This window comes from Lactuca virosa, chromosome 9 (genome assembly GCF_052849685.1).
Source record: "Lactuca virosa cultivar CGN04683 chromosome 9, Lactuca_virosa_CGN04683_v6, whole genome shotgun sequence".
NCBI lineage: Eukaryota > Viridiplantae > Streptophyta > Magnoliopsida > Asterales > Asteraceae > Lactuca > Lactuca virosa.
Window position 1 is genome coordinate 235,798,971 of NC_136434.1, and position 144,179 is coordinate 235,943,149.

At 36.7% G+C, this 144,179-nt stretch overlaps 2 protein-coding genes and 2 long non-coding RNA genes across 15 annotated transcripts; 3 read left to right on the forward strand and 1 right to left on the reverse strand.

Annotated features, from left to right (window-relative positions):
• The first annotated feature begins 14,829 nt into the window (after positions 1-14,829).
• Positions 14,830-17,084, forward strand: LOC145141171 (uncharacterized). Its single transcript, XR_013722481.1, has 2 exons — positions 14,830-15,148; positions 16,586-17,084. It is a non-coding gene; the product is annotated as an uncharacterized LOC145141171 (long non-coding RNA).
• A 7,404-nt stretch (positions 17,085-24,488) lies between these two features.
• Positions 24,489-25,796, forward strand: LOC145138269 (germin-like protein 5-1). The gene is made up of 2 exons (XM_079072372.1): positions 24,489-24,700; positions 25,056-25,796. Exons 1-2 carry the CDS (start codon positions 24,583-24,585, stop codon positions 25,598-25,600), a joined length of 663 nt encoding a protein of 220 aa, XP_078928498.1. The 5' UTR covers positions 24,489-24,582; the 3' UTR covers positions 25,601-25,796.
• A 40,750-nt stretch (positions 25,797-66,546) lies between these two features.
• Positions 66,547-99,614, reverse strand: LOC145141426 (uncharacterized). 11 transcript variants are annotated; one of them, XR_013722652.1, is made up of 9 exons: positions 99,527-99,614; positions 98,660-99,237; positions 96,898-96,963; positions 96,756-96,797; positions 96,488-96,549; positions 96,321-96,388; positions 86,490-86,649; positions 86,303-86,379; positions 70,087-70,245 (listed from the first exon to the last, which is right to left on the reverse strand). It is a non-coding gene; the product is annotated as an uncharacterized LOC145141426 (long non-coding RNA). The 11 variants fall into 11 exon arrangements; XR_013722650.1 differs by lacking the exon at positions 99,527-99,614 and having other exon boundaries at positions 98,660-99,412; XR_013722651.1 differs by lacking the exons at positions 70,087-70,245; positions 99,527-99,614 and adding an exon at positions 84,618-84,745 and having other exon boundaries at positions 98,660-99,412.
• A 60-nt stretch (positions 99,615-99,674) lies between these two features.
• LOC145141425 (germin-like protein 5-1) lies at positions 99,675-101,395 on the forward strand. Of its 2 annotated transcripts, none has more exons than XM_079074720.1 (3): positions 99,675-99,813; positions 100,225-100,771; positions 101,077-101,395. In XM_079074720.1, the coding sequence occupies exons 1-2, from the start codon at positions 99,696-99,698 to the stop codon at positions 100,761-100,763; spliced, it is 657 nt and encodes a 218-aa protein (XP_078930846.1). In that variant the 5' UTR covers positions 99,675-99,695; the 3' UTR covers positions 100,764-100,771; positions 101,077-101,395. The 2 variants fall into 2 exon arrangements, with proteins under 2 accessions (XP_078930846.1, XP_078930845.1); XM_079074719.1 differs by having other exon boundaries at positions 100,225-100,759.
• The last annotated feature ends 42,784 nt before the right edge of the window (positions 101,396-144,179 follow it).

The following is a 144,179-nucleotide window of genomic DNA, read 5'->3' on the forward strand; positions in this document are numbered from 1 at the left end:
CCAGCCTCACACCCGACCCTATATATTGGAGGAGACCACCTTCATTCACTCTTTTCCTTTTGGCTGCACCCTACTCTCTCTCTACTTTCTCTCTCTAGAAACATCATCCAAGAACACTCTAAGGGCCTCAAAAACGTGAAGCACTCCATCATTCAGCTTGCTATATTGGTAAGACACCTGAATCTAAGCTTAAAACTCATAGTGTTCTTCGTGTTCTTCATCCTTTGAAGGTGTACGGCCGCACACCTTCATAAGGTGGCCGCACACGCCTTAAAGACTCTCCAAGGTGAAGAGTTTGGCCTCCATTTGCTAGTTGGACTTGGTATTAGCACTAGAACACCTCAAAACACCTCCAAAATCGACATTTTCAGGCTCAAATGAGGAGTGTACGGCCGCACACTCCTGTGTACGGCCGCACACACCCTCTGTACGGCCGCACACTCCTGTGTGCAACCGCACACACAACCTGGCCGCACACCCTGGCCGCACACCCACTCAAATGGTTGTACACCTCCCTTATTTGATCATATAGGGTCCCGACAAGCATTTCCAAGTCTTTAGGGTGATTTCCCGTCATGTTTAGCCATGAAACACCCTAATTCTAACACACATATGTGTTATCATATGTTAATAGGATCCACTCGTGTTCGAAACATCGGTTGACACTCAACACTCGTAACCAATTGTGCTTTCGGATCCTACGATAAACTGTGAGTTCATACCCCTACATTTTCCGTGTTTTTAATGTTTTCAGGGGGGAATATAAGCCAAACTCAAAGTACTTTATTAAGTTTTAAACTTATTAATGCAGTCCGACGATTTCCACGTTTAATAACATATTCGGATATTTTATCTCTCTTTGTAATATGTTGAACATAAGGGAAACTTCTATTTTGGAAATCCAACTTCATAGCTTTCAGAAAGGTTTTACAAAGCATTTTCCAGGTCAACTCTAATAAACTATAATGGGTATAGTTTGGGATAACCCTCTAGGCAGTCACCAGCTTTATGCTGATATTCTTTCAAAACTGCTTGTATTCTCAGGGCATCAATAGACAGGTACTCTTGCCGACTTTTGGAGAAGATGGAACATTCTGAAGTCACGTCTTTTACTTTTACTATATGCTGTTATGTATAAATCATGTTTTTGAACAATGTAAATATTCATATTATAATGTAATGGTTGTGTTTACTTCGCTTACTATGATACAACTGTTGTGATACTACGCATGACGTCCTCCGCCCCGGAACGATTCCGCCATCACGGTTTCGGGGTGTGACAGATTGGTATCAGAGCTATTGTTTATAGTGAACTAAGTATACCGAACCTTACATGGTATACAACTATAAACATTAAGAGGCCTAAGTGCTCTAAACTAAAAGTATACTTCTAAAATATAAGTATTTTTACAAAAAGTATACAAGTATACCCAAGTACCAGATGCCGTGTCTTAAGTGGAACAAAACAAAAGTATTTTGGATGTTGAACACTGCGGTTAAACCTGGGCAGTTATGTAATCATGCATAGGGTCAATATAGCCTGATCAACTATATTTATTCGAGACATGACCAACATGTGTTTGGGAGTGACTTTGGTGTTGCAACAGGCCTAAAACTTACCCGGTATCCATACAACTTAAAATACTATAGGAGTATTTTAGTCAGAGCCGAATACATTGTAGAAATTCGTTCCTAGTGTTGCTACCTATTCGTTTCTTAGCGATAACTTACTTGCATCAATAACTTTCCCTTGCTTATCGCTTGGTAGAACACTTTATTATCAAGATGAGATATATTCTTGCTTCATATCTCTTGGTTCGATTCAGAGGACTTACCACCCTCTTCTTCCTGATTCATTTTAGAACAAGATGCCTCCCCGAAGAAGACCTATCAGAAGGAACAACGACACTCCACCACCACCACCGCCCCCTCAGTTCGATCCCATTATGTTCCAAGCAGCTGTTACTGCCGCTGTGACTGCTGCGATGGCACAAGTTAATTCTGGTGGATTTAGTGGGCAAGGAAGTGGTACTCATCCCCAGAATCAGGAAGGTGGTTAGGGACACCAGAAGAAGTGCTCCTATAAAGAATTCATGAACGCAAAACTCGCGTCCTTCGACGGCACTGGAGGTGTTATTGCCCTGACTCGATGAATTGAAAAGATTGAGTCCATCTTCGAAATCTGCTCTTGTTCTGAAGCTAACAAGGTGAAATTCGCCGCTTGCACTTTTGCCAACAAAGCATTGACCTGGTGGAATGGTCGGGTCAAGTCCCTAACCCTGCCAATAGCAAATGCTATGGGTTGGGAGAGCTTGAAAGAGCTCATGCTTGCTGAGTACTGCCCACGGGGCGAAATCTAGAAACTGGAGCACGAACTCTGGAACCTAAAGATGAAGGGTTCCGACATTGCTGCTTATACGTCTAGGTTTGAAGACCTAGCACTTCTCTGTCCAGGGATGGTCACTTCGGAAAGCAAAAAGATTGAAAGATACATTTGGGGGCTGACCCAGCCGACCAAAGGAAATGTCTTGGCTGCTAGGCCAAACACCTTCGACAGCGCTAAGTGTCTGGCGCAGACTCTGATCGATCATGGAGTCGATCTCAATGAAGCGACCGTCACTCCCGAACCGGATAAAGGGAGTGGTGAGAAGAGAAAATTCTGGAAGCATAGAAATGGTCAGTCTTCGCAGGAACCCTCCAAGAAGCAACAAACAGTGGCAGTCCACGCTGCTACTACGCCTACTACTAATCTCACTGCTGCTTCAACCACCCAAGCTTCTACCGGTGGGTATTCAGGGAAACTACCTCTGTGCAACAAGTGTGCTTTTCATCATCACGGACCCTGCCGTGATTTGAATTGCAACAACTGTGGAAGGAAGGGACACACGACCCGATACTGCAGAACACCAGTCCAACCAACCGATCAGGCCTCTGGAGCAGGTGTCGGTAAAGCCTGTTATGGCTGTGGGGAAGTCGGGCATTTCAAGAGGAACTACCCCAAGGCAGCAACAACTGGCAACACCGGAAGAGTACCATCTATGGGGCAAGAGGAGGCCGTGGCTGACCCTACCGTTGTGACGGGTACGTTCCTCCTCGATAACTCTTATGCAAGCATTCTTTTCGACTCTGGTGCTGAAAGAAGTTTTGTTAGTCATGCATTCAAGCATTTTCTTAAACATAAATCCCAACCTTTAACCGAAACGTTTACCGTCGAAATGGCTAACGGTGAGAAAGAGAGCACTAAAGAGATATTCGTGGGTTGTATCCTCACTCTGAACGACCATTCATTCCCCATCGATCTTATGCCAGTCTCTATAAAAAGCTTTGATGTCATCATCGGCATGGATTGGTTGAGCCCCAATTGTGCTGATATTCTTTGTTACGAAAAAGCTATCCGTCTCAATCTTCTCTCCGGAGAAACCCTCATGATCTACGGTGATAAACTCAGTTCAAACCTTCGCATCATTTCGTGCATCAAAGCTCAGAAACTCCTACGAAAGGAGTGTTATGCATTCCTAGCCCATGTCATCAACGAGAAGCAGGAAGTTAAAGACTTCGAGAGCATCCCCGAAGTCTGCAACTTTCCCGATGTCTTTCCCGAAGATCTTCCGGGAATCCCTCCTGAACGCCAAGTCGAGTTTCGCATCGACTTAGTCCCCGGAGCTACTCCCGTAGCTAAATCTCCATATTGCCTAGCACCAGCAGAAATGCAGGAGCTATCTAGTCAGCTCAATGAGCTGCTCAGCAAAGGATTCATCAGACCGAGTTCCACACCCTGGGGAGCCCCGATCTTGTTCGTGAAAAAGAAGGATGGATCCTTTCGGATGTGTATCGATTATCGGGAGTTGAACAAGCTCACAGTAAAAAACCGTTACCCTCTTCCTCGAATCGACGACCTCTTCGATCAACTTTAGGGAGCCAGCTACTTCTCGAAAATAGATTTAAGATCAGGGTACCATCAGCTGCGAGTCCATGAGGGTGATGTTCCTAAAACAACATTTCGGACTCGATATGGTCACTACGAGTTCGTAGTTATGCCCTTCGGTCTAACTAACGCACCGGTTGTGTTCATGGACCTGATGAACCGGGTGTGCCGTCCTTTCTTGGACAAGTTCGTCATCGTGTTCATCGACGATATACTTGTCTATTCCAGAAGTGAGAAAGATCATCGACAATACTTGAGATCGGTGTTGGAAACCTTAAGGACGGAGAAGCTTTACGCAAAGTTCTCCAAGTGCGAATTCTGGATTCGAAAAGTAACCTTCCTAGGTCACGTGGTAAGCGAAGAAGGCATACACGTGGACCCCTCCAAAATCAAAGCGATAGAGAACTGGTCAGCACCGAAGACACCCATAGAAATCCGTCAATTCTTGGGTCTCGCTGGCTACTATCGCAGGTTTATCCAGAATTTCTCCAGAATTGTCAAACCCTTAACCACTCTAACTCAGAAAGGCGTACCCTTTTGTTGGAGTGAAAAACAAGACACTGCGTTCCAAACGTTGAAGCGGGCTCTATGCAGCGCACCTGTCCTGTCTCTGCCCGAAGGGACGGAGGACTTCGTTGTCTACTGTGCTGCATCCAATCAGGGCCTAGGCTGTGTGCTCATGCAACGGGGAAGAGTTATTGCTTACGCCTCGAGACAACTGAAAGTACACGAAGTTAACTACACAACGCACGACCTGGAATTAGGAGCAGTGATCTTCGCATTGAAGATATGGAGACATTATCTCTACGGAACCAAGTGCACTATCTTCATTGACCATAAAAGTTTGCAGCATATCTTCGACCAGAAGGAGCTGAACATGCGACAACAGCGTTGGGTCGAGCTACTCAGCGATTACGAGTGCGAAATCCGCTACCATCCCGGCAAGGCCAATGTGGTAGCAGATGCCCTCAGCCGGAAGGAGTACTCAGGTCGTAAAGTGAAGGCACTGAACATAACTATCCATTCCCATTTACCCGTGCAAATCAAGGAGGCTCAGTTGGAAGCCTTAAGACCAGAGAACATGTCGGGTGAAGCCTTAAGAGGAATGGAAAAGAACCTAGAGATCAAGGGAGACGGAGTTTACTACTTCGTGGACCGGATCTGGACCCCAAAGTTCGGTGGTTACAGAGAGGTTGTAATGAACGAAGCTCACAAGACCAGATACTCCGTTCACCCAGGATCGGACAAGATGTATCTCGATCTCAAGAGACTGTATTGGTGGCCGAACATGAAAGCAGAAATCGCTACCTTCGTGAGCAAGTGCCTGACTTGCGCCAAGGTGAAGGTCAAATATCAGAAGCCCTCAGGTCTACTCCACCAGCCAGAGATACCTGAATGGAAGTGGGAGAGGATTACTATGGATTTCATCACCAAATTACCCAAATCTCCGAGTGGGTACGACGCCATCTGGGTAATTGTTGACCGACTGACTAAATCCTCCCATTTCCTGCCAATCAAGGAAAACTTCAAAATGGAGAGACTCACGAGAATCTACATCCGAGAGATAATTCGACTGCATGGTGTGCATGTGTCCATTATCTCCGATCGAGATAGCAGGTTCACTTCGAGGTTCTGGCAGTCACTACAGAAGGCTCTTGGAACTAAACTGGATATGAGCACAGCTTACCATCCTCAAACAGATGGGTAGAGTGAGAGAACCATACAAACCTTAGAAGACATGTTGAGAGCATGTGTCATCGATTTCGGTAAGTCATGGGATATCCATTTACCCTTGGTCGAGTTCTCCTACAACAACAGCTACCATACCAGCATCAAGGCTGCGCCTTTCGAAGCCCTCTATGGCCGCAAGTGCAAATCCCCTCTGTGCTGGGCTGAGGTGGGCGACACGCAGCTAGCTAAGGGGCAAGTCCCCGACAGCACTCTCACTGGTCCAGAAATCATTCGAGAAACCACAGAAAAGATCGTCCAAATCCGAGAACGACTGAAAGCCTCTCGAGATAGACAAAAGAGCTACGCAGACATACGACGAAAACCCTTGGAATTCCAGGTTGGAGACCGTGTTCTGTTGAAGGTCTCGCCCTGGAAAGGCATGATACGCTTTGGGAAGCGTGGAAAGCTAAATCCAAGATACATAGGACCATTCGAGATCCTCGCTAGGATCGGTCCTGTAGCCTACAAACTCCGATTACCTCAAGAGCTTAGTAACATTCATCCCGTTTTCCACGTCTCGAACCTGAAGAAGTGCTTATCCGATGAGACTCTTGCTATCCCTCTCGATGAGATTGAAATCAACGAGAATCTGAACTTTATAGAAGAACCAATCGAAATCATGGATCGAGAGATCAAACGAACGAAACAAAGTCGCATCCCGATAGTGAAGGTTCGCTGGAATGCCAAGCGGGGACCTGAATACACTTGGGAGCGCGAAGATCAAATGAAACAGAAGTATCCGCATCTCTTTTCTAATCCATGATTTGTATTCTATATTCAAATTTCGGGATGAAATTCCCTCTAACGGGGGGATGATGTGACAACCCGAAATTTCTAACTTGTACATTTTTCATTTTATCAAAGTTAGCCTTCATTTTACTATCTGCTAACGAAAATTATGAATACTGTACCCTTAGGTGTATAGTGATAAATCCTTTTAGTATAACCAAAGTCTCCTGGAGGGAGAGCGTGAGATTTGTGAATAGATCTATTCGGGACTGACAATCCCACACCTGCACTGCTAGCTACAGTTAGGCGGGCACGCCTGGGGTGAACAAATGTCATTTAGCTTAACGCCTGAAGAACGTTATAAAGGTCTCTCGGTCATATCAAGTATCGTTATACGACTCGCAAATAAGTATAAACTAACTTTGTTTACGGACTCTCTTCTTCATTTGTTTTATTTTAAGTAATAAAACTACTTTTATATATGCCGTTAGTAATCAAGGATTTCTAAACTGGCATCTCTACCTCTAGGACGGATAACATGTTTTCTAAAACGGATGGTTTATTTTCTACAAATAGACACTCTTTCAAGACCGCTTTCCATAAGAAAATACAGGATTTTCTTGAAGAACACTTTTCAAATGGATTCAAAGAGCATTTTCTCACTAAAACCAAATGCTTATCAACTCACCAGCTTTATGCTGATATTCTTTCAAAACTGCTTGTATTCGCAGGGCATCAATAGACAGGTACTCTTGCCGACTTTTGGAGAAGATGGAACATTCTGAAGTCACGTCTTTTACTTTTACTATATGATGTTATGTATAAATCATGTTTTTGAACAATGTAAATATTAATATTATAATGTAATGGTTGTGTTTACTTCGCTTACTATGATACAACTGTTGTGATACTACGCATGACGTCCTCCGCCCCGGAACGATTCCGCCATCACGGTGTCGGGGTGTGACACCGTAAACTCACTCTAGTAGCGTTTTCTGAAGCATCCAAGATATTGTATCCCAAGCTTCGCGTCATTGGTAGTACTTTCGAAAAAGGATTGAGAGATAAAGAGAGAGTTTTGGGTGTGAGAAAACCAGAAAGTGAGCACCTCTATTTATACTGGTTGTGTGTGCGGCGTACTTCATGCACGACGTGCACTCGTTTCGTGGCTCCATCCAGAGTTTGCCAAGTATCACACTTTTGATGGTACACGTCTCCCAAATCTCGACGAATCTGGGTGTCAGGCGTGCGCATCGAGCATGGTGCTAAATCTTTTATAAAAATATATATCTTCCTTATATGAATCTTGTTTCTTATCCTATTTATAGATTTGTGTAGGTCTCTACTAGTACTACAACTTTCCTTAAGATTACGTTGCCAAATTATCTTTTATTTTAAACTCGTATATTATATTTTTCTAAAAATCATATATCCTTCATACGAACTCCGTGTTTGATATTTCTCCTTTCAAAGTCGTTATCTCTCCAAGTACTACGATTTCCCTTTTTGTGACGTTAGTCGAAACTCAGCCGATTTCTTTGTGCCATTTTGACGTTAGTAGCATTATTAACGTGGTTGATTTTATCTTTTATTAAATTATAAGTCCTCCAATCGGAGTCGTATTTTTACAATGTTTATCTCCTTGGGATCATTTTGTTATGTACTTTCAAAATACACTGACAATTATTGAAAGTGATATAACTCTTTGGTCACTCTTTTTTTACCCTACTATTATTATCTAACTGATCATATTTTTCCTTCAATATGAAAAGTTCTATTATCGTCATTGCTTGATGCTAATCTCAAGTGACGATCGGTGACAGGATATTCCTAATTGTCACATAGGTCAAAAACCTTAGCTAAGTTGGTTGTACAAGGGCCAAACCACAACTAAGTGTAGACTCATCACATATGTTTAATTATTGTTAGACTGATGCACAATCGAGCTTGGATTCGGTTGTTGATAGATTAAAACGCTTAGATTCTATATAATTTAAGGAAGATCACAGTTCAGAACGTTTAAGAACTCTCAAAAATTTTAATTAACACTATACTAATATTCGATGAGTATTTAGTTCAAATCCTCATGAAACTCTAACTATCATAAACATAAATCGTGTCCGATGTTATTCTCGGAATGCTAATTACTCAACTATGATATACTACGAATACTTTTGTTAGACCTCACAATAATACTTTGCAAAATACATGCATTTGCGAATATTTATGAATTCAACTTAAGTATTCAATCAGACTACTTTTTTCTGCTGTTAATAGTCCGACTTATGATTCAAACATCCAAGTTTAAAAGAAGGACACCTACACATACCCTTCGTCTCTTGTGACTCTTTTTGAAGGAGAATAAAGTGGACTCAATAAAAACATGAAACATGAAAATTGTTAGGAATCTTGTCTATTTTCCAAAATATCTCGATTCAAATGAATCAGAACTTCAGAACTCAAGATAAGGTCAAAACATCGAGTAGAGGTCGATTTTTACTGAAACATTTCTTCATGAATTTGTATAGTTTGTCCTGATACTTGGTAATTCCCTTTCACTTATTTTACATGTAAATTCTGCCTTGGTAGTAATGTGAACTTACTACACATAATACTCATAGTAGAGTCATTCTTGGGCGAGCCCAAATCAATTTTGTAACGTCCCAAAAATACCAAGTAAAACTTTTATTTTTAAATAAGTTAAAACCATTCCTTTATTGTTCCAAAACACGATCAGAGTCAAGTATTCACAAAACATCAAAGTAATTTGTAAACAATCAATGCGAAATAAATATTCGGAGGATGCAGTGCGATTAATTCAGGCCCTTCCTTTTGAAATCTGAAGTGCCTGAAACATTTTACACATAAACCGTAAGCACGAAGCTTAGTGAGTTCCCTAAAATAACACATACCATACATACATTTTCATGGGCTGCCCCCATAGTCTTTCATTGGAATGTCATAGTCTACCCCAAGAGTCTTACAATCAAGTGTCATGGGCTACCCCTATGGTATTTCCTTGAAATTCCATGGGCTACCGCTATGGTATTACAGTCAAGTTCCATGGGCTACCCCTATGGTCTTTTCTTGAAAAGTCATGGGTTACCCCCGTGGTCTTATAGTCCAGTGTTATAGGCTACCCCATGGTCTTTCATGCAGTTCCCATGGGCTTCCCCCATGGTCTTTCATACAATAGTCATGGGCTACCCTCGTGGCCTTCCATTCAAGTATCACAAAGACTACTAACATCATACATAATATAGTGAGAAGACTCACCTCAATCAGGTATCAACGAGAAAACACAATCTAGAGCTACTGACCCCCGAACTCCTTACACTATCAATTCACCAAAACATCCTTACGTCAAAAACCAAGGTAAAAACTTCAACCCGACAAGTCCATAGATTAAGACTAACTCTTCTAAGGGAAAAAGACCATTTTAACGATCCTGAGACCTACCCTAATAGTTGACTAAAAGTTAACGGGTTAGAAAGTCAAGGTCAACTTTCATTGACCTATGGGCTACTTACTCCATCTCTACACATGGCATAGAGCCTTACTTCAGAATACGGGGTCTAACTAGGCTACTCGTTATGTAACCGTAAGTACGCCATGCCTACACCTCCAGATCGAAAACTTCATTTTAAGCACTTAATACATTAAGACCTTTCTGTATCGACCCGAAAATTCTTTCGTTAATGTTATTAGCTTTCCGTCACTCAAAAATTAATTGTTGTAAAGATATTTCGATTTTAAGGACATAGAATAAAATAAATTAAATAATATTTAGTGATATATATATATATATATATATATATATATATATATATATATATATATATATATATATATATATATATATATATATATATATATATAGTAACAATTTAGGGTGAAATAAATTAACTAGATGATTATAACTCATGGAAGGATGTAAACCAAGTTGAGGGGTTTAAGTGTCATAAAAAGAAACATGTGTGGTCAACTTTCCTAGGGTTAGGGTTGAAAGGTGCTAAAAATCAAAATTTGATGGGTTGAGAAGTGAAAATCGGATATAACCCCCCATGGGATTGAATCGATTTTGTTCCCGTATTCGTTTCCTTGTATTGTGAGAAATAAGAAACGAACTCAAGCCCGTCCCCCTGCCTCGTTACTTGCTGGACGTCGACAGTAAAAAAAATCAGTTCTCAAAACATCCCCTAGAGTCCGTGATATGTAGATAATTATGTTGTTGTTTGGACAAACCAAGATTGTCAAAAGTCTAGCGTGAAAATCCTCACAACTCTTGGTAGTATTGTTTGTATTTTTGGTCTTCAAAACCATGACTTGGAGGCTGAAACAACAAACTTGAAAACCACAAAATATGTGTCTAAAGTTCCCTAAAAGTTCATCCCTATATGTTTCTTGGTTTGAATTAAAAGGAGTCTTTATTGGTGTATGTGGATTTTTGGTGTTGATGCATTAGGGCATCTTACTTTCAGTCACCTTTTAGTCAATTCTTGGTCTTTTCATAATACACTTAATTTTTTTCTTAATACCTTCATTCAAGCTTTTGGTGTGTTAATTCGTGTGTCTTTAATCTTTTGTCCAAGTCATAAATCATATGGTGATTTTTGGCAATTATTGGAAATCTGCACAACAACTTTTCCCTATTTTGCAAGGGCTGTAGCTGCTACTCTGAGCAGAATTGGCCGATGCGCCTATCTTGATAAAACGTAGGAAATCCAGTCTAGTTTTCAAAAAGTCCGGATTCAGCTCAATCGGAGTTACAAATTCTGTTTTATGACCAAAAAACTAAACAGTTGTCAAGCTGAGAAACTTAAAAAAAAAATATGTAACCCATTAAGAAATTAAAGGTGTTAATGAAACTTAGACCCCATTTTGATGATTGTTTGGTTTTTGTGATTATTAGGTGAAACCTTGACAACTTTAAGAAGGGTCAAGACTTGAATTAAAAAGGAGAACTCGCTTCAAACATAACGTGAGTCGACAATTTTTGTTGACTTTAGTGCATAACCGAAAACCACATCTCATAGGTGGATTGTTGATGCAAATTAGGATTCATACTAGATTTTTATAAATGCTTGTGATAATTATTGAAAATATGTTGTTTTCATCTTATGTATGGTTATTCCTTGGTATCGGTTGATATGGTGATATTCATGTTATGTGATAGTTGTAAATTGCATACGGATATGATGTTTCATGAATTGGTAGTTATATGATAAAGTATGGTGACAACTTAATGAACTTCATTACATGATAATTGCTCGTTTAAGCTTTATGAGTAACATGATTATTTTGGTGTATGCATGCTTTTGCGGGGTATAACGGTGACATGGGTAGAACCTTGCAAGTCTAATGGGTTGAAAGTGCTTAAGCCATAACGGTGATTAGTTACACGAAGTTTTCTAGATGCTCGTGTGACACATGGTTCGTGTGCAACTCGGTGTATGGGAACTGGAGTGGTGTTGGATTTATGGTGTGGCTGGATCAAACATCATGTGGGAATGAGGAGGTGTATCGGTAGAATTGACTCCATTTTTACCGATCCTGAACGACACCGTAAATTACTTGTACTTTGCAAGTCGGAGTAGCGAAAGTGGAAGTCTTGGGTTGGTGAATTCGGGTGGAAGTCATGAGCCACTTAGAGCACTAAACTGGCTGAGCACACGAGTAGTGAACGGGGTTAAGTTGTTGGGTAGACTGTCCCTAAGAAACCCCAAAGTAGTTAATCGGTTGAATTAAAAATTACATATAATAGACGGTGAATCAAATTATATGTAATAATCGGTTGAGTTAAGTTGAAAACTATATGATTGAAATAAATGATGAAATCATGTTATTTGTTTTTCTTGACTATGTTACTATCACGATTTGCATGGATGACCCTTATGGGAATTGTGTGTTTCTTTTTTGATTGTGTACAACTTGTCGGCTCACGAGGAGGTTGCTGACACTTGTTTCTTTGTTGAATGCCTTTTGATTGGTACAGGTAGCTTAGGAGCATGGCTTGGTGAGGTTGGGTTCCTTTTGGGTAGTTAGTATTAGTAAAGATGGTACTTGAGCACGTTTGGTTTTATTTTTGGAACCTCTTTTTCACAATAATTAAATTATTGAATGTTTGTTTATGAAAATGGTAACGTGTGGTTTTTGCAATGGTTGAAAAAATAATAAATAAAGTCTTTCGTTGCATTTTAAGGATTGTTAAAGTTTTTTTAAAAAAATGGAGTAAAAATCACGACGTTACAAGTTGGTATCAGACCCATGCTGGGAGTGAACTGAATACAACTGCCGATGTTCAGACTCACAACTTAGTTGGCTCAATTAGGACCTTTAGGTACTTAGGGGGGGGGGAGGGTGTGTGTTGAGTGTTGTAGGATTCTTACTTAGAAACTTTCCCTTCCTAATATTTGTATATGTATCTAAAAATAAAAAGAAGATGATGAAACTCTCTATAAACTAGGATAATGTCGAACGCTGAGGAGAATCTGAATACTGGAGGACCGGGCGGCAGCCAGAACAACCGCACTCCAGGGACACCTCCATTCATGTTTCAGACCCCACCCATTAACCGCCAGCCACGAGCCCAACCGTCGCGGAGCGCACGCAGCACAGCAAGTGCCGCCATCATTGCTGATCTTCAGGAGCAGCTCCATGAGTGGGATAGGACTTTGGAGCAGATGCGGCAGGCGATGCATGCCGCCGGACTATTGCCACTTGGGGGAGTGAACGAGGGTGGAGATCAGTCGTTTGATGATGAGGCACATAGTCGTTCCGTGCCAAGGCAAGAGGTCGTTGGAGCTATCAGACGCCGAGGGAGTTCATTCAAAACCTTCATGGACTGTAAGCCGCCTACCTTTGAAGGAGACGAGAGTGTTGTGGCGTGCCTTCGTTGCATTAGGAAGATGGATCAAACCTTCCGATCTGGTGAATTTACTAAGGACCAGAAGGTGAATTATGCGGTGCGAACGTTTGACAAGGAAGCACTCGAGTGGTGGGATACTATTGACGCACGACTCACCGAGGCTACTCGGAGGGCTATGACTTGGGAAATTCTTAGTAAGAAGGTGAAAGATCGTTTCTGCAGTGAGAGTAGCATACAACAAGACCAACGAGAGTTTTTTGAATCTTCAGAAAGGAAGCATGACTATTGCTAAGTATAACACCACCTTCATTGAGAAGTCACAATTCGCTGCTGATTACTGCCCAACCGAGGAGAAGTTGATTCATCACTGTGTGGAGGGGTTGTCATTTGAGTACCACGCAGTTGTGAGGTTGAAGACCACTTTATGTAAGGCCATGGATGAAGCCCGCAAGATAGAGAATGATATAGCCATTCGGGATCGTAACACAGCGAGGTCCGGGGAAAAACGCAAGGAGGGTTGATATGATTCCTCAAGGAAGGAAAGTCGTCATTAGAAAAAGGGCGACAAGCTAGAGTACTGTAAGAAATGTCACTCCTCACACGGAGGTCCGTGCAACAGTAGTACCGTGAGCTGTAGACGTCGCGGTAAAATGGGACATCGTCATGAGGATTGTAAGAGTACTGAGTTGATGTGCTATAACTGCAGACAGATGCGTCATATAAGTGCCCATTGTCCCAATCCCAATGTTCAAATGGGTACTGTTGAGAAGAAAAATGAAGCGCCAAAGGTGAAAGCTCGTGCTTTCAATATGACAACTAATGAGGTAATTTTTAGGAACCCTCTTTGTTAATTCGATAACTGTTTATGTGTTATCTGTGTTTTTATGTTATTTGATGCTAGTGATAGTAAGTACCTGGTGTCATTGCTTTTATGTGCTCATTTGTGGAGTACCTCAGACTCAATTAGTTGCGATATAGATATTGATGTGGCTGTGTTTGATTTAGTCATAATGCGTGAAAAGTTGTTATGTGTGATATCTATTATGGTGAACACACTTTTCCTTTGACATTGATTCGTTTAAGAGGATAACTCAATGAGATAAAATAGGAACAAAATGATACAATAACTTAGAGATTCCGAGGACGGAATCTTTTTAAGAATGGGAGAATTGTAACGACCCGAAAATTATTTCGTTAATGTTATTAGCTTTCCGTCACTCAAAAATTAATTGTTGTAAAGATACGTCAATTTTAAGGACATAGAATAAAATATATTAAATAATATTTAGTGATATATATATATATATATATATATATATATATATATATATATATATATATATATATATATATAGTAACAATTTAGGGTGAAATAAATTAATTAGATGATTATAACTCATGGAAGGATGTAAATCAAGTTGAGGGGTTTAAGTGTCATAAAAAGAAACTTGTGTTGTCAACTTTCCTAGGGTTAGGGTTGAAAGGTGCTAAAAATCGAAATTTGAGGGGTTGAGAAGTGAAAATCGGATATAACCCCCCATGGGATTGAATCGATTTTGTTCCCGTATCCGTTTCCTTGTATTGTGCGAAATAAGAAGCGAAGTCAAGCCCGTCCCCCTGCCTCGTTACTTGCTGGACGTCGACAGAAAAAAAAAGAATCAGTTCTTGGCGAGTTGTTCTGATCGTCGAGCAAGGAGCAGAAAAAAAATCGATCGACCCCATCTAGCTGGGGGTGCGTCGACTAGAAGAAAGAAAGAAGAAGACGAGGGCAGGGACAGGTTGCGAACATCAGCAAGCAAGCCCCAATCGGTCTTGTTGTGGGGTATCAATCACACTAGCAAGGGCTGTGGCTCCGATTTCTTGTTCCAAACTTGTTGAATCGGCCATTCATCTTGGTAACTCTTTGAATCTCCTTCCTATTAAGTTCATACTTCAATTAGATTCAAATTGATTGCTGTGTTGGAGTTTAATCATGCACTCTTTCAGTTCAAATCATGTTTTTGTTCCTACTATTTGATGAATTGATCGAATTCATGCTTGATGAATTTACTATAATCATGGATTGAATTGTTTTTCTTTTGGTGAATTGCCTATTGATTCTTGAATCACCAAAATATGTGTTCCTATGTAAAGAATTCTCTTCACAAAAATCATGTCTTGAAGTCTTCATATGAGCCTCAAAACAGCCCCTAGAGTCCGTGATATGTAGATAATTATGTTGTTGTTTGGACAAACCAAGATTGTCAAAAGTTTAGCGTGAAAGTCCTCACAACTCTTGGTAGTATTGTTTGTATTTTTGGTCTTCAAAACCATGACTTGGAGGCTGAAACAACAAACTTGAAAACCACAAAATATGTGTCTAAAGTTCCCTAAAAGTTCATTCCTATATGTATCTTGGTTTGAACTAAAAGAAGTCTTTATTGGTGTATGTGGATTTTTGGTGTTGATGCATTAGGGCATCTTACTTTCAATCACCTTTTACTCAATTCTTGGTCTTTTAATAAACCAGTTAATTTATGTCTTAATACCTTCATTCAAGCTTTTGGTGTGTTAATTCGTGTGTCTTTAATCTTTTGTCCAAGTCATAAATCATATGGTGATTTTTGGCAATTATGGAAATCTGCACAGCAACTTTTCCCTATTTTGCAAGGGCTATAGCTGCTAATCTGAGCAGAATTGGCCAATGCCCCTCTCTGGATAACATGTAGGAAATCGAGTCTAGTTTTCAGAAAGTCCGGATTCAGCTCAATCGGAGTTACAGATTCTGTTTTATAACCAAAACACTAAACAGTGGTCAAGTTGTGAAACTTGAAAAAATATGTAACCCATTAAGAAATTAAAGGTGTTAATGAAACTTGGACCCCATTTTGATGATTGCTTGGTATGTGTGATTATTAGGTGAAACCTTGACAACTTTAAGAAGGGTCAAGACTTGAATTAAAAAGGAGAACTCGCTTCAAACATAACGTGAGTCGACAATTTTTGTTGACTTTAGTGCATAACCGAAAACCACATCTCATAGGTGGATTGTTGATGCAAATTAGGATTCATACTAGATTTTTATAAATGCTTGTGATAATTATTGAAAATATGTTGTTTTCATCTTATGTATGGTTATTCCTTGGTATCGGTTGATATGGTGATATTCATGTTATGTGATAGTTGTAAATTGCATACGGATATGATGTTTCATGAATTGGTAGTTATATGATAAAGTATGGTGACAACTTAATGAACTTCATTACATGATAATTGCTCGTTTAAGCATTATGAGTAACATGATTATTTTGGTGTATGCATGCTTTTGCGGGGTATAACGGTGACATGGGTAGAACCTTGCAAGTCTAATGGGTTGAAAGTGCTTAAGCCATAACGGTGATTAGTTACACGAAGTTTTCTAGATGCTCGTGTGACACATGGTTCGTGTGCAACTCGGTGTATGGGAACTGGAGTGGTGTTGGATTTATGGTGTGGCTGGATCAAACATCATGTGGGAATGAGGAGGTGTATCGGTAGAATTGACTCCATTTTTACCGATCCTGAACGACACCGTAAATTACTTGTACTTTGCAAGTCGGAGTAGCGAAAGTGGAAGTCTTGGGTTGGTGAATTCGGGTGGAAGTCATGAGCCACTTAGAGCACTAAACTGGCTGAGCACACGAGTAGTGAACGGGGTTAAGTTGTTGGGTAGACTGTCCCTAAGAAACCCCAAAGTAGTTAATCGGTTGAATTAAAAATTACATATAATAAACGGTGAATCAAATTATATGTAATAATCGGTTGAGTTAAGTTGAAAACTATATGATTGAAATAAATTATGATATCATGTTATTTGTTTTTCTTGACTATGTTATTATCATGATTTGCATGGATGACCCTTATGGGAATTGTGTGTTTCTTTTTTGGTTGTGTACAACTTGTCGGCTCACGAGGAGGTTGTTGACACTTGTTTCTTTGTTGAATGCTTTTTGATTGGTACAGGTAGCTTAGGAGCATGACTTGGTGAGGTTGGGTTCCTTTTGGGTAGTTAGTATTAATAAAGATGGCACTTGAGCACGTTTGGTTTTATTTTTGGAACCACTTTTTCGCAATAATTAAACGGTTGAATGTTTGTTTATGAAAATGGTAACGTGTGGTTTTTGGAATGGTTGAAAAAATAATAAATAAAGTCTTCCGTTGCATTTTAAGGATTGCTAAAGTTTTTTTTTTAAAAAAAATGGAGTAAAAATCACGACGTTACACTTTCACTCAAAGCTCAGATCTAATTCCTACTAGCTCTATAATGGATAAAGTTTCTAACTTTATCCATTAGGATGGTCCAAACAACCAAAATCTAGTCTTTAAGTTCCAAAAGGACCAAAAGTGCATTTTTCTTTACTTTATCCATTAAGTCTTCAACCATCAGATCTGAATCAATATGATAATTAGATGGATAAAATTTCCAACTTTATCCATAACGTAGTCATAAACTTTCAAGATCTAAACTTTATGCATTAAAATGACCAAAAAATGGCAAATATGACAAATGACTAGGGGCGTGTTCGGCACAGAGCGTTAGAGAGCTTCTAGCTTCTAGTGTTTGACAAATCGCTCTGTTTTGAACAGAAAGCTTCGTTTGGCACTACAAGCTTTTAGCGTTTAGTTTAAACAAAACGGTCCAAATCCAAATGCTACTTCATGTAGCGTTTAACAAAACGCTACAAGCTACCCGCTACCCTCTACAAGCTACCCGTTACCAACTAGTTTTGCCGAACACGCCCTAGATCTATGAAACCAATGAGCAAGCTAGAAGCTTTTTACTCACAAAGGTCCAGGAATGATGCAATCTTGATGGATTTATTCTTGAATTCTATACACTTTGCCACCACCTTGCTCTTCAAGTTTTAACCTTCCAATTGATAAATAAGCTCATAAATGAAGCTAAGGCTCAAAAACAAGTGAGAGGAGGCTAGGGTTTCTCAAGGAATGATCTTAGGTGATGGAGGCTGGTAATGAGATGCTTTCCCATAAGTTAGAGCACTTAAATAGGGATTAAAACCGAAGATTTAAGGTTTTAGTCTGCCTATATTAGGCCCTACATAATCAAAAGTTACATGCTGCATAATTCATTAAACCCCTGTTACGCCCTGCATAACTTTTAGTTACGTTGTGTGTAATCCAAAATCCCTAATTCCCACTTCATTTTTAAACAGCCATAACTTCTTCGTTTGAACTCCGTTTTTGGCGTTCTTTATTTTCAACGAAATGTATTGTAGAGACCCATATTTCCATATAATTATTTTTAACTTAAAACTTACCAAAATAAAATTCTTAATTCATGAAAGAAGTTTGAAACATCATTTTCCCCATTTTACCAGGTGACTCCAAAATACAAATCAAGAGCTTGGATCAAATAACCAATATTATCCACATCTAATAGAGTCTAAACACCATTCCCTTGTAGTCTAAGGCCTTTAATTGATCCTTTTATTATCAATAACCCAAATTAAGAAAGTTCTCGAAATAGAATGTTACAACTCTCCCCCACCTAAACTGGATTTTCTCTTCGAAATCCGCCTTGGTTAGGATCATGGAAACAATGCCAATGTATTCCTAAGCAAGACATGTTATAAGGAAAACTCGTAAGACCACCTAGAAACCCACAACTTCCAAAAAACAACCCAATAACTTGAAAATGCTCAACCGCAACAATTTTCTTTCTTTCCCTAATTGTATGACCTAACTTCCAAAGAAAACCACTCAAATTGGGAACTCTCTCAGAACTACAACCACAAACCAACTCGAACAATATACTCCCTGAAACCGGTAACCCATCATTCTAAACTTCAGAAACCTTACCCTAAGACTAAAGATCATCCAATCGTTGAAACCCACCACTACTCCCTGACTAGGAACACTATTAAACCATGTAGAAAGAATACGTAAACATCCTAGTCGTGAATTTCACTAAATCTCAAATCCTGAAATTCTGCACGAAAACCTTAAATACACACTTAACTTCCTGACAAGACATCACCAACCCGCTGCTTCCTCGAGTATAATGATGGTCAATCCAAGAAATCTCACGTTGCATCCAAATTCCTCATTAGCTCAGGTGTATGCCAACCTGAAAAAACACTCGAGATATTTACAACGAAATCATTGGTTGGTTGCCACATTTGAATTAGAAAAAAAAATCTTTTTAAACCCACAACCGAGTTGCTCTACTCAACCCTATTGGCATTTTCTTTCTTTTTTGTTTTATTTATTTGTTATAACTCATTTGGACTATAAACATTATATTGTAAGTAATTTAACTTTATTTTTATTAACAAAATACAGTAAAATATATAAAATAATTTTTTCTACAAATAAAGACCAATATTGATATATTTGAAGAATTTAATTTGTTGTTTTTATTGCCTACGTAATTTTAAAAAGAGTTAAAAAATTTGGGTTATAAATTGAAGAAAAAAAGTAATATTTATTTTGTATAACATAATAAAAATTAATTTTAAATAATATAAATGTTGGATTTTGGTTGGGTTGCTAATGAGTGTAAAAATATAGTTTAGGTGGATTGTGTAGGTTGAAGAGAGAAACATTAGTTTTTTAATTGATAGTTAGATTGGTTTTGGTTGTGAATGAGAGTAGTCTTAAGCTCTCCAATTTAGAACGGTCTTTGAATTATTAGTGAATAGCTCGGTCCAAAAAATCAAGACCGTATAAATCAAAAAAATACATAATTTTATTGTAAAATATTATATAAAAAATGCATATCATCGTATATGAATAGCAAAAACTAAACTCTCTATATTCATAAATTACCCATCAGATAGGTAGTGTTTGTTTTTTGTCTGCAGATCTGCGTGACCTCTTTTGTCTGCACCGCGCAGACCACGCGCAGACATTAACATTCGCAGACTTTTTGTTTCTTTTGAAGACTGCAGACCTAAAATTGTATGTGCGCCCTCTTCTTGTCGCAGATGTGGATCAGAGTCTTCTAACATCTTTAGACATCTTCTAGCCTAAAAAAAACATATATATCTTTATTTTTTTTAAGTTTTTTTTTTAATTTATATTTTTTCCAACTTTATTAATGATAAACAATTTGAAAAAAAAAATTACAAAACCTAAAAAAAAACATTCGACGATACAAACATGATATTTTTGACAAATTTATAAATAAAGATTTATTACAATAATAGTCGTTGAAGTTGTTTATATAAATATGAAAAAAATCATAATATATTCTTATATTTTTTTTGCCAAATTTTGTAAAACATTATTTAATACAGTATCGTCAATTTCTTGAAAAAATATTTATGGTACATTTTAATGGATTTAATTGAAAAAATCGAAGTTTATTTCCATCCATTTATGTATCAAATTCTTTGATCACCAATTATAATGTTTAGTTATAACTTTGCAACCAAAGTTGATCTAGATTCGTTAATTATTTATAACAAAGTCATAAAAATATTAAAAAATCACTTTGAAGTTTAAAAAAATCAGTTTATTTAGATTTCAGTTTATTTTAGTAGCCCGCAGATGTTAAAAAAAAACAAACAGTCTTCTTTTTTAAGACTGCAGACGTTTGGTCCACCTCTTCTGCTGCAGAGGTCTATAGATGTGGTCCGCAGACCGTAGACATTTTGCCTTAGAAAAAACAAACAACAGCAGTCGTTAAAAAATTCTTTGATCACTAATTATAATGTTTAGTTATAACTTTGCAACCAAAGTTGTTGGTTTTATCAAATATATATGTTAATTCATACCATTTTTATTTTTATTTTTTATACAATAATACATAAAAGTTGATCTAGATTCGTTAATTATTTATAACAAAGTCATAAAAATATTAAAAAATCACTTTGAAGTTTAAAAAATCAGTTTATTTAGATTTCAGTTTATTTTAGTAGCCCGCAGATATTAAAAAAAACAAACAGTCTTCTTTTTTAATACTGCAGACGTTTGGTCCACCTCTTCTACTGCAGAGGTCTACAGATGTGGTCCGCAGACTGCATACATTTTGCCTTAGAAAAAACAAACAACAGCAGTCGTTAAAAAATAAATCTTGTCAAGGACTATAAATTGTAAAAAAAAAAGGCAATTAATAAAATCAAGTCTCCAAAAGAATATAATTATATAGAGGTTAAAAACACCATTTCAAACGGTCACAAGGTTAACTGTTGAAAATTATACGAACAAGGTATAGAAAGAAATGGTAAAATCCTAAAGTAATTTCCAGGAGTAAAAGGCACGATATTAAAGGTAGGTTAAATATACACATTGGCTTCAGTTTACAAACGTATAATAAAAGGCTATAGAATGATTGCTTTTGCGCTTGGTCAGATTACGTACGGTATAGTCTGATTGGAAGTTTGGAACAATATATACATTGTCCTTATATATATATATATATATATATATATATATATATATATATATATATATATATATATATATATATATATATATATATATATATATATATATATATATATATATATATATATGAGGGTTCAATTGAGAAAAAAAAAGGTTGAGAATGGGGGAATCATTCTCAGCCACACATTTATTTTGCCGCAAAATACTTAGGCGTATCGTCGGAAATGGATAACGGATAAACATGTGTTTTCCAACCAAACATGTTTCCTTAAACTATGCTAATCATTACCTTAATATACACAAAAACATATTTTTTTTCGTTTTTTTTTATTTTTAGAAAGCCATTATTATCGAAAAATTATTTTAAATATATCAAAATTCATAATTTTTTATTCTCTATAAATAGACATCCATATTGATATACTTTTAAGATAAAATAAAAAATTGATTTTTTTTAGAGTTTCAGCTCTCGTTATTCATAAGTGAATAAAAAATCTATCAGATTTTTATTACGGTATATTCGTTATTCACTTATGAATAAAACGTATGCGTAACTTTTTTTATAGTTTAAGTACCGTTCATATATGAATATGACACGCAATAAAGTTTTCTTACTTAAAATATATTTTTTACATCATCTTTCATCATATATTATATTTATATATATAAATAAAACGTTTATTAGTTGTCGTCATATTTTATATTCATATATGAATAAAACATTTATCAGATTTTTGTTACAGTTAATTTGTTATTCATATATGAATAAGTAGTATAAATGATACTTAAACTGTAAAAAAAATTAATTATAGATTTTTACTCATAAATGAATAACGAATGTACTGTAGTAAAAATCTGATGCATTTTTATTCACTTATGAATAACGATAGCTGAAAATATAAAAAAAAATTATTTTATCTTAAAAGTATATCAATATGGATGTCTATTTGTAGTATTTAAAAAATCATAAATTTTGGTATATTTAAAATCATTTTTCGATATAAATAGCTTCTTAAAAATTAAAAAAAAAAAAAAAAAAACTATGTTTTGTATATATTAAGGTAATGATTAGCATAGTTTAAGGAAACATGTTTTGTTGGAAACACATGTGTATTCCTTATCAATTTCCGCTGGTACAACAAAGGCTTTTGCGGTAAAAACAAACAGTGTGAATCTACACTGATCGAGGTTTTTTTTTTTTTTTTTTTTTTTTTTGTGAACCTTCTCAGATTCACAGTGTACATAATAGTAATTCAGATTCACAAAGTGAATCTGAGCTCTTCGAGATTTTTCATATTGTGAATGTTAAAAATTAAAATATTTACAGTTTAGATTCACAGTGTGAATCTACACTGTTCGAGGTTTTTTTTTAATCGGTGTTGATGTTTATTAATAAAGTACAAAAAATTAATATTTTTGGTATAATTAGTTTTTTTTTGATAAAAATAAACTTAAATATTGAAAAAACTAAGAAAATTAAGTGAGTTTTTTTCGAAAAAAAAAGTTCGTTTTTTTATATATCATCATGGATCTCTATGGAAAGAGGACGAAAAATCGTGAACAACAGTATATTGGGTTTTTTTTTCGATAAAAAATTTGGCATAAAAAAAATTTTAAATGAAAAAAAAGAAAGTGAGTTTTGTTATAATCCGGTACATGTGCGTCTATTATAAAAGTTTACAACCCTTCATTTTACCGTTGATCGTTTTATATTCCGACGCTTTGGATTGGTTCCTTGGTTCCTTGATTAATAATGATTCTCTATTGAACTTTTTCATATATATATATATATATATATATATATATATATATATATATATATATATATATATATATATATATATATATATATATATATATATATTCTTCCCAAAAGAGCTATAAAAATAGTGAATGGAATTTGAACCATATATAAAAGGAAACCACAACGGGAACATCAAACAATTGTTAATTGTCTGTTGTGTATTTACATATTCTAGTTTAGCTACCCCCTTTATTTCCTATTAGACTTTTCCTATTAGACTTGTAATAAAAGTGTTTCTGATGGAGAGTGTTTGTCAACCCTTTCAAAGGTGTGTCCACTTGGTGTTGTATTTAATTATATTATAAGTTTTTAACAAATAATTATCGGTATTAACGATTTCCTGCATCATCTATCAGTGGTATATAATTCTTAGCAGCATGGAACATGCATGATAGGTTATAGGTTCTTAATGGAATATGAATGTATACATCTTCTTCTTCGAATAAAAAGAATACATCATATAAATTAAGATTTATTTTAATAATATTGTTTTGATTATTTGAAAACCAACGTATTATTTGATCAACAACAATAAAGAGAGATAATTATTTCTTTTATGTTTACTTGGTTTGGGACTGAGAACATATAAGCTGTTACGATTAAAATAATATTTTAAAAGACTGATAACTAAGTTCACTAAAAAAACAATAACACCGAAAAAACATAACTGATAATTTCACGGTATGTTTTTTGTATGTTAATAAATATCAATCATTCGTATATATTTTCTCTTACTCATCTTATTATCTTATTAAATATGTCATTCATTTGTTATCGTTTACCATGGATCATATTTAATTTCTCTTGTATGAATTGAGATCCTATTTCATATTCAAACCCAGATAACAAAAACAGCAAGCATCTAAACATTCTTGTTGACGAAAATTTGAAGACCAATTCAAAACCTGAACTTCCCAAACATAAAATTAATGAAGTATTTAGTATAAAACACAATTAGAGATTATATTCTAAGGAACTGAAAAGGACCCGCTACCGCTCTCAAACTGCAAAATGTCTCCTCGCTCAACCCACTATAAATACCACCATTAATCATCCATCTCAAAACCACCTTCCTTTCCTTAACAATCACCTTATCACCTTCCGATACAAAGTGATAAAGGTTATATTGTTTATTCATAGCAATCAGGACTTGCCATGGCTACTAGTGCTTATGTGTTGATGATTAGCATGATGATGCCCATCTTTTTGGCTTCGTTTGTCTCTGCAGACCCTGACTTGCTTCAAGATGTCTGTGTTGCAGATCTTGCCTCAGGTACTTCGTTTCTAGTTATTCTAAGTGATTTGAGTTTCCATGCGTATGTCAATAAACAGCTTTACATTCATTCTGCAATAAACCTCCAAGTTTGAGCTGTGACTCATCAAGTTCTTGGCCAAATAGGTGATGCGTAGGAAAAAAAAGAGGGTTAAGCTTTCGAAAATCTATAGTAATTTACCTATCTTTTCGTGGTTGTAGAGGCCTTATGTAATAATCGAACTGGTTCTTATCATATCTATTACTTCATGGTAAACCGGATAGGATTATGCCATTGAAAAGTTTGCATATTTGTATAATGTGTTTTGTCATTTGATGAGAAGTTAACTATTGATGACTTATTGTACAAAAACAGATATAAAATTGAACGGATTTCCCTGCAAAAGCAACATTACTGCAGACGATTTTTTCTTTGCGGGGCTAGTGAAGGCAGCTCTCACTAAAAACACATTCGGTGCAACTGTTACACCTGCTTTTGTCCAACAAGTCCCTGGGCTTAACACTCTAGGCGTGGCCATGGCTCGGATTGACTACGCACCAGGTGGCCTGAACCCACCACACACCCACCCAAGAGCCACCGAGATAGTGTTTGTGTTGACCGGAGAACTGGATGTGGGTTTCATAACTACAGCAAACAAACTATTCACCAAGACAATCAAGATGGGTGAAGTGTTTACGTTCCCTAGAGGCTTAATTCACTTCCAGATTAACAATGGAAAGGTTCCTGCAGCGGTGATTGCAGGTTTCAACAGCCAGCTGCCGGGTACCCAAAGGGCGGCAGACACTTTGTTCGGGTCATCTCCTCCGGTGGAAGATGTTGTGTTGACTAAGGCATTCCAAATTGGAACCAAAGAGGTGCAGAAAATCAAGTCCAGGTTTGCTCCTATGAACATGAAGTAAAATAACAAGTACCCACGTGTTTGATTCATATGGGCTTGGATGGTTTTCTTTTTGTTCTTCAATAAAAGACTATGGAGGAAACAGGTGTCCTACGGCTCCCAGATTTCTGATTTTGTCAATAAAACAGTCATTTTCTTGGTTCTATTTTCCCTATATATAGACTTCATGTACAATGATTCATAAACGATTTTTGCTATCTCTTTAATATTTATATATTAGTTGGCAAATATATTAAATGCTTTCAGAAATGACTGAATTATGATGATAATAATAAATTAATTAATTAAAAATTAAAAAAAAATCCAATTTACTTTTATTACAAGGGAGCACGGTTCTAGGGGGGTATTCCGTTTAGAGTGGTCGGCATAGCCTTATTGAGATAGGTGAAAATTTTCGTGGGGATAGATTCCGTCAGGATTTATTTTCGAAAAAAATAAAGTTTTATTAATTACTTTTGTGGACGACAAGTCGTCATGATAGGCCCTCTATACCAACAACAAGTTGTTGGTAAAAGGTTTTGACAGTTTTTTAGAGAGAGCTATAGCGACGACATGTCGTCGCTATAATCATTGTATTTTTTTTACAGATTCTATAAATTTACCATTTCTGTTTTTTGACAAATCCAAGCATTTGCAACATCTATCCATAATAATGTGAAATTCAATTCTAGTATTACATACCAAAATGAGCCACCATAGACAAGCAATGTTCAAAATAACACAAAAAATCAATCATCATCATCATAATATTATTCTTCTTCCGTCCCCTCGGTCTCGTCGGTTTGTTGAGAGGTATTTTGTTGTGTGTCGGGATTGAATAGAAAGTTAAGCATTGGTGGTTGTTGGAAGTTAGAAATACATGTCACCAACAAGTCATTATGCATTGGGTTAATGCATCAAATTGAAAATCCTTCGTATTTTGGGATTGAGATGGGGAATATTTGAAAGGTCATTGATTTGAAATTAGACCTACGTTGATGGTTGGTTTCCTTCCCACTCCATGAGTATGCCCGCATCTCTTCCAGAGGGCACCATCAAGATATTCTATTTCATTTACATATCCATCCTCCCCGGCCTCTGTTTGCATTTTCTCATACTCTTGTTGAATCTTCTCCTAAAATTAAAAAAAAAAAAACAATAAACATAAAATAATTAAAACAAAAAAATAAATTTAAACACAATAATAATAATAATAATAATAATAATATATTTATAAAGAAAAAGTATACTTGAAAATAATAACATATTTAAACAACATATTAATTTTGTTTATCATTTACCTAATATTCTTGTGCTAGATTTGTACTCCATCCATAGCCCTTCATAAAAGCCCCATCAAGACCTAGAATCTATCTTCTCCTTGCCATCAAAACATGTTTGCAAGCTCCCAAAAACACATATATTATCTTAATTTTTTTTTTCCTATTGACATATTAGGTTCACCTTTAAGAATAGTTTTTTTTTAACTCCAAAACATAGGCTTTAAAACTGTTTACTACTATTTGTAATCAATATATATTATGTTAAAAATTGGATTCTTTTGAAGCTCTTCTCTTAAAGCAGTCATATGAATCCTAGGCCTTCCCTTAATTTGTTGTATGATTTTTTTGCAAAAAAACCTTGAGTGCAACTTTTAATTTTCCCTATTGGAAGACATTTATGGTCGCCAATGAAGGATTTTACCATCCAATCATTTTATTTTTTTATTCTAGGCACATAAAGACCCAAGGAAATGTTTCTCGCTCTAAGTTACATTTAGTTTCCAAAACATTAATTATTAAAGTTTAGGATTCATGTTGCATAACAAATATATGGTTCAATATCATTTATCTTATTCATTTGAATCTAAATAGGTAGATATCGATTATAAATTATATACTACTATATAATTCTTTGATTTATGGGATCGCTAATAACAAAATTTAATTAGACATGTTTGATCTCATCTATGCCTCAAAAATATCTTGCTTATGTACCTTTTATCACAAAAGATTTACGATCAAATCATCTAATTTAAAAAACTTGTGTAATCGGCATATAACTTGGTTATAGAAATCACAAACTCACCCCGACCATCAAAAGATAACACTAAGCAGTTAGGTGATCTTTATCTCACTAGTACATACAAGAAACGTACGAGAGTTTTTCAAAATGGATTGCATATATTTGAGTTTTATAAGGGGTATTTGATATTTTTATAATCTAGTTTAAAAAACAAATTATATCATGGTTATTGCATTCATCCAATAATTCATGGTATATCTTTTTAAAATTTTATATTATGTAAAATCACATTTTAATAATGTTCTTTTATAAAATCCGATTTTATATAATTGATGTGGTCATATTTTAATAACTAGTATTAAGTTTTACTATTGGAGCACTTTAAAACATTTGTAAACCTTTTAATAAAACTTCATTTTATAAAATAAGGTTTGGAGTTTGATGTCTTTATAAATCTCAATTTTAAATTTATATATAATTTTAATCCTGAAATTTTACTGATTACTAGTTTTAAAAATAAATCTTGTTTTATTTTAAAACTATTTTTACCATATTGAGGCAAATTTCATTAAAACCAAACTCCTTTATAATGTTTGTTTATGTTCAAATATTATTTTTCACTTGAAACCTAATTTATCAACCATAACCCAATATTAACATAAATATAAAACAACACAGGTAAGCAAAAAATCATATGTACATAAACCAACAAAGTCTAGTGACATTTTTGTGAGCCATCACAAAAATGCCAAGTCCATTCCTAAACGGGCATAAGGTACCAAAAACTTCTAGTGATGTTGTTGAAGTTCCCACTTGAGAAAATATCTAATGCTTGTAAAGTAGTTGAAAACTTCTTGAAGGTGTATTTTCAACAACATGCAACACTTCAGAAATGGTTGCCTTAGGACTTTTACCTCAAGGAACCTGATGCAACACTTTTCCAACAGCAACACTTTTCGCAACACTTTCTAGAAAAGTTTATGTTTACACCTGCTATTAAAAAATAACAAAAACAACCCTTTTTTATCTTCAAAATTAGCCCAATCTTCATTTTTTGTTACATTTTTGTACAAAATAAATTATTTCTAAAGCTAATCTATTTCTTACAAAAATAAACTAAATGAAAACAAATCTATTTAATTATTACATACCATATGAATAAATAAATTATTACAACCATTTTAAACAAATCAACACAAACAACACAAGATTTCATGGCTAGTTTATGCACACCATACATATATATACTTGAAATTATATAAAACAACTCTTTGTTTTCTAAACAACTTTTGTGACAAAAATGCATGTAAACTTTTGTCACCAAAAAATAACAATTATAAACTTGTTAAAGAAAATATGTATTGGTTTTTCTTGCAAAGAAAAAATCAGCCATGTTTTCCAAAAACAAAGATTTCGTCAACTTATCAAATAAACTAACCAAGCTTGCAAAAATAGCTCTGATACCAATTGTTGGGTTTTTATTCAAAAATAGTCCAATTATAGTTACAAAAGTATACTTAATTAACAACGGAAACATTTTTGTTTGAATAAACTAAAACCATTTTATACCCACCAATGATCATTTTGAAAAAACATAGAAAGATTAAAAACAACCATAGAAAGGAAAGTGTTATAACCTTTGAAGACTTTGATTCTCATAGGAGATTAGAAGTTGATGAAGTGATGTGTTAAGCTCTAAATTAAGCTCTCTATAATGTATCCACCAAGCAAGCTTTAAACCGCCAAAATATGCTAGTAAACACTTAGTATAAAGTTGTTATTAAGCTTTAATATTTATACCAAATAAACCTTAAAGAGAAGCAACATACAAACTCTTAATTCTAGCATCAAAATTGCAAGAAGAAGAGGGGGAAGGGCTTCATATTTGTATAAATATGGTAGCCCTTAGAGAGTGATTTTGTGCAAAAAGATCAACTTATTTCACTAGGAAAGCCTCCTTTAAATACCCATCAATGTGTACAAAAGTCTAGACTTACAAGCGAAAGGGTATGACCTTTCTTACAGGCATGGAATGAAGAATAAAATAATAAAACACTCCATCCTCCGCTAGCTATATAAAATTCGGCCACATGAGAGGAATGAGATGATAGTGTGATCTTAACTGAATCTTGTAACTATCCAGTCAAGTTCCATCTAACTAGTTACTCTAAGTGCCCAAAAAGTTGTATATAACATTTAAATCATATTATAAGATTAAATGTAGCTTGTTATTGTTCTCTTTATTATTATTCCCTAGAAACAATAATTCGTAATTAGATGGTAAATTAATTTTTTTCATAAAATAATGTTTTTCCACACAAGTGTTGATAATATTTATTAATAATCAAAATTATACTAATAAATAATCACTTAGTGGTACCTTGCAATAAGATGTGACCCTATAGGATCATATGTTATTAGCATTATCATTCTATAATGACTCTGGGGCATACACAATCTTTCAGTGGTAACCTTAATGTAGATCAATTCTAGAAAACCATAACGACCCCCCTGAAGTTGATCAAACAAATCTTAAATCCTTGGTAGTGGATAATTGTAACGTCCCAAATTTCAAACTAAAATTTTCATTTAAAAATAAAAACATTTCTTCCAATTACAACTTCAAAGGTCTAAATAAAACCATTTGATTCAAAACATTAATAGAATGTCGTCATCAAGTTATTAAGTGCAGAAATTTCCAATGAATGCGATGCATTCGAGCCGTACCCTTCCTTTAATATAAGAAAACATGAAACAATTTAAACATAAAAATGTAAGCACAAAGCTTAGTGAGTTCCCCAAGATACCACATGTCATACATAACATAACGGGTCCATATCCACCCCAGGTGAATGGTATGGGCCAAACCATGTCGTGGGCCTTCCTTGGCCACGCTGTGGTTTCAGTCTCAAAGAATTTTCTTCATTAAGAGCTTAATCCATAAAGACCAAGGAACATAACATCAGATCTGATACATAATAGCTTCATAATGGATTAATTAATCAACTTTATCCATTAGGATGGTCCAAGCTACCAAGATCTAGGCTTTAAGTCTCAAAAGGACCAAAAATGCATCATTCTCAACTTAGTCCATAAAGTCCAAGTCTCCAAACTTCAGATTTAAAATCAACATGATGTTTAGATGCAGAAAGTTTCCAACTTTACCCATTATAATGCCACAAACTTTCACGAACTAAACTTTAATACTTCAAAATGACCTAAAGGGCCAAGATAACTTGCATAACTTAAAGGGAAGGAAATAGATCATAACTTTCCTAGTCCATGAGGTCCAAGAAGCATTCCAAACTGATAAAAAGTTGTTGGGGTCCTCTCTACTCCAATATCACCCATAAAATGGACCAAAAGTGTCCAAAACCACACATGACAATAACTAAAAAATAGCCCAGAAATAGCGTAACTTTGTTGGACCCAAACTTGAAACAACATTCCTTGCGACCAAAAGAACTTCCTTGATCTTTAAATTTCATCAAAACACCACCAAAAGCATCCAAAAGAGGAGAAAGGATAGAGGAGGAGTCCAAATCATGAAGAGGGAGGCCAGGGTTTCACCCACGAAATTCTAGAGGTGATGAAGGCTACTAAAATGCCCAAGAATGTGGAACCTTACCTTTAAATATGTTGGAAAACCTAAAAATCATGGGCTTGGGTTGCCCAGCATCCACTCCGTGGAACCTGTTTTTCACTCCGTGGTGATCACCGTGTCGTGGAGGTATGCTCTCTACCCTGTGGGCGTGGGGTTTTTCACCCAAATCCATTCCAGCTTCAAACAATCATAACTTCTTCATTTCAAGTCCATTTTCGGCGATCATTATATGCACGAGAAGGTATTGAAAAGCCTCAAATTTCTATCTAATTACGTTTGAATAAAAACATACCAAACTGAAATTCATTAATTTTAGCAAGAAGTCTGAAATATCACATTCCCATTTTACTCTTTAGTTCAAAGCACAAATCAAGGGCTTAGATCACTTAATAAACATTATCAACATTCAATAAGGTCTAAACTTTTGTTCCTCTGAAGCCCAAGAACTTTAAATGATCAAATTACGGTCCAAAATATTGAAATAAGAAACACCTCGAAACTGGGTGTTACAACTCTCACCCGCTTAAACTGGATTTTGTCCTTGAAATCCGTCTCGGTTAGAATCTCTAAAAACAACAACAAAATCCATATGCTCCCTCCAACCACTTTATAAAATTAAAACATTCATAAAGAAAAATCGAGGAACCACTCAAAACCCTACTGATGCCAACAAACAACCCAACACTTGAAAACACTCAACTATAACAACTACCTCTTTCTCCCCAACTGTAAGACCCATTTCAAAGCGAAAACCATTCAATATGGGAAACTATCAAAATTGGTACTAAAAACAAACTCTAATAATATACTTTCGAAAAACGTGAACCCATCACTCTAAACTATATAAACCACACCCTAAGACTGACGATCATCCTATCGTCGTACCTATCCCTAGACCCTGACTAGGATCACCGCCACACCATGCAGAATAAATTGCCAGAACATTACGATCGTGGATTTCAATAAATCTCAAATACATAATTCATGCCCAAAAGACCTCAAATACACACTTGACTTCCTACATAGTCATCACTAACCCACTGCTCCCACGAGAGTAATAATGGTGAATCCAAGAATCTCGTGTTGCATCCAAACTCTCATGTTAGCTCAGGTGTACACCCAACAAACTATTCCTTCAATACATTTACAACGAACTTCAAGACCTGAGGCTTCAGAACCAATACCCAACATTGGTAACCAAAATCCTAATAAACGGCCCACAAGGAAACAGGGGTCCATAAATGCAAACATTCAGCATGTGACTTCTGATGCACAACTAAATACTTGTAACAAACAAACTTTTACTATTCAAATTATCCAAACCATCTGGTCACGGAGCCTCTCAACTCCCTTAAAAGTTTTAACACGCAACCATGCCAATAAGACTAACGATCCGAGACCTAAAACTATCAAACAAATGAATAATGGGCCCCACCCATGAAGCCATATAATCATTGGTTCACGATTCATCGTGACACCATCCAACCACTAGAACAATAAGCTCATAGTGTAACACTGATATTTCCATCATTCCGTCACTGGCTTGAAGACTTATGACCTACAAAAAAATTGGCTAAATTTACTCAACCATCATCCTACTGACTTGTAGGAACCCAGACAACATCTCTCTCAATTGTAACGTCCTAAAAATACTAGTAAAATTTCATTTCCAAAACAACCAAAATAATGCAACCATTTATTCCAAAGCCAACCAAATTATAAATATTCTGAACATCATAGCGAATCAAATAAACAATACGGAATAAAAATACAAGGGATAGTGTGTGATCACGTTATCCCCTTTCCTAAGGAACCAGAAGTACCTGAAACATATAAACCATAAAACTGTAAGCACAAAGCTTAGTGAGTTCCCAAGCATACCACATACCATACATAACATCAGGCCTCACCCACATAACAGGCCCCACCAAACATAACGGGCCTCGCCGAACATATTAGGCCCCACCCAGCATAATGTGCCCCGTCCAACATAATGGGCCTTGCCCGACATAACGTGCCCAGTCCAACATACATGTAAGAGTCACAAAGACAACTAGCACCCTACATAGTATAGTGAGGAGACTTACCTCACATTCACAGACAAACAACCTCAGCTCGATAAGTCAAAAAACCGGTGCTACAACACACCTATAAAAATATCCAAGGTCAAAGCTTAGTCCACACTGTAGGACTAGCAATTTGACCAAAAGTCAACCGGGTCAAAAAGTCAACGGTCAAGGTCAACGTTAGTTGACCCCTATGTCGTGGCTTACCCATGGCCATATCGTGGCAATATTAAGACAGAATAGTCGTGGATCCCTTTCTTCCCCACATCGTAGCAGCCAACTCGTCATGTCGTAACCACTGTCAGTGGAAAACTTAATGGATTGAGTCCTTAATCCATTAAGCCCTCAAATCCTGCTCTCCAATAAGATACTAAGGACTCGAAAGTCTTGTAAAAATCCAAACTTTATGGACATACACAAACCATGCATGTAATTCACTTAAACTAGGTTGAAAGGTAAGAAAAATGGCCTAAGACTGATGTAAAGCTCACAAATCTCAACCAAATCCTAGATCTTATGGATATTTGGCTCTAAGGACCTAGGTGAGCCATAAAGTTGCAAACTTTATCTCATCCCAACATACAAACTCCATTTGTTGACCAAAACATTCAAGGAAAGCTAGATTTACAAAGAAGGAATCATCAAGATAGGAACTTGAAGCCTTGCAAATGGTCTAGAGAATGATTCCAAAGATGGAGAGGATTTTCTTGCTTAAGTCTTGCACCAAAATCTTCTTCTTCTTGCTTCAAAGTGTACCAAGAACACCAAAATGAGTGAAAACTTCCAAAGGGAGGCTTGGTTTTAGCAAGTGCTTTGGGAGGTGATGGAGGTTGAGGGTGGTGGAAACCCTAGCCATCACTTCCCTTGAATAAGGCCTTAAGCCTGAAAATTAAGGTTTTGCACGACTGCAGCCCCCACGTCATGGAAAGCATCCTGCCACGTCGTGGCCAACCATAAATTACGGTAACCTCTTCACCACGTAATGGCCAACCATAAATCTCAAATTTAAGAAGTGAAAATATCTACCAGAAATAAGGCGTTACAACTCTCCCCCACTTGAAAAAGACTTCGTTCTTGAAGTCCGGTGCCACAAATATCTTGGGGTAATACTCCCTCACCCCATCTTCGAGTTCCCAAGTCCATTTGGAACCCTTCCGGTACTGCCATTGCACCTTCACCAAACTTACTACCTTGTTGCGCAAGGTCTTCATCCCCCTATCTAATTCAGGCGCTCATCGACATGAATTTCATCCAAGGGAACCACTACATAATCATTAACCAAAAACTTCCGCAGCCGAGAGACAAATAATTTATCATGAATCTGGCTAAGCTCGGCGGGTATATCTAATTAGTATGCAACCTTGCCCACCCGGGAGATAACTCTAAATGGACCAATAAATTTGGTGCCTAACTTGACCCACTTCTGAAACCGGATGACACCTTTGCAAGGTGACACCTTCAGGAGCACAAGATCTCCCATTTAAAACTCATGCTCAGATTGGCATCGGTCATCATAACTTCTCGGCATGCTCTGTGTTGTACGCAACCTATCTTGCACTTGCTGAATCAGCTCATTGGTCTTGTGCACCACTTCAGTTCTCCCTATCACCCATTGACCGGCCTCACCCCAATAATTTGGAGTCCGACATCTCCTCTCATAAAGAGAATCAAAGGGGGGGGGGGGGCATGCCAATGCTGGTATGATAGCTATTATTGTAGGAGAACTCAACCAAAAGAAGGTAGGTGTCCCAACTACCATCAATATTCAACATGCACGCCCGCAGAATATCTTTAAGAGTCTGAATAGTCCACTTACTATAAGAATTAGTCTACAGGTCAACCTCGTGCACCGTCCTTGGCAACTTCATGATGAAATCGGGATGAAGTGGGCACTCTTGGTCAAACAGTCAACAATAACCCACATAAATCAACCTCGTACGCCGTCCTTGGCAACTTCATGATGAAATCCATAGTGATCTCCTCCCATTTCCACATGGGAATGGGTAACGGCTGCATCTTGTCATGGGGTCTCTGATGTTCGACCTTGACTTTCCAGCAAGTCAAGCATCGCTTAACATACCACGCTATCTCCCTATTCATGAAAGGCCACTAGTAGTTCAGTTTTAAGTCTTTATACATCTTCGTAGCCCGTGGATGGATTGAAAACTTTGACATGTGTTCTTGCTCCAACAATGTTTGCTTATCCCCAGCAGAAACTAGAACCCATACCCTTCCACACTGAGTCGGTAATCCTCGACTATCTATGACAAATAAAGGAATCTGTCCCCTGGTTCTCTCTTCCTTCCAATTCTCCGTCTTCAACCCCTCTACCCGCGCCTTCTTGATCAAATCTAACAGTGCTGAAATGATGACCATCCTCATACATAAATCTTTGATGGGAGTATTATCCACCTTGTGACTCAAGGCATCGGCCACCAGATTGGCCTTCACATGATGGTACAAGATCTCATAATCATAATCATTCACTACATCCAACCATTTCCGCTGCCTCATGTTAATGTTCGGCTTATCCATAAAATATCTTAGGCACTGAACCCCATAAAGATAATCTCGCCAAATATTGAGGGTGAAAACCACAACCCCCAGCTGCAGATCATGAGTAAGGTAATTCTCCTTGTGATTCTTCAGCTTTCTTAAAGTGTAAGCAATCACATGATGTCACACCCCCAAACCGGAACTGCGGAAACGCTCGGGGACGGAGGACGTCATGTACATTATCACAATAATTTTATAATAGTAATCAAAGCAACAACAACCATTGTATTAGTATAGTGTTTACATTGTATTCGAATCACATATGATTGACCCCAAAAGTAAATAACAAAACAAGGACTTGAAGCTACTGTGCTCCGTCTTCTTGAAAGTGTATCAACATTTAAGTTGGTGAGTTCATAAGCATTTGAATTAGAAAGTATGTACTTTGTTCCTTGAAAACCTTAGTGTGTTCCTCCCGAAATTCCAATATTTTCTTTAGTAAAATGAGTTGTAGTCTTAGACCTTAACACCAAAATGTATGCATGTTAATGTACTCTGAAATAGTATACTTGTGGTTTTATTACTTAATAAAACTATATAGATATATGTTTTTCCAAGAAATATATGTTATGTGCTAGAAAATAGTGTTCTGTACTTGTATATAGTGACTTGACTCATACATGTTTCCCCTATGACTACTTAGTGTATACAAGTCATATATAACCAAGATCGAATAGGTATTAGACTGGGTGATTCTGCTCTAAGTCCACAACCAAACAAGGAAAAGTAAGTAAAGCAGACTTCACACATTCTACTGCCTGTTGGATATTATTTATATATATAACCCTATTGTATAAACTAATAAATCATAGAATTAGTATTAAAGGTCCTTTCTAAAATGTACGTTCATAGTGTTAGAAAATAGTGTAGTGTAGCTCTATTATTAAAATAAAACCATTTGAAACTATGTATTCCCCGTAAACTAAACATTTTAGTTGATACTATTGTGAGTTTCTCATAACCATGCTAAAATGACTACTGGCTTGCACGACGTTCTTCAGATGTCGGAATGAGATGACATTTGTCACCCCAGGCCTGCCGGCCTAACTGTAGCTAACATGTAACACCCATAATCCAGGAGGCCAAGTGGGGAAACGAAAAACCCTAAGTCAATGAGTCAACTCGTCGAGTCCAAGGAAGAACTCGACGAGTCGGAGCGAGTTCCGTGTCAGAATCGACTGAATGGATATGTCACAAGGAGGACTCGGCGAGTTGTTCATAGACTCGGCTAGTCGGGCCGTAAACCCTAACTCATTTTATGGTTGTAAGTGGAACCACTGAGTTGAGGAGGTGACTCAGTGGGTTAGACAGGACTAGGAATTGGAAGTTGAAGAACTCGACGAGTCATAGGGTGACTCGGCGAGACGAGTCGCGAATTGTAAGGTTTCTGAGTTCTAGAACTCGGCGAGTCAGTAGGCTGACTCGGCGAGTAGGGTCAACTTGGAAGTGCTGACTTTGACCATTGACCGTTGACTTTGGCTTTGACCAGAGTTGATTTAGTTTGACTTCTGGAGGGCATATTAATCTAAGTGTTATTTTGACATCGGTAGCTCGACGAGCCGAAGGATCAGTAGTTCAGGAATCGCCAGTTCATCGTCATCAGAGTTCCAGTCGAGGTTTCAGCAGTACAAGGTGAGTCTTGTCATTGTGTGCATGGGTCTACGGCCACAATGCGGGCCCATTATGTTTGTGTATAGTAGGAAGACCCGGGGGTTAGCCCTAGCCATTTTATGATATGTGTCGGGTGAGGCCCGAGCAATGTTAGTATGCCAGTGGTAGTTGTGATTCTTGCATTTGTCAGTGGTTATAGGTTCCGGACCAAGTTCAGATGCCGGGATAAGCCTAAGGAAGGTTTATATGTTGCTTGATAGATTATACTTGTTGTCTTTGTGATACTTGTATGTGCCTGGTAGGGAGGTAAGTTCGGGCGAGGTCCCGTATCTCTTCATTAGCCGAGTATGTACGGGGTTCTATATCTCATTAGTAGCTGAGTGGGAGCGAGGCCCGAGTTAGGAGGGAGGTGAGTGTGGGCGGGGGCCCGTATCTCACTATCAGCAGGAGTGTGGACGGGGTTCCATGACTCACCAGTAGCAGGTCAGGGGCGAGGCCCAAGATAGGCGAGGCCTTAGGAGCAGGAGTATAGTAGAGTATGTTTAGTTTGTTTGTTATGTGCTATGTTATATGCTTAACGGGCGGGGCCCAGAGGCAGGCGGGGCCTAAGAGAACAAATATGTATACCGAGCGGGGCTCGATGCTAGGTGGGGCCTGATGCCGGGCGGGGCCCGATGTCGGAGTTATTCCGATGACGGGCAAGTCCCGATGCAGCGGGAGGGTGCCCATTATGTGGTTATGTATGTGGTATGTGGTAGGTTGGGGAACTCACTAAGCTTCGTGCTTACAGTTTTCAGTATTGGTTTCAGGTACTTCCAGTAGCGGAGGGAAGAGCTCGGGGTGATCGCATGGCACACACCATAGTTTGTTTAGCCTGGGATGTTTTACTCTGATAAAAAGAATATGTTTTGAGATTATACTCTTATTCGATATAACAGTTTTGTTTATGAATGAAATGATGGATAATTATGGCTTTCACTAATGATTTAAAAATGAAATTTTCGGACCGTAGTTTTGGGATGTTACAAGTTGGTATCAGAGCCTTGGTTTGAGGGATTCGGATACACTGCCGGGTGTGTCTGAACTCAAACTGAGGACTTGGTATGAAAATTTTCAAAGAAAATCGTTTTTATAAAAAGGAACTTTGAGAAAAGATATGAATTTTGAGAAAAAGAGAAAGGGTGTGGTGCATGCAATCAGCCGAGCTCAAGTAAGTTCTCCTAAATTACCCATACAAGTTTATGTTATGATATTATTATGTGATCAGCATGCTAGTACTAGGGCTAAGGATCTAGGAAGGATGCCTTGTATGCCTATTATATGTGTTTATTGAGCTTCATGCTAGTATTGATTAGTCAGTGGTAGGATAGCCTGTTTAGGTTATGCCTGATTATATGAGCTTTATGAATTGCATGGTAGTACAGATTCCTGAGTGGGGGATAGAACAGTTTGATTGAATTATGTGGTTAGCTTTTCCCATTGTCTGAATGTTGCTTTCTTTGTGCTTGTGGGACTTTTAGTAATGCGAGCTAGCAATTAAGTGAATATGCTAAGTCACATGTGGCACAGGCTGGATAATCTCAGAGCGACAAGATTTGACCCTATTGCGCAGCTCTTGTTTGAGTCCAACCTTTCTAGGGATGAGTCTTTTACTCGAAGGATTATCTGATCTCTGTTGTATGTGGCTATATTCATGAGGTAGCTAGTTGACATTACTGAGAAAGCCTTCAGCAACTGAGGACGGAATGAGATAGAGGATACCCTAGGGCAAGCCTAGGATGAGAGTAGTGTTGGGACCAGTGTTAGTAGCAGTGAAAGGGACTTGGTGTAGTCGAGGCAACTCTTGAGGAAAGTACGGATAGATGTGGAATAGTGTGTGTGTGATCCCTCGGTAGTGATGTGTATTCTGATGGTTGTTATGGCATGTTTTCAGCACGGTGACGTTGCGTGAGAGACCAGTGGGAAGATCAGGCGCCAGAGAGGGATCAGGCTCAGGTTCAGGAGCCAAGCAGCTCGAGGAGCGGATGAGGGAGTTTATTTCAGCTGAGGTTACGCGCAGTATTCTAGACCAGACTCCTGTGATCTTTGGTTCGGTCAAGGAGGGTATTTTGGAGCTTCTTAATGAGAAGCTGGGAGTTTTTCATACTGAGATAATGGCCATGATGGGGGCGCGTTCGCTGACATTCCGAGAGTTCATAGCTTGTGGAGCTCCGGATTATCATGGGGCTAGGGACCCCATTGCTAGCGGCAGGTGGTTGGCTGATGTCGCCAACGCTTTTCGTACGAGCCGTTGCCCTGAGGGGGACAAGGTCCGACTTGCCTCCTGTCTTCTGAAGGACAGAGCACGGGATTGGTGGGAGGAAGTTGGTCATGCCATTGGGGATGATGCCGCGTTGGACGCGATGACATGGAGTGATTTCTCGACCTGGTTCAGGGCCGAGTTTTCACCAGTGATTGAGGTGCAACAGTTAGCGCGAGAGTTTCAGGATTTGCGGCAGACTACAGAGACAGTGGCGGAAATCACCGCCAAGTTCAGGGAGAGGGCTCTTCTTGTTCCGCAGTATGTCGTGGACGAGGAGATGAAGAAGGCCCGATATCACGAGATGATGAGGAGTGACATCAGGGATTTTGTGAGCAGGTCCAGCTCCAAGACGCTGGAGGATATGATTGCTCGGGCCAGGGAGAGGGAGATCGATCTGGAGCACCTCAGGAAGAGGAAGCCGGAGGAGGTTCAGGTAGCTGCAGGTTCAGGCAAGAGACCCAAGGGTTCGGATGTGAGATCGAGGGATTATCAGGTACGTAGTCGTTGTGGCAAGTGTGGCAGGACGCACGAGGGTGCATGCAGGAGTGGTAGTGGTGGTGATTCTGGCTGCTTCAAGTGTGGCCGGACTGGACATTTCAACAGGGATTGTACTGCTACCACCACTGAGGGATCAGACCGGATGTGTTTCCATTGCAGTCAGAAGGGCCACAAGAAGGACCAGTGTTCGAGTTTGCTTCCAGCAGGACAGGTGATGACACCTGCCCCTGCGACCATGAGGATCACCGACGGCCGTCAGGGCCGAGCAGAGGCGCCTGTGGTGGGGAGTAGGGCTTTTCAATTGTCTACAGTGGAGACGCGAGCAGCACCGAATGTTGCAGGTATGTATCTTTTGTTGGATAAGGTGTCTAAGTGCATAACTTATTTGGTATATACTTGACCCGACCCGGCATGGTCCATTTGGGTTGCACTTCACCCAAACTGTTTATGGATAATTTTATGAGAATTGTATACTTACGATTTATTAATATATTATAAGTTATAATATATTAATATAAAGTCATTTTATTTAATTAGTTTTAATTTTGAATTAATTATGAATTGATTTAGTGATTAAAAGGAAGACTAATTAAATCATGGGCTATTGTATTTATATGGTGTGGGCTAATGCTCATTTGTTAATGGGCTAAGCTTATATGGAAGTCCATGGATGATCCATGGAGGTTTTAACCCATGGATCCTTGGAAGAGGAAAAGACATGGGTTATTAGGGTTTCACCCTAACCATGCACACTATATAAACAAGCTTATGTTGCATGAAAAAAACACTAGTATGTGTGTAAGTGTGGTGGCCAAAATCAAGAGTTAGTATACTCTCTCATACATTTTCCAAGTTTGTGGTGATTTGTGATTTCCATTTGAGGCATTCACATTATTGGTGCTTGGCTCTCAAACTCCAAGGAATCAACAATCAACAAAAGGTATGTAACTCATCTAGTTCTTTTATGTTTAAAAGTACCCCATGCCATGCTAGATAGGTTATAAACCTTGGAAAATAATATTTTGCATGTATCTTAGACAAACATAGATCCAAGGTTTAATAGGGTTGCATGTACACTTAGGAAGTGTTAGAATGCTCAAAACCCAACAGTGGTATCAGAGACTAGGCTTGTTTGTTTGATACTTGATGCAAAATAGTGATAAAAAGTCGATTTTTTGCTGTCTGACTGATGAACTCGCCGAGTCCATGGGGGGACTCGCCGAGTTCATGTGTAAACTCATCCTACTCGCCGAGTAGGTTCGTGCACTCGGCGAGTAGGAGCCTCAGAATGCAGATTTTCGACTTTTGCTGCTGGAAATGGACTAGAAACATTACCCTAAACTGTTTTGGTGTTTTAAAACTTGTTTTAGTTGGTGTAATGGTAGTTCTAATCCATTTACAATAGCTTATATCAAAATTTCATGCTTTGTATGTGTTCATATAATTCTTGAAACTTTGATGATCATGTTCATGTTCTTATGAATTTAGAAGATGATAGGAATTATTTGCTGAATTGTTTAGGATTAATTCTTGATCATTTATGTGTTTTAATGGAGTCCATAATTTGTCCTCAAGTTATGGATATCCAAAGGTCACTTCTTTTAAACACACACTTAAAACACATAAGTTACATAAAATGAAGAGTCTTCATTTTTATGAACCTTTAATTCATAAGTTATGAAATGAAAAGTTTTGGATAGTTACAAAACTTGCCCTCAAGTTTTGGAATTTGTAAAGTTTCACACACTTTAATAAACTTTAATTCCAAACCCTTAGAGTTTTAAAAGTTAAAATTCAACCCTTATACTATTTATAACATTAATGGTTAATTATTATATATATGTATAAGATCAAGTCGTTTTACCGTTAGTAGGCCTCATTCACGAAGCCGGTCTATAAGGGGGGGTATAAGGTTGTTGCCTATAAAATGACAACTTAATGGGTGTCCATTCTCACCCACTGCTTCCTTGATCGGTGGAGGGTCGTTAGCCGAACGGGTAGGACAATGACTTTAAATTCTCATTAAAAGTATAATGAATATTATAAAGTAACTAAACCTTTTATAAATTCCCAATCTTAGTTACTTTAGGAAAATGTGAATATGGTGCTAACCCATGAAATTCACACTTTGTACCTTACCAAGTCGTTGGTGGAGCGTGTGTGGTTAACCGGCACACTAACTTGGACTAGTAAGGATCACAAAGGGTGACTTAATGTTTATCATAGATCGGTGGAGCGTGTGTGGTTAACCGGCACATCGATTAGGTGATAATATTAAGGGTACCAAGTGAGTTTGCATGGTTATTCACACCTTGTTTTGTGATCCTCGGCATCCCAGTCATAAAACTTGAAGGGCACAATCGAGATTGAAACATGCCATTGAAAAGTTCAATGAATCTCAAAAGATCTAGGAGTTTCAAATCCAATTAAAACCTAATAAATTATTTCGTTTTTCATGGTGGAAATTGGTGAATCGTCATTCACCTACCTTCAAATATTTTATAGCTTGGATTACGGCATCCCTCTTCCAAGTTATAAAATATTGTGTTGGGTCCTAGCCTTAATATTTCATATTGGGTGTTATATTAAGGACTTGAATCAACTAACTTGATTTTCTCCCATTGTAGATGTCTGGTTCAGACAACTATGATCTTCCCAAATCGCTTGAAACAAGCTTTCCTCCTGAAGATGATGTCCCTCAACATCATGCTTCACTCCCCCCACCTCCTCTATTTATTCTCCCTGACCCACAAACCCGAAGACTTGAAAGGTTCAAGGTCACTCAAGCTCTACTAGAAACGAAACATAAAGATGGAAGACCTGTGTGCACTCATGTCTTAGGAATGAAGTCACACATAGACAGGTTGAGAATGTTGGGTGCTGTTATTTCAAGGAAGTTCGTTGTTGACTGGGTTCTTCAGTCACTTCCTGAGTCATATAGTGAGTTTATTAAAGACTACCATATGACAGATTCCGACATAACCCTAATAGATCTTTCTTATTTGTTTGTTGCTGCTGAATCAGCAATGATTTGGCGCAATGGTCAAGCAAATATTGATGGAAAATCTATTTCTCAAACTTCCATGGACATGGACAATGGTAACATTGGAAGTCCAGAAAAGCTTTCTCGTCCCAATGGAAAGGGATCGGCCTTGGTCAACCCGGTTGACCAAAAGGTAAAGGGAAAGGCTAAGTCTGTGATTGTCTCGTGTACCATTCCCAAAGAGTCTATATGTTTTTATTGTCATGAGAAGGGACATTGGAAGCGAAGCTGCCCTGAATACCTGAAATATTTGAAAGCAAGTAGAGACAAAATGTTTGACTCGGCTTCAGGTAAGTCCACTATCTAACTTTGTTAAAGTTCCTAATTGTTGATTCTTATTACATGATGTGACTAGGTTGCATCTTGATGTTTAGCAGGATCGAGCAAAAGGAAGGTTAAAATAAGAGTGTGCTGAATCTGATCACGAAGATGGATTTCTATCGCATGGTTCGAGGATCAGATTTTTGAGCTACTACTTAAAAGTTATGATAGATTGCTAGGAAATATGTAATATCATAGTTTTCATTTGAAGGTGCATTGTAAGGAATATTTTTCCGCATTTTAATAAAGAAATAAAAGTTTTGTTTAGTTTATTTTATATTATATCCCCTTACAATGGCATTTATGAAAATTGATGTTTGTATGTTTCTAGCAATATTGGAAATATGAGTTTGATTCTCTCATTTGTGGTAGTGTCTGAATTTACCAAATGAGGAAAGGTTCTCATCACCCAAGCTTCAGTTAGACAGAAACTTGGAATCATACAAGTTGTATTGTATGATGAATGAGAATTTTCATCTTTGTAAAATTGAGACTAATTCATTGATCACATGCATATGTGAGTCAATTGAAGGACTAAGGAATTAGGTACACTGGGTGTGTGCTGGTCAAGGTCCACCACAAAGATCAATTCGTCATGATTTACTAAAGATTAGTAAATATGGTTATACTTATAAGGTTAAGTATAATTCTGTAACATTGGAAAAGTTTCAATGCATGGCAGAACGGATGAGAAGAATCAAATTTGGCGGAAAGATAAAAGTTTCTCAAATCTGAAAAGATGGGAGAGTACTTTAGTATCATATTTTATGATCATCTTAATGATTATGAAACCATATCACAAATTCATACTCTAAGGACATCTTAGTGCATTGTTATGACTAAGATGAGGGGTCATGAATTGTTGGAATGGTTAAAATCAAAAAGATGGATCATACATGTTTTTATGATCATCTTAATGATTATGAAACCATATCACAAATTCATACTCTAAGGACATCCTAGTGCATTGTTATGACTAAGATGAGGGGTCATGAATTGTTGGAATGGTTAAAATCAAGAAGATGGATCATACTTCGTTCCAAAACAACTCTTAGAGTCACACTCCAAGATTGTAACATTGAGTGACATAAAGTAAGGTTTAAAAACACTTATCAAATGTAGTGTAAAATGTTTTCTACTCCTGTACATTTGAAATTGGTAAGTTATGATGTCTTGGATAAGACAAAGACCAACTAAGACCAATTGTGTGAAGTGTTTATCTTAATAAGAATCTGCACTATCCCTTGAATATTTGTTTTGTCAAGGAATGGTTCTTGACTAGGGAAACTTATATGTCAAGAGGACAGTGGGAGTCTTAAAGATCCTGAAAGGATTTCAAGAGTAAAATCTGAGTTTTATCACTAGCACACGACTTAAGGTTTGAAACCTATTAAGTTGACATAATTCTTGTTTCTGTGTCTGTTCCTATTAAGTTAACTATGCATATGAGTTCTGTTAGTTCTAAACTGTGTGCATAACAGCTTGAAAGCATTGGTGGGCCTTGTGCTACCAGATGACAAGAAATTAAGATTGAACAAGTTCAATCCATGTAAGGCTGAATTTGTTACTAACCTTGTCTTGTGATTATGGTTTTGACAAATTCACATGGATAGGAACTCATACACCATAAAATCTAAGTGTCATAAGGTTTCTCTCCGATTCATGAAAATGATGGTGAGGAAATGCTTTCACTAAGAAGATTTTAAGTAGATAGCAATTGTGATGTTTGCATTCTCAAAGTCGTTAGTGGAGCGTGTGTGGTTAACCGGCACACTAACATGGACTTGTGAGAAATGGCAAAGGTCTAAACAATTAAGACTATGATTACGGCATCCCTTTTCATAGTTCTGGAAATTGTTTAGACACACATGTGAGCTATCTAAGAAAGGGTGTACGAATCTAAATTTCAGAAGTCCAGCTAATTTCTGGAAATATGTCAGAGCTAGTGGGAGCATAAGTGTTATGCTGATAATCATCATGTTAGTGGGAGCATGATTATTATGTTTAGTGTTGCAAGTTAGCAATGTTAATTATAGAAAAACAAAAGTTTCAATTCGTAAAGTTGTAGGGGTTGAAAAAGTTGTTTTGCTATAATTAAGGGAGAGGAAATTATACTTCATTTCAATTCTAAAAGCTTAGATTGAGTTTTAATCATCTTTAGTCAAGGATATATATATGAATTTTATGTTGGAATGGTTCAACATAAGGAAATTTTATATATATTGCGTTCTCAAATTCGATTATGATCACGTCATAGTCGATTTTTGAAAACATGGCAAATAAATAAAAAAAATATTGTAGCAAAAGACTGATCCGTTATCAGGTCTTTATGTGAGACATCGTGAATCGTGTCCCATATGCTTCGGGAATAGGATCGATCACATGTACTATAATATTCATCCATTCTAAATTTTCCAAATGCTCAGAGCATTAAGAAGGGAAAAGTCTAGAATTGGATAAGACTAAAATGATTAAGCAATTGTCGAGGACTATCTAAGGCTCACCAAAGATTGGTTGCTCAGGGACAGTTGGAAGTATAGTGTTAAATTTTGGAATGACCATATGGATATATTCTGAAAAGAGGTAGCTCTTGCTCAGATATGATAATCAAAATGGGAATATGGAAATTTTCCATATTGGGAGTTGGATATTAAGAATCTATGAGAAAGTTAGAAACTTTTATGCAAGAAGGATGTTCAAAGGAATGTACTTTGAATATGAGACTTCGTTTCCATAGAGTTGATCTCCTTTGGAATACTCTGTAATGACTGTTGACAAGTTGTGTGACTTTGTGCATAATCATTACAAGAGGAACATTGCATAAAAGTTTAAAATCTAACAGTTTTTTGGTAAATGGTAGGAATTAGGAATTTTTACATTTACAATAAGGATTTGGGATTGTGAAATGAGCATCATTGGAATCATGTTCAATTGATCTATTTCACAAAGTAAAGATCATAGACAAACATAGTGTGCATACTTGGAGTATGGCATAACTATTGTTTAGAAAAACAAAGTGTACGTGCTAGGAGCATGGGACGACTGTTGTTTTTGTTCAAGTATTAAGTTGATTATTTGAAACATTATACAATGAATAATGTGTAATCAATATGGTGATAAATAAAATGTGGTTTTATTTATATTCAAAAGGGTTCTGAGACCATATTGGATTCGATTATTATTGTGTTTCACTTTGCATGTTTTGACTTCCATAATAACTAGGTTATTCTTTCCGAATGATTAAGTTATTCAAACCATCCACAGTCGGTCATATGTTGGAAGTAGATATGAATCAAGACTGTCATGAGTTGGCTGTAGAGGTCTAAGATGTTGGACATGGCTACAACACTCATGAGTGCTCATAAGTTATGAGTATTGGATTCAACCCACGCTCACTTGCATCACTTCATGGAATTTATCTCGAGTGATCGTGAGACGGTAATATCATATAAGTCTTCAAACCTAGAGATATGAGTTGTTACCTATGAGTTGGTTGTACATTGATTGCACGTAAACGCATCAGTAACTTGATGTTATAAAACGTGCCTTTGTGTATAATTCAACAAGTAGTAGAAACAAGTATATGAGTCGAAGTTTATCTGTTCCTTCTAGTCCTTGGAGGATTAGAAGCGATATCTGGGCCCCTCGATGATTTTGTTTTGACCTATGTACCGGGCCCGGTCAGAACCTAATTGATGTGTTCAATTTAGTTCTTTGTCAAACAAATCGCAAAATCGGGAAACAAACTGCTGGACAATAAGTACGACGTTGTTCCATGTATTTGTCCGGCTGATATCATGAGAGCAGAGGATTATATGATCACTTATCTAAAATGGCGCTTCATAGTTCAACAAAGTTTTCGAGAGCTACGATTGTTGGTTGGTTCCTGAAGTAACATACACAAATACAGTTATTAGACTTATCCAAGTGGGAGACTGTTGGATAAGGTGTCTAAGTCTATAACTTATTTCGTATATACTTGACCCGACCCGGCATGGTCCATTTGGGTTGCACTTCACCCAAACTGTTTATGGATAATTTTATGAGAATTGTATACTTACGATTTATTAATATATTATAAGTTATAATATATTAATATAAAGTCATGTTATTTAATTAGTTTTAATCTTGAATTAATTATGAATTGATTTAGTGATTAAAAGGAAGACTAATTAAATCATGGGCTATTGTATTTATATGGTGTGGGCTAATGCTCATTTGTTAATGGGCTAAGCTTATATGGAAGTCCATGGATGATCCATGGAGGTTTTAACCCATGGATCCTTGGAAGAGGAAAAGACATGGGTTATTAGGGTTTCACCCTAACCATGCACACTATATAAACAAGCTTATGTTGCATGAAAAAAACACTAGTGTGTGTGTAAGTGTGGTGGCCAAAATCAAGAGTTAGTATACTCTCTCATACATTTTCCATGTTTGTGGTGATTTGTGATTTCCATTTGAGGCATTCACATTATTGGTGCTTGGCTCTCAAACTCCAAGGAATCAACAATCAACAAAAGGTATGTAACTCATCTAGTTCTTTTATGTTTAAAAGTACCCCATGCCATGCTAGATAGGTTATAAACCTTGGAAAATAATATTTTGCATGTATCTTAGACAAACATAGATCCAAGGTTTAATAGGGTTGCATGTACACTTAGGAAGTGTTAGAATGCTCAAAACCCAACATCTTTTTCTTCCTGTCAATTTTTATTCATGATTATATTGTTATGGTACTGCATCTATGTTAGTGAATGTATGTTAGAATTTTATTTCTGTTCGTGTTCGGATCATATGCCATCTGCATACCATGGATTTTCGGGCGGTAGTTCATAGTAGTACCCCCCTATTTTTTTTAGCCGGTTCTCAAGATGCAGTTACTGTAGAAGGTGTGAGTGGGGCTCGGGAAGTGTCATGTTAGTCTTCAAGAGTGATTCAGATTTGGTTAGTTGGAGCGCTAGCAGTGGTAAGCGTTGGATGTCAGCAGATCGACCCTTTAGATGGGGAGAAGGATTGGAAATCCTTCCCAAGCAGGGAGCTGTAGGGATCTAGTCGAATCGAAGTGGGGGAGAACTATCCCAGAGTTCAGGAGCAGGAGTAAGTGTAAATTAGGATGAGTTCGCAACTTTGTTGGAAAGGAAAGCAGACCGAGTGGTTGTTAGGATAGAGGAGCGCACGAGTTGGGAGTTTGGGAAACTTCCCAACATTGGGTTCGTGTATTCGCGGTAGATGGTACCTAGGTGGGAACCAGGTGGGAGATTTTCTCTACAGGATGCGAGTCTAGTCAGGATGTAAGGCTACTGGGTCGCCGTAGCAATCTCCAGCAGTTAGATGCAGCGGAAGAGGTAAGGCTGTAGGATAGTCGTAGCATTTCGTTAGCAGCTAGTTAGAGGGGTGTGGGCGAGGGCCCGTATCTCCTAGTTAGCGTGATGAAGATCGATAGAGAGAGTAGTTCGTTGAGTTTTAGGATGGAGTGGGGCCTACAATGCGCAAGATAGGTGAGACTTGTGGGAGAGGCCACTCCGGGATGTAGTTGGGTGAGACCCGTGGGTGAGGCCCGTATGATTATAGCAGCGCAGGTGGGACCTGGTTGAGACCATAGGACCAAGTTAGGGGATCGAGGATCCCAGGTTTTAGGGAGCCAGAGTGGCAAGGTAGATAGAGCAGTTTTAGATAGTCGAAGTTTCTTTGGAAGTCGTTGGGGTTCAGTAACCGGTGGGAGTTCGGTAACCCAGTTGATGGCAGGTTAGTTGGGACCAGGGTGGTCTCGGTACATCCGGAAGGTGGATACGAGACAGAAGAATCTTCAGTCAGGGGCAGTAATTATAAGAGAAGGTTGTTGTGTAGGGAAAGTTGCTTTGGGAAAGCCGTGTATCGCGCGGGAAAAAAAAGGGGTGAACCCCTAGGATATCCAGCATAAGTGCTCAAGGAGTACCAGAGAGATTGTCGGTTGGATAAGAAGCATGTTCTCAGGGTTGTTGGTGATGGGAGTGCTCTCGAGGTTTGTATCTTCAAGGTTCAGTTTTGGCTGAATGACCAGGCGGAAAACCATTGGAAGCGGTCCTCTAAGGATTGGACCGAGTGGGTAAAGTTTGTATCGTGAGGGGAAGTTGTAAGCGGATTGTAAGGAAGTTTTCCATAGCGGACTTCGAGGACGAAGTCCAGTCTAAGTGGGGGAGAATTGTAACACCCAGAATCCAGGAGGCCAAGTGGGGAAAGGAAAAATCCTAAGTCAATGAGTCAACTCGTCGAGTCCAAGGAAGAACTCAACGAGTCGGAGCGAGTTCCGTGTCAGTGGGTTAAGTGGCCGACTCGGCTAGTCGGGGGACCGACTTGACGAGTCTGGTCTGGGTTGGGAAACCCTAATTTCGGGACTTGGTGCCCTATTTAAGCATCATATTCTCATTCCCTCAACCACATCTTCAGCCTCCAGACCCCAAACCCTCACCCACAAAACCCTAGTGCAATCTTGAGCCATTTTCCTTGCAATTGTGTGGTTTGAAGCTAGGAGAAGGAAGGCAAAGAGTGAAGACATCATAGGAGGGCAGAAGATCTAGAGTTCTTGGGACATCTCAGGCTTGTTAAAGGTATAAAGCTTATACCTTGGCTTCTATCCACTTAGATCTTCTTATGGACTTGTTATTTGCACTTTTTGGGTCCTTTCCAAGGTCATTCCGAGATTTGAACCTTGGGGGATGAAAGGACTTCAGATCTGGACATTTCTGAGCTTTAGAATCTCAAAGTTGCCACCTTTATTCAACCATGAATCCATGACATGAATTAGGCCTTCATTTTGGCTTGGAATGAGTGTTTTAGCTTCGTAACATCATGCATGAACGTAAAGTTAGCAACTCTACGTGTAATGCTAGTCTAAGGAGTCCAAATCTATAAGTTAGAAGCATTGGAATGGATTAGAATCGACTGAATGGATATGTCATAAGGAGGACACAACGGGTTATTCATGGACTCAGCGAGTCGGGCCGTAAACCCTAACTCATTTTCTGGTTGTAAGTGAAACCACTGAGTTAAGGAGGTGACTCAGTGGGTTGGACAAGACTAGGACTCGGAAGTTGAAGAACTCGACGAGTCATAGGGTGACTCGGCAATTCGAGTCGCAAATTGTAAGGTTTCTAAGTTCTAGAACTCGGCGAATCAGTAGGCTGACTCGGCGAGTAGGGTCAACTTGGAAGTGTTGACTTTGACCATTGACCGTTGACTTTGGCTTTGACCAGAGTTGATTTAGTTTGACTTCTGGAGGGCATATTGATCTAAGTGTTATTTTGATATCGGTAGCTCGAGGAGGCGAAGGATCAGTAGTTCGGGAATCGCCAGTTCATCGTCATCAGAGTTCCAGTCGAGGTTTCAGCAGTGCAAGGTGAGTCTCCTCATTGTGTGCATGGGTCTACGGCCACAATGTCTGCCCATTATGTTTGTGCATAGTAGGAAGACCCGGGGGTTAGCCCTAGGTATTTTATGATATGTGTCGGGCGAGGCCCGAGGAATGTTAGTCTGCCAGTGGGAGTTGTGATTTTTGCATGTGTCATTGGTTATAGGTTTCGGACCAAGGTCCGATGCCGGGATAAGCCCGAGGAAGGTTTATATGTCGCTTGATAGATTATACTTGTTGTCTTTGTGATACTTGTATGTGCCTGGTAGGGAGGTGAGTTCGGGCGAGGTCCCGTATCTCTTCATTAGCCGAGTATGGATGGGGTTCCGTATCTCATTAGTAGCAGAGTGGGGGCGAGGCCCGAGTTAGGAGGGAGGTGAGTGTGGGCGGGGGCCCGTATCTCACTATGAGCAGGAGTGTGGACGGGATTCCATGACTCACCAGTAGCAGGTCAGGGGCGAGGCCCAAGATAGGCGAGGCCTTAGGAGCAGGAGTATAGTAGAGTATGTTTAGTTTGTTTGTTATGTGTTATGTTATATGCTTAACGGGCGGGGCCCAGAGGCATAAGGGGCCTAAGAGAACAAATTTGTATACCGAGCAGGGGTCGATGCCAGACGGGGCCTGATGCCTGGCGGGGCCCGATGCCGGAGTTAATCCGATGCCGGGAAGTCCCGATGCAGCGGGCGGGGGCCTAGTATGTGGTTATGTATGTGGTATGTGGTAGGTTGGGGAACTCACTAACCTTCGTGCTTACAGTTTTCAGTTTTTTTTTCAGGTACTTCCAGTAGCGGAGGGAAGAGCTCGGGGTGATCGCATGGCACACATGATAGTTTGTTTAGCCTGGGATGTTTTACTCTGATAAAAAGAATATGTTTTGAGATTATACTCTGATTCGATATAACAGTTTTGTTTATAAATGAAATGATGGATAATTATGGCTTTCACTAATGATTTAAAAATGAAATTTTCGGACCGTATTTTTGGGATGTTACATAACAGTTGAGGTGTGGGATTGTCAGTCCCGTATAGATCTATACACAAATTCACGCTCTCCCTCAAGGAGACTCTGGTTATAATTTATAGGACTGTAACCTGTACCCTGATGGGTACAACGAAGCAGCGCCTCACAACCCTGTAATAACTAGTTTACGTATAGTGTACTAGTGTTCTTTTGTACTTGAAAGACGCATGCATTCCCTTTAGTAATGTACTTGTATTACAAAATAATTATACTTAAATAAATATTTTAGTAGTGTATCATTGAACTAGTGAAATAGTGTATCCTTGAAATAGTGAGATAAAGTAGTGTTCCATAAATTATACCTATTATAGTTTATATACTTGTTTATGTATAGTGTTCCTGAACTTAGTACGACAGTGTAGTGTTTTCCCAAACTATACCTATTATAGTTTATGTATATGTTCTGTAATGAATTGAAAACTCTTGCAATTTAATAGTGTGTATAAAGCGAAAATAAAAGGTTTGTGAAAATACCCTTTTGCTCGACATGTTACAAAAGGGTTAAAGTTTTATCTAACAAATTTTATACCCATATATATATATATATATATATATATATATATATATATATATATATATATATATATATATACACTAAATGTGTGCCCGCGTAAAGCAGCGACGATATATAGTTTTTTTGGTGAATAGTTTTCTTACGGGAAAATAATTATTAGATTTTGTTATTAGTTATTATGTAATAAGAAAAATTACCATTTTTAATTAAAATATTTATGTGTAGAACTTATATTTATATTGTATGTTTATACATTTGATGTAAATTAATTATTATTTGTATCTAGTTTAAGAAATGTAAATTAACTTATATTGATGAATTTAATATTTTAAAATTGTTATTTTGGTCCAAATTAATTTTTTAATTACCTTCCTTAATTCAAGTCTTCAAAATTTTGGTAAGTATTAATGGTTTTGTTATGCATAATTAATTTGTACAAAAAGTTTTGTATCTTGTACCTCTTAAAATTCAAGATACGACTAATATGTTTTATATATAGTATAAGATATAAACATGTATTTTGGAAATGTTGAGAGAAAAACTTAGAGACACACTTGAACAAACGTTAGAACAAGTGTATTGCGGAATAGTTAATCTCGAAGGATCTAAAAGCTCAACAATAATATTAATAAGTTAGAATTAGATAGTTAGAGAGTTAGTTGCGCAAAGTAAAGAAATAGAAATGATAACAACTGTTATATCAAGTATACACATAAGTTGATTCATAACAAGGAATGCATTCAAACCGAGTTAATAAGGAAGATCAAACTTAGTGATTAAGTCACGAAAGACTTGCTCAGAAGAGAGGTTATAATCAGTTGTATTCTAGTAATATTTGAGAGTAAGAAGTGGTGCGTAGTAAGATAGAGATATAGAAAGAATAACTTGAGAAGTGTATTCAGAATAGATAGATGCGTAAGTTATCTGTCTTAGATACAAGAGAATGAGCTCTATTTATAGAGACTCAAGAAGTACACTAGATTACATCTCTAAGAGTAGCCATGCAAGGCATACTGGACAATAGAGAGTATCATAATAAAGACAAGTAAAGTAATCTAGTTAAGTGACTGCGGTAGGTAGACTCCGGATTCGGTTGTTGATGAAGGAGCTTGACTGCGGGTGCTGGATGGCTACGGTAGCTGAAGATGTTGCGGTAGCTGAAGTTCAAGAGGGTCACTTTTTATGATTCAACAATTTCCCCCTAAGTGACCTCTTTAACTTTTGTTCAGATATCAAGTTTGAGGAACTTGATCAGGATCCACCAAAACTTCCTGATGTTTTCCAGCCAGGTGATTCTCCTTAAGATCTCGAACTTGACTTCTGCGGTAGTGTGCTTCGATCTTTCAACTGCGGTTCGGCGGATGTCAAGTTGCCTCTTGGTGAGGCGATGCATGGCAGTCATAGGAATGAAATATTTGACATTATCTATCTTCCTTTTGAAATGACTCCAAGTTCAGGAAAGTTGGTTGCGCCTAAGGATCTTTCTTGATAGCCTTCGGTAGGCATTGGTGCAGGCTCGAGAGGTGGCAGATCAAATTTCTTGGCAATGATAGGATAGATATCTGCATCGAGAGGTGGCAGATCAAATTTCTTGAGAAGTGTATTCAGAATAGATAGATACGTAAGTGATCTGTCTTAGATACAAGAGAATGAGCTCTATTTATAGAGACTCAAGAAGTACACTAGATTACATCTCTAAAAGTAGCCATGCAAGGCATACTGGACAATAGAGAGTATCATAATAAAGACAAGTAAAGTAATCTAGTTAAGTGACTGCGGTAGGTAGACTCCGGATTCGGTTGCTGATGAAGGAGCTTGATTGCGGGTGCTGGATGGCTGCGGTAGCTGAAGAGGTTGCGGTAGCTGAAGTTCAAGAGGGTCACTTTTTATGATTCAACAATTTCCCCCTAAGTGACCTCTTTAACTTTTGTTCAGCTATCAAGTTTGAGGAACTTGATCAGGATCCACCAAAACTTCCTGATGTTTTCCAGCCAGGTGATTCTCCTTAAGATCTCGAACTTGACTTCTGCGGTAGTGTGCTTCGATCTTTCAACTGCGGTTCGGCAGATGTCAAGTTGCTTCTTGGTGAGGCGATGCATGGCAGTCATAGGAATGAAATATTTGACATTATCTATCTTCCTTTTGAAAATGACTCCAAGTTCAGGAAAGTTGGTTGCGCCTAAGGATCTTTCTTGATAGCCTTCGATAGGCATTGGTGCAGGCTCGAGAGGTAGCAGATCAAATTTCTTGGCAATGATAGGATAGATATCTGCATCGATCTTGGCAAAATCACAGACCGTTTCCTTCAGAAAAGTATTGGCCTTTTCAAGCGCAATCTTCATTTTCGGGTGCTTTTCTGACTTGTTTTGGAACACCTTGGCAATAAGAAAGATTTCTTCCGGATTCATACAGGGAAAGTCTGCCTGGGTGCGGATATAGTCATGCTCCCTTCTAGTGAAGGTATACTGGATGTAGTTAGCCTTCATGAACTTCCGGATTTTATAGTTCTTGACTGCGGATGGTCTATCGTTAGACCATATATTTTCAATGGAAGAGGCATGTTTAGCATGAAAAAGACTGAGTCTCTCAAATTCCATTGGCAGTCTTTTGTGGTCAGGAAGGCTGCGGTCGAAATGCTCAAATACTGTGAAGTATTTGGCATTTGGAGAAATTGGGACATCCCAGTATCCATCAGTAGGGCGTTCAGCATAGGTGAGGTAGGGTCTATAATCTTCATCCAGCAGTCTACGGTGAGGATTGATCCAAGAGTTTATCAAGGATTCGTCCATCATAGTATCAAAACCGCATTCTCTCCATATAAGCTCTGCAAGTTTGGCTGCCTTCCAATCGTGTTTCCTTTGGGTGGTGGCAGGAGAGTCAGTTGAGCTTGGAGATGACATGTACTCAGCCAGGTTTTTGAAGTGAGGGGGAGTTTCTGGCTTTTCAGGAGTGACCTTCTCTTACGGTGGAGTGTTATGAGGTGGAGTATGATAAGATGGTTGCGGTGAAGGCTGCGGTGTAGGAATTTTTTCTGTGATGATGGGGGGGCTCTGATGTTGTGAGATGGAGTGATCAGAGTGATGGACTTCTTCACTTCCCCCTGTTGAGGAATGCAACGGAGGAGCTTCCTCAAGCCACTTTTTAAGGCCATCAACCTTGGCAAAAACCTCTTGAAATTGAGCTTTGAGGGCTTCGGCCAACTGTTGATTATTGGGAATGGAGGAGCTGAAGAGTAGCCTGTGTATTTCCTTGGTGAGCTGGAGGATCTCGGGACCATGGAAGTTGGAGGAAAGGGAGCGTTGCAGTCTATTGATTGTTGCTTGAAGAACTAAGATAGTGGACTCATACGCAGTGTGAGTCTCAGCTATCAATTTCTGAGACTGAGTGGATTGATCCGTAATGGCTGCTTGGAGATCCGTTTTGATTGCGGTCACCTCAGTGATGAGGCGTTCTGCAGCAGCCATAAAATCCTTGTGATCTGCTTTACGGTTGTTGTCAAGGGAACGGATCCCCATTTCCACTTTGAGAGAAATTCTCTCAGCAGCCAAGCGTTCCCTTGTTTCCAAGCATTCTATACGTTCGATCAGTGACTGCGGCCCGGGAGAGTCTTCTGGTTGCGGTTGAGTGGGCTTGACCGCAGCTAAGATCTGATCGACTTTGGCTTGTAAGCTTAGAAATTCTTTCCTGGTGACATCATTCTTCTTCTTTTTCTTCTTTTCTTTGGGTTTAGAAGTCGAATGGTGAGAGCCACTGGATTCCACTTCCTCATCGAACATCATGAGGTCATCATCAGAAGGACTGGGCTTGTTAACCTCCTGGATGTCTTCATCATCAAGACCGAAGGTGGGAGCAGAACTGACTTCTATTGCGGTTCACTCGGGAGGTACCTGTACTTTCACCTGCTGCTTGAGCTTTAAGGACTGTTTCAGCCATCTCGGTCATCCAGTCCTGAACCTTTTGAATGGTGGCTACGGTATTGGCATTATTGATTGCGTCTGCCCAATACCGTGCCACTGACTGGATATCTTGCTCTTTTTGTTGTTGTTGCTTGAGCTGGTGTTCCTTGCGAGCTTGGAATGCCCTCCTGAAAGCAGCGTATTTCTTAATGTCTGACTCAGTTACCGGAGTGTACTGTAACCATGAGTCATTGGATTCATCGCCGTCAAAACCTTGGAAACGCACCGAAGTGTCCTTCGGGTTCACGGATCCTTGCACGTTTGTGCTCACCGTGCCTAAACCACCTGTTGCGGATGTAAGCAGAGTAGGATTTCCTGAGCTTCCTTGGTCTCCTTGACCTGTGGTCAAGTTTGGCCTCGGTTTAGTTCTGGCATGGGCAGAAGAAGTGCCCTGCGGTTGGGAAGGTGTTTGAAGTGTTTGGGTGACGTTCAAAAGGATGGAGTGCAACTCCTCAGGTGAAAAGAAATGCAGTCGGGAAGCCCTGGAGACCTTAGGGCGAGCACCAGTGTCATCCTCTTGGGAGTGAACTGGGGGGGAGTCTCCACGATGTCGTGAATCAGACTCACTTTCTGAGTCTGATTGGAAAATGATAGTGGTGTTGAATGGGTCTGCGGCCACCCCAAGGACTACCGGAGCCTTTTGAGAGGCTTCAGTATCGGTCCGGTCACATATTTGGCCAGAGGTATCAGTTTTTCTTTTCTTAAGGATATCAATTGGTTGCCTATCCTCATCAGAGTCACTATCAGGTGTGGTTGCGGTAGGTTTGGTTTTACGTTTCTTAGTGGGTGCGGTTCGTTTGGGAGTATCCTTCTTGGGTGTTCTTTGTTTCTTCTTGGTGGCCAATTGCTTTCCTCTTTGAGAAAGATTGGAGAGAGTAGTGGCAGAAGGGACTGCGGTACCTTCAGGGTTAATGGTTGCGGATGGGTCTTGGAGAGGCGGGGTAGGAGGGTATGGGGCAATACCTTCCGTAGCCTCAATATGATCTGAGACATCAGCAGTCTCAAGACCAAGTGTGGAAAGAATGTGGGTAGGGAGTCTTCGAATTGGTCCAAAAACAGTTTGATCAGAAGAAGGATTGTACCTTTTGAGATCCTTGGTGACAAAGAAATCGATGCCACTGCCCATGTCGATTCCAGCATCCGCATGAAGATCTGAAATGCAGAGTGACCAGAACCTTGCAAAGGTGAGCTCGGTTGGGTTCTCCCTTGGGTTCTCCTTGGGAATATATTGAATAAAGTAGTCCTATAAGATCTGCCCGTAGTTTACATCGTGTCCTGTGAATATACTCCATAACAGCTCTAGAAGCTTCAGTCCCATATTGTCTGTGCCTCCGGTTCTGCCGGATAGACTGCGGATGATGAAGTGGCAGACAAATTGCCAGACCGCAGGCAATTGTTTTTTCTTGAATTCGCCAATTCCCCTTATCTTTTTCTGATAACCCATTTGGTAAAGGGCTGAAGTAACGTCCGCCATGGATGGGGAGAAGATCTTGATGGAGGGATGAACAAGAAGGTTAATAGCAGAAAGCAATTTTTCTTTGGACAGAATGACCAAAGAATCATTAACCAGGTTAAGGTGAACTTCTTGAGGGTTTTAGATTGGGCGATAAGCTGAGAATGCACATTTAAAGAGGGTTGAGATTGGGACAACATCTGTGAAAGCATCAAAGGGGCCAAACAGGGGATGATTCTTCAGAAACTTAATCATCAGCTTGGTTGGAGCATTATAGGATGGATGATCTTCGAACACTGCTCTGAAGTTGCTTGAAGCAATAGTGGGAGAGTCTGAACCAGTAGGGTTTACTGATCCAGATGCCTTGGATTGTTTCTTTGAAATACCGGATTTCACCATTGTTGAGGGTTGAGAGAAAGAGTAAAGAAACAAAGTTCTTGAAGGATTTGAGAGGGAAGGTTCAATGTTCAGAAAGCATAAAGTGATTTTGGGGAAGAAGACGGGTTTATAAAGGGATGAGATTTTTACCCTAGGTAAAAAAAAGGATAAGGTAAAAGGTCGATTGGAGGGAATCTTTTGAATCAGAGTTTAAATCTCAGCCACATAAAATCAAACGGTTTAAAAAAGATTTTTGAGATTTGCCAAAAGAGGGTTTGCATTTAATGAAAGGTCAGAAGGACATCATCACATCAGGTGATCGTGGGGTGAGGGGAAAGGAAGTTGTAACGGATGGGACGTTCTGGGTAAGCGGAAAAGACAAATTAAGGATGTGATTATGGAAAAATGTTCTTTTTGTCATCATACCTAAAAATAGGTTTGACACAAGGCTTATTCACAAAGAGAATGAGACAGTTTCTCAAGGGAATGTTTTTTTTATTTAATGTTTTATATAATGAAGGATCATTAAATAGCACACAAAAGATTCAAGGGTTGATGAAACAGTTGAGAAATTATCAATGTGATTGCGGATGGAAACTTCATTGCGGATGACCAGGTGTCATTGCGGATGAACAAATGTCATTGCGGATGGATAGATTTATGACTGCAGTAGAAGAAACTGAGAAGAGCACTTGTACAAAAGTTAGTAATAACAAACAATAAGGACCCATGAAAAATAAGTATGATATATGGTTGCTGTACCTAGACAGCGGTATCAGAACCATCTATCATAAGTAACTTTCAGTTAGAACCGCAATGGAGACCAAGGATGGTATGCGGTATCTAACAATTCAAAAAGAATTGCGGGTCTGGATTCATCATTCCTAACATTTGCAGGAAGGTGTTAAGTTTTGTGGAGTTGAGCGCTTTTGTGAACACATCAGCAATCTCTTCATGAGAATGAACAAAGATGAGTTCAATGTTACCTTTCAAGATGTGGTCTTTGATGAAGTGATACCGTAGTTCAATATGCTTAGTCTTGGAGTGCTGAATTGGATTGTGAGAAATAGCAATAGCACTTTCAGAGTCACAATAGATCGGTATCCGCAGCATTCTATATCCGTAGTCCAATAATTGAGTTTTCATCCAAAGGACTTGAGAACAACAGCTAGTTGCGGCCACATACTCAGCTTATGCGGTAGACAGAGATATACAACTTTGTTTCCTTGATGACCAGCTGACGAGTCTTTCACCCAGAAATTGACATCCACCTGAAGTGCTTTTTCTATCTAGTTTGCATCCGGCATGATCCGCATATGTGAATACTTGAAGGCTGAAATCGTTGCCTGCGGGGTACCATAGACCAAGGGATTTGCTTCCTTTTAGGTACCGTAGTATCTGTTTGGTTGCGGTCATATGTGACACTTTTGGGTCAGCCTGATACCTTGCACATACACCAGTTGCAAAGACAATGTCTGGCCTTCTTGCGGTGAGGTACATCAAAGAGCCTATGATACCTCTATAAGTCTTGTGATCCACAGATTCACCTCAGGGATCAGCAGAGATCTTATAACCGAAGGCCATGGGGACCTTAGCCGAAGAACAGTTGTCCATAGAATATTTCTTTAACAGTTCAGTGGTGTATTTCTCTTGATGAATGAATATCCCTTGCGGAACTTGTTTCACTTGAAGTCCTAGAAAGAAGTTAATTTCTCTATTCATGCTCATTTTGAACTTGTTGGTCATGAGCTTAGCAAATTCATCCACCATTCCTTGATCAGTCGATCCGAAGATGATATCATCCACATATATTTGTACAAGCATAAGGTGGTTACCATTTGCTTTTCTAAATAACGTGGGGTCAATCACTCCTCTCTTGTACCCAGATGAGACAAGGAATTCAGAAAGAGTCTCATACCATGCTCTTGGGGCTTGCTTCAGACCGTAGACTGCTTTTTCAAGCATGTAGCAGTGGTCTGGGAATTCAACATTTTAAAAACCTTGAGGTTGCTGAAGATAAACCTCTTCTTTTAATTCCCCATTGAGAAATGCACTCTTAACGTCCATTTGGTGTACCTTGACGTTCTTGTGGGCTGTGTATGCTAGGAAGATCCGGATAGCTTCCGTGCGTGCTACTGGAGCATACGTTTCATCGTAATCTATGCCTTCAAGTTGACTATACCCCTTTGCAACTAGTATTGCCTTGTTTCTGACTACCGTACCAGATTCATCCAGCTTGTTTTTAAACACCCATCTAGTGCCAACAATAGAGTGACCACGTGGCTTCGGAACGAGCTGCCAAACTTTGTTTCTTTGAAATTCGTCTAGCTCTTCTTGCGTTGCAGCTATCCAGTCAGGTTCAAGCAATGCTTCTTTGATCGTTCTGGGCTCTACCGAGGACATAAATGCTGTGTAGTGGCAGTGATCAGATAGGTCCTTGGAAGATCGAGTCTGGATACCTGCGGATGGGTTGCCAATGATTTGACCTGGTGGGTGGTCCTTCTTCCATACGTGCAGACGGGGCTGCAAATGATCAGCAGCTGCGGTAGAGGGAATATCTTGAAAATCAGGAGAGTCTGCGGTTGGAGATGGCAGTTCCTCCTGGACTTGAGAACATCCTGCCGAGTCATCTTGGTTTGGAACGAGAATGGAGTTTTCTTGAACAGTTGGGAGAGGTTCCCCTGGACTGCTGATGGGAGTTCCTCTGGAACCTGAGAAGGTTCCCCCTGGACTGTGGATGGGAGAGTGATAATCCTTGGATCGGTTCTCGTGTCAATGTTCTCTATGAGTTCATCATACGAATCCGAAGATACGTTTGATGGTAATGATTCTCTCCGGATAGGAACTTGAGCAACATCAAGTACTGGAACCTCGACGGTTGTTGCTAGATCCGGAGTAGAGCTTTCCCCCTCAACCGGAGAGGTGGAAGTATTGAGAGAAGCAACTTCGGATAGAGATGGTCCAGAAACATCAGCGTGTTGTTGTTGAGCTGTGGGTGACACAAGAACTTCGGATAGTTTCGCCGTTTCAACAGGATAGAAAAGATCATCATAATTGACTTCAACTAGATTTAAAGGACCTGAAGAGGCAGGAATATCGCTTTCCATGATTGCGGTGGTTTCAGTGGATGGAGGGGCGTTGCGGATGTGAGAATCATCAAATTTCACATCGAAACTTTCAATGATCAGCCTTGTTCGTCTGATGAGGACTCGATAAGCAACCTTGTTAGTGGAATAACCAAGGAAGATGCCTTCATCAGACTTTGGTGCAAACTTGTTAAGCTGATCTCGGTTGTTGATCACGAAACATCTACACCCAAAGATATGAAAGAAGCGTACATTTGGCTTGCGGGTGTTAAGGCCCTCATATGGTGTTTTGTTGAGGCGTTTGCACACAATGCTTCGGTTTTGAACAAAGCATGCGGTTGCTACAGCTTCAGCCTAGAAGTAGAGAGAAAGGTGTGTGAAGTTGAGCATGGATCTGGCTGCTTCTACTAGTGTGCGGTTCCTTCTTTCTACTACTCCATTTTGTTGCGGTGTGTAGGGAGCTGAGAAGTTATGAGAGATGCCCTTGGACAGCAAGAAACTGTTGAGAAGATGATTACTGAGCTCGATTCCATTATCACTGCGGATACGTCTTACTGGAAGCTTGATCTGAAGTTCGATCTCTTTGATGAAGTTGATGAAAATCTGCGATGTTTCTGATTTGAGTCTGAGGAAGAAGACCCATGTGAAGCGTGTAAAGTCATCTACTATAACCAGTATGTACTTCTTGTGATGGAGACTGGCTACGGTTGATGGACCGCAGATATCAATGTGCAATAACTCCAGTGGTTCAGAAATTGAAGAATCCATTACCAGAGGGTGACTTGCTTTGGACTGTTTACCACATTCACAGGCCGGACAGGGAGTATCGTTGTTGAATTTGAGAATAGGGAGACCTCTGACTAGTTCTCCTGTGACCAAGTTGTTGATGTACCTGAAGTTGAGATGAGCTAGCTTGCGGTGCCATAGCCAGCTGACTTCGGATACGGCTTTGGATAGGAAGCACAACCGCGGTCTACCAATGATCAGAGAGACATCCAAAGGATACATGGTACCTTCGGATCGGGATTTGATCAGACACGTGTTCCTATCACTTGTCATTACGTAGCAAAATTGATCATCAAATTCAACTCAATGTCCTGCTTTACATAGTTGGCCAACACTGATGAGATTGTGTTTAAGGCTTTCTACATAAGCAACCTTCTGAATAGAAAAGTTCCCCGTAGTGAGAACACCGTAACCTCGGATGATTCCATTTGCATTGTTGCCGAATGTAACATTTCCACCATTGCATATTGGCCTGAAATCCCGAAGGTATTCTAACCTTCCGGTCATGTGCAAGGAGCAGGCACTGTCAATTAACCATTCTTCTTCTTGTTCCTCCTTGCACAAAGCCTGAAAATTACACGGTTAGTTTAGGCATCCAAACTAGTTTGGAGCCTAGGGCAATTGGTGAATTTTTGAAAGATGCATGGACCGAGGTTGCAGGGACGGGTCTCTTGTCAAATTTTATTCCTAGTCCTGGGTGTTTGTGCAGATTTGGAGTGTTGTGAGTTTTTGAAAAAGTACTATGTTTCTGACTCTGACTAGATTTGACATAGGATGAATCTTTTTGGCAACTACACTGACATTTGCAAAAGGATTTTTTGTCATTGGATCTGACATTATGCTTGGTCATCGGTCCATTGGATGAATTGGACTTGTTACCGGTCCGCGGTTGAAAATATCTGACATGAGTGTTGTTTGGTTTCTGAAAAGTTTGTTTTGAACAAGGTTTAGCACGTGCAAATCTTTGAGTCCTTTTTGGTGGATTTGGTAGGATACCTTCCATTTGTTGAAATTTTGACGTGACTTTAAAAGTGTTGGAGTGGGTAAAATACCTTTCCATTTAGGATAATTTGAGGAGTAGACCTGAAAACCATTGTTTCGAAAAGACTGAACACCCTTTTGGGTTGTGTCAGAAGAAGTAGGAATGACTTTCGAAGCTGGACTTTCCTTTTTGTTTGTTTTCTTGAAAGGAGAGTTTTTTGAAAAGTAGTGTGAGAAAACAAATTTTTCTGGACTCTTGGACTTTGGAAATCTGACATGTTTCTTGTTTTTCGAAAAAGTTTGTCTAGTTGTGCCTTGAGATCTAATTTCTTCTTTGAAGGCCTTTTTGGGCAAAGATTTTGGTGAACCGCAGTCATTGTTGTTCAACTGCGGTTTCTTGGAATTTTTAGAATGATTTTGAAAACGTGGGCTTGAGTCATCCGAACTTGAAGATTCTGGGGTTTGTGAGCATTGACCCACTTCAAAGTTCTCTATAGGTAATTCATGATGAATCGCCTGAAGGGTCACGGTTCCTTTTACTGAGGACTGCGGTAGTGAAGATTTGACTACTGCAGAGTAAGTCTTAGTTGGGACTTCAGTGGGACATTTGTGGGACTTTTGACTACAGTGTGAGACACTGCGGTCTGAGGACAGAGATGGAAAATCTTTCGAGACTTCGGGGCCCTCAATGATAATTTCTTCATCAACCACGGATGAGGTTTGAGAATTTGGGTAAATGGTGCCACAGATAGGAATTTGATCACATGTGTGACCCGAAACCTCAGGCACAATTTCCTCAATGACACAATTATTTCTTAGACTATGTAGTCTACCGAAGTGAGTTTTGATGTCTTCGGGAAAAGTCTTGTCCTTGACTGGGAAATGAAATTCTCGGTCTGGAGGGACATACAGTCTGTGTTTATTGAACCGGGGTGAGGAATCCATTGCGGTAAGATATCCATTCGACCAACCCCAATTGTATGGATTGTCCACGGTTCCATTGTTTACCAAATTTTCAATAGCTTCACTTTCATTAAACAATTTTTCAATTAAGAGATTTAAGCGTATAATTTCACTCTGAGCTAAATCTCTCTGGTTCAAAGCTATCTCTAATTGGGTTTCACTCAACATTCTTGCATCTTTTTCTAACTCTAGGTCCTTCTCTAACATAGCCATTTTGAGTCTTTTGTTATCCAGTCGTCCTCTCACGTGGAACATCTCTTGGGACGCAATGTTCTTCTCATCTAAGGCTTTGTTATAGTCTGTAAGGACGGCAGCACAAGTGTCATTAAGATCATCTATGTAGGGCTGACAGTCATGCATGCTATAGTTTAGAGTTTGGATCATAAGTTTTACCTGTTCGACGATGCTTAGAGTTCCATCCTTTGCCATGTAGCAGTAGTTCTTTTCCATCTCTGTAGACCCATCATCATCCGCAGTTGCCACCATGCAGATTTTCCCTTTTCCTTTGACACTGCTGATGGCTTCATCTTCGTCTCCGGATGACCAAACTTGATGGTCTCTTTTGACATGATCTACGTATGCCCTTGCCTTTTCCTTATCTTCCAACTCTTGAGCCATTCTAAGGTAGAATGCTCTGTCTTTTACTACATTGGCCTTACAATCTCTTGCAAAGTGATTCTCTTTGTTGCATTTGTGATAAATTACAACATCAGTCTTGTCTTCTGAGGGAGTACCGGAGTCAGTGGTTTCAGGAGACTGCGGTACCTCCTTTGGTTGATTAATTTGAGATTGCGGTGGTGGATGAGAACTTTTGGAGTATCGAGAATGGTTATTCTGGGAACCGAAGTTACGGTTGAATGGAGGTTTGTTGAACTGTTGATTCTTGCGGAAGGAAGGAGGTGGTAGACGGTTGAACTGTTGACTAACCAGAGCAATAGCCTTCTGAAATTCTTCTTCATCATCATACTCTGAGTCATCTTCGTATGACTGCGGTGGAGTGTCATACGAGGGAGAGTAGAGTGATTGCGGTGGGGCTTGTGCTATGAGAGCAAGTGGTCCTCCAAAGTCAGCACAGTCTTTGAGTACGGTGGATGCTTGTGCTTACAGCTCTCCATAGAGCTTGTAGAGTGACAAAGAGTGAATCTTTCTATCGCCCTGGACTATCATCTTAGCCGTAGTCCAATGTCTTCCCAAACCATTAAGAAACTGAAGATTTGTTTCATGGTTACTGCGGATGGTGCCCGCATTGGATAACTTGGTGACTATCAGGTTGAACCTTTTGAAGGAGTCTTCCAAACTTTCGCCAGTATGAGCTTTGAAGTTGTTGAACTCATTGAGTGTGGTAGTAAGTTTCTTCTCTTGTGCTTGTTCTGAGCCTTCGTACAAATTCTTGAGAACTTCCCAGATCTCTTTTGCTGATTTGCAATTTATGATAATATCGAAGTTGTCAGGAGCAACTCCACAGGATATTTCATAAAAACCAACAGCATCATTTTCCATTTTATCGAGATCATCCTTGGTGGGACGGTTCATGACTGGTTGACCTCCTTCTAGTCTGGTTGTAGCGACGTCAGTCTGGACTGGTGTAAGGACTGGGACATGTGGTCCTTCTTCTACGGATCGCCAGACATCTCTACCAAGTCTCCTTAAGTATCTTTCCATTCTTTGTGACCAGTGATGATATTCATTTGCTACCAGTATTGGGGCTCGGTTGGAACCACCAATACTGTTGGAAACATTCAGAGATAACGATTGTGCCATTTTTGAAGTTTTTTTAAGAAATGAGCTTCAGTGGTATAGAAGGCCCTTTGAAAATCAGAGTTCTGTTTTCAAAAAGCAACCACTATGGCTCTGATACCAATTGTTGAGAGAAAAACTTAGAGACACACTTGAACAAACGTTAGAACAAGTGTATTGCGAAATAGTTAATCTCGAAGGATCTAAAAGCTCAACAATAATATTAATAAGTTAGAATTAGATAGTTAGAGAGTTAGTTGCGGAAAGTAAAGAAATAGAAATGACAACAATTGTTATATCAAGTATACACATAAGTTGATTCATAACAAGGAATGCATTCAAACCGAGTTAATAAGGAAGATCAAACTTAGTGATTAAGTCACGAAAGACTTGCTCAGAAGAGAGGTTATAATCAGTTGTATTCTAGTAATATTTGAGAGTAAGAAGTGGTGCGTAGTAAGATAGAGAGATAGAAAGAATAACTTGAGAAGTGTATTCAGAATAGATAGATGCGTAAGTTATCTGTCTTAGATACAAGAGAATGAGCTCTATTTATAGAGACTCAAGAAGTACACTAGATTACATCTCTAAGAGTAGCCATGCAAGGCATACTGGACAATAGAGAGTATCATAACAAAGACAAGTAAAGTAATCTAGTTAAGTGACTGCGGTAGGTAGACTCCGGATTCGGTTGCTGATGAAGGAGCTTGACTGCGGGTGCTGGATGGTTGCGGTAGCTGAAGTTCAAGAGGGTCACTTTTTATGATTCAACAATTTCCCCCTAAGTGACCTCTTTAACTTTTGTTCAGCTATCAAGTTTGAGGAACTTGATCAGGATCCACCAAAACTTCCTGATGTTTTCCAGCCAGGTGATTCTCCTTAAGATCTCGAACTTGACTTCTGCGGTAGTGTGCTTCGATCTTTCAACTGCGGTTCGGCAGATGTCAAGTTGCTTCTTGGTGAGGCGATGCATGGCAGTCATAGGAATGAAATATTTGACATTATCTATCTTCCTTTTGAAAATGACTCCAAGTTCAGGAAAGTTGGTTGCGCCTAAGGATCTTTCTTGATAGCCTTCGGTAGGCATTGGTGCAGGCTCGAGAGGTGGCAGATCAAATTTCTTGGCAATGATAGGATAGATATCTGCATCGAGAGGTGGCAGATCAAATTTCTTGAGAAGTGTATTCAGAATAGATAGATGCGTAAGTTATCTGTCTTAGATACAAGAGAATGAGCTCTATTTATAGAGACTCAAGAAGTACACTAGATTACATATCTAAGGGTAGCCATGCAAGGCATACTAGACAATAGAGAGTATCATAATAAAGACAAGTAAAGTAATCTAGTTAAGTGATTGCGGTAGGTAGACTCTGGGTTCGGTTGCTGATGAAGGAGCTTGATTGTGGGTGCTGGATGGTTGCGGTAGCTGAAGAGGTTGCGGTAGCTGAAGTTCAAGAGGGTCACTTTTTATGATTCAACAGGAAAACAAAGGTATAAAATAATTGAAGTAATTTGAAACAGTTTAAAATAGTTTGAATCAGTTGAAACAGTTTGACATGGTTCGAAATCGTTTGAAATCATTTGAATGTTAACACAAAATTTAATTGTATTGTACTAGTATCCCCCCCCCCCCCCGCCCCTAAAAACATGGAAAATAGTGAAAATGTAGGGGTATGAACTCACCTCCAATGCGTTGTCTCGTTTGGATACGAAGTAGTATCGGTGATCCTTGGGTTAGAAGCCGCGTGCGTAGTCGTGTCCTAATAATAATTATACATGATATCGTATTTAAATTGATAAGATATTAATTCAAATAATAAATAATAAATTAAAGTGTTAGACAACACTTAATAATGTAAGAAATACTTACAAAAGGTTTTAGGAATTATTTGGAAGTGTTCTAGGCGTTTTCGGTGTGTTTGGGTATTTTCGATGGGAGATATGAATATTTGATGATGTTCTTGAGGAAAACTTGAAGATTTGAAGATTGTTCTTGGTGTTCTTGGTGTTCTAGGTGGAATTATGATGATCTGGGTAGAAAACTCTTGAAGATATGAAGATTATGTATGACTATTGAGAGCAAAATGAGGTTGTTTACGGTTGGTAAATTGAGAAATGAATTGAGTTTGCGGCTAAACACTTATATATAGAAGGGGTTTTCCGCCTTAGTGGGCCTTAAACTTTATGTTTTCGGTCATACACTTCAATAAAGGAAGTGTTTTCGGTCCTAAAGTCAAAGAGTAAAGGGTTTTCGGCCATGGAGTCAAATGGTAAAGGGTTTTCGGCCATGGAGTCCAATAGTGAAGTGTTTTCGGTCAAGGCTTTCCCAATTGTAAGTGTTTTCGGCCATGCCTAATCCTAGACCGAAATCTATATATACATAAAGTATATTATGATTTTAAGTTAAGTATTAAATCTTTGTTTTGATCTAGTGTAATTTTTGTTGACTTATAACAACTTAAATCAACATGGGTTTCAATTTAACTCTTGTGTTATCATATTAACTTATATTTACAAGTATTCTTGGCATTCAAATTCTTATTGTAACAATGTTATGGGGTGAATCCACTTGCACATGGATAGGGTTTAGACCTTGTTGGATCTAAAATCTCCAGTTGTGACATTATCCCCCCGTTAGAGGGAATTTCGTCCTGAAATTCGAATTCTAAGTTGATACTCAGGAATTAAGGAAAATAGGTGGGTACTTCTGTTCCATCTGATCTTCTCGTTCTTAAGTGAATTCAGATCCTCGCTTGGCGTTCCAGCGGATCTTCACTGTTGTGTCTTCTGTTCTGATCGGCAGAGAGTGTGTGGGTTTGGTTTACTTGTCTACGTTTATTTGGATGGTATCATGTCCACTCATAGTCCTGGGCAGCTTTTGTCCTGAAGTTCATGGTAGGATTCATACCTGGTTCATCTATCATCGCCTCGTGTATACATGTTGTATATAATTAAGATCGATAAGGCGGTTGGATGGGTGACTCTGCCCCAAGTCCACAACTAGACAAGGAACAGGAGACAGGGCAGAAACACACATGCTAAATTCGTAGAATCTTAATTATATATCACCCTCGCACATACACTTAGTAGCGATATGTTAACCGTATTTGTCCCTAGTCTCTGTGCTTGAACTTGACTTGTTGTACGAGTGGTATTCTCAAAAGGTCTGTTGGGAATACTTCGAGAAGGTTTCGGAAGACATAGTACTCCTCAAATGAGTACTTCGGGGTTTTGAGACGAGAGATGACTCTGAGGTCTGTGTCGGGTTTGTCGCTATGAGTGACGAGGGTTTTGTTAGTCGGTTAGTTAAGATGAAGGGTCTTTTCGTAGCACATGTAATTGGTATGGTGAGGACCAAGTCAATCCATGTCGGATGACGACGTCGGAACTCCTTATTGAAACATGTGTTAAGTCGATTTGGAAGAAGTGTTTTGTTAGAGCGATAGTGTCTCTATGTGTACGTTTTTAGTGCTTCCAGTTTTATCCTTGTTGTTACTACTGCGAACATTTTGTACCGCATTAAGCGAGTACTAGCAATAAGAGTCATCCGATAATTAGTGACAAAATTTCATAATATGATCCCTACCAGGTCCCTCTATAATCGTTTGGTGTCTACAAGTCATGTATAATTAAGATTGATAAGACCGTCGACTAAGTGACTGTGCCCTAAATCCATAATCAAACAAGAAACAGGAAATAAGGCGGAATCAATCATTATAAGCCTGTAGAATCTCAATTATATATGACCCTAATGTTTACGCTAAGCCATCATAAATCACCTGCAAGGATCCTTAGTTTTAATAAGAATGATGTGATTTATTCGGACGAGGGAGCAATTTACGATTACGATTTAGTTGTCACTAGTTTCAGTAAAAATTTAAGCTTTAAATATTTTTATTTGGAAGCGTGTCGTCATTCACAGGTGGTTCCAGGAGAGTATCTCCTGCGGTGATCATCAATACTCTCCCATCCCCGCCAGAGTTCCTTGTTATTGGACAATCTCTCTTGAAGTGTCTAGTTTCACCACACCCGTAACAGGAATGACTTACTCCAATGTCGGGGACCTGGGAGATTGGTTGTGTCGGTGCCCTGCAGAAACGGGCAGTGTGCCCCTTCCTGTTGTAATTTTTGCAGTGCATGTCACACCCCCAAGCCAGACGGCAGAAACGTCTGAGGGTGGAGGACTTCATTTGTAGTATCACAACACATGCATCATAGTAATCAGAGTACAAACAACAACTGTATTTAAAAAGTATAAGTATTTACATGTGTTTCAACATTGTATACTGAAATCAAATAGTTATACAAAAGAAGAAGACAAGACATAAATAGCTCCATCTTCTCAAAAGCTCGGGGAGTACCTGTCTACTGGTTCCCTGAGAATACAAGTAATTTTAAAAGAGAGTATCAACATAAAGTTGAATGAGTGCATAAGTATTTATGTTTGAAAGAATGTTTTATGTTTCCTGAATATGTAAACTGTTCCAAAAAATGCTATATTTTCTGCGGTATATGAGAAGTAGTATTAGTTACATAAAACAGTTCTATTTGTAAATCAATATTCTGTATTTGTAATCCTTTTGTAAACTTGTATCTGAGAGTATGACTGATTTCATCAACTGTTATTATAAACTGTATCTTGTAAACTAGTACTTTGAAAATGTACTTATGTTTAGTTAATTATACACTAACGTGTTGTTAATATCTTTTATGAGTTATTATAACCATACTGACTAGATGGCCTGACCCAAGCTATGAATGCTCTGAAAGCTGTTGATAACAATTTGTCACTCACAGACGTGTATGCCTGACTGTAGCTAGCAGTTCGAGTGCGGGGTTGTCAATCCCAATATAGATCTATACACACATTGTTTCGATCCCCCGCTGGAGATTCTGGTTATAATGTCAGGACTTTAACTATATTGTTTAAATGAATTAAACAACTTGTGTCACTTGACTCATAAAAAGCATATAAAAGTTACATGTATAATAGTTATGAAAAACCCAATCATTCCGAAATAATGACTGAAAGTATGTTCTTGAATTAGTATTCTTAACATGTATTTGGAAGATGTATAACCTTGAATAGTTTTGAATCAAACCTTTATTCTTGTAAAACAATGTACTTTAGTATACTTGAATCATGAATTAATGTTCTGTGAATCATAAATTATACCTATTATAATTTATATGTACTTTCTGATTTGATAACGAGTATTCATGAATGCAACCCCTTGCTCAACATGTTACAAAGGGTAATTGAACTTAATGAACTAACTTTTATACTTGTATACATATACAAATATATATAAGTAAAATTTAAATGACACTCAGACAAATAACTTATGCTTATAAACCCACATCCAAACAAGGAAAAGGAACCAAAGTGGGTTATCAGTTCTAAGCCTTTTAAATTTTATTTATATAAATATATATATACTAGTATGATTTTTGGGAGAAATATAAGTTTATAAAAATATTTAAAAGAAGTTTGATATTTTGAAATTCATTTTGGTGACTTGATGTCATTTTGATACAATCACTGAAAAACCATTTAATTTGATAAATATTGAAATCCATTTTGATAAGATATTTGAAACCATTTGTTTATAACACAAAATCTTTATGTTAGACTTGTATTCCCCCCCCCCCCCCCTTTAAAACAGTAAAAACTATGAAAATACGGGGGTATGAACTCACCTGTAGTGAGTGATACGAATGAAAGATCGATAAAGGATGCTAAGTGTCAAATGAAGCCTCGAGCACAAACGGATCCTATTAAGCATATAATGACATATATATGGATGTAATTAGTGTATATAACAACTAGTTATGATAGGAAACCACTTTAGGGACTAGGAAACACTTGAATTTAAGTGTTACAATCACATGTGATTGCTCAAAAGGGGTTTAGGGCCACACTAGAGTGTGTACGGCCAAGTGGTATACGGCCAAATGTGTGTACGGCCACATGTGTATACGACCATGGAGTGTACGGCCATACACTCCTTGAAGAACATGCCAAGAAGGTGTTTTACAGCTCTATCTAGCATCCCTCTAAGTGTCCATGATCTCATGTTGGGACATAACATGAGTTGAAGGTCTAAATATGCACTAAACAAGGGGTGTACGACCACATGAGGTGTGTACGGCCGTACACCCTTGAAGTTCTTGCTTTGTACGGTGATTTAAGGCTAGAACTCAAGTGTTTATCAAGCTTAACAAGCAGATAGAAGAGATACTCACACTTTTGAAGGCTTTTAAGGAGTTCAAGGTTCAAGAACAAGTAGGTGTTCTTGGTGAAAGTGAAGAAGGTTTGAAGATACTTTTGAAGAATAGATGAAGTGTTCTTGATTTGTAGTTGAGAGAGAATGGAGCTTCTGGAGGTGAAAGTGTGAGAAAATGAGAAAGAATGAAGGAAAAGTGTATATATATATATATATATATATATATATATATATATATATATATACGTTTGGGTTCATGGTCATCTTGGGTGTACGACCGTACACCCATTTGTACGGTTGTGCACATGTGTACGGCCGTACACTCCTCTAATGGGAGTGTTTGGCCCGAATGCTATACGATGACTTAAGATAACTCATCCTTAAACCCAAACTTTGAATGTACTAGGCTTAGAACATTCAAACAGACCCTGAACAATGCTAAAAGATAGCAGAAACGAGTCTGACTGTGATTAACTTTGAAAGACTGTACAAGATAGAAATTTTGGGTTGTCACATTATCCCCCCGTTAGAGAGAATTTCGTCCCGAAATTAGAGTCTAAGCAATTAAGCAATTTCAAATAACTAAGCAAAAATATGAGGATATTTCAGTTTCATTTGATCATCGCGCTCCCAAGTGAATTCAGGTCCCCGCTTGGCATTCCAACGAACCTTCACTATAGGAATACGGCTTTGCTTCGTTTGTTTGACCTCTCGGTCCATGATCTCTACTTGTTCTTCCACGAAGTTGAGGCTCTCGTCGATCTCGATTTCGTCGAGTGGGATAACAAGAGTCTCGTCGGACAGACACTTTTTCAAGTTCGAGACGTGGAAAATAGGATGTATGTTACTTAGTTCTTGAGGTAGTCGGAGTTTGTAAGCTACTGGACCGATTCTAGCAAGAATCTCTAATGGTCCTATGTACCTTGGATTCAACTTGTCACGCTTTCCAAAGCGTATCATGCCCTTCCAGGGTGAGACCTTCAACATGACGCGGTCACCAACCTGGAATTCCAAAGGTTTTCTTCTTTTGTCAGCATAGCTTTTCTGTCTATCTCTGGAAGCTTTAAGTTGCTCCCGGATTTGTACGATTTTCTCCGTGGTTTCGCGAATGATTTCCAGACCAGTGAGAGTACTGTCAGGAACTTGACTTCTAGCTAGCTGCGTGTCACCCATTTCAGCCCAGCACAGAGGTGATCTGCACTTGCGGCCATAGAGAGCTTCGAAAGGAGCAGCATTTATGCTAGTGTGATAACTATTGTTGTAAGAGAATTCGACAAGGGGTAAATGAGTATCCCATGCCTTACCAAAGTCTATCACGCAAACTCGCAACATATCTTCTAAAGTTTGAATCGTCCTCTCACTTTGTTCGTCAGTTTGTGGATGGTAGGTTGTACTCATGTCCAGCCTAGTTCCCAAAGATTTTTGTAAAGACTGCCAGAAACGAGAAGTGAATCTACTATCTCGGTTAGAAATAATAGATATTGGCACACAATGCAGTCTAACGATTTCCTTGAGGTAAGTTCTTGTTAGCTTTTCCATCTTGTCGGTCTCTTTGATTCGTAAGAAGTGTGCGGATTTGGTTAATCTATCGATGATTACCCAAATAGTATCATAACCACCCGATGTCTTGGGTAACTTGGTTATGAAATCCATTGTAATCCGCTCCCACTTCCATTCAGGGATTTCAGGTTGTTGTAATAAACCTGAAGGTTTCTAGTATTCTACCTTGACTTTGGCACAAGTAAGGCACTTGCCCACAAAGGTAGCAATTTCGGCCTTCATGTTTGGCCACCAGTATAGTTTCTTGAGGTCCAAATACATCTTGTCTGAACCTGGATGAATGGAGTATTGGATTTTGTGTGCTTCATTCATAACCACGTCTCTGTAACCACCAAACTTTGGTGTCCAGATCCGGTTCATGAAATAATAGACTCCATCATCCCTGACTTTGAAGTTTTTATCCATTCCCCTCAGAGTTTCACCTGCCACGTTTTCAGGTTTTAAGGCCTCGAGTTAAGCCTCTCTGATCTGTGTGGACAGATGTGAATGGATTGTCATGGTCAACGACTTTACTCAGCGTCCCGAGTATTCTTTTCTGCTAAGGGCGTTAGCTACTACGTTAGCTTTACCAGGGTGATAAAGAATCTCACAATCGTAGTCGTTCAATAGCTCCACCCATCGTCGTTGTCTCATGTTCAGCTCTTTCTGATTAAAGATATGCTGGAGACTTTTATGGTCCGTGAATACTGTGCATTTTGTGCCATATAAGTAATGTCTCCAGATCTTCAGAGCAAATACCACTGCTCCTAGCTCAAGGTCATGTGTTGTATAGTTGACTTCGTGTGTCTTTAGCTGTCTTGAGGCATAGGATATAACCTTTCCTCTTTGCATAAGAACACATCCAAGCCCTTGATTAGAAGCATCACAGTACACCACGAAATCCTATGTCCCTTCAGGAAGAGACGGGATCGATGCACTACACAAAGCTCGCTTCAGCGTTTGGAACGATATTTCTTGCTTTTCTCCCCAGCTAAAAGTTACACCCTTTTGCGTTAGGGTGGTAAGAGGCTTAGCTATTCAAGAGAAATTCTGGATGAATATGCGATAATAGCCAGCAAGACCTAAGAATTGACGGATTTTTGTAGGTGTTTTGGGTGCTGACCAGTTTTCAATTGCCTTTATTTTAGAAGGGTCGACGTGTATTCCTTCTGAACTGACCACGTGACCTAGGAAATCAATCTTCCTGATCCAAAATTCACACTTTGAAAACTTCGCATAGAGTTTCTTTGATCTAAGAGTTTGCAATACTTGACGAAGATGTTGGTCATGTTTCTCTTCACTTCTTGAGTAGATAAGGATGTCGTCGATGAACACTATGACGAATTTATCCAGGAATGGACGACACACTCTGTTCATTAGATCCATGAACACAGCAGGTGCCTTCGTCAATCCGAATGGCATCACTACGAACTCCTAATGACCATAACGAGTTCTGAACGCGGTTTTGGGAATGTTATCCTCCAAAATCTGTAACTGGTGATACCCAGATCTTAAGTCTATTTTTGAGAAGTAGCTCACACCTTGAAGTTGGTCGAACAGATCGTCAATGCGAGGCAAAGGGTATCGATTCTTAATGGTAAGTTTATTCAGCTCGCGGTAGTCTATGCACATACGGAATGATCCATCCTTCTTCTTCACGAATAAAATCGGTGCTCCCCAGGGTGAGAAGCTTGGTCTTATGAAACCTTTGCTAAGGAGTTCGTTAAGCTGGCTGGATAATTCCTGCATTTCAGAAGGTGCAAGACGATAGGGGGATTTGGCTACAGGGGTAGCCCCAGGGATTAAGTCGATTCTAAATTATACTTGTCGTTCGGGAGGCACTCCTGGAAGATCATCGGGAAAAATATCGGAAAAGTTGCAGACCTCAGGAATGCTCGCGATATCTTTCACTTCTTGCTTTTTGTCTACCACGTGAGCTAAGAAAGCACATTACTCTTTGCGAAGGTACTTCTGTGCCTTGATGCAAGAAATGATCTGGAGGTTCGTTCCGGGTTTGTCTCCGTAAATAACAAGAGTTTCGTTAGTTGGTAAGTTCAGACGAATAGCTCTTTCATAGCATAGGATATCAGCATGGTTAGGACACAACCAATCCATACCTATTATGATGTCGAAACTTTTGATAGAGACCGGCATAAGGTCTATTGGGAACGAGAAGTTATTCAAGGTAAGATTACATCCTATGTATATATCGTTGTTGGATTCAGATTTCCCGTTAGCCATTTTGACTGTTAATGTTTCTTTTAGTGGTTGGGAGTTTTGATTTAGCAAATGTTTGAAATTATGGCTCACAAAACTCTTCTCAGCACCACAATCAAATATAATGCATGCATAAGTGTTGTTGATAGGAACGTACCCGTGACCACTACAGGGTTTGCTACCGCTTCTTCATGACCCAAGGCTAAAATTCTCCCAACTCCACCGGCATTTCCAGCTTTAGGACAATATTTCTTGAAATGCCCCACTTCACCACATTGGTAGCATGCTTGACCTACTCCAGTGGCAGGTACTTGGTTAAGCGGTTGGGGTGGTGCTTTACAGAATCGGGCAGTATGCCCTTTTCTGTTGCAGTTACGACACTGCAGTTCCCGACAATTTCCATTATGGTGATAATTGCACTTGTTGCACTTGGGGAGGTTACCAGCATAATCTTAGCTGGTACAGGGTTAACAGGAATAGCAGCAGGTATAGTAGCAACATTGACTGTAACTAGTTGTTGCTTTTGAGGATTCCTGTGAAAACTTGCCCTTCCTCTTGTTCCGACCCTTCTTCTTGTTGTTGTTATTGTTATTGTTGTTGTTGTTGTTTCCCTTCGGTTGTTCTGGTACAGCAACCACTGAGTTTTGACGGGTTCCATGGTTGATAAGAGATTGTGCCAGCTCTTTGGCATTGTCAAAAGTAACAAGCCTCGAAGCTAAAACACTTGACTAAATTTGGGGCGACAGTCCCCAAATATATCTCTCAAACTTTTTGCTCTCCAGAGCAACCATATCCGGGAAAAGAATTGCCAGATCACAGAATCTACTAGTGTAGGTTGATATATCAAAACCAACCATTGTAAGACCCCAGAGCTCCTGCTCGAGTTTCTAAACTTCCCCTCGCGGACAGTATTCATGCATTAGCATGGCTTTGAAGTTCTCCCACTTATAGAATTAGCCACTACCAGAGTAAGTGACTTAACATGGCCATTCCACCATGTTAAAGCTCTATCTGAAAAGGTACAAGCAGCGAATTTGACTTTGCTTCTCTCTGGACAGGAGCAGATTTCGAAAATTGCTTTTGTCTTCTCTATCCACTGTCTTAATGCCATAACCCCTCTAGTCCCATTAAAGGTCATGGGTTTGGCATTGGAAAAATCTTTATAAGTGCACTCTCGCGAGTGCCCATGACTCTCGCCATGGCTAAAAGGATGTGCACTAACTCCCGACCCACTAGCACCAGGAGTATTAATATGAGACATGGCAGCAGCTACAGCCGTCGTCACCGCCGCTTGGAACATAGCAGCGTCGAACCGAGGAGGCATCTTTTTCTATAAAAGTTAAAAGATACAAATATGGTAAGATATCAAGAGTGAATATGAATTTTGATATCTCTTAACTAAAACATATAGTTCAACATGAATCTTGTAATGAATTGGAAATAGAAGTCTACAACAAGTACGACTTGTAACATAATGATATGAAATTGAATGGTTATTTTTCAAAGAGTACGAAAATGCATGTCGATTTAAATTGGCATATTGAATACATAAAGTCTGGAAAACTTGACCCTAAACAGGTCTACAATATACCAAATTCTGGAAAAACATCGACATCATACTCACCTACCGAAAATGAAATTTTCGCTGTCTTACTGAAAAACATGAAAAATAACGCTAGAACATATCCGTAGACTTAAACTATAACCAAAAGAGTAAATAGGAAACGAGTAGAGCATCTCCTACTGGTGACGGGTATCACTTGGATGAAACCTCAACTCAGCCAGCTGACACTCCACGGCAAGAAGATGCCTTTCATACACTGTCAGGCATGCTCGAAGTTCTATGACTTCAGCTCGAGTTACAGCTAACTCTTGCAGTAAGGCTTCATTGTCTCTCATTGCTCTGTCACAAGCATCTTCAAGACGATGAATGCGGACTGTATTAACTCCTGGATTGGCATCAACTTCCATGATTCGGTTGATGGCTGTCCTACCCTATATTTCATTTCGAGCAACCCTGCGGACCAAAATTGGCAGGACTCTATCTGCTGAGCCTCCTTCGCTCAAGTTGTAGAAGCTTCTATCTCCGTTGTATGGCATAGTTTGACCCTGATCTTGACTCCATGTTTCCAAGCTTTCTGCCCACAGAGGCGTCGGGCCTTGAAAAGCTTGATGAGGGTTAGGATTTTGGGCAACTGGTGGTGGATTATAGGCTTCTGATCCGTAATCATTGTCTTCAGGAAAATTTTCTACGAAATCATCATCTAAGGGAATTTCATGATTTTCTTCTGGCTCTACATCTTGTCCTTGACCGGGGAAATACGAGTCTCCGGGTAAGTGAAATCCAGCCATTGTTATCTAAGCGAGAATAGGGATAAGAGATATAGAATATAGTTAGTAACGATAGATTAAGGATACAAGTTTCTACGAGAGAGACCTACAATTAACAAGTAATGTATTTTGTATGACTTGTTCTAGGTATTACTATAACTATAAAGTGTATACTAATTATATATAACTTGAGTATAATCGACCTTCGATTAAATGACCCGGCTCTAAATCCACAACCAAACAAGGAACAGGAAATGAAGCTAGATCACATATTCTGAGTCTATATAACTTTAATTATATATAATTGTAATATACCCTTAATATTTATAGTTCTACCCTCGATCGTTCTATTGTTTTCACATGTTTGTTATTAGTATATAGTGCCTAAAATACCCCTATAGTATTTTAATCTTTATTGTTCTGTTCTAGAGTTCTTCTGAATATGTATGGTTGGTAAGTTTTAGGCATGCCACAACACCACTATCACTCCCAAACACATGTTGGTCATATCTCAAATAAATATAGTTGATCAAGCTATATTAATCCCAGATATGATTACATAACTACTCAGGTTTGACTGTAATGTCCAACATCCAAATACTTTTAAGTTCTTATGACTGTGATACTGCATTTGTAGGTATGAGTGTTAGTATACTTCTTGTAAAAATACTTAAATTTTTAAAAGTATACTTGTAGTCAGAGCTCTTAGCCCCAAATGTATTTATAGTTTGTATATCTTTTATGGATTGATATACTGAGTTCACTATAAACAATGCTCTGATACCAATCTGTCACACCCCCAAACCAGACGGCGGAAACGTCCGAGGGTAGAGGACTTCATTTGTAGTATCACAACACATGCATCATAGTAATCAGAGTACAAACAACCACTGTATTTAAAAAGTATAAGTATTTACATGTGTTTCAACATTGTATACTGAAATCAAATAGTTATACAAAAGAAGAAGACAATACATAAATAGTTCCATCTTCTCAAAAGCTCGGGGAGTACTTGTCTACTAGTTCCCTGAGAATACAAGTAATTTGAAAAGAGAGTATCAACATAAAGTGTCCATGATCTTATGTTGGGACATAACATGAGTTGAAGGTCTAAATATACACTAAACAAGGGGTGTACGGCCACATGAGGTTTGTACGGCCGTACACCCTTGAAGTTCTTGCTTTGGACGATGACTTAAGGCTAGAACTCAAGTGTTTATCAATCTTAACAAGCAAATAGAAGAGATACTCACACTTTTGAAGCCTTTTAAGGAGTTCAAGGCTCAAGAACAAGTAGGTGTTCTTGGTGTTCTTGGTGAAAGTGAAGAAGGTTTGAATATACTTTTGAAGATTAGATGAAGTGTTCTTGATTTGTAGTTGAGAGAGAATGGAGGTTCTGGAGGTGAAAGTGTGAGAAAATGAGAAAGAATGAAGGAAAAGTATATATATATATATATATATATATATATATATATATATATATATATACGTTTGGGTTCACGGCCATCTTGGGTGTACGGCCGTACACCCATGTGTACGGTTGTACACTCCTATGTACGGTCGTGCACATGTGTACGGCCGTACACTCCTCTAATTGGAGTGTTTGGCCCGAATGCTATATGATGACTTAAGATAACTCATCCTTAAACCCAAACTTTGAATGTACTAGGCTTAGAACATTCAAACAGACCCCGAAAAATGCAAAAAGATAGCAGAAACGAGTCTGACTGTGATTGACTTTGAAAGACTGTGCAAGATAGAAATTTTGGGTTGTCACAGTGCATCTCCCGGCAGAATCCCTTGTGATGGAATTTACACATGTTGCACTTCGGTAGTGTTCCCGCATATCGATTAGTTGGTACTGGAGTGTCAGATGTTGTGGCTGCAGGGACTGCCACCGGTTGTTGTCTCGTGGGAGGACCTTGAGTCGAACTGCTCCCTTTCTTGTTTCATAATTTTCGTTTCTTGCTCTTAGGTTTGTGGTCTGTGGTGTCCTTGTCGGCAGACACTTGTTGGTGCCCTTGGTTGTCACTACGATTAGAATTGTCGGCACCATTCCCGCTTCCTCTTGAATTGTTAGCATTGAGATGTGCCATGATGGTTGTCATGGCGGCTGTGACCGCGGCTTGAAAAGTAGCGGAGTCTATCTGTAGATTCGGTGTCTCGCCGGTTGGATGGTCACTTCCATGTGAAGGCATGATTCTGTTGCATGGCGAGAAACGACTTCGTGAGTACGATGGTCGTTGCTAGTTGTATTCTATCTATTTATATACACATATAAATTTCACGTTTTGCTGAACTATTCTCAGTGTTTCGGCCAACATTCCTGAGATGTATTTATGGTAGTGAGTAGAAGTAGGTATTGCACAAGTGTTAAGTTCATCCAAAATAGAATATAGATGTCAAAATATTAAGTTGTCTCGGGATTCATGGGTTTTGGAAGGGCGTAATGTTCTAGATTTACTCTCCGGGATAACCATCCGGGACATAGTGCTACTAGATCGCTGAGTCTAGTAATGATGAGGTTCGATAGTTGTTGCTCCAGCTTTTGTACTTCGCCCCTCGAGCAGTAATCCTCCATCATCATTTCCTTTAGGTTCTACCAGTCCATTAAGTTTGCCACTGGTAGGGTCAATGACTTGGCATGGTCATTCCACCATGTAAGGACTCTGTCAGAGAAAGTGCACGCAGCAAACTTCACTTTTCTCCCTTCTGGGCATGCGCATATTTTGAACACTGATTCTGTTCACTCCGTGATTAGAGTTGTTAACACCACTACCCGCCCCACTAGCACCACTTGTGTGGATTAGTGTCATGATAGTTGTCACTGCAGCCGTTATGGCAACCTGAAAGGCAACAGGATCATACTGCGGTGGTGGATTTGTTGACTTGTTGTTGAGGACGCGTATGTTAGGTATACGAGGAGGCATCTTTCTACCGTGAGGTTTTAAAAGATGTAACGGTGGTCAGTCTTTAGTAGTGGCTATAAGTCGAGTGTTATTTAAACTAAGTTGTCTTAGTTCCGTGTGTGTCATGTTCCAACTTTTTTAGTGTTTTGAAAGCCATTCATAACAGAGGTCTATGTACAATAGACTTATGAATTTTTAGTAGTGACTACCCTTGAATGAATTTTTGTGACTTGGCATACTGTTATTAGTTGTTATGAAAGACGAGATAAGCCTAACACATAGTGTGAGTAGTGTAACCACTAACTCACTGGATTATGTTAGTTTATTAATTACTAAAGTGACGCATAAGATGCTCTGTCACCTCGCACGTCTCGCGAGTGGTCTCCTCTGCTCTATGTCCTTGCTATGATTGTCCTAGTTTCTGTTGTAGGGACTTGTTGTCTTCGGAACTTAAAACACGACTATGGACCCTTTTGGGAACTTAAAACAATCATTAACGAAGCATAACGGGGTTCACAAACCTTGCATTACGAGATTATACGATAATAATGGCTAAAATTAAATCTCTCCCAAATCTCTCCAAGTATCTAAAATCTCTCCCAAATGTCTCCAAGTATGTGAAATCTCTCCAAGTATGTGAAATCTCTCCAAGTATGTGAAATCTCTCCAAAATCTCTCTCAAAATCTCTCTCAACTTTTTATAGTCATCCGGGTCATCCCGACCCTTAACTTGGCCAAAAACCGCTTGAATCGGGGAGTTATATCGAAAAACAGCCAAATAGGGCTGAAACCCTCTTAGGAACCGAACCTCTTAGGGCCGAACCCTTCTATTAGGACCGAACTTAGCCTTTGAGAACCGAACATTGCATCTCGGACCGAAGCTCAGTGGACCGAAGTCATGCAGGACCGAAACCTCCCTACAACCGAAATAGGCCGAGCCCTCGGTCCATTGCGGTTCCATAGCACCTTCGGGCCAAGCCTCCACCTTCGGTTCCTCCTCCCTTCCCTTCGGTCCCTTCTCCCTTCTCTCGGTTCCCACCTTCTAAGAGCCGAACCTCGCAGGTTCGCTCCTTAATACCCGGTTTTCGACCACTTTCCCTTCCTAAGCCCGTTTTTTATGGGGATTTTTCACCAAATTCATATTTTTACCATTTTAAACCCCCAAAACTCATATTTTATTCATTTCTCAAGGATTTATTAATTAAAAATCATTATTTTATATTAAGAGGAGTATTCTACCCCACAAGTGGGTCAAGTGTGCCCACTTGCCTCCATGTGTCATCCTCTCATTAGCCCAATCTTATCCACATCACACAAACCAAGGTAAACATCATTTCAACTTGCAAATTGCTCCAGCAACCTTCTCTATATAAAGAAATCCCTGGAGGATTTCTTGGTTTACCTTGATCATTCCAAACTTACACACTTCTTAACACCTCAAGAAAGCTTCTTTTCTCTCTACTTCCCACCACTTTGTACTAGTGTTCTTGAGCTACTACTTCACTTTTTGGTAAGTATTCCATCTAAACTCAAGTGTTATTCCACATTTTCATAACACTCTTGGATCCTCAACACATATCTTAACACCAAAAATCATTCTTAGGATCATCCAAGCTTTCACGTGTTCATCAAGTGTTCTTGACTTGATACTCCTCGACTTCAACCTTCCACTCTCCAAGAAATCACTCAAGGTGAGTTCATACCCCTACATTTTCCAGTTTTCTTTAGTTTTCAGGGGGGGGAATACAAGCTAAAACACCAAAACATATTTAAAACTTAACTTGACAGCTTACAACAGAAAAGTTGTGACCTGTTCACGAACTGTTTTACCCAACTTAAACTTAATATTTTTCAAAACTGTTTAATATGAAAATATTTCAGGTCTATACCTTTAAAATGACTACTTGCACATCTTCATACGATCTTTCTACAATTTATGGTGATTTTTACAAAACTACCTATCACTGCAGCATCAAAGTTGGACCAGGTTCTAAAGATGAACATTTTCACACTGGTTTGATACCACCAAAAATTATAGGAAAATTTATGAATACAGTAGAATCTTTTTCCAAACTCTCCGAGTTTACGGATTCAGTTTTTGGCTTACGATGATTTGTCTATAAATAATCTAAAACAGTGGCAGTTTAGGGTAAAACTGTCAAACACAAGTTTAAGAGTTATTCACACCTTGTAACATGCTGAGCAAGGTGTGTACGATTTACACTTAACATTTTCAATGTCATTGTATTGAAATACAAAGAAATGCATAACAAGGATTCATTCAAACACACAACACTTTTGATAATGTATAATAGGTATAGTTTGAGCACTTCGTCTAACAAAGAAAACAGTAACACAATCGATTTACAAAACGGGTATTTCATTACAAATTACGTGAACTTGTTAATAAATAAATTTGTGAGACTTTCTCCTTCGGGGTACTCTTAAGTACCACATCAAAGTCATGTAGTTATAATCAGAATCTCCTGGAGGGAGAGCGTGATAGTTCTGTATAGATCTATATTGGGTCTGACAAACCCGCACCTAAGCTGCTTGCAACAGCTAGACCGGCAGGTCTGGGGTGACAAGTGTCATAACATTCTGACGCCTGAAGAACGTCGAGTACGAGGTCTTCGAGTTTTAGCATGGTTATAACATCTCACATGGGAAATTAACAAAACACACAGTTCACGGGGATTTAAGGAGTTTTATTTAAATATAAAACCACACACACACAAGTGTGACGATTTACTTACATACACTAAGTCTTGGTTTAGTTAAGACTATAACAACCCTTTAGAAAATATTGGATTTTCTGGAAACAAACTTGTAACAAACAAAAAGGAACATCATTCATTTTTCATTCATAAATTGCTTATGAACTCACCAGCTTTATGCTGATACTCTTTCAAAAACAACTTGTATTCTCAGGTAATCAGTAATACAGATAACCACAAGATTTTTGAAGGCAAGATGCTAAGGCGCAGATTTCTTTTGAACTATTTTGACATCATATGTAATTTATTTGGAAACATGTATTTTTGCAACGATGTAACCTTTTAAATTATATTTATGATGGTTGTGTTTACTTTCTTCACTATGGTTATGATAGTGAGCATGACGTCCTCCGCCCCCGAACGTTTCCGCCGTTCCGGTTTGGGGGTGTGACAGATTACATAATTGTCTAGGTTTGACTGTAGTGTCCAACATCTAAATACTTTTGTTTTGTTCTTCTTGTGATACTTGTTCTAATATATTTATATATATACATGTATGTATACTTTTATAAAAATATTAATATATTTTAAAAGTATAATTCTTGGTCAGAGTGTTTTAGTGCCATTGTGTTTATAGTTGTATACCTTTTATGGGTTGATATACTTAGTTCGCTATAAACAATGCTCTGATACCAATCTGTCACACCCCCAAACCGGAACGGCGGAAACGTTCGGGGGCAGAGGACGTCATGTACAGTATCACAACAATTGTATAATAGTAATCAAAGTAACAACAACCATTGTATCAACAGTATAATGTTTACATTGTATTCAAATCACATATGATTGACTCCAAAAGTAAATAACAAAACAAGGACTTGAAGCTGCTATGCTCCGTCTTCTCGAAACCTGTGCGTGTACCTGTCTACTAGTTTCCTGAGAATACAAGTGATTTTGAAAGTGTATCAACATTTAAGTTGGTGAGTTCATAAGCATTTGATTTAGAAAGTATGTACTTTGTTCCTTGAAAACCTTAGTTTGTTCCTCCTGAAAATCCAATATTTTCTTTAGTAAAATGAGTTGTAGTCTTAGACCTTAAAACCAAAATGTATGCATGTAAATGTACTCTGAAATAGTATACTTGTGGTTTTATTACTTAATAAAACTATATAGATATATGTTTTTCCCATAAATATATGTTTTGTGCTAGAAAATAGTGTTCTGTACTTATATATAGTGACTTGACTCATACCTGTTTCCCCTATGACTACTTAGTGTATACAAGTCATATATAACCAAGATCGAATAGGTATTAGACTGGGTGATTCTGCTCTAAGTCCACAACCAAACAAGGAACACGAACTAAAGCGGACTTCACACATTCTACTGTCTGTCGGATATTATATATATATATATATATATATATATATATATATAACCCTATTGTATAAACTAATGAATCATAGAATTAGTATTAAAGGTCCTTTCTAAAATGTATTTTCATAGTGCTAGAAAATAGTGTAGTGTAGCTCTACTATTAAAATAAAACCATTTGAAACTATGTATTCCCCGTAAACTAAACATTTTAGTTGATATTATTGTGAGTTTCTCATAACCATGATAAAATGACTAATGGCATGCACGACGTTCTTCAGACGTCGGAATGAGATGACATTTGTCACCCCAGGCCTGCTGGCCTAACTGTAGCTAACAATTGAGGTGCGGGATTATTAGTCCCGTATAGATCTATACAGAAATTCACGCTCTCCCTCAAGGAGACTCTGGTTATAATTTATAGGACTTTAACCTGTACCCTGATGGATACAGCGAAGTAGTGCCTCACAACCCTGTATTAACTAGTTTAAGTATAATGTACTAGTGTTCTTTTGTACTTGAAAGATGTATGCATTCCCTTTAGTAATGTACTTGTATTACAAAATAATTATACTTAAATAAATATTTTAGTAGTGTATCATTGAACAAGTGAAATAGTGTATCCTTGAAATAGTGAGATAGAGTAGTGTTCCATAAATTATACCTGTTATAGTTTATATACGTGTTTCTATATAGTGTTCTTGAACTTAGTACGATAGTGTAGCGTTTTCCCAAACTATACCTATTATAGTTTATGTATATGTTCTGTAATGAATTGAAAACCCTTGCAATTTAACAGTGTGTATAAAGAGAAAATAAAAGGTTTGTGAAAATACCCTTTTGCTCGACATTTTACAAAAGGGTTAAAGTTTTATCTAACAAATTTTATACCCATATATATATATATATATATATATATATATATATATATATATATATATAAAATTGAAGTAATTTGAAACATATTAAAATAGTTTGAATCAGTTGAAACAGTTTGACATGGTTCGAAATCATTTGAAATCATTTGAATGTTAACACAAAATTTAATTGTATTGTACTAGTATCCCCCCCCCCCTTAAAAAGATGGAAAATAGTGAAAATGTAGGGGTATGAACTCACCTCGAATGCGTTGTCTCGTTGGGATACGAAGTAGTATCGGTGATCCTTGGGTTAGAAGCTGCGTGCGTAGTCGTGTCCTAATAATAATTATACACGATATCGTATTTAAATTGATAAGATATTAATTCAAATAATAAATAATAAATTAAAGTGTTAGACAACACTTAATAATGTAAGAAATACTTACAAAAGGTTTTAGGAATTATTTGGAAGTGTTCTAGGCGTTTCCGGTGTGTTTGGATGTTTTCGGTGGGAGATATGAATATTTGATGATGTTCTTGGTGTTCTTGAGGAAAACTTTTAGATCTGAAGATTGTTCTTGGTGTTCTTGGTGGAATTATGATGATCTGGGTAGAAAACTCTTGAAGATATGAAGATTATGTATGACTATTGAGAGCAAAATGAGATTGTTTACGGTTGGGAAATTGAGAAATAAATTGAGTTTGCGGCTAAACACTTATATATAGAAGGGGTTTTCGGCCTTAGTTGGCCTTAAACTTTATGTTTTCGGTCATACACTTCCATAAAGGAAGTGTTTTCGGTCCTAAAGTCAAAGAGTAAAGGGTTTCCGGCCATGGAGTCAAATGGTAAAGGGTTTTCGGCCATAGAGTCCAATAGTGAAGTGTTTTCGGTCAAGGCTTTCCCAATTGTAAGTGTTTTCGGCCATGCCTAATCCTAGACCGAAATCTATATATACATAAAGTATATTATGATTTTAAGTTAAGTATTAAATCTTTGTTTTGATCTAGTGTAAGTTTTGTTGACATATAACAACTTAAATCAACATGGGTTTCAATTTAACTCTTGTGTTATCATATGAACTTATATTTACAAGTATTCTTGGCATTCAAATTCTTATTGTAACAATGTTATGGGGTGAATACCCAGTTCATGAGAACTATGAATGATGACGGTGTGTTGGTGAGCCCGAATGGCATCACCACAAACTCGTAATGACTATAACAATTCACGAAGGTTGTTTTGTGCAGATCCTCATCCCTGACCCTCATTTGATGATAACCTGATCTCAAATCAATCATGGAGAACCAAGAGGCACACCGAAGCTGGTCAAACAAATCGTCCATCCTCGGAAGTGGTTAAAGGTTCTTAACCATCAACTAGTTATGTTCCATATAATCAAAGCACATCTTGTGTGAACCATCCTTCTTTTCGAAAAACAGGATCGATACTCCCTATGGTGAACTGATCAGCCTGATGAATCCATTGTCAAAAATCTCCTACAGCTATGTAGACAACTACTGCATCTCCGGTGGTACTAGGCGATATGGTGCCCTGGCTATTGGAGCCGCACCTGGAACCAAATCAATCCAAAACTCTACCTGCCTCTCAGGGGCACCTCCGGTAAATCCTTAGGAAAGACATCTGGGAAATATTGAATGATAGGAACATCGTCCACTGTTTTCCTCTCCAAAACTCGTGTATCCATAACATACGCTAAAAATCCAGAGCATCCATGCTGCAGATATCTCCAAGCTCTCGCAGTGGAGAAGATAGATGGTCCTCGTTGAGTGTCCTTGCCATGAATAACCATTTCTCCCCCATTTGGGGTTCAAACTATCGCCAACTGATGCTCACAATCAATCATATCCCCATTCTGGCTCAGCCAATGCATGCCCACAATAATCTTTGTCCCTCATAGAGGAATAGGAACTTGATCTATTGGATACTGCTTTCGGAACAACTCGACAATACAACCCTGATGAATACTCGAAGCGCTCACAGTATGGTCATCAGCAATCTCTACCTCCAACGAGCGATCCGATGCTCCGAGAAAGTCACCAAACGTCTTGCTAAGAGCAAGAGACACAAAAGATTAAGTAGCAACCGAATAAAAAAGAACATGAGAAGTCATACCATTGACTAAAAACAGCCCTATTCACGATCAGATAAAACATAAGCTTAAATAATGAAAGCTGGAAAAGACAAGGTAGAGATACATAACAATAACAACATCTGGAGCAGTTTCGGCCTCCTCATCCGTTGACTAAAAAACTATACTCTTTACCACAAGAGCCTATTCCTTTCCCTCTCGTCCATCATAAATCCTCAGTGTAGCTGGTTCGGTTGCCCTTGTCGCTTCTCCCGATAATCTTCAATAATCGACCTTCTTATGGTCCATCTAATTGCAACGGAAAGATAACAGTGCTCCCCGAGTGTAATCCCTGCTGTAATGACCCGTCTGGCCGTAATTAAAGCAACTCTCTCCTTTCTTATGATAACTCCCTTCATCCGACCTCCTACACTTGGCATAACGGCCCCAACTCTGTTGGCCTCTTTATCGCGAATCAAAAGTCTTGGGCCACTTCGTTGGACACGTTGTTGTCTGAACTTACATTGGCTTGCGCATAGTTTGAAGCTCCAACTCAATATCTTGTTCCTGTGCTCTATCAATCATATTCTCTAAGGTCCTACAACTCCAAATGCTAATAAATTCCTGAATCTCATCTCTCAACATGTCATGATATCTCGTCTTCTTCATCTCCTTATCTGTAACATATTGTAGAACCAACAAATCCCTCTATGTGAACATGGCAGTAATCTCTGCCATATACTCCATCGTCAGGCAAAGGTCCTAGAACTCCCTCGCCAACTGCTTCACCTTAATATCAGGTGCAAACTCTGATCTAAATGTTTCAACAAAATTGGGCCAGGTCATAGCCTCAACTTCCTCTCCCCCGAAGGCATGAACAACCTCCTCCCACAAATCGCAAGCACTCTCCCTCAGAAGGCAATCTGAAAATATCACTCTCGACCCCTCGGGGAAGAAGCTCATCCGCTTACCGATCTTTATATCTGCAATCCACCGTCAACTGGTAATAGGGTCCTTCTTCCCGAAGAACTCTGGGTCTCTACAAGCCTTAAACTCCCGAAAGGTGAGACTTCGTTCCCTGAAAATGAGCAGCTATAATCTCTACATGAAAATCCCCTAAGCACTCATTCATCAACTCCATGATCCTCTCATTGATGGTACAAAAAATCACAGGAGTCGCATCCAAGATACCGCGAGTGATCTCTGATATAATGAAGTTGTGTATCACCTCATCAATCGGCTCAACATCAGCGCCTGAACCGGAGATGAAGGTTCAAAACATCAGATCTAATCCTTCTCAATGACTTAATGGATAAAGTTTCGAACTTTATCAATTAGGACCTCTCCATAAAACATGATCTTAATCCCTAAGTCCGTTAAGTCCTTATGTAACACCTGTTCCAAGTAGTTATTTGATTTAGTTAATTTCAGGGTTTTGGTGCATGGACTCGGCGAGTTGGGAGTGCAACTCGTCGAGTAGGGGCATTTAATGATGGACGCGGATCGGGACTAACTCGGCGAGTCGGGCATTGGAGCTGTAAAGAGAAAACCCTAATTTTGGGGTTTGCCCCCTATTTAAGGATCATTATCTGCCCTTGTGGCCTCCCTTAGCACCTTATCTACCTACAAAAAGCAGTTTGCGGCCGTGAACACTCTTGAGTGAGAGTAAGAGCGTTTGTAAGTGATTTTGGTGGGTTGTGAAGGATTTTTAGAACTTGAAGAAGAAGGAACAAGGAGAGAAGTAGTAGATCCGACATCTACATTTTATTGACCACCATCTTGAGGTATAAAGTCGTTACCTTGAGCTTTAGTTACTTAGATCCCTCTTCTTGGAAGTAAATGACCATTTTTGGTGCAAAATGGAGTCATACTCGAATCTGGACTTATTACAAGGATATGGTTCCAGATATGGACCTCTTTAAGTCCCCAATGACATAAAATTGTCTCCTTTAGGCAGTTCAATCCCTTTCCATGCATTAAAACCTTGTATGAAGACTAATTTTGGTGTTATGGCCTTGTGAGGATTTGCATGCACGTAAAGTTTGCAACTTTACGTGACATCTATACTAGGGAAGGCTAGATCTGAAGTTTGGGACTCTAGATTCCACTGGAAAAGGCCGAAAACGAGAAGGACTAAAGGAACTCGCCGAGTCCTTTAATCGACTCGACGAGTCGGCCAAAGAGTTTACGGCCAAAGAGTTTACGGCCAGGGGTTTGCGGTTGAGGGTTTGAAACCGCGAACATTAAGGAACTCGACGAGTCACTCAAGTGAATCAGCGAGTTTACGAGTTAAGCAAGGAACTCGACGGGTGGCTGGTTATGCTCGACGAGTCGAGGTCAACATGGACTATTGACCTTGACTGTGGAATTTGACCTTGACATTGACCAGGGTTGATCTGAGAGTGTTTATGGGATGGCGTTAAGTTAATCACTTGATGATTATATGCAATTGAGAAGGAGCAGCGTGTGGGATATATTTGACTTCAGCTTACCAGTTCAGCCTTTGAGAGGTGAGTCTTCTCACCATGCCAATGGGTCTAAGGCACCAAGGCCGGTCCATTTATGTAATGCAGATTGTTGATTGAATAGGCGATATGATGGTATGAAATTTGCATGGAAGACCACGTGGGGGTTCCCATGGCATTTGGTATAAGACCTTGGAGGGTTTCCATGGCATCCTAGTATATCTGCTTGTATAATTTGCATTATGTCTTGTTTGGTAGGAAGACCTTGTGGGGGTTCCCAATGCAGGAAGACCTTGTGGAGGTTCCCAAGGCAGGAAGACCATGTGGGGGTTCCCATGGCAGATAAGACCACGTGGGGGTTCCCATGGCAATAGGTGTAAGACTCTGGAGGGTTTAAAGGGCTTCCTTATATGTTGTGTGCATGGCTTATGTGATATGTATAGCTGTTATAGCTAGTATGATGTGTTGTATGTGGTTTGTGTGTGGTATGCTCTGGGGAACTAAGTAAGCATTAGCTTACAGTTTGTGGATTTGTTTCAGGTACATCTGAGCCCAAGGGCAAGGGCAAGGCTTGATGGCGCGGCGTGCATTCTCACTCGGATATTTTATGGGACACTCTGATAGTTTGGAAATAAAGTTGTAATTGACATGGTTTGAAAACAATTGTAACTGGATTTCTTAATGTGTGGAAATGTGTTTGGATAACCAAAAATGAAAAAATTTTTTTGAAAATTGGGTCGTTACACCTTAATTTGACCCTAACTTGGTCATGGACCCAAAATATCTCAAAACATGACTCTTTTCTAATTCTCATAAACCTAAGGACTGTTGGGGTACAAAGTTTTCCTTGAATGACTTTGTAATGTTTGACTTTTGTAAAACCCACTTGCATGTGGTGCATTAGCCTTTTGACTTGAGATAGAGAGTGAGAGAGAGACATGTAAACACCTCTATATAAGGTGGGTTTAGTCCACTTATAGAGGTGTGCTTGAGAGATGTAAAAATGAGTGTGTAAGTGTGTGTTATTTATGTAGTCTAGATCTAGATCCTTTTTGTGTAACACCATATACAATCAATACATCTCTTGAACACCCAAATCACCATGTTCATTGTGCAAACTTTAATTCCGCATGCCAAACCATGTTCTTATGTCACTACAATTGCTATCAGAGCGGGTCTTCAAGATCAAGGTGATTTTTGAAGAACGATTCTCGGTTTGGCAACATTTGTCACAATTGGAGCAATTTTTGGTGAGTCTCTCTCTATGATCTCTCTTAATTTCATTGAAATCGTGCGTTGTGTTTTTTTTTTATTTGTGATCATTTGACTCGTTGGATCAAATTTTTCTTGAAAAACCCATTTGTTGATCCAATATTTTTTTTTGTTGATCAAATCCCAATCCAATCCTATTTGTTTGTTTGATGCGATTTTCAAATTGAAACTGTTCATTTGAATCGAATTTTAAGCCCAATTTCATTTGCTTGTCACTGTTCATATTCATAATTGAGCACAATTTGATTTTGATCCATTTTCAAAACTCGTTATTGTTCACAATTCTTGAGCCCATACAAATTTCTTATTTGATCCGATACCATAATTGTGTGAGCCCAGATTCGATTCCAGCGTCCTGTTTTAGTAGCACGCTTCAACTGGTTGTACCATAGAACTCATTCGCATCTGTTCTTGCTTCTTAATCGACTGCATTTGATTATTCTTCTCGATTTCTCGATAATTTTTTTCTTTCTTTGGATTGATGTCGATTAATGATCAGATAAAGTGTTACGATTTCATATGATTCGTATATGATGAAATCGATTTTATACGAGTCATATTTTTGAAATCGGAAATTGGTACTTTGATTTTGATGAAATTTTTGATCAAGAACACTTGATGGAGGTGAAGAACAGTTGGATAATCACTTTTTGATCTGAAATTGGACATTAGAATCGTCTATTTCGTGTTTTCTGATCTTTGACTTCGAAAAGTCAATCCCAGAAAAAGTCAAACTCGACTTCTATGGGTTGATTAGCTGAATTGAATGTTGGAATCATTGGTTTTGAGTTGAGAACAAGATATGGATGTCGAAATCTAGTCTAATTTGAGTCTAATTTCGAATTTTGGTCGATATTGTGTTCTTGATGACGACGATTTTAATGTTTGATTCCTGTGAGATGGTATGGTAATCGAATATTATTTTTAGCCAATGGATTGTGTTTCGAAGGTTAGTAGATGAGAATGGAATTTTGGTCGAGCATCGATGTGATACGTTTGGAGTCACTGGAATTTGATGTCGAGTATTTCACTTGGGGTCGATTGACGAACAGATGGTCGATGTTTGGTCTGATGTTGACGAAGCTTTTGTTGGAGTCGATTGTTTAGGAATGAAGGCTTGATAAAAGAATCGATGAGCAAAGAAGCATAGGATCGAATGATTTTGGTAATATATCGATGAACGAACGGATGGATGAACAAGAACAATTTTAGGGACGAAGAACAGAAGTTTTGTTGGATCTGAACGAATTGGATGTTGATTGTTGGTTATGACTGACAACTAACGAAGGGTTAATAATGGGTGAATCAATTAACGAAAATGGGTGTTTAATTTCGTACGAAGCCTTGATGTTGAGCTGTTGTTGAATGAACGAAGTGTGTTGTTCTTTCAAACGAAAAACTGTAAGAACGAAGTGTGTTGTTCTTTCAAACGAAAAACTGTAAGAACGAAGTTATGATTCAGAGGTTGGATGATTAAGAGGTTACTGTTCATTAAGAGGCTTCGTTATGCTTCGATTTCGTGTGAAAAATTTCGTGTGTTTGGATGAAGTTTCGTACGAAGTGAAGCATGGATGATTTCGTACGAAGTGAACAATGGCTGGAAAAGTTTCGTTCATATGAACAACTAGATTCGTACGAATTGTGAAGATTTCATACGGATTGGAAAGAAGAAAGAAATGTTTCGAAAATGGTCCTTGAAGATTTGCATGTTTGTCACATGACAATTTCGTACGAATGGCAAAATTTTCCTATGTTTGGACACAAAGTTTCGTATGTTTGGAATGGAAAAGCAAAATTTTCGAATGTAGTCCCTCAAGTTTCGAATGGTTGACAAATGGAAAAATCCTTCGTATGTTTTGATCAAAAAGCAAAAATTTTCGAATTCAGTCCTTGAACCTTCGAATATTTGGCAACCTCAACAATTAATTGAAGTTTCGAATGTTTGACACTTTTCACCCAAATTCGAAAATTTTCTGAAGCTTCGAATGTTAGGGACAACTCTTCGTATGTTTGGTGCACAAAGACAAAATTTTCGAAAATAGTCCCTGAGGCTTCGAATGTTTGGCGGTTCATACCCAAATTCGAAAAAGGACTGTTTTTGCTGAAAATTGAAGAAAATGCATTTCAAGCCCCTGCAGTTTGTGCAAATTGACGCTTTCTACCCAGCTTTGGAAAAGGGGGAGAGTTTTGCATATTTTGCTGTTTTGGGCGCACCGGGTCACTGCAGAATTTTGAAATTGACAATTTCTACCCATTTTTGAGAAATTTTGTCAAAGGCGATCCGTGAACGAAGCTAAAAATTGAATATTTTTTGGGTTTTCCGGATTAAAGCACAAAGTTTATGCCACATGTTAAGGGGGAGTTTTGACACGAAAAATTTCGAATAGAGCACGTTCTCTTTCCTTGAAGGTTTTATAATCAAGTTTCGATTATAAAAAGGGGGAGAAATTTATATGGAAATTCGAACTTGAATTTTTCATATTACGCGGATTTGAAGACCGAAGTGACCTTGATTTTTGAAGTATACGAAATGATGAAATTGGAAGTTTGGAAGTGATGTATTCGAAATGGGTTTGATTTTATTGATGATTTTTGGGGTGTGCTTTGATGCTCAACTTTTGGTGATCAATTTGGAGTTTGAGAAGCTCGTGATCATTTGTTGATGCTTGGTTTGTACGGTCTCACATCCTAGAGCCCAAATTGAAGAATCATGGAAGAATTGAAGATTGAAGTTCGTTTCGACATGTGTCACCCTTGAGGCTCGGATCACGTAGTTGCTCGATTTTGGAAGATTTGAAGTGGGTCATTCATTCCTAACTTTGAGGGGGAGAATGTTGGGGTACAAAGTTTTCCTTGAATGACTTTGTAATGTTTGACTTTTGTAAAACTCACTTGCATGTGGTGCATTAGCCTTTTGACTTGAGATAGAGAGTGAGAGAGAGACATGTAAACACCTCTATATAAGGTGGGTTTAGTCCACTTGTAGAGGTGTGCTTGAGAGATGTAAAAGTGAGTGTGTAAGTGTGTGTTATTTATGTAGTCTAGATCTAGATCCTTTTTGTGTAACACCATATACAATCAATACATCTCTTGAACACCCAAATCACCATGTTCATTGTGCAAACTTTAATTCCGCATGCCAAACCATGTTCTTATGTCACTGCAAGGACCATTTGAGAGTCACAATAAGCTGTGGAGTTCCTCAAACTCCAAGAGAATTTATGGAAGGGACCAAAATCATCTAAAATGAGCTCAAACTTGAAACAAGAAGAACAAAGGTAAATATGTGAAGTTTATACCTCCAACAAATCGGAAAACTATAGAGAATGATGGATCCAAACTAGCTCCTTGCTTCCTTGCACAATAATGAACTTCCTTCTTCTTCAAGTTTCATCAAAAACCATGAACAAGGCCTCCAACTAATCAGACAAGCTCATAAGCATGAAATAGGGGCTAGGGTTTTGGAATAGGGAGATGGAGGCTGAAAGAGATGCCTTAATCTAGGAGTTGAGGTGTTTAAATATGGGAGAAACCCTAAAATCATGGGCTTGGGCTACAATAGATGTCACATAGTAGCCCTCCTTGTGCCACATCATGGAGCTCACCAACTAAATGTGTTATGTAATTGCCATGCTACGTCGTGGCACTCCATGCGCCACGTTGTGGCATATGTTTTTCCTCAAACATCATGCCTTCGACTCCTTTATATCATTAACTAATCCATTCTATAAAACGGGTGTTACATAACAAAGTTTTCTCCAAAGGTTCGATCTAACAGACATCCTTGATAATGACTATTTACATGTAAGGTTTTCTCCAAAGGAACTATCCATACAAAAAAAGTTTCAAAAGGACTATATTACGGAAAAACCGAAAAACAACTAGGGCCATTTGTGAAGTTTTTTTAAAAACATATTGTGACTCATTATAATCCAAATAAAAAGTTCAATAACCTAAAATAACAAAAACAAAAAAAAAATCTTTTTACCTTAGAAAAGTAAAAAGAAATATATCACCTATTGTTACCGGTCATAGTGACCATTTGAGAAAAATAAATATCCAGTAACATTTTAGAACATAAAATGAATTAAATGATCATATATGACATTAACCTTTAATAGTAACTAGTAAACATGCTTGTGCTAACAGGTCGGTTTTTTTCTATAATGTTTTTTTGGTGGTTGTTGTTTGTCATTGGCAAGTTAAATAACGTACATATATTTCATGACATAATGCAGTAAATACATTTTGCAAAGAGTCAAGCATACAACTACTCAAAAATGTACTTCCAAAGTACATTACTATTTTGATGTATTTAAACCTAAAAAATCCAACTAACCTATTGTTTGTACAATTCATCTATGTTAGATTTAGTCAACATTTTAATAATTCAAGCTTAGTTATATTTTAATAATTCTGATGGTAGCTAATGAACAAAATTGGTGCTTACCAGATGGACCACCGTAATATAATCATATCCAAACATGTATCAACAAACACATATGAGGCCATAATGAACTGAAAAATAATCACAAACACTTCCCAATAATAAACAATTAACAATCACAAAAGAAAAATTAAAAGCCTAATTTTGAGAAAGGCTAAGAAATGACTAACTTGTAAATTGAAGTCCTTGTTTTGGGATTGCTCGTTCTTTCTCTAACCAGAAAAACACACCTCTGTTTTTGCAATAAGTGAGTGGCAGTTAGATAGAAAGCGGAAAACTTGTAAAACCGATCCCAGAAAGAGAAAAATGTTGATTCAATTGGTATCCCAGAAAACACAAAATGTTTATACATCTAATTGCTAGAATAAAAAAATAAGAATGTAAGCATTTTATACAATAGAAAAACAAATAGGCTTCCTAGAAGAAATATATAATCACCTCTATAAAGATCTTTTCCTTGGGCATCATGGATCTTGTTGCCTAGCATTTATACATTAAAATAAACCCTAAGCTTTTAGAAATGTCTAATTGGAAAGTGATGATATAACCAAGAATGAAAGAGCAAACCAAAAATGCTTACAACAATAGCCCATGAAGAATTTTGACTTCCATCTTCGCCCCTTGGGGTAGAACCCTCTCCAGATTCCTAAATCCAGTAGAGATGATAGAGGATTAGCATTAATGTATACAACCCTTAATGAAGCTATAAATTTTGATCCATGATATTACATGTGTTTATTAAGTCATTCTTTTTGTATTAACTTAAAAAGAAATATCCATGTAGTTGATTTACCAGATTACACCATGTTCTCATTAACTAGAAAAGAAATAACACTTAAAAAGTTAATGCTCTTATCTTCATTTAATACTCTTTTGTTCACATTTCCAGTCATATAAAATGGATTCATAAGGGTCAAGCATAAGAATTGTTGCTACATGTCAATTCTTTCGTTATAAAAAAGATGGTAAAGACCCTCACACAATTAATTCTCTAAATTTTCTAACAAAAATGAAGAATTATGTGTAAAGTACATAAACTCGGATCTTGAAAATACATGTTTAACTGGAGTCTGAAATGTACCTTTAGGAGTAGTAACAACATAATGATTGGTTAACTGTTACTCAAGATTCCAAATTCGCCTCTTTACTACTTCACTATTTTCTGCTAATACTGTAATCGTAAAAATTTATACATTCATGACCATTTTCTTTTTTGACTTAATGCAAAAAAGAACAAAACTTAAGTGCTAATGGATTAATTTACTATGTGGTTTTCTTTTTAAGGATGTTACTCTTCAACATGATCAAAATTTTTGTCCTCCGCAACTATAACATCAACATAATCATCTTCCTTTACTTCAATTTTTGCAAGTCGATGATTAGTTGGTATTTAATGAACTAAAAACATAATTTAATAGATGAATTTCTACATTTACCTCTTTATTAAACTCTAAACAACATACAACCTCTATTATCATTGCATCTCCTTGAGCAACAAAGGGACTACTAAAGAGGAAAATCCCATTTTCTGGAATAATGTCCCTCGTTTTAGATAATTTTGAGATGGTTTGGTTGATGTGTGTTGTTGTAATAATGGTCCATTAGATTAGTATAAGTTGGATCTAAATAAGCTAATCGCCACATAAAAGCTGCATAAATTGGAATAATCACATCTTATCCAGATATTAAGAAAATATATTACTTCAGAATGATAAATAACGCCTAATTTCAAAGCTTACATGTTGTTCAAATTAAAATATTAGAATGAAAGGGGACCAGAAGAAATCGTATACCAACCTGTATTACTAAAGCAAATAAATGGTGCAGAAAAGAAAAACTTTATAACAAATAGCACTCAAAAGTGCATCAGTATATGGAAACAGATATTATGGTTCTTCTATCCATTTTCATCTCATTGATTTAACTCTGAATGTGGTGATTACAGTTTAAATTGAACTTTGGACCCCAAATAAGAGTTTGAAAAGTTAATAACATCAACAATAAAAATATAAATTAAGGTTCAGTAAATTAAGAATGAAAAATTATCCAAAGATATGATTACAAAACTTCGACTATGTACCATGTGATTTTCCATGCCCTATAATTTCATTACACAAATTTTATCTCCAACCCAATTTTGGATTTGTTCCGTAAATTCTGAAAAAAAAAACGCAACTGAAGTAAAGTTAAACTTCAGCCTATTATTACAATTGCATCCACTCAATTGGAATCTTATTCAAAAAGTAAGTAAGTTTCTAATATAAGTTATTCACGATAAATATATTAAATGAAGTGGAAGAGAACAATGACAAATATTAAAATGATACTGGAATTGGAATTACCTCCAAATCTTTCTGGTACTCAGGCTCCAATGAAGCAGAACGTCAGAACAATTCGACTCAAAGGTTGAAACCGAGAATATATCAGCTCCAAATATGAGGTATTGAAGTCGGAAGCAAAACCTGGTAGCTAGGACTCAATACTTGTAATTGTTTATAATGATTACTCTACTCCGGTTGAGCAGAACGAAAGTGGAAGAGAAGCAAAATCAAATCGATTGCAGAGAGAAATCGCGTATATATGTTGGGCAAGAGAGGCGGGGTTCATCTAATTGGAAAATGAATATCCAGTGGTAATCTGATTGGAAGACGAAGGAGGTGATCCAAAGTTTAAGTCATAAGTCGCTAAACCCTCAAAGGTGGCTGTCTAGGTTGCGTAGAGGACAACGATGATACTCAGAGAAAGCAGGAACGATTCATGGAGAAATGATATTAAACTTAGGGAGTCGTCGTTTCCCTGAGGACCTGATATTTGTGTTTGGGGGAAGTGTAAACGGAGATGAAGGCACATGGCAGATTTGTAAACCATAGGTATCGGTAGAGAAAGCGATGGACAGAATGGAGGGACCAAAAGTGACAATCTACAGAAGGTAATGTGGCAAAATTCTGAATTAACAAAGAAATGTGGCAAAACTTGGAATGGCAAAATAGTTAGTGTTCATAAGATGTAATGTGATTAAATGTATGTATAATAAAATAGAATTCAAAAAGCAAATATAGAAAGGATTTAAAAGTTGATGTTGATGATAGTTGAAAGCCAATTCAAAAAATGAAATTCCCACATATCTTGAAGCATAAATTTAATAAACCCAAAGTATAAGACACGTCCAAAAATTATTTTATTATAAAGAATTGAAAGGAACCAGTTACCGATCTGAATCTGCTGTCAAAACGTCTCCTCCCTCCACCCACTTTAAATACCACCATCTCCACTTCCCACTCAAACCAACCTTTAATTCTCTCTCAATCAATAATTTTACCTTCCCCATAAAAAGTGGAAAAGGGATTTATTCTTTATTCTGAGTGATCAAAATTTGCCATGGCTGCTAGTGCTTATGTGTTGCTGATTAGCATGTTGATGCCCATCTTTTTGGCTTCCTTCGTCTCTGCAGACCCCGATTTGCTTCAAGATGTCTGTGTTGCAGATCTTGCCTCAGGTACTTCATCTCTACACAATCTAAAGTATTTGAGTTTCCACGCATATTTCAAAAACCCGATTAGATCATTTTGCAATAAACCTCCATTTTTTGAACATATGACTCATCAAGTTCTTGGTCAAATAGTTGATGCAAATGGAAACGAGCGTTAAGCTTTTGAAAAGTCCAAGTCAATGTACTTATCTTTTAGTGGTTGTATATGCCTTAAAGAATAAGCCACCACATTCTTGAAATATATTTTGTCATTATCCCTTTTTATCTATTTTTTCCATGAATACGAGGCATTTATTTCTTAACGTAATTCATTCATGGTCGTGGGAACCGATTATCCCATTGAAAATACTCATTGCATAGTTTGTTTTATAATTCGATGATAGATTAATCGTTTATGAATTCTTGTAAAATACGCAGATTTAAAACTGAATGGGTTCCCGTGCAAAAGCAACATAACAGCCGACGATTTCTTCTTTCCGGGGTTAGCTAAGGCGGCGCTTACCAATAACACATTCGGCGCAACCGTTACACCAGCCTCCGTCACACAGCTCCCGGGGTTAAACACCCTTGGAGTGTCCATGGCTCGTATTGACTACGCACCAGGCGGCCTGAACCCACCTCACACCCACCCAAGAGCCACCGAGATAGTCTTTGTGTTGACCGGAGAACTGGATGTGGGATTCATAACTACAGCAAACAAACTATTCACCAAGACCATAAAGATGGGAGAAGTCTTCGTATTCCCCAGAGGCTTACTTCACTTCCAGATAAACAACGGTAAAGTTCCGGCAGCTGTAATTGCTGGCTTCAACAGCCAGTTGCCGGGCACCCAAAGGGCGGCAGACGCTTTGTTTGGATCATCTCCGACTGTGGAGGATCATGTGTTGACGAAGGCATTCCAAGTTGGAACTAAACAGGTGGAGAAGATCAAATCGAGATTTGCTCCCAAGAAGTAAACTCACAAGTACATAAGTGTTTTAATTGATTTATATGGGTTTTATTGGTTTTGATGTTTCTTCAATAAAGGATTTAGCCATTTAGTAGCAAACAGACATTATATCTGATTTTTTTTTAATAAACCAGTCATTATCTTTATTCTGTTTCGTGTCTGCACGACTACACCTCATGTTCAATAATTCATAAACTATTTTTTAATCCATAACGTTTTTATATTATTTGCCGATTAAATTAAAATATCATGGGCATATAAAGCTTAATCATGACTATCTAAATGCTTTTCTAAATGATTGAGCTATATCATGACTGCAGAAAATTACATAAATGGTCCTTGCGATTTGCAAATTGTAACACCGGAGGTTCTTTTCAAGGTTTGTGAACACCATGGGTCCTTTTGAGAAGAATTTTGCACACGAGGGGTCCTTTTCGTAAACCCTGTTAACTTAGAGATGTGGGTAACCACAAACCTCGTCCGCCACACCAGCAAATCACTATTTCAGATGAAGAAGACATCTTCCCATTTTGACATCTTGCTTACTTTTTTTGTTTGTACATTAGTTTATGTTTCTGTTTGTTGCTCCCTGTACTGTACTGATTGCATAGCTTCTTGTTATGGTTTCATTTTTTCTAATATATGCTTCTTATTCGTCGTTTTCAAAAAAAAAAGATGAAGACAAATGAAGAAGAAGACGAACTGAACATATAAAGCAAAGATGCAAATACCAAATCGCCCTCATGTTGGTGGAGGGCACGTGAGAGACACAAACGTCTATAGGTTAACGGGGTTTACGAAAAGGACCCCTAGTGTGCATAGTTCCTCTCAAAATGACCCATGGTGGTCACAACCTTTAAAAAGGTCATCTGGTGTTATAATTTGCCAACCTCAGGGACCATTTATGTAATTTTGTCTGGAAAATACCAATTTGTAATTACCAAGGAGCTGTAGAGGTTGGTTAACCACTTGACCAACAATGAACCGGATAGCAGGTAATAATCTTGTTGAACGACAATTGCGAATTACTCCATTTTGTTTTGATCGCCTAATAAAGATGTATATTCTACGTCGGAGAATTTTAATATAGGCATATTTTTAGTTTTTATTTTCTTCTAGAACGACTTATACATACGTGACTCTATTACGTAACTTTATAAACTGAAATTTTCGTTAGACATGGGAGTTGAACTCTCAATGTATGGTTGATGGGCACATTTTCACCAATATCTAATGCCGTTCGGTTACAATAAAAGACCAAATATATAGAACCACCCCACTATATTAATCTTGCGCCACCATCCACCCTTATCATATTCTTATCATTTGTAATAACTTATTGTTTACCAAATGCTTGTTTGCAATGTTAATGTAATATGTAGTTTTAAAGTGGTTTGTCGGATAACATATAATTAAGTTGCTTATGTAATTATGAGGTGTAGGGAACTTTACGCATTTCTTCTCTGTGTTCAAGGATTGCTTTTTGGAGAGTTTCAAATGACTCGGAAGAAGTGTACTTATGGTCTTATCATCTGTCATGTAAAACTTCCATAATGATTTTCGTATGTGTTGAGAAAGTTTCAAAGTCCCCACAACCTTTTTATCTACATATGCTTATGTTAGACTATTAGGTATGGCCACTTGAGGTGGTGTTATAACAAGAAGCAACAAAAAGAATGGGTGGTGTTCATGATGTTATAACACCCGTTAAGAGGAGAGAGATAGAGAGAGATAATGTGTGCAGCCAATAGATGATCTTGTTTCATCTAGTCATGGAGACAACAAGAAGCAACACAACTAGATACAACAAGAAAGGGGAGGGGGGAGGGTGTTTTTGATGTTATAACAGCATTATGGGCTGCCACATCAGCCTTAACGGCGTTGTGTGGTGACCCATACCACTTGGTCTTAAGAATTTGCAGGTTCCATGTCCTTTTATTTGAACTCTAGATAACCACCTCTATAACTTATTTATCCCATTCATGTCGAATCCGAGCAACAACATGACATCAACATATAGTAAAATGATTATGCAAGAGGATTGTTCAGGTATCCACAATATTGTTGGATCATAATGTTATTTTCAAGATTAACAAAAGTACCTAAGCAACGGAAGCAATAAACATAAGTCGTCATTATCGAAACATGAATCTAATGTTCGTAAATTAATTGCAATTTGTTTAACATACGGGAAAGGTTGTGATGAATACTGATGTGTTTTATTTGCACTAGTTTTTTATTTATAAATTCTTATTAAATCTCAACTAGTCTTAAACACAAATAGGCAGTGTACCTAATCGTGAAGTAATATAGTTATGGTAAGAAATGATATCAAACACAGAAAACGTGATGACTTAGATCAAATAATTCAAATGTCAATTAAATTAATAATAGTAAAGTAAACGGTGGTTTTTGTGTAAACTAAATTAAACTAATTTTAACGCTTAATTAATCAACGAAACTAAAGAATTAAATGGAAACAATAAATGAGAAGTACTTTCACTAGACTACGAATCCCCCAAGTTTTTATGTTTAATTTATTAGAAGTGAAATGGATTAATGAATTGATTACCGAATTGTAATATGACTAGTTATCTTGATCGGATTTCCTAGTACTAATAATTAATGAACAACTAACACAATGATCATGCAATTAGTGAACACATAATTAATTAAATATATTCGAACTATGAATGATATGATCTAGTGATTTCTTTTCAATGATCATGACAATTAATCTAAGCATAACATGGATATCTAATGCTCTCTAACACAATCAAAGTCACCGATTAATATTATCTAACCCTAGGCTTATGATCAAAGTCTCAGTCATACAAACCTAATGATCATACATCCATATGATTCAAGTACATCAAGATAGAATGATCATCTAATCCTAATAATACTCAACAATAAGAAATAAAAATCATAACATTAACATGAAAGGTAAAGCAATCAATCGAACACAAGTAAAAAACAAATTCAATTAATTCTACTAACGGAATCAAAGCATATCAACAAGGCTTCATCAAGATTTAGTGAAAGTAAAGATTTTTACACCATATTCAGTAAAATAAAGAAGAAAGCATCACCAAAATATTGCGAGACACGATCATCAAGCAGACCCGAAGTGAAATCTCGATACAATAGCGCTTGAATCTTCAAATCCTTGCTCCAATTGAATCTCGAGCTTCAAAATCGACCCTTGGAAGGTTTTTTCTCGTGAATAATCGCAGCCCTAAGGCCTCCTCCTCCTAGAAATGACCTAATGTCCAGAATATATAAACTTGCCAGATTCTGGCCAACGCGACGTGGTTAAGAGGCACCACGTGGTGGTCTTCATGGATATCCCCTATTCTCCAAGTCAACTCAATGATCGCGAAGTTTCCATTTACCACATCCTGGTGGTGATCACCACGTTGTGTTGACTACGAATCAACATTTTCTTAAAGCACGAAAGTTGTCCGAACTTTTGTCTAGTTTTCTGATCATTTTTAATCGCCTTAATCGGAGTTACGAGTCATGAGATATGGTCAAAACACTGACAAGGGGTCAAGCTGCCAACAACATCAATTTTGTGTCTTTTTCAGCTCCGTTCTCCTCCTTTTGCATCCCAACTCTCATTTTAACTATAATTGAATATTTTCAAGCATATTAAGTATCATATATCAAAAAATACAACATTTTAATCAAATATATTAAGATAATGGTCTAAAATATATAGTTAAATAAGGCCATATCAAATACCTTAAATGATATCAAGAAGAAATCCAAAAACCGAAAATAGCCTTTATTTTACAATTGCACCCTAAAGCTACAATCAAGCAAGATCTTCAAGTCCTCCTTTCTTGGCTACCAAGCAAAGTTGAAATAACCCTTTTGGAGGGATGTTTGTATTGTAAAATGAGAGGATATAGGATAGAATAGGTAAAGTGATCAGGGTTGATACAGTCTTCATTCCAAAGGGTTTCCATGCCTCATATAGTTACATATCCCCTATGGTTTCACTTTCTCTCCAAGTTTGCTTAAGTATGATAATAATACCATAATGCAAAATTTGAACCATTATTGCATGAATTATCTTTTTATTTTAATTTCTAATAAAACCATTAATTGATAATCGATAATGAATTAGTCCATCATATTAGTTTATTCTTGCTTTTAAGATTAAGCTAAGTGTGTAAACCAAGAAGCCCATGTTGTTGGAGATATGCCTATTGTCACAACAACTTAGTGACAAAATTAATAAATACACATGTCTATTGATTTACACACTTGGTTCAATCTTAAAACCAAGAATAAATAAAGAGATGGATTAATTTTTTTTTATTAATTATTAGTTAATGGTTTAAGTAAAAATTAAATAATAAGGAACTTTTATGGAATAAATCTTCAAAGCTTTAATTATAGTATTATTAACATAACTAAGCTATAGGCCCGTGTGAATAGTTGCACTCGTGTAATGATCTTAGAAGTAGGTTTTTAAAAGTTAAGATTCATAACTTACTGAAATAAAGGGTGTGAATTTTAACTTAACAATCTTAGGTAAACTCATGTCAGTACATGTCATGTAGCGTATAACTTTTTGTAGCTCCACATAGACAACTTTTTGTAGCTCCACATAGATAGACTCATGACACCAACTTTATTCGATACATTGGACACCACATACTTTCGATGCACTAGGCATAACATACGTTTGATGAAAATGTAAAAAATGTTCAGTGATGACGTAATATATATTTGACATTACACGTGCATTATAATATTGACCTTACAAATAGGTTTTTAAAATTTACATTCATAAATTATTCCAACAAGGGGTCTGAATTTGAGCGACAACCTTAAGTAAATTTAATCACAATAGTTGTCATATAGTAGATAACATTTCGTAGCTCCACATGATAGATGTGTATGTTTTTTTTTTTTGAAAATGATGATTTAATTTCCATACCACTAATTTTGTTCTATGCATTGGACACCACATATGTTCAATGTCATGGAGATATCAAAAGAAAACAACAAGATATGGGCTCATTAGGTATCTATTTTGTCAATTTCTATTGGTTCATCTTTAGAAAAAGAAGTTGAACATAAATATGAAGATTTGTATGTTGAAAAAAAATTGGAATTTGTAACAACCTAAAATCTAAATATTTATAAAATATATTTAAACAAAAAACAAAGCACAAGGCATTCAAGAAATCAAACCCAAAAAAAAAAAAATTAAATGAACTATTCATCCCATCAACTCAATAATGAAATACATCTGTGTCTAAATCCTAATCTCGATAATTCAACAATACATAATGTTGGTATGGATGTTAGGATACCTCTATTCAAAAATCAAGATATCCCGATAGTTGGATCTACGGAAAATAACAAGACAAAGTAGATAGGTCTTCAAAATAAAAAATAGATATGGAAACCGATTGGGAGCTAGAGAGGGAAAAGAAGGACTGCTTTCTTGTGAGGTTGGTTATCTTTATTATGTACCCATTATCCTTTATATATGGTATATTTTCCCCTTAATTAATGGGGATATAAATACTCACCATTTAAAGAAAGGATAATTACACTTAAAATCGTAAATTCTTTTAGTTTCTAACTAATACACCATATCATGATCTATTAAGAAACTAGTCCCCTTAATCTCTCATTTTCCAACTTAAGATTAAATCATATATTGTGTTTAACTAAAATGGACGCTGGTCATTATGAAAAGTCACTAACTTTTTGTGACCAATGACAGATTTCCAACAGCTTGAATACAACATTGTGTGTAAAAAGATATGTAAGATGATAATTTTCTGAAAAAAAATTTATGTAATATTTATTTAAAATTTTCATCAATGACAAAAGACGACATATTATGAAAACAAATTACATAATTAACTGAAGCCAAGCCCAACGAGTATCTATTTTTTCAAAATAGTCATCTTGAAAAGAATATACCGAAACCTTGATATGATATAAAAATCTTTTACTAAATCACTACAAATAAAATGACATTTAGTGACATAGAAAAAGTGTCACTAAAAAATGAAAAAGATCTGGTAAAACCCCCCTAGTCAATCAACGATACAAAAAAAAATATGATACGAAAAGCGTTGCCACTAAAAGCATTCAGTGGCGCTCTTTAGTTGTATCGTTACAACCTTATTGCGTTTGAGTGACACTTTTCTACGATGCCACTATAGCACTTATAGGTTTTAGTGACACTATTTTTATGCTACTATTTAACTACTAAAATAAATATTATTTTCTTGTTTTTAGTGATACTTTTTTGAACATAATGAAATTATATTAATTAATTAGGTAAGATTTGTTTTTTATTTTTAAAAGAAATATAAAATAATAATAAGACAATTAAGATAATAAATGGAAAATACTGCTGCAAAATAGGTGTCCAATGTCATAACTAATTGATGTAACTTTGAGAATAATAACAAAGTCATTTTTACGTTGCCATTAATAACTAAAATAGCTAGAAGTGAATTTAGAAGAGTTAGATAAATAGTTTATTATATTATTACATGTTTATAAATTAATTAGAAACTAGTTAAATTTAATTACAATTAATTTGGAATTAAATGAAAATAATCTAGATTTATTTAAAGGTACACGGAATGAATGTTAATTATTTAATAGTTACGCAAAAAGAACATTCTGGATCTCCATAGAGGTAGACGGTTTTGGTGATCTTCCAGAAGGCTTCCAAAATTAATCCAGCTATCAGATAAGGATACATATTTGAATTAGGATTAAATCCGATTTTTTAATTAATTCAATTCAGGTGTAACTGAAAGTTACCACATCTATATAAAGATCCCTCTATGTAGGATCGAATATAGATTCTAAAAGTATGAAATCATGTTTGAATGAAATTAATGATCACACACAAGAGTAAATAATATTTTGATTTGATTTAGGGTAAGAATATTCTATTACAACTATTGAGTGTAATAACTCGCAAAAGGCTTACTCTAGATTGTAACTAACATCCATATTTATATGTTAACAAAAGGGATTCGTTTAAAGAACAACTAATTAGGTTATGAAACCTGGGTAGTGACAGACTGCCAAACAATTACACACATGTTACTATGAAACCTAGTATAGAAAACTCTGAAACCAAACATACTTCCAGAATTAAACAATGAACACTAAAATATTATAATTTGAACTTTCGCAACAGACTATGAGAAAACACACATTTTGACTCCGAGACCTAACAATCTCCCCTTTGTGTCGAGTCGCAAAACTAAGTCTTCATTTTCTTTCAGGTAATACCCTTTTCTCATAACAGATATTATTATGCGAGAATGGACAGGAGTAAGTGGAAGAAGGTGATATATTACTCTTAGACGATTTTGTGGATATAAATATCGTAGAAAATGGAGTTTGTATGAAGAACTTATGACCGTTTGAAGTTAGGATGAAAGTACATTGTTATTTTGAGAAAGTCAACATAAGTCAAATTCATAGGTCAACTCATGATCACCACGACGTGGTGGTTTGTTTTCCATGATGTGGCAATGAGTGAGTTACCAATACACGTGTCAACCGGAGAGAGACACATGATGAAATGGAGTCTATCTGATCACCACGATGTGGTAATATATTCACCATGACGTGGTATGAGGCGATTCACAGAGACACGTGGTGAGAGAGTGTGATACGAGGAAAAACCGTGGTTTAATTGATCACAAAAATGTTGTACATATATAGCCATGATGTGGCGAGCTCAAAATATAAATATAAGCATTTCGTGTCATTTGAGGAATTTTGGCACATGCAGTTAGGGGAGCGTCTTAGAATTATAGGAATGAATAGTTTCTAATTTTAATACATTATGAAATAGAATGATCAAATCTGATGAACAAACAAGGTAAATAAGATCAATGATTTCATTAGAGAGTAAATGACAATTTCTATACAAAAACGAAAGAACATATCTCCAAACGATACTCTCTCTACCTGACTAACCCCTCTATATATACTACATAACAGAGAAGTCAGTTAGGCTCTAACCAATGGGGTCAGGAAACCTAAGTCAATAGCCTAGACCGCGAACCTAAGTTATAAACAAAATATACGAAATGAACAAATTAGATCGTATACGAAACTGAATAGTACAGACTATTACATGAAAAAACTGTGAGACCTTTTGCATACAAGATTTGACACAATTACATAAGTTGCGAAACCTAAAAATCCCCCTTTGTGTCCAGTCGCGAAAGATAGTCTTTACTTCTCTTCATCAAAAACTTTAGGAATTACATTCTTGAGAATCAAGCAAACTGTCATCCACCATTTTAACATGTCTGAACTACATTTGATGTGGCTAGTGGTATTCATCTTGCAAACTTCAGCTCTAGACAGAACATTTGACAAAGTTTTTAAAGGAAAAAAATGTTTGTCTCTCAAATGCATTATGTTATTTTTCAATTTTCCATTCTTAGTCGCTTTATAAACCACTCCCCAAGGATCTTTCTGAATAAAGCCAACCTTAAAACATTCCAATCCTTCAAGCTGTGGGAATGGCTTCAGAATGGGAGTTCTCTTTAACATAGTTTCAATATCTATATCCATCTTAGAGATTTCTTAAATATAACCCCTTATCATTCTTCTCAACTTCTCGATTATTGGCTCGTACTTGAGTGGTTATTTAGATAAGATATTGTGCATAACAATCCAGTTGTATGGTTTCATCAAAGGAAGATCAATGAGAGTAAAATTGAATGTTTCATGAGCAGTACCTCTACGAGCAGTAAACTTTACATTTTTTGTATTCATCCGCCTTGATAGGTTTTCTAAATCGTAATCTCGAGATTCACTTTAGAGACCAAATCTCACACTGAGGCTTTGAGTGGTTTGCATAAAATTAAAAAAATTTCTTGTTCATAGGATAATTGCTCATCGAAACCTTAACAATCTAATCAAAACACCGAAACAAGAAAGCTTTCCATGTCATCGGAAAATCAATTGTACTATCATGATTGTTCTTAACCGAAAATAAAGTGCTTGGTTCTACCCAAAATGTTTTAACATTCTTAATTGCTTCCTTTTGCATCCTCTCCACTGTCCAGTCAGGCCATAAGGCCTTTTTCAACATTTTTGCTACTTCTTTATTTCTCAATTCAGCGTCTTGCTGATCAAGTTTCACTTTCATAACATTCAACTCATCAAGTTCCTTATCTCTTGCAGCTCTGCCTTCTTTTTTCTTCTACATCATCCGATAGATTAATCTCTTTCTCCAAAACAATCTTGACATTTCCCTTTTGAGAAGCTACATTATCCTTCTCAAGGATCTTTTCTAAATCATTTTCTTGTGCATCGCCACACATGTATCTTCATTCTCAAGGAATTATTACACATTTTGGTAACAGTGAGATTTCTTATCATTTCTAAACACTCCTAATGCTATCTAGATAATGTGACTTTATTTATCATAAACTTTCATTTCCTCTATTTGCAACGATAACTCTCTAAATATATATATTTTCTACAAATATGGTTCTAGTATAGTAAGAGTAATTGTAGTAGTAAATATAGCATCGAAGATCCTCGGTCATTTCGTAATTTATTGTGTAGAAGACACTTGGATAGTCTTTACATTTGAAATGCACCAAAACATCGTTGCCTATCCTTAGTACGTATCCTTAGGAACTTACCCTCGATTTCTTTTCTTTCATTCGTGCTACCTCTTCCCATTTCAGAATATATATGTTCCATATTTAGTAGCCAACCTGGAAGTGAGGAAATAGTCCCTAATCTCTTATTTATTAGGAGGCGAATTTACTGTTAGTGCTGATTTAGAATGCAACTTAAGGATCAATGCGGACTTAGCACTTAATGTAGTTGGTGCTTCAATAAAACTTATAACGCTCTCTTAATTCAGAGAATCTATAACTATATAATCTTTTTTCGGCTACGACGCCATGATTGGATCATGATTCCCATGATCCTAATTTCCAACTATCTAGACTGTTGAACTCGAATTGGGGAAAATACTAACATGATTATAGCTAAATGATTTAACTCTCACTTGACGAGTTAATCCAATATGATCATAAGGTTCTTCAAATCACCAACTCTCCAACTATACACATGTATTCGGCTAAGTTCTAAGTGAATACGATACCAGTTGCATGTATAGGCACGACACATACTAGACTTAGTAACTAGAAGCTAAGTTATAATCTACTAGAAACTTGGAAACAAGTAGAATCGAAGGATATGGTACTTAGATTTCACATTGATATGTGAATTCTACAACTACTTTAACTGTAGCGACTATCCAAATACAGATCATTCCTTGACTTGAACATATTTTCATGAATAATGTAGACATATCATGCACTTGACCTAGTAGTATAAATTAGATCCGACTCTCGTAGGAACTTAAGTCAAAGTTGAAACTATGACTAGTATACTTGGTTCTTCAATTTCACTTGAATCTCAAAACCACTACATAGAAATGCCAATAAACCGACAAAAATGAGTTACAAACATTATTTATAACTATAAAAGAGTTATAAGACTCAAAAATAATTTGATGTCTCCAAAATTCAATCTATCTAGATATCCAAAGTATAGCAAAATCCGAAAAACCCTAAAAGCCCTAAAAACTCAAATTTATAAACTTTAACACCTAAAACTCCACAAATTTTATTATGAACTATATAATATCAATTTAAAATGACTAAATTTAGGAAAATATAATACAGGAAAAATTAAGACATTAACATTTACCCTTAATTTATAAGTCAAAAATAAAGGTTTTGTGAATAAAAACTAGGTTAAGGTGCACATTTTATAAAAAAAAAATTGATATTTTTATAAAAGAGTTGAATTTTATAAAACTGGAAGAGAAGGAAACCCTCTCTCATCGCCCCAATTTCGTTCTCTCTCTCTCTCTACCACTAACACTCTTTCCAAACTAGTGATCATTTAAGCCATTCTTACACTCCACCTCTCATTTCTCCCAACACTTCATCATCATCACCACTCAAACTCTATCTAATCTTTCTTTTCCTCTCATCCATTAATTTTTCCAGAAAATATAAGTCTCATGACACTGAAAAATTTCATCATCAGGTGTTGTTCTTGTGGTAATCACAAAAACCTTCATTCTCCCTTCACTTTTCCTTCATAACTTTGTGTTTTCATGCACATTTTTCTACTTCTGCACCATTCTATGGATGGACTATGAATTAGTTCATAACCATGATTTTTATGATGATGGTGGTAGTATTTTCATCGAAAAACAACATGCATGTTGCAAATGGTGAAGTCCCATGACCAAAACCTAAGTCAAAATCAAGATAATGCACTTTTCTACAAGTTTTGGTGTAAAATTACCACATGCACCATGAGTTTTCTTTGAAAAACGAATTTTGAACATATCAAACTCATACATGGTCTTCAAACCAACATGCATGGGATGATCTTTAAGATTAGATGCTAGATGATCAAAGTATGTTGTTAAAAAGCTTTCAAATATGTCATAAAAGATTTATTTACAAATAAATATCTAAAACTTCTTTTTTGATCAAATCCGATTTTCCCAGAATCCAAACAACAAAATAAGCTGATCTGGAAATTTTTAGAAAATAACTCGTTTATCTCGTTTTTTTGTAATATTTGCAAGAAAATAGAGAAATAATTCATATAATATACTATGTATGGTTAATAAATTCTTGGAAATTTTTTATATGACTTATAAACTGAGTAAAGATGTTCCATGAAGTTTCATGCATTTCTATGACTATTTTCTATTGATTTAGAATTTATTGTTTTTGAAGAGAAATAAATAGTAAAATACAGTTATGAATGTCAAAAACCATATTTAATAATTTTTTCATCTTGTAGAAATCATAACGACTTCATGCAAAATTTTACAGATTTTTCCATGACAACTTCTTATTTTTCCCTATTTAATGAATATTTAAGGGATTAAATTGATAACAAATACGTAAACTTACCCAAAAATTATAAAACTTCATATTAATCATAACTAAAAAGTTTGGTGAATTTTGCTTACTGTTTAGTAATTTTGCGTGAATTAATTCTTATTTATTAGAATAAATAAAGAAAAAATAGTTACGATATTCTAAAAATCACAAAAAATCATTATAACATATTCTATTAGATTTTAACACAAATAAAAATTTTGGGAAATTTTATAAACTGTTTGATATTTATTTGCATTTTTAATAAAATAAATACACGAAAATCATAAAAACAAGTTAAGTTGTTCAAAAACAAAATTTGATATTTTTAACAGTCTGTGTAAATCAAATAACAATTGTAGAAAAATTTTAAAGAATTATAAAATCCGTTTACTATTTATGCTATATTTCTCTCAATTAATACATATAAATCATGAAAACCGGATTCTACTAGATGAAAACCACTTTTGATATTTTTCCCAGCTTATATATATATATATATATATATATATATATATATATATATATATATATATATATATATATATATATATATGTATATATATATATATATATATATATATATATATATATATATATATTGTATAAAAGTTGTATGAAAAGATTGATAGTTGTTATTAACTGTTTACTATTATTCTATGAATTTGTGAGAACTCAAGTGGTTAAATACGGGGAAAATAGTTATACATATCTAAAACTCATGAAACCTTTTTTGGAAGTCTTTGACTTCAACTAAAGCATAAATACAAAGTTGTGTGATTTTTAATTACTATTTTCTATTTAATTTGAATTTCTTGATGTATAACAAAATAAGTTACAAAAACCTGGTTCTGTTAATCAAAAGTGCCATTTAATAATTTTCCCAATTTAGGGATGCTGTGAAACAGTTACACAAAATGCCTAAGAATTTTTCATGATCATTTACTATTTTTCCATGATTTTGTGATTATTAAAGAAATTAAAATGATGAAAAATAGTTAGACAAATCAAAAATTCAAGAAAATTTATTTTAATGTCTTTGAGTTCATTTAAAACTGAAATACAAAGTTTGGGAAATTTTATAACTTATTTGACTTAGTTTTGAATAATTAACCATTTGAAACACCTTCCAAAATGTTATAGTTACACTTCAATTGACATTGCCAAAATGGGATTTTTCACTTAAATTTGTTATTTAACAAATTGATTCATGGAAATCTGAATTTATAGAAATGTTTGTAACCTATACAAAACCCAATTTTGACACAATATTGACATAATTTTATTGTAGAAATTAAGTATACTACTGTTAAATTTTCAACTAGAGACTTACTAGTGTGTAACCTTATCGTAGGGAATCGGTAGTAGAACATGAGGGAAGTTAGCTCAAGGCATCACAAATACCTTCACGCATCAATGTGAGTATTCACGGCCCCTATTTTCGGTTTTTACGTTTTGGGGTGGAAAAACATGTCCTAAAGTGTTTATGTTCGTTGTATTTATTTTGACTCGTATAAATTTGGTGGAAAAACATGTCCTCACTCGCACGATTCGCGGAGTGATTTTTACCATTTTATTCACTATGTTTATGACACACATAGTAGTCGATAGGGCATGATTCGGTCATTAGGCTTGGGTTGTGAACTCATGGATGGAATCTTTATGCACATACGAAACTTGTATACTTATTTTACCAACGATACTTGTATACTTATTTTAGCACCGAATATTGTATACTAATTTTAACAACGAAACTTGTATACTTATTTTAGCAACGAAACTTGTATACTTATTTTAGCAACGAAACTTGTATACTCATTTTAGCAACGAAACTGGAATACTCATTTTAGCAACGAAACTTGTATACTCATTTTAGAAATGAAACTTGTATACTCATTTTAGCAACGAAACTTGTTTACTCGTTTTAGCAACAAACTTTATTTCCCATGAGAATATGAACTTTGCATCTCATTTTGCCAACGTACTTTATTTCTAATGATGACAACGAACTTCGTTTACGCACACTTATTTACTCATTTTAGCATTGTACATTTATTTATGGAAACTTCTATCAAAATTTTGATTACGATTCATGAAACCAATAATTTTGTAAACCTCTGAACTCACCAACTATTTTTATAGTTGACGATCGTTTTACATGCTTTTTCCGGAATTATCGAGTAGGTGGCACATAGAGACATATCACTTGTAGGAGCATTCTCATGTGTGATTCTTTTTATACGTTGTAATTACTTTTAAAAGTTTTTCAAACTTATTGTAAATTGTAAAGCTTTTAATACTAGGTTGGTGTTGTCTTTTAACTTTTGCTATGAGACCCGTTGTATTATTACGTCCCATGTTTCTGCATTAGCGGGGTGTGACACTAACCAACCCAATCGATCCTCATAGATCGTAAAGTAATGATTAATTAGAGGAATCACCCAACCGTATGAATCGTTTGAGCAACTCCTTGACTACGCACCTAGGGGAGTCCATGGGAATTGTAAGTCATATAAGGCAACCAATGTTCAAATATTTGATAAATATGTTGTCCCATTTTATCGAAGTCCATGGGCTATAAGTCCATGCTAGCAACGTAACTCACTAGACTTCCTAGACTATTCAAGTGTTGTCATCTACTCTGGTCTATGACCCAGACATGCTTGTCAGTTGTCTGATCTGGACCCACAATTTCCGGTCATCCAATAAAGATGAGGACTTCACTCCATTCTGATATCACATTCTATTCCAACTATCAGACCTAACCGATATCAAGCTTAATTTGTACTAAGTAACCTTTACAAGTCTTATCCTTAAACCTAAGGCAAGACTTATAACTAAAGTCAATCGATTTCCAATATGTAATCTAATCCAATTATCATATTATACAATTAGCACATAGCACAGATTATACCGATAAAAATTTAAGATTACTTGATAGTACTAATAATTTTTAAATTAATAATAACTATGCACTCACCTGACAAGGTGTCTGGTGATTCGTGAATCGGGCAGAGCTTCGCCTTACACCTTTTCAAAACACTGACAAGGGGTCAAGCTGCCAACAACATCAATTTTGTGTCTTTTTCAGCTCCGTTCTCCTCCTTTTGCATCCCAACTCTCATTTTAACTATAATTGAATATTTTCAAGCATATTAAGTATCATATATCAAAAAATACAACATTTTAATCAAATATATTAAGATAATGGTCTAAAATATATAGTTAAATAAGGCCATATCAAATACCTTAAATGATATCAAGAAGAAATCCAAAAACCGAAAATAGCCTTTATTTTACAATTGCACCCTAAAGCTACAATCAAGCAAGATCTTCAAGTCCTCCTTTCTTGGCTACCAAGCAAAGTTGAAATAACCCTTTTGGAGGGATGTTTGTATTGTAAAATGAGAGGATATAGGATAGAATAGGTAAAGTGATCAGGGTTGATACAGTCTTCATTCCAAAGGGTTTCCATGCCTCATATAGTTACATATCCCCTATGGTTTCACTTTCTCTCCAAGTTTGCTTAAGTATGATAATAATACCATAATGCAAAATTTGAACCATTATTGCATGAATTATCTTTTTATTTTAATTTCTAATAAAACCATTAATTGATAATCGATAATGAATTAGTCCATCATATTAGTTTATTCTTGCTTTTAAGATTAAGCTAAGTGTGTAAACCAAGAAGCCCATGTTGTTGGAGATATGCCTATTGTCACAACAACTTAGTGACAAAATTAATAAATACACATGTCTATTGATTTACACACTTGGTTCAATCTTAAAACCAAGAATAAATAAAGAGATGGATTAATTTTTTTTTATTAATTATTAGTTAATGGTTTAAGTAAAAATTAAATAATAAGGAACTTTTATGGAATAAATCTTCAAAGCTTTAATTATAGTATTATTAACATAACTAAGCTATAGGCCCGTGTGAATAGTTGCACTCGTGTAATGATCTTAGAAGTAGGTTTTTAAAAGTTAAGATTCATAACTTACTGAAATAAAGGGTGTGAATTTTAACTTAACAATCTTAGGTAAACTCATGTCAGTACATGTCATGTAGCGTATAACTTTTTGTAGCTCCACATAGACAACTTTTTGTAGCTCCACATAGATAGACTCATGACACCAACTTTATTCGATACATTGGACACCACATACTTTCGATGCACTAGGCATAACATACGTTTGATGAAAATGTAAAAAATGTTCAGTGATGACGTAATATATATTTGACATTACACGTGCATTATAATATTGACCTTACAAATAGGTTTTTAAAATTTACATTCATAAATTATTCCAACAAGGGGTCTGAATTTGAGCGACAACCTTAAGTAAATTTAATCACAATAGTTGTCATATAGTAGATAACATTTCGTAGCTCCACATGATAGATGTGTATGTTTTTTTTTTTTGAAAATGATGATTTAATTTCCATACCACTAATTTTGTTCTATGCATTGGACACCACATATGTTCAATGTCATGGAGATATCAAAAGAAAACAACAAGATATGGGCTCATTAGGTATCTATTTTGTCAATTTCTATTGGTTCATCTTTAGAAAAAGAAGTTGAACATAAATATGAAGATTTGTATGTTGAAAAAAAATTGGAATTTGTAACAACCTAAAATCTAAATATTTATAAAATATATTTAAACAAAAAACAAAGCACAAGGCATTCAAGAAATCAAACCCAAAAAAAAAAAAATTAAATGAACTATTCATCCCATCAACTCAATAATGAAATACATCTGTGTCTAAATCCTAATCTCGATAATTCAACAATACATAATGTTGGTATGGATGTTAGGATACCTCTATTCAAAAATCAAGATATCCCGATAGTTGGATCTACGGAAAATAACAAGACAAAGTAGATAGGTCTTCAAAATAAAAAATAGATATGGAAACCGATTGGGAGCTAGAGAGGGAAAAGAAGGACTGCTTTCTTGTGAGGTTGGTTATCTTTATTATGTACCCATTATCCTTTATATATGGTATATTTTCCCCTTAATTAATGGGGATATAAATACTCACCATTTAAAGAAAGGATAATTACACTTAAAATCGTAAATTCTTTTAGTTTCTAACTAATACACCATATCATGATCTATTAAGAAACTAGTCCCCTTAATCTCTCATTTTCCAACTTAAGATTAAATCATATATTGTGTTTAACTAAAATGGACGCTGGTCATTATGAAAAGTCACTAACTTTTTGTGACCAATGACAGATTTCCAACAGCTTGAATACAACATTGTGTGTAAAAAGATATGTAAGATGATAATTTTCTGAAAAAAAATTTATGTAATATTTATTTAAAATTTTCATCAATGACAAAAGACGACATATTATGAAAACAAATTACATAATTAACTGAAGCCAAGCCCAACGAGTATCTATTTTTTCAAAATAGTCATCTTGAAAAGAATATACCGAAACCTTGATATGATATAAAAATCTTTTACTAAATCACTACAAATAAAATGACATTTAGTGACATAGAAAAAGTGTCACTAAAAAATGAAAAAGATCTGGTAAAACCCCCCTAGTCAATCAACGATACAAAAAAAAATATGATACGAAAAGCGTTGCCACTAAAAGCATTCAGTGGCGCTCTTTAGTTGTATCGTTACAACCTTATTGCGTTTGAGTGACACTTTTCTACGATGCCACTATAGCACTTATAGGTTTTAGTGACACTATTTTTATGCTACTATTTAACTACTAAAATAAATATTATTTTCTTGTTTTTAGTGATACTTTTTTGAACATAATGAAATTATATTAATTAATTAGGTAAGATTTGTTTTTTATTTTTAAAAGAAATATAAAATAATAATAAGACAATTAAGATAATAAATGGAAAATACTGCTGCAAAATAGGTGTCCAATGTCATAACTAATTGATGTAACTTTGAGAATAATAACAAAGTCATTTTTACGTTGCCATTAATAACTAAAATAGCTAGAAGTGAATTTAGAAGAGTTAGATAAATAGTTTATTATATTATTACATGTTTATAAATTAATTAGAAACTAGTTAAATTTAATTACAATTAATTTGGAATTAAATGAAAATAATCTAGATTTATTTAAAGGTACACGGAATGAATGTTAATTATTTAATAGTTACGCAAAAAGAACATTCTGGATCTCCATAGAGGTAGACGGTTTTGGTGATCTTCCAGAAGGCTTCCAAAATTAATCCAGCTATCAGATAAGGATACATATTTGAATTAGGATTAAATCCGATTTTTTAATTAATTCAATTCAGGTGTAACTGAAAGTTACCACATCTATATAAAGATCCCTCTATGTAGGATCGAATATAGATTCTAAAAGTATGAAATCATGTTTGAATGAAATTAATGATCACACACAAGAGTAAATAATATTTTGATTTGATTTAGGGTAAGAATATTCTATTACAACTATTGAGTGTAATAACTCGCAAAAGGCTTACTCTAGATTGTAACTAACATCCATATTTATATGTTAACAAAAGGGATTCGTTTAAAGAACAACTAATTAGGTTATGAAACCTGGGTAGTGACAGACTGCCAAACAATTACACACATGTTACTATGAAACCTAGTATAGAAAACTCTGAAACCAAACATACTTCCAGAATTAAACAATGAACACTAAAATATTATAATTTGAACTTTCGCAACAGACTATGAGAAAACACACATTTTGACTCCGAGACCTAACAATCTCCCCTTTGTGTCGAGTCGCAAAACTAAGTCTTCATTTTCTTTCAGGTAATACCCTTTTCTCATAACAGATATTATTATGCGAGAATGGACAGGAGTAAGTGGAAGAAGGTGATATATTACTCTTAGACGATTTTGTGGATATAAATATCGTAGAAAATGGAGTTTGTATGAAGAACTTATGACCGTTTGAAGTTAGGATGAAAGTACATTGTTATTTTGAGAAAGTCAACATAAGTCAAATTCATAGGTCAACTCATGATCACCACGACGTGGTGGTTTGTTTTCCATGATGTGGCAATGAGTGAGTTACCAATACACGTGTCAACCGGAGAGAGACACATGATGAAATGGAGTCTATCTGATCACCACGATGTGGTAATATATTCACCATGACGTGGTATGAGGCGATTCACAGAGACACGTGGTGAGAGAGTGTGATACGAGGAAAAACCGTGGTTTAATTGATCACAAAAATGTTGTACATATATAGCCATGATGTGGCGAGCTCAAAATATAAATATAAGCATTTCGTGTCATTTGAGGAATTTTGGCACATGCAGTTAGGGGAGCGTCTTAGAATTATAGGAATGAATAGTTTCTAATTTTAATACATTATGAAATAGAATGATCAAATCTGATGAACAAACAAGGTAAATAAGATCAATGATTTCATTAGAGAGTAAATGACAATTTCTATACAAAAACGAAAGAACATATCTCCAAACGATACTCTCTCTACCTGACTAACCCCTCTATATATACTACATAACAGAGAAGTCAGTTAGGCTCTAACCAATGGGGTCAGGAAACCTAAGTCAATAGCCTAGACCGCGAACCTAAGTTATAAACAAAATATACGAAATGAACAAATTAGATCGTATACGAAACTGAATAGTACAGACTATTACATGAAAAAACTGTGAGACCTTTTGCATACAAGATTTGACACAATTACATAAGTTGCGAAACCTAAAAATCCCCCTTTGTGTCCAGTCGCGAAAGATAGTCTTTACTTCTCTTCATCAAAAACTTTAGGAATTACATTCTTGAGAATCAAGCAAACTGTCATCCACCATTTTAACATGTCTGAACTACATTTGATGTGGCTAGTGGTATTCATCTTGCAAACTTCAGCTCTAGACAGAACATTTGACAAAGTTTTTAAAGGAAAAAAATGTTTGTCTCTCAAATGCATTATGTTATTTTTCAATTTTCCATTCTTAGTCGCTTTATAAACCACTCCCCAAGGATCTTTCTGAATAAAGCCAACCTTAAAACATTCCAATCCTTCAAGCTGTGGGAATGGCTTCAGAATGGGAGTTCTCTTTAACATAGTTTCAATATCTATATCCATCTTAGAGATTTCTTAAATATAACCCCTTATCATTCTTCTCAACTTCTCGATTATTGGCTCGTACTTGAGTGGTTATTTAGATAAGATATTGTGCATAACAATCCAGTTGTATGGTTTCATCAAAGGAAGATCAATGAGAGTAAAATTGAATGTTTCATGAGCAGTACCTCTACGAGCAGTAAACTTTACATTTTTTGTATTCATCCGCCTTGATAGGTTTTCTAAATCGTAATCTCGAGATTCACTTTAGAGACCAAATCTCACACTGAGGCTTTGAGTGGTTTGCATAAAATTAAAAAAATTTCTTGTTCATAGGATAATTGCTCATCGAAACCTTAACAATCTAATCAAAACACCGAAACAAGAAAGCTTTCCATGTCATCGGAAAATCAATTGTACTATCATGATTGTTCTTAACCGAAAATAAAGTGCTTGGTTCTACCCAAAATGTTTTAACATTCTTAATTGCTTCCTTTTGCATCCTCTCCACTGTCCAGTCAGGCCATAAGGCCTTTTTCAACATTTTTGCTACTTCTTTATTTCTCAATTCAGCGTCTTGCTGATCAAGTTTCACTTTCATAACATTCAACTCATCAAGTTCCTTATCTCTTGCAGCTCTGCCTTCTTTTTTCTTCTACATCATCCGATAGATTAATCTCTTTCTCCAAAACAATCTTGACATTTCCCTTTTGAGAAGCTACATTATCCTTCTCAAGGATCTTTTCTAAATCATTTTCTTGTGCATCGCCACACATGTATCTTCATTCTCAAGGAATTATTACACATTTTGGTAACAGTGAGATTTCTTATCATTTCTAAACACTCCTAATGCTATCTAGATAATGTGACTTTATTTATCATAAACTTTCATTTCCTCTATTTGCAACGATAACTCTCTAAATATATATATTTTCTACAAATATGGTTCTAGTATAGTAAGAGTAATTGTAGTAGTAAATATAGCATCGAAGATCCTCGGTCATTTCGTAATTTATTGTGTAGAAGACACTTGGATAGTCTTTACATTTGAAATGCACCAAAACATCGTTGCCTATCCTTAGTACGTATCCTTAGGAACTTACCCTCGATTTCTTTTCTTTCATTCGTGCTACCTCTTCCCATTTCAGAATATATATGTTCCATATTTAGTAGCCAACCTGGAAGTGAGGAAATAGTCCCTAATCTCTTATTTATTAGGAGGCGAATTTACTGTTAGTGCTGATTTAGAATGCAACTTAAGGATCAATGCGGACTTAGCACTTAATGTAGTTGGTGCTTCAATAAAACTTATAACGCTCTCTTAATTCAGAGAATCTATAACTATATAATCTTTTTTCGGCTACGACGCCATGATTGGATCATGATTCCCATGATCCTAATTTCCAACTATCTAGACTGTTGAACTCGAATTGGGGAAAATACTAACATGATTATAGCTAAATGATTTAACTCTCACTTGACGAGTTAATCCAATATGATCATAAGGTTCTTCAAATCACCAACTCTCCAACTATACACATGTATTCGGCTAAGTTCTAAGTGAATACGATACCAGTTGCATGTATAGGCACGACACATACTAGACTTAGTAACTAGAAGCTAAGTTATAATCTACTAGAAACTTGGAAACAAGTAGAATCGAAGGATATGGTACTTAGATTTCACATTGATATGTGAATTCTACAACTACTTTAACTGTAGCGACTATCCAAATACAGATCATTCCTTGACTTGAACATATTTTCATGAATAATGTAGACATATCATGCACTTGACCTAGTAGTATAAATTAGATCCGACTCTCGTAGGAACTTAAGTCAAAGTTGAAACTATGACTAGTATACTTGGTTCTTCAATTTCACTTGAATCTCAAAACCACTACATAGAAATGCCAATAAACCGACAAAAATGAGTTACAAACATTATTTATAACTATAAAAGAGTTATAAGACTCAAAAATAATTTGATGTCTCCAAAATTCAATCTATCTAGATATCCAAAGTATAGCAAAATCCGAAAAACCCTAAAAGCCCTAAAAACTCAAATTTATAAACTTTAACACCTAAAACTCCACAAATTTTATTATGAACTATATAATATCAATTTAAAATGACTAAATTTAGGAAAATATAATACAGGAAAAATTAAGACATTAACATTTACCCTTAATTTATAAGTCAAAAATAAAGGTTTTGTGAATAAAAACTAGGTTAAGGTGCACATTTTATAAAAAAAAATTGATATTTTTATAAAAGAGTTGAATTTTATAAAACTGGAAGAGAAGGAAACCCTCTCTCATCGCCCCAATTTCGTTCTCTCTCTCTCTCTACCACTAACACTCTTTCCAAACTAGTGATCATTTAAGCCATTCTTACACTCCACCTCTCATTTCTCCCAACACTTCATCATCATCACCACTCAAACTCTATCTAATCTTTCTTTTCCTCTCATCCATTAATTTTTCCAGAAAATATAAGTCTCATGACACTGAAAAATTTCATCATCAGGTGTTGTTCTTGTGGTAATCACAAAAACCTTCATTCTCCCTTCACTTTTCCTTCATAACTTTGTGTTTTCATGCACATTTTTCTACTTCTGCACCATTCTATGGATGGACTATGAATTAGTTCATAACCATGATTTTTATGATGATGGTGGTAGTATTTTCATCGAAAAACAACATGCATGTTGCAAATGGTGAAGTCCCATGACCAAAACCTAAGTCAAAATCAAGATAATGCACTTTTCTACAAGTTTTGGTGTAAAATTACCACATGCACCATGAGTTTTCTTTGAAAAACGAATTTTGAACATATCAAACTCATACATGGTCTTCAAACCAACATGCATGGGATGATCTTTAAGATTAGATGCTAGATGATCAAAGTATGTTGTTAAAAAGCTTTCAAATATGTCATAAAAGATTTATTTACAAATAAATATCTAAAACTTCTTTTTTGATCAAATCCGATTTTCCCAGAATCCAAACAACAAAATAAGCTGATCTGGAAATTTTTAGAAAATAACTCGTTTATCTCGTTTTTTTGTAATATTTGCAAGAAAATAGAGAAATAATTCATATAATATACTATGTATGGTTAATAAATTCTTGGAAATTTTTTATATGACTTATAAACTGAGTAAAGATGTTCCATGAAGTTTCATGCATTTCTATGACTATTTTCTATTGATTTAGAATTTATTGTTTTTGAAGAGAAATAAATAGTAAAATACAGTTATGAATGTCAAAAACCATATTTAATAATTTTTTCATCTTGTAGAAATCATAACGACTTCATGCAAAATTTTACAGATTTTTCCATGACAACTTCTTATTTTTCCCTATTTAATGAATATTTAAGGGATTAAATTGATAACAAATACGTAAACTTACCCAAAAATTATAAAACTTCATATTAATCATAACTAAAAAGTTTGGTGAATTTTGCTTACTGTTTAGTAATTTTGCGTGAATTAATTCTTATTTATTAGAATAAATAAAGAAAAAATAGTTACGATATTCTAAAAATCACAAAAAATCATTATAACATATTCTATTAGATTTTAACACAAATAAAAATTTTGGGAAATTTTATAAACTGTTTGATATTTATTTGCATTTTTAATAAAATAAATACACGAAAATCATAAAAACAAGTTAAGTTGTTCAAAAACAAAATTTGATATTTTTAACAGTCTGTGTAAATCAAATAACAATTGTAGAAAAATTTTAAAGAATTATAAAATCCGTTTACTATTTATGCTATATTTCTCTCAATTAATACATATAAATCATGAAAACCGGATTCTACTAGATGAAAACCACTTTTGATATTTTTCCCAGCTTATATATATATATATATATATATATATATATATATATATATATGTATATATATATATATATATATATATATATATATATATATATATATATATATATTGTATAAAAGTTGTATGAAAAGATTGATAGTTGTTATTAACTGTTTACTATTATTCTATGAATTTGTGAGAACTCAAGTGGTTAAATACGGGGAAAATAGTTATACATATCTAAAACTCATGAAACCTTTTTTGGAAGTCTTTGACTTCAACTAAAGCATAAATACAAAGTTGTGTGATTTTTAATTACTATTTTCTATTTAATTTGAATTTCTTGATGTATAACAAAATAAGTTACAAAAACCTGGTTCTGTTAATCAAAAGTGCCATTTAATAATTTTCCCAATTTAGGGATGCTGTGAAACAGTTACACAAAATGCCTAAGAATTTTTCATGATCATTTACTATTTTTCCATGATTTTGTGATTATTAAAGAAATTAAAATGATGAAAAATAGTTAGACAAATCAAAAATTCAAGAAAATTTATTTTAATGTCTTTGAGTTCATTTAAAACTGAAATACAAAGTTTGGGAAATTTTATAACTTATTTGACTTAGTTTTGAATAATTAACCATTTGAAACACCTTCCAAAATGTTATAGTTACACTTCAATTGACATTGCCAAAATGGGATTTTTCACTTAAATTTGTTATTTAACAAATTGATTCATGGAAATCTGAATTTATAGAAATGTTTGTAACCTATACAAAACCCAATTTTGACACAATATTGACATAATTTTATTGTAGAAATTAAGTATACTACTGTTAAATTTTCAACTAGAGACTTACTAGTGTGTAACCTTATCGTAGGGAATCGGTAGTAGAACATGAGGGAAGTTAGCTCAAGGCATCACAAATACCTTCACGCATCAATGTGAGTATTCACGGCCCCTATTTTCGGTTTTTACGTTTTGGGGTGGAAAAACATGTCCTAAAGTGTTTATGTTCGTTGTATTTATTTTGACTCGTATAAATTTGGTGGAAAAACATGTCCTCACTCGCACGATTCGCGGAGTGATTTTTACCATTTTATTCACTATGTTTATGACACACATAGTAGTCGATAGGGCATGATTCGGTCATTAGGCTTGGGTTGTGAACTCATGGATGGAATCTTTATGCACATACGAAACTTGTATACTTATTTTACCAACGATACTTGTATACTTATTTTAGCACCGAATATTGTATACTAATTTTAACAACGAAACTTGTATACTTATTTTAGCAACGAAACTTGTATACTTATTTTAGCAACGAAACTTGTATACTCATTTTAGCAACGAAACTGGAATACTCATTTTAGCAACGAAACTTGTATACTCATTTTAGAAATGAAACTTGTATACTCATTTTAGCAACGAAACTTGTTTACTCGTTTTAGCAACAAACTTTATTTCCCATGAGAATATGAACTTTGCATCTCATTTTGCCAACGTACTTTATTTCTAATGATGACAACGAACTTCGTTTACGCACACTTATTTACTCATTTTAGCATTGTACATTTATTTATGGAAACTTCTATCAAAATTTTGATTACGATTCATGAAACCAATAATTTTGTAAACCTCTGAACTCACCAACTATTTTTATAGTTGACGATCGTTTTACATGCTTTTTCCGGAATTATCGAGTAGGTGGCACATAGAGACATATCACTTGTAGGAGCATTCTCATGTGTGATTCTTTTTATACGTTGTAATTACTTTTAAAAGTTTTTCAAACTTATTGTAAATTGTAAAGCTTTTAATACTAGGTTGGTGTTGTCTTTTAACTTTTGCTATGAGACCCGTTGTATTATTACGTCCCATGTTTCTGCATTAGCGGGGTGTGACACTAACCAACCCAATCGATCCTCATAGATCGTAAAGTAATGATTAATTAGAGGAATCACCCAACCGTATGAATCGTTTGAGCAACTCCTTGACTACGCACCTAGGGGAGTCCATGGGAATTGTAAGTCATATAAGGCAACCAATGTTCAAATATTTGATAAATATGTTGTCCCATTTTATCGAAGTCCATGGGCTATAAGTCCATGCTAGCAACGTAACTCACTAGACTTCCTAGACTATTCAAGTGTTGTCATCTACTCTGGTCTATGACCCAGACATGCTTGTCAGTTGTCTGATCTGGACCCACAATTTCCGGTCATCCAATAAAGATGAGGACTTCACTCCATTCTGATATCACATTCTATTCCAACTATCAGACCTAACCGATATCAAGCTTAATTTGTACTAAGTAACCTTTACAAGTCTTATCCTTAAACCTAAGGCAAGACTTATAACTAAAGTCAATCGATTTCCAATATGTAATCTAATCCAATTATCATATTATACAATTAGCACATAGCACAGATTATACCGATAAAAATTTAAGATTACTTGATAGTACTAATAATTTTTAAATTAATAATAACTATGCACTCACCTGACAAGGTGTCTGGTGATTCGTGAATCGGGCAGAGCTTCGCCTTACACCTTTTCCAAAAAACCTAGATGTACATAACGCTAAGTCTTAGTTTAATTTAATGATTTATGAACTATTATCCTAAGGGTTTAGATGCCTCAATAGTCCCAAAGTCTACTTCAAGATCCAAATAAGGAATAACCAGGTAGAATAATATCAGAGGTAGGGTCCGTTTGGTATATAGAGTATACTATTTGGAAATCTGAATTTAAACACCTCACTAAATCCAGCTTAGACATCACTCCCGTAAGTAGATCAAGCAGTATAATGACTGAAATCATTGACAAATCTTACTTATAAGTACCTAGTAACAAGTTATTACTATAATTATAAATTACACAGAAGCAGAGTAAGTGTATCTCACTTACATAGGGCTATTGATGAGAACCGAGATCTAAGTGGGCAAAATGCTGACTCTGGGTCTCCCAATAAAAGGCAACTACTCAGAAGAGTATTCAGGGGTGTCGCAGGGCTTCAACGCAGAACAAAAACGAGGGAAAATGGGCTTAAAGTAGATGAAAAGCCAAGAGAATATTGACTGAAATGGTGTGAGAAAGAATGAGAGAATAAGCTGCTATTTATAGGGGGTTTCTTCAGATGCGCACCGTGTATTCCATAGGGCTAGTCGCGCTCTTGGTCGGGACATAGTGACGTGGCGAAATGTTGGTCTGACACGTGGCAAAAAGTGGGCGGGGATGTGTGGTCTTGTCGGGCGTGCCGTGCATACCGTTTTTCAGATTTCAAAATTGATTAACTTCTTCATACCAACTCTGTTTTTGACGTTCTTTATATCCTCGGAAAGCTCTCGACGAGATCTACGACTATCGTTTAGACTATGTCATTTAATTTTGAATTTATATTTTTCACACATTATTAGACTGTTAAAGCCCATATAAAAAGCATAACTTTCTCATCTGGTGTCCGTTGTCGATAGACATTCTATTTTTGGACTCCTATCAATGAGATCTTCAAATCTTAATTAGATTATTTTGGTTATAAATTGACCGATCTAAAATTCGATTTTTAAGCTAAATACCGATATGCCTAATCTTAGAAAAATCATAACTTCCTCTTACGAAATTAGATTTTGACGTTCTCTATATGCACGCTCTCAGTTTAACGACTACCATAACTTTCGTTAAGGTTACTTAGAAAAAAAGGTAATTTATCAAAAGTTTACTTTTTACAATACGCAGAGCCGTGTTAGTTTAAACGCGAAACTTCGAAGATGCATAACTTCCTCATATGAAGTCGGATTTGAACGTTCCTTATATCTCCGAAATCCTTAAATTGTATACTACAACTAGGTTAAGATTATTTATGCTAAGTAATCTTTTATCTTTGACCCATATTTTAATTTTATTTATTTTATTATTAAATACTCATATAATTTACACATAATATCATTTAAAACACGTAAGCATATAAATATATGAATAATCATTTTTAATTCATTCATATAAAGATTAAAATAGTTGACCAAAGTGATTACAGATTAAGACATTAACATTTACCCTTAATTTATAAGTAAAAAATAAAAGTTTTATGAATAAAAACTAGGTTAAAGTGCACATTTTATATAAAAAAATTGATATTTTTATAAAAGAGTTGAATTTTATAAAACTGGAAGAGAAGAAAACCCTCTCTCATCCCCTCAATTTCGTTCTCTCTCTCTCTCTCTACCACTAACACTCTTTCCAAACTAGTGATCATTTAAGACATTCTTACACTCCACCTCTCATTTCTCCCAACACTTCATCATCATCACCACTCAAACTCTATCTAATCTTTCTCTTCCTCTCATCCACGAAATTTTACAGAAAATATAAGTCTCATGACACTCAAAACTTTCATAATCAAGTGTTGTTCTTGAGGTAATCACAAAAACCTTCATTCTCACTTCACTTTTCCTTCATAACTTTTTGCTTTCATGCATATTTTTCTACTTCTACACCATTCAATGGATGGATTATGAATCATATGTTCATAACCACGATTTTTATGATGATGGTGGTAGTATTTCACCAAAAAATAACATGAATGTTGCAAATGGTGAAGTCCCATTTCCAAAACCTAAGTCAAAATCAAGATAATGCACTTTTCTACAAGTGTTGGTGGAAAATCACCACATGCACCATGAGTTTTATTTCAAAAACAACTTTGAACATTTCAAACTCGTGCATGGTTTTCAAACCAACATGCATGTGATGATCTTCAAGCTTAGATGCTAGATGATCAAAGTATGTTGTTAAAAAGCGTTCAAATATGTCATAAAAGATTTATTCACAAATCAATATCTAAAACTTCTTGTCTGCTCAAATCCGATTTTTCCCGGAATTCAAACAATAAAATAAGATGATCTTGTAATTATCAGAAAATAACTCGTTTTTCTCGATGTATTGTAAATTTTGCAAGAAAATACAGAAATAATTCATATAAAATACTTTTCATGGTTAATAATATCTGGGAAATTTCGGATATGACCTATCTTTCTAGAGGCATGTTTGGAACTGCGTCTTTGATCACAGCAACAATAACGTCACCAATATGAGCATATCGGCGATTGCTAGCTCCTATGATTCGAATACACATCAATTCTCGAGCCCCGATGTTATCTGCTACATTCAAATGGGTCTGACGTTAAATCATATCATTTTTTATGAGCAAAGATGTTCCATGAAGTTGCATGCATTTCTATGACTGTTTCCTGTTGATTACGAATTTATTGTTTTTGAAGATAAATAAATAGTAAAATACAGTTATAAATGTCAAAAACCATATTTAATAATTTCCGCATCTTCTGGAAATCATAATGACCTCATGCAAAAATTTACAGATTTGTCCATGACAATTTCTTATTTTACCCGATTTAATGAATGTCCAAAGGGATTAAATTGATGAAATATAGGTACACTTACCCAAAAATTATAAAACCTCACCATAAAATCTTATATTACATACTAATGGTAAATAAAAAGTTTTGTTAACTGTTTTTACTATTTAGTAATTTTTCATGAATTAAATCTTATGTATGAGAATAACTAAAGGAAAAAAATAGTTAAAATATTCTAAAAACCCCCACAAAATCATTATAATATCTTTTAACACATTTTAAACACAAATACAAATTTTGAGAAATTTTCTAAAATGTTTGATATTTATTTGCATTTTTAATAGAATAAATACATAAATATTATACAAACAGGTTAAGATGTTTAAAAACCAATTTTGATATTTTTCCCAGTTTGTGTAAATCAAATAACAATTAAACAAAATTTTTAAAGAATTATAAAATCCGTTTACTATTTATGCTATATTTCTCACATTTAATACGCATAAATCATGCAAGCTGGACTCTACTATATGAAAACCACCTTTGATATTTTTCGAGCTTATATACAATATATAACAGAGGTATGAAAAAATTGATAGTTTTTATTAACTGTTTACTATTATTCCATGAATTTGTGAGAATTCAAGTGGTTAAATATGGGGAAATAACTATACATATCTAAAACTCATGAAACATTTTCTGAAAGTCTTTGACTGCAACTAGAACATAAATAAAAAGTTGTGTGATTCATAATTACTATTTTATATTTAATTATAATTTCTTGATGTAAAACACAATTAAATTACAAAAACCAAATTTTATTAATCAAAAGTGGCATTTAATAATTTTTCCAGTTTAGGGATGTAGTTAAACAATTACTCAAAAAGTCTAAGAATTTTTCATGATCATTTACAATTTTTCCATGATTTTGTGATTATTCAAGAAATTAAAATGATGAAAAATAGTTGGACAAATCAAAAATTCAAGAAAATTTATTTTAATGTCTTTGACATCAGTTAAAACTGAAATAGAAAGTTTGGGAAAATTTATAACTTATTAGACTTAGTTTTGAATGATTAACCATTTGAAACACCTTCCAAAATGTTATAGTTACACTTCAATTGACATTGCCAAAAATGGATTTTTTCACTTAAATTTGTTATTTAACAAATTGATCCATGGAAATCTGAATTTATAAAAAAAAATGTTTGTATCTTATACAAAACCCAATTTTGACACAATATTGGCATAATTCTATTGTAGAAATTAAGTATACTAGTGTTAGATTATCGACTAGATACTTACTACTGTGTAACCTTATCGTAGGGAATCGGTCGTAGGACGTGAGGGAAGTTAGCTCAAGGAATCACAAATACCATCACGCATCATTATGAGTATTCATGGCCCCTATTTTCGGTTTTTACGTTTTGTGGTGGAAAAGCATGTCCTAAATTATTTATGTTCATTATATTTATTTTGACTCATATAAACATGGTTGCTATATTTTGCATGTATGTGTATGTTACTTTAATTCATGAGGACTGTATCGCGGTTAAGTCCCTGGATTCATTTGACACAACCCATTAACTCTTTTGAGCCCATGGTCATTATGGATATCGCTATTAGGAGGTAGACAACTCCTCTCTCGCACGATTCGCGGAGTGCATTTTACCATTTTATTCACTATGTTTGCGATGCACATAGTAGTAAATAGGCCATGATTCGGTCATTAGGCTTTGGATGTGAACTCATGGATGCAATCTTTATGCACATACGAAACTTGTATACTTATTTTAGCAACGGAACTTGTATACTTATTTTAGCAACGATACTTTTATACTCATTTTGGCAACGAAACTTGTATACTTATTTTAGCAACGAAACTTGTATACTTATTTTAGCAACGAAACTTGTATATTGAGTTTAGCAGCAAAACTTGTATACTCATTTTTGCAACGAAACTTAAAATACTTAATTTAGCAACGAAACTTAAAATACTTATTTTAGCAACGAAACTTGTATACTCATTTTAGCAACGAAACTTGTATATTAATTTTAGCAACAAAACTTGTATACTCATTTTAGCAATGAAACTTTTATACTCATTTTAGCAACGAAACTTGTTTACTCGTTTTAGCAACGAACTTTATTTCCCATGAGAATATGAACTTTGCATCTGATTTTGCCAACTTACTTTATTTCTCATGATAACAACGAACTTTGTTTATGCAAAATTATTTACTCTTTTAGCAATGTAAATTTATTTATGAAACCAATATTTTTGTAAAACTGTGAACTCACCAACTATTTTTATAGTTGACGCTCGTTTCCCATGCTTTTTCAGGAATCATCGAGTAGGTGGCAGATAGAGACATATCACTTGTAGGAGCATTCGCATGTGTGATTCTTTTTATACGTTGTAATTACTTTTAAAAGTTGTTCAAACTTATTGTAAATTGTAAAGCTTTTAATACTATGCTTCGTTTTGTCTTTTAACTTTTGCTATGAGACTTGTTTTATTGTCGCGTCCGGTGTTTCCGCTTTAGCGGGGTGTGACAGAAATGGTATCAGAGCCGAAGGTTATAGAGAATGTCGGTTTTCCTTTGGAGAACCACAACTATAGTCAAAAAAATTTAAAACATTTTTAAAAGGCTAAACATACTACTGGTATAACTAATTCAAGTATGCATTATTGGACTTTAATTTAGTATAACCTGTCCAACTATGCTTAATCAAGGAAATTAATGTGAGGCTGGAAACGGTTATAATAGCAATATGTTCAAAATGATTTTCAACTTAAATTTTGAAAAACAAAAATTTTCGGTGTGCGTATGGTCATTGCATATTATAGACATTCATCTAGGTATACATAGAAACTAAGTTCACTTTTACCACAATGCATTATTGAGAAATATTCTTATCCCTTATCAAGTACTAGGCTAACCAGTTAGGTTATATCACTAGCCACTCTAGGTGCAATCCACTTAGTACTGAGAATGAGTATTCCTCGGTAATTATTGAATTTCGATGTAAGTTTAGTAGCTAGGGAGCAACTAGTAATAATCTTAAGCCGAAACCAATGTCAATTATACCTCAATATCGCTTCATCGTCTTTATACTATGGTTACAAGTAGGAAAAGCATTCTGATAGCGATACAGATAACAATTGGAGCATCACGTTAGAAAGTAGATCAGTCGCCACAAGTAGTCACTTGGATACCATTGGCGAGCATCCCTGGTATGACTCACGAGGAGGCACGGAAGTTCAGCCCATTTCTACCAATAGATGAGACTTCTCTTCGACGCTACGAATTTAACTTTAGGTTGTTTCTACCTTGAGCTTAAAACTTAACATAGGATATCTCTTTGACCCAAAGCCTTATCTTTGGTGTGACAACCGTCAAATTCAAGTCAAAGTCAAAGTCAAAGTCAACAAGTCAAACCGGTCAAAATTAACTAGTACTTGTATGTTAAAAGTTATTCTATGTATAAAAATGTGCATCTTTATGTCAAAAATTCAAGTGTCTCGAAGAATCTATGTGTTAACAATGTAAAAACCTTAAAAAGGGAGTTAAACGCATCAAAACACGACTAAGGACCCTTTCGGGGACTTAAAACGATCATTAACGAAGCATAAAGGGGTTCGCGAACCTTGCATTTGCGAGATTATGCGATAATAATGGCTAAGGTTAAATCTCTCCCAAATCTCTCCAAGTATGTGAAATCTTTCCCAAATCTCTCCAAGTATGAGAAATCTCTCCCAAATCTCTCCAAGCATGTGAAATCTCTCCCAAATCCCTCTAAGTATGTGAAATCTCTCCAAGTATGTGAAATCTCTCCCAAATCTCTCCAAGTATGAGAAATCTCTCCCAAATCTCTCCAAGCATGTGAAATCTCTCCCAAATCTCTCTAAGTATGTGAAATCTCTCCAAGCATGTGAAATCTCTCCCAAATCTCTCCAAGTATGTGAAATCTCTCCCAAATCTCTCCAAGCATGTGAAATCTCTCCCAAATCTCTCTAAGTATGTGAAATCTCTCCAAGAATGTGAAATCTCTCCCAAATCTCTCCAAGTATGTGAAATCTCTCCCAAATCTCTCCAAGTATGTGAAATCTCTCAAAGTATGTGAAATCTCTCCCAAAATCTCTCTCGAACTTTTTATAGTCATCCGGGTCATCCCGACCCTTAACTTGGTCAAAAATCACGCAAAACGGAAAGATTTCTCGAAAAACAGCTATATAGGACCGAAACCCCTCTTAGGAACCGAAACTCCTCTTAGGAACCGAAACCCTCTTAGGAGCCGAACCTCTTATGAGCCGAAAGTGTCAAAAACATCTCGGACCGAAACCTCAGCAGACCGAAGCTCAGCAGCGAGGACTGAACTTCGGCTCCCATGCGAGACCCTCGCACCCCCTCCCCCACTTCGGACCTTCGGTCTTCCCTCCTACTCTCGGTTCCCTCTCGGTTCTCACACTCCTAAGAGCCGAACCTCGTAGGTTCGGTCCCTATTGTCCGGTTTTCGACTACTTTCGCCTCCTAAGCCCGTTTTTGACGTTTTTGACGGGATTTTTTCACCAAATTCATATTTTTATCATTTTTAACCCCCAGAACTATTATTTTAATTATTTTTCAAGGATTTATTAATTATAAATCATTATTTTACAATAAGAAGAGTATTCTACACCATAAGTGGGTCAAGTGTGCCCACTTGCCTCCTATGTGTCACTTTCTCATTGGTCCAACTTTATCCACATCACACAAACCAAGGCAAACATCCCTTCACCCTAGTCACTTGCTCCAGCAACCCTCCATATAAGAAAATGCCTGCGATTCCCTTGATCTTTTACTTCACCATCAAAATTATACACTTCTTAAACCATCAAGAGGGCCTCTTTTCTCTCAACTTTCAGCCACACTTTTGATGTATTCTTGAGTCATTTATTCACTTATTGGTAAGTATTTCCTTCTAACTCAAGTGTTATTATATGTTTTCATAACACTCTTGGATTAACGACTCATATCTTCACACCAAAAATCGTTCTTAGGATCATCCAAAACTTCGTGTGTTCATCAAGTGATCTAGACTTGAAACTCATCATCTTCAACCTTACACTCTTCAAGAAATCACTCAAGGTGAGTTCATACCCCTACATTTTCTAGTTTTCTTCAGTTTTCAGGGGGGGGGGGGGGAATACAAGTTAAAACACCAAAACATATTCAAAACTCAACTTGACAGCTTACAACAGAAAAGTTGTGACCTGTTCACGAACTGTTTTACCCAACTTAAACTTAATATCTTTCAAAACTGTATAATATGCAAATAGTTCAGGTTTTTACCTTTAAAATAACTACTTGCACATCTCCATATGATTTTTCTACGATTTATGGTGATTTTTACAAAACTGCGTTTCATTTCAGAAATGAATTCGGACCAGTCTGTGATTATGAACACTTTCACATAAATTAGAGACTTCTAAAAATCATAATAAAAATTATGAGTAAACTAGAAACATTTTCTAAACTCTCAGAGTTTACGGAGTTAGTTTTCGATTTCGTATGATTTTTCTATGATGATTTCAAAACAGTGCAGAAAGCATAAAAACTAGTTACATAGTTTACCATATTAACAACACTTTGTAGTATGTTGAGCAAAGTGCATAATGATAAGTTTCTCAATGTTTTGATGCATTCTTGTTAGTTTATCATCATGAACAGAAATTAGTCACTCATGTTAAGGTTTTTCCTCCATTCATTTCGAACACATATAATAAACTACATTAAGTATAGTTTACGAATTTTCGATAAAAGCATACTACATGGAAAAGGTTTTACTCTCAAAACAAATGAGTTTTTCATATACTACTTGATAAACTATAATAGTAATAATTTATGGATTTATATCACAAATGTATTTTCATAAAAGGTGATTTCACTTCCTCCACGGAAGAGGTTTTATACTCAAAACTATATGTAAACTAGTTAACGTAAGTTGTGAGACATTCTCCGTCGGGGTACTCTTAAGTACCATATAAAATCCTGAATTAGTTATAATCAGAGTCTCTTGTAGGGAGAGCGTGATAATTGTGTATAGATCTATATTGGGATTGAGAATCCACACCCACGCTGCTTGCATAAGTCCGATCGGCCGATCGGGGGTGACAAGTGTCATTTCGATTCCGACGCCTGAAGAACGTCGCAAGCAGGTTATTCTGTCGTAGTATGGTTATAGCGACTCACATAGGGAGTTAACAATCTTTCAAGTTTACATGAAAAATTCTACTTTGAAAAGGGGTTTTACTTCTAAATTAAACGAGTTTATGCCGATTTAAACTTGCATGAATTACTCTAAATATGAAAAAATACTTGTAGATTCTCGGTCTTGACGCTTAAGGCTACATGACTTTTTATAAGGAAAATATTGGATTTTCTTTGGAAACACATTCCCATTATGAACATTATAAGCACAAAACACACACATACTCTATGTCTTAACAATTAGGACTACATGACTTTTATAAGGAAAATATTGGATTTTCTTTGGAAACATATTTCTATCAAAACTACATTTCATCTAGAATTGTTAGACTTTAGCTATAATTGCTAAGTGTATATGCTAGAGTTATATAAGAATCTAGTCGAAATCGACCTAGAATTGGTGGGCCCGCCTTACTTCCTGTTCCTTGTTTGGTTGTGGACCTAGGGCAGACCCATTATATTCGACGGTTTATTTAAATTAAACTTTATATAACTTATATACACTGGGTGATTATAGAAGGAATCTACGGGTCTTTCTAGGGTACATTATTGCATAACGTAGGAAAATATTAAATTTTCTAGAATCATATTCTATCGCTTTCTACAAGGAAAACGACTTCTTTCTCAAATAAAACTCTTATGAACTCACCAACTTAATTGTTGACGCTTTTTCAAACTACTTGTATTCTCAGGAATTCAGTGAAACAGGAAATCAACCGCTTTTGAGGATGGGACGTTAAATCGCCAAACATTTCATTTTTGTCATCATAAGTGTAATTGATTGGAAACAAGTAAACACATACTATTGTATAACTTTTTCAATTATATTTATGATGGTTGTATTTACTTTGGGCACTATTATACTCGTTGTTGTGATAATATACATGAAGTCCTCCACCCCCGGACGTTTCCGCCATCCTTGGTTTGGGGGTGTGACATTTGGTGATTCTTACCCTACAATCTTTACTTTGTATTAAAGCACAAACCATCCCCTTTACGGCAAAATTTACAACTCTTAGTTCAAGACCCCCCAAATGCACTAGTGATCTTCTCAAATATTCCATCATCTTACACTTTCCAAATTACTAACATGTTTCATACACAAACCTTCAACCTTAAATTTTCACACCCGTTCAAACATCACACAACTTCGTTGTACGAATCTTTCCTATAATGTCGAATCCTCATTTCTCGCTTATCGTTTTCATACATTTGTTTGAGTCCATACTGGCGTTACAGACATTTCCATCGTTATCAAGGACGTATCCTCTTACGCCACATGCTAAACCTATAACTTAACCCTTAACCCCCACAAAAGGACGCGAAACTGCCTCTACACTATACATGAAGTCCTCCACCCCCGGACGTTTCCGCCATCCTTGGTTTGGGGGTGTGACAGATTGGTATCAGAGCATTGTTTATAGTGAACTAAGTATATCGAACCACATAAGATATACAAACGATAAATGCATTGGGACTTAAGTCTCTGATTTAAACATTTTCAAATAACTATACTTTTAGAAATAAATAGTTTCTTGTTAAAAGTATAAGTACATACATGCATACCGGTTTAGTGCCACGTCTAAGGAAAACACAAAAGTTAAAAATAGAGGAGCTGTGCAATGTGAATATGCCCTGGGATATGCAATCAAGTCTGGGAGGAATATAGCCTGATCAACTATATTCGTCCGAGAAGTGACTAGTATGTGCCGGGGGATAGTCATAGTGGACAACGAGTCTATCAAATTACCAACACCCATACCAGAAAATCGTTAACAACCAAACATAACATTTAAAATACTATAGGAGTATTTTGTGGTAGTATAACTTATGTGAAAACTAAACTGATTCTTGCTAGTAGGTCTACAATCACTAAATGGATACGCTAAAGTTATATATAACCTAGATATGTAACTAGTATGCACCATGTCATCATAAAAGTAAATAAAGAGGATCAAACCCTATAAGTAATTCTAGGAATATAATTATTATATGCCTCTTACCTCACCCCTATTCTCGCACGGACACCATGACAAGATCTTACTTACCGGGAGACCCCTACTTTCCGAACCCGGAAAGTTAGTGGGTGATGAGGAAAAGAGTCGAAGATGGAGCCAGAGGTCGACAACTCTCCTTACATAGCCAGGGCTCTCGCGAACCGCCACGACTACATCGAACCTGTGCCCCGTTGGGCAGCATTGATCAAGGGATGGAGTCGCCATCAGCAACAGCAATCGCCATTTGGGGACGAATTGTCGAGAGTAAAGTTCATTTTACTCACAAGACCTGGTAGATTAGGCCTATGAGTATGCGTTGGTGTTACTCCCCTCCATGTGTAGGCCCGACCCCGCGAGTTAGTGATTACACTAGTCGAGAGATTTGTTTGCGGTCCAAACCTTTCCTTGCAATAATGTGGTGTAGACCTGCATCAGGCTCAAAACCTTTCTCTAAAAGCTAAATATACTAGAATCATACAAATGAAAGGGGCATGCGTATTATTTTCATTGGGAGCAATACTACTAAGAATTCATAAGTTTATTATATATAGACTCTCGTTATGAATTGTTTTCAAAAGACACCAAAAACATTGGAACTCGATACACTCAGAACTAAGATAAACTGAGTGAGATGACTCCTGACGTATAAACCCTTATTCAATACTCATTATCATTTCTTCTTTTTAAACCTCATGGTTGAAAGGTGCCTTTCCATAGACCTATAGGGTGCGGTCATACCAGCACTAATGCACCGAATCCCATCAGAACTCCTCAACCAAGTGTGTTTCGACAAACCTAATCCTAGGATGGGAAAAACTTAACGCCCGTACAAAACCTACTTCTACCCACTACCATAAACTCCGTCTCCGGAACGTTAGCAGAAAAATCAAGACTAGTTCAGTAAATTGCGAAATTTATATATGTGTATATAAATGATAAGGGTATAATTAGAATCATCCCCACTCACGAAATCGTTTCTCCACATGCAACAGAGTTACGTCTTCACAAGAAGGTAACCAGCCAACAAGCAAGGCAACAATCCTGCAGATAGACTCTGCTACTTTTCAAGATGCGGTCACGGCAGCCGTGACAGCTGTCATGGCGCAACTCAATACTAACAACGCCAGCAGAGATGAAGGCGGTGTTGACAATTCTAACCGCAGTAACAGTCAAGAACACCAGCGGGTGCCTACCCACGAGGACGCCTCAGACCACAAACCTAAGAACAAGAAACGAAAATTTTGGGACAAAAAGGAGTGCAACCTATCTCAAAAACGCGCTAAAGGACAACAATCCGTGGTTGCCCCTGTAATTACAACATCAGTCCCGACTCATGCCTCGACACTAGCCACAACGTCTGTCACTCAAGTACCGGTCAGACAATATATGGGAACACTTCCAAAGTGTAACAAGTGTGACTACCATCACAATGGAGTTTGTCGGGTGTTTCACTGTAAAAACTGTAACAAGAACGGACATATTGCCCGTTTCTGCAGGACCCAGACCCATCACATCGCTTCAATCACCAATATCAGTGTAAGTCCAGTATGCTACCTATGCGGTGAAACGGGACACTTCAAGAGGGACTGTCCAACTGAGAGGAATGACGGAGGAGCAGGAGGAGTGTGACAACCAAACCAGCAGGAGCAACACGGAACCTTATTAGGAATTTTGTAATGTTTCCAACAACAAAAACGTTTAAGTACCATATGTTTGTAATGAAATTGGTATGTTGCTAAAATTACCGTATATCAAAAAGTAGTTAAAAATACTCTCTCGTTCAATCAAATCAAAGACACTTATATATGATCTTAGGATCATTACCAGTAAGCTGGGATAACTTGGTATATACATCAAGGTTAATTATAATCAAAATACTAAAGACTTAAAGCGAATAATTCCGTCTTAACTCCTATTCCATGTCTAGTAGTGAGATTAGGGTAGAGCCACCCACTCGACGGGTTCATCAATACCAATTTACATGCGACTTACGTATACCGATCGATCATAGAATGATCGGTCGGGGATCAAGATATAAGGAATCACTACTAGTATTCAGAACACACTTACTACCAGTGCTAGCTGTTGTGGTATGAATCATTTGCAGTAACAATAACACCGATCAAAACGGAGCACACTAACAAGAATCACATGATACTTCATCTCCCTAATGAATAATTCGTACGAATACAACCTAACACATGTGTTACTAAAAAGATCTGTTGTCATCATTCGATGTCGATTGGTATAGTCCTCACTTTCCCGATTACACGGCTACGAAAAGACCCTTCACCTAACCTCGAAACCCTCGTCTCTTATAAACGCAAATCTGACACGGATCTCCGGGCCATCTCTCGCTTTGAAACCTCAAAACACTCACCAGAGGAGTATTACACTTTCCGCACCTTTTCAAATTATTCCTAGTAAACCCTTCGAGAATATCACACGTATAACAGGACAAGAGCAAGCACAGAAGCTTGAGATGAATACAGTTAGTCTATCACTATGAAGTGTATACGCGAGGATAATATATAATTAAGATTCTATGGACATTGGATGTGTGTTTCCGCCCTATTTCCTGTTCCTTGTCTGGTTGTGGACTTGGGGCGGAGTCACCCATCCAACTGTCTTACCAATCCTAATTACATACGACCTCTATACGCAAGTTAAAGATAGAGGGACCAGGTACGAGTCCTACCATGAACTTCGGGACAAGGCTACCCAGGAGTGCGAATGAACGTCCTACCATCCGAATAAGTCTAGTCTCGAAAACCGAACCCATATGCTCCCTACCGACCTAATCAAATGAGAAACACTAAAGCAGACCTTATGCAGCGCTCCGAGGGGAAGTATTACTTACGACTTAGTATAATTCGAGAAAGGCTGAAAGCATCTCAAAGCCGACAAAAGAACTACACAGATAAGCGACGCAAACCCTCGGAATTGCGGGTTGGTGACCGAGTTCTACCGAAGGCCTCGCCATTCAAAAGAATGATATGTTTCGGTAAACAAGGGAAACTAAATCCAAGGTACAGAGGACCATTCGAAATCCTTGCCAGGATTGGCTCAGTAGCATACAAACTCCGACTTCCCCAAGAACCTAATAATGTACATCCAACCATCCACGCGTCAAATTTAAAGAAAGGTATGTCCGACGAGACTCTTGTGATACCTCCCGACGAAACCAAAGACGTATCCCTGTTGGGAAGATCTGTTGGATCGTGAAACAAGGACCCGAGTTCACCTGAGAACGCGAAGGCCAAATAAAGCAAAAATACCCTCATCTATTCCCCAACCCTTGATGTCCCACTCAAATACAAATTTCGGGACGAAATTCCTTCTAACGGGGGGATAATGTGACAACCGTCAAATTCAAGTCAAAGTCAAAGTCAAAGTCAACAAGTCAAACCGGTCAAACTTAACTAGTACTTGTATGTTAAAAGTTATTCTATGTATAAAAATATGCATCTTTATGTCAAAAATTCAAGTGTCTCGAAGAATCTATGTGTTAACAATGTAAAAACCTTAAAAAGGGAGTTAAACGCATCAAAACACGACTAAGGACCCTTTCGGGGACTTAAAACGATCATTAACGAAGCATAAAGGGGTTCGCGAACCTTGCATTTGCGAGATTATGCGATAATAATGGCTAAGGTTAAATCTCTCCCAAATCTCTCCAAGTATGTGAAATCTTTCCCAAATCTCTCGAAGTATGAGAAATCTCTCCCAAATCTCTCCAAGCATGTGAAATCTTTCCCAAATCTCTCTAAGTATGTGAAATCTCTCCAAGTATATGAAATCTCTCCCAAATCTCTCCAAGTATGAGAAATCTCTCCCAAATCTCTCCAAGCATGTGAAATCTCTCCCAAATCTCTCTAAGTATGTGAAATCTCTCCAAGCATGTGAAATCTCTCCCAAATCTCTCCAAGTATGTGAAATCTCTCCCAAATCTCTCCAAGCATGTGAAATCTCTCCCAAATCTCTCTAAGTATGTGAAATCTCTCCAAGAATGTGAAATATCTCCCAAATCTCTCCAAGTATGTGAAATCTCTCCCAAATCTCTCCAAGTATGTGAAATCTCTCCAAGTATGTGAAATCTCTCCCAAAATCTCTCTCGAACTTTTTATAGTCATCCGGGTCATCCCGACCCTTAACTTGGTCAAAAATCACGCAAAACGGAAAGATTTCTTGAAAAACAGCTATATAGGACCGAAACCCCTCTTAGGAACCGAAACCCCTCTTAGGAGCCGAACCTCTTATGAGCCGAAAGTGTCAGAAGCATCTCGGACCGAAACCTCAGCAGACCGAAGCTCAGCAGCGAGGACCGAACTTCGGCTCCCATGCGAGACCCTTGCACCCCCCCCACTTCGGACCTTCGGTCTTCCCTCCTACTCTCGGTTCTCACACTCCTAAGAGCCGAACCTCGCAGGTTCGGTCCCTATTGTCCGGTTTTCGACTACTTTCGCCTCCTAAGCCCGTTTTTGACGGGATTTTTTCACCAAATTCATATTTTTATCATTTTTAACCCCCAGAACTATTATTTTAATTATTTTTCAAGGATTTATTAATTATAAATCATTATTTTACAATAAGAAGAGTATTCTACACCACAAGTGGGTCAAGTGTGCTCACTTGCCTCCTATGTGTCACTTTCTCATTGGTCCAACTTTATCCACATCACATAAACCAAGGCAAACATCCCTTCACCCTAGTCACTTGCTCCAGCAACCCTCCATATAAGAAAATGCCTGCGATTCCCTTGATCTTTTACTTCACCATCAAAATTATACACTTCTTAAACCATCAAGAGGGCCTCTTTTCTCTCAACTTTCAGCCACACTTTTGATGTATTCTTGAGTCATTTATTCACTTATTGGTAAGTATTTCCTTCTAACTCAAGTGTTATTACATGTTTTCATAACACTCTTGGATTAACGATTCATATCTTCACACCAAAAATCGTTCTTAGGATAATCCAAAACTTCGTGTTTTCATCAAGTGATCTAGACTTGAAACTCATCATCTTCAACCTTCCACTCTTCAAGAAATCACTCAAGGTGAGTTCATACCCCTACATTTTCTAGTTTTCTTCAGTTTTCAGGGGGGGGGGGGGGGGAATACAAGTTAAAACACCAAAACATATTCAAAACTCAACTTGACAGCTTACAACAGAAAAGTTATGACCTGTTCACGAACTGTTTTACCCAACTTAAACTTAATATCTTTCAAAACTGTATAATATGCAAATAGTTCAGGTTTTTACCTTTAAAATAACTACTTGCACATCTCCATATGATGTTTCTACGATTTATGGTGATTTTTACAAAACTGCGTATCATTTCAGAAACGAATTCGGACCAGTCTGTGATTATGAACACTTTCACATAAATTAGAGACTTCTAAAAATCATAATAAAAATTATGAGTAAACTAGAAACATTTTCTAAACTCTCAGAGTTTACGGAGTTAGTTTTCGATTTCGTATGATTTTTCTATGATGATTTCAAAACAGTACAGAAAGGATAAAAACTAGTTACATAGTTTACCATATTAACAACACTTTGTAGTATGTTGAGCAAAGTGCATAATGATAAGTTTCTCAATGTTTTGATGCATTCTTGTTAGTTTATCATCATGAACATAAATTAGTCACTCATGTTAAGGTGTTTCCTCCATTCATTTCGAACACATATAATAAACTACATTAAGTATAGTTTACGAATTTTCGATAAAAGCATACTACATGGAAAAGGTTTTACTCTCAAAACAAATGGGTTTTTCATATACTACTTGATAAACTATAATAGTAATAGTTTATGGATTTATATCACAAATGTATTTTCATAAAAGGTGATTTCACTTCCTCCACGGAAGAGGTTTTATACTCAAAACTATATGTAAACTAGTTAACGTAAGTTGTGAGACAT

Bases quoted from the DNA above. Each gene is read 5' to 3' on its own strand.
- LOC145141425 (XM_079074719.1), top strand. From the start codon at position 99,696: ATGGCTGCTAGTGCTTATGTGTTGCTGATTAGCATGTTGATGCCCATC. The intron at 99,814-100,224 runs GTACTTCATCTC...TAAAATACGCAG, and splicing joins TGTTGCAGATCTTGCCTCAG to ATTTAAAACTGAATGGGTTC. The intron at 100,760-101,076 runs GTAAACTCACAA...TCATGACTGCAG, and splicing joins TCGAGATTTGCTCCCAAGAA to AAAATTACATAAATGGTCCT.
- LOC145138269 (XM_079072372.1), top strand. From the start codon at position 24,583: ATGGCTACTAGTGCTTATGTGTTGATGATTAGCATGATGATGCCCATC. The intron at 24,701-25,055 runs GTACTTCGTTTC...GTACAAAAACAG, and splicing joins TGTTGCAGATCTTGCCTCAG to ATATAAAATTGAACGGATTT.